Raw genomic sequence first — 144179 nt, 5'->3', positions numbered from 1 at the left:
TTTCACAAAAGTGGGTATATCATTACATGGTCACGAAGAATGATCCAGCAATGCTGGTACCTGCTGCTCAGATCTCATATTGATGTCGGTCAGTGCAGAGTTCACGACTCCAAACTTCCGTATAACTTTGGCTGCGTTTATATCATCTTTCCCCAGTTTGAAACGGCTTTCCTTACCCACTTTATCAAAAGTCGTTCCCAAAGCCCTTTGCAAACGCCTTCCGAAATAAGTTGCGTTTATCAACTCATCGCCAACACGAAAACTGGACTTGTCACTGTGCAGTGCGCCGTTTGACCCGAGGAGAAGGGGCCTTATAAACAGCGTTTATCTCGCTCCTACAAACACTCTTCTGGCTGAAACCTGTTTCGGAAAGCACAAATTTGTGGTTTTCAAAAAGGCTTTCTGAATCCCATAATCAAAACAGCTTTGCGTTTATCATCTCTAGAAAACGTCCCTTAAAGCCGTTTGGAAAACCTGTTTCTGCCGAAAAAAAAAGAGTTGATAAACGCACCCTTTGTATGATGATGTATACCACATCACAAATCTGCTGCGATCATACTTTGGTCTTTCAAAAAAAAACACAAAAAAACTATACTCTCTAAGTTGAATTCTCCTCTAAGTATATAAATCTAGAGTCTCTTCTCTTTTTTTTTACCTTTGTTTTAGTAATAGATGGAAGACATAAAAAGATACTACAGTCTGCACACGTCTTTCTTCGCAGAAATCAGACTTCTCTCCTTGATGTAAAGACAGCTGTGTTCACCTCTTGGAAGACGTTTGATGATGCTTGCGTATATCATGAAATGCAATCGAGAAATTATTACATCTATCGCCGTTGCGGCTAATTGCTTGATAAGACAATCTTCGTGGTCTCTAAATCTTGAGATCCCTGGTCCCGAGTCCGCGGGCAGCTATTGCCCCCCCCCCCCCCAAAAAAAAAAAGCCATTGCGCCCCCATAGGTAAGGCACTTCATCCTAATTGCCTAGTCATTCGGACAGGACATAAAACCATTTGTACCGCAAGAAACTACCCTTGTGGCGTCGTAAAGAATAAATGAATGGCTGAATTTATGATGAATAAATAAACACACAAGTAAGTAGATAAATGACTGGATGAGCAAACAAATAAATAAATAGATGGATAGCCAGACAGATAGACAGATAGATAGATAGATAGATAGATAGATAAGTAAATAAATAAATAAATAAATAAATAAATAAATAAATAAATAAATAAATAGATAAATAAATAAATAAGAAAAATCCTACATCAACAAACGAAACTGAAGACACTCTTTATTTGAATTACTGGCATAAACAAACAAAGAGAGCGAAGTCTTATATGACAATTTTGTCGTCATTAATATCATTAAACTCTTATCATTCTTACCTCTGTCACGTTGCTCGTGTTAGATGGCAACGACATTCAAACTGACAGGTTAGACTAGAGCGGCAGGAATCTGAAATAGCAACAGTCAGCTCTCTCACCGTACTGTGTTATTTCTTCGAGGGGAGGAAAACCCCCTCCAAAATGGTATCGTACCGCCCCTGACCCCTCCCCCTTTCTTTAATCGGTGTTATTTTCAGGCACAGTAAGCCAGCGATATGTTCAATCTTGATATAAATGCGCGCACTATAATGAAATCGTCAATAAGCGAGTTTTTTGCTGGTTGCTTGCTGTAGCACACTCATTTATTTTTAAGCTGCTGTGATATAATAATGGTAGGTAGTTAGAGACTATATTATTTCAAGACAATGAAGTCTATACCGTGCACAATGGCCAGTCTCATGCCTCGCATGATGACGCGTATAAATTACGCTGAGTCGTGTTTACTTGACACCAGTAAAGTAAACTCGAGGGTTACAAATATACTTTGAAAAGTTCTATGTTCGCAGCTTCGAGAACGGAAGGGTATACAGAATGTCTCTCGCTTCCATAAAGAAGGCAAAAATAGTACCGGTCGATCAGAAACATGCATCTTCACGAAAATAGCAGTGACGGAGCCGCTTTCTTATTTTACAGTGGGCCCTAAATTATACCTCGCTCCTTGAACCAGCAAAATTGCCTTATTGTATAATAGCGAAATATAGTTACATCACTTACATCACTGTAAGATAAAAACAATTAGCTGCAAAGGAATTCTGAGCAAGAAACTCCTATTATGTTAGGGCAAGAGTTTGCTATATCAGTATTTCTTTGCAACGGGAGGGCACTGTTCTTTGAAAAATAGTTCATGATGGTGATGGCAGTGATATTCATTCTGTCGAAACAATAGGTATCTTTAGCCACTGATTCTGCGCTGAGACGATGGAATTAATGTCCACACTCATCAGCAATGTTTTTTTTTTTTTTTTTACTGAACTACAGCTTGATGAGAAAGATATATATATATATATATATATATATATATATATATATATATATATAATATGGCAAATTGGGGCGTCATTGAGAGAAAATATCTCTTAAAATAGAAACAGCTGAGGTCGATGAGCGATAAAGAAATCATGGCATGGTTTAGCGACCTCCCTGCTTTTCAATAATTGATAGTAATTTACCGATGGCAGATAGCTCTCACTAATGAAACTAATTAGTCCAAATATTGAGGACCTGAATCGATGCAATAGAATAGTATTATTGCTCTTTCATTCAACGGCTGACAAAGTCGCCTTAATTGCTGCTGACTGGACAATCCGACACTTTTTTTAATTGCGCATTTTAGGGTCAGTCACAATCATTTCGAAAGAAATATTATATCAAAACTATTTATCGAAAAATATTCGTTATCTGGAAAGGCGTTTTATGAACAAGTTAATCTTTTATTAGATTACCTACTCTAAAATATGATGGCGACCTCCATCACAATCGCTTTTATCAATGAGTCCAATTCCCACCTCAACCTCATCTCCTCCCCTCATTCCTGTTATTCGAATGACAATAGTAATCTTGTCTCGAGCATTAGCGGATTTACTTAATTTAGCCTGGAGGTGAGGCTAGCGATCGAGGGGAATGAACTATTCGTAAATATTCGCTGAAATTTTGTTGACGTAAATCGAGCGATCCTCCATAGAAAATGCAGGACAACAGTAAACATCAGTTTGAATAGCCATCACATTCACTAATTATGCCATTAACTTTTAACGCAAGACAGAAGCAAAATACTTCAGAATCTAATAAAGCTATGAAAACAAATTAAAGCTTTGCCTGAGGCTACTCTGATATTCTCTCTGTCGGGCAGTACGACATTGTAAGGACTTGTACGCAAAATTATGACAATGATTATTTTGAAATCAACAAAATAATTCATCTTAGAAATCTGATCACTTTGCGATTTGCTATTCTTGTTAATTGCCAAGTGAACATTTTGTATCAAATGGAGTTGCAATAAGTATGGATGAACCTGCAGTCAACCGCGTGAACTTGTTCCAATACTTCTGTCTATAATTCCTGCACGTACCTATGACTCTGTGTACATACTAGTAGTTAATTTTTGGATGTTTGTTTACCAGAATTGTTTTGTTATATCAAGGAAAACCAGTCTCCTCCATGGATGATGAATTCTAGGTAATGAGATACCTGGATACCTCCCGATCCAGACACCAAAATTACTTATGAGAGGCTTTCAGGTCTTCCATGTTTTTTCAGAAGAGATGGTGGAAATTGAGAGGGGAGGACCTGGCATTCTCAAAATGGCCAAAAGCGGTATAGGTGCCTTGGTATTCAAGCCACTGGTGCACTCTTTGTATGTGTGCGTGTGTGTGTGTGTGCGTTCAAAGAGTGCGCAGAATGTGCAGTGGTTAATCGCCGCCAATGATCTCTTTTGGGATATCGCATTACGACATCGAGTCTGAAAGTGCCGAACCCGGCGGGAACAAGAGCCTCAGCAATGTGCTACGATATACTAGTAGTACTGAAGTCGCTCTTTAAGATTTTTAGTGATTTGTGTGTGTTTGTGTTTGTGTGTGTGTGTGTGTGTGTATGTGTGTGTGTGTGTGTGTGAGTGTGTGAGTGTGTGCGTGCGTGTGTGAGTGTGTGGGTGAGTGTGTGTGTACATATACTTTGTATAACATGGAATTTATACATGTGTTTCTTGGTAGTGTGTCTGCGCCTTTATACACTTCATGGAGCCTGGTATTCTTTTTTTTTGTTTGCATTTGTTAACTTATGAATTTAGATTTTATTTCTGATGGTTTTCCAGTTCTTATCGGTCGGTTTATAGCATTTTTTTCTTCAAAAAACAAGTGGTGAAATGCGCCCACTTGCGTTGAGCAAAATATTGTGTCCCCAGTTTTGGGCACTTTGCCAGAATATGTGTGCTAAAAAACAAACAAACAAGCAAACAAACAAAAACAAAACCCGAATTTCGTTTTAGGTCAAATAAGCCATAATGTTATGGCAAACATGTCTCTGTACAATATTTATGTATAATGTTGTTTGCCTTTGTGCAATGTTTTATTTTGTTTTATTTTGTTTTTAATGTGTATTTTGTGGCACTGAACGAATATATATACATTCCGCTAATCTAAAGATCAGAGGTGTGTTGTATTTCAAGCGTGTACATCTGCCATTCCGTGAAATCACTGGCAATTGGAATGCTTCGCAAATCGCATTCCATCTGCCACACAACATAACTGGTTCCGCCTCGTCGAACCGAATTCTGATTGCTCATAAATTGATATCACTCAAACAGGGAAACCTATCTAGGAATCAGTTAATCATGTTTTTATCTGTCACGCTCTGGTTTGTTTCTTTGTGTAGTTCCTTTTAATAGGCATCCCCTCTCCATTCTAGGAAACTGACAGGCTGTTGCAGATAATGGATTCTGTAATACAATCTAAAGATCTATTTCATACATAATGTAGGGCTTATATTACTATTTAGTTTGGGGAACGTCATCCTATTCGCGGTTACCTTATGATGGTGGTCTGCATATCTAACTTCTATCTTTGAACAAAATTGGGACAGCGCGATCTACAACAAAATGTCCATGTTATTCAAAATATAGTCACTGGCAAAGTGGACATGATTAATTAATATAGGTTTTCCTGGCCAATTTCGCTTTTTTGTCAGTCCAATTCCTAATTGCTGCATTCAATTTAGTAAAATTTAGCGTAGATGACATGTTCGGTATTTCAATTTTATGATCTCTTCATTCAAATTCATTTTGGAGCATTCAAATTACCTTTAGCCTCATTCTAATTAACACTTTTTCAATTGAAATTCGTAAAACAAGCACCATTTCGTTATTCGTTCATTCAATATAGAATGATATAGTCTCGTGATCACGGACATGTTGCACTCGTTCATTCGAATTCAGTTTTGGGCATCCAATTTAACATCTTTTGCAGTCGATTTAGCGCGCATGTTTGTTTATGCTTTGGTTCTTTATTTTTTTTTTTTGCAAGCGTCAATACATGTCATATGTTCGTATTCATTTTAGAGATTTTGGCAACATAATTTTTCTTCAATGTGCTTATTGAGTCTTCCAGTCCGAAGATAGTGCATGAGATGTGGTCACAACTTATCTGGCCGTTGAGCGCTTTATTCTGAATGTGTCGGCCAGTTCTAGGAAGTCAAGGTTATGATCATCAAATGTTCCTATAATTCTTTTTCTTTCTTCTTGAGAGTATCTAACTTGTGCTGTCATGACTGTAAGAAGATGAACTTAATCTGTAGTATCGGTACATGTTAGCCTAAAATGGCATGTATGAAAGAAAAGGGGCGTTACAGAACAACAAACTAGAGTTATATAGGGTCAAAAATATGATACATTTATTGCTTAACAGTGCGTGGATGAAACAAAAAGTCATATAGAATTACGCGTTAAAATGTTCTCATCTTTTCAAAAAAGAAATAACATGACGTTGATTTGAATGAACATGTTTGGAATTTGACTGCCCATACGCGAAATTTAATGACTAAAATACCCTTTTTCGGTCAGTGCTGGCGAATTTTAATGACTGAAGAGCTCGTGCCAATTTGAATGCCCGTTTTACGAATTCGAAAGGCACATGTGTAAATTTCATTGATCGAAATGCTAAATTGAACGAACAACTTGCAATTTTGAATGACATAATATGCAGTGGCGAGGATTTTCGCTAAATTGAATGAACCTTCTATAAAATGGACTGACAAAAGTGCGAAATTGGCCGGGAAAACCTATACAATGTGCTATAGTTCAGTCTAGACCAAGCTATTTTCCACGTCGTCGTCTCGTTTTATAAGTTTTCGTTTTATCCAGTTTTCCAGTTAAGAAGCCCATGATAAGAATAACAATGATACGTGAAGACAGTATACATGGGCAATGGCCAATATCCCCTGCTGTGATATAATGTTTCAGAATGAATTTAACAGCCCTCTGAACGTGTGTAAAAGAGACTTCAAGAGGTCTACCACACACGAACTTGAATTGGCATTCGACCACAATAGTATGGATCACACATTAATTCTTCACCATGTGTTTGTGTGTGTGTGTATGTTTGTTTGTTTGTTTGTGTGCTTTCCTGGATTTAGTTGGAATTAATTTCTGCATTTTCCATGAAAATCATACATATAGGTAAATATTGCATATATATATATATATATGTATATATGGAACACTCTTCCTGAGGAGTTGAAACAGTGTGCCTCCTTGTTTTCATTCAAAGCAAACTTAAAGAAGCATATTTTATTACAGTATACTTCAAATACGAACTAAGCACGAATAATCTATATGACTCTTGTTGGTCTCCCGATAGCAGCAACATCGTAAGTCATTCCCTCTTCCAGCAAACCAATTGTATTATTCTAAATCCCAGCCTATCTGCCCCTGTGCACTTTCAAGCACTTGCACGCACATTCACCATCACACATCAGAGTTTATTTTCCCCTGCTATCTTCGCAGCAGAATTTGTATTGTTACCAATTTACCTACCTACCTTTTCCTCGGGCCGGCCATCTTTTCAAGCAATGCTTACAATGGCGGCCCTCTGCATTATCGCTTCTAAAATATAATATTGTTTTTGTAATCCCAGCTGCATAGACATGCATACTATAATATCATTAATTTCTTTTTATATCGTTGTTTATGCAAGTCAAACGACTCTGTTTCAAGTATACTTTGTATGTTTCCCATGTTCATGATTATGCAATTTATGTATATATTGATTTGCAGAAAATAAAGTATCTACCAAACAAACAAAACAAATATATATATATATACATATATACATATATATATATATATATGCATATATACAACTACAAAATAAAGGCACATATAATTATATAATGTCACCATAATTTTCAAAATATTCGAACAACTACATTGCATATTGAAATAAGAAAAGTCAACCATACAATATTTATTCCAATTTAAGAGAGAAAAAGCAAAAACGTAAGAGTCTATACCATCTTTTAAGCAGGTGCTTGATAGTTGAAACAGAATAGTCCCAATGTTGTCTAAAGTATCTAAGAATTCATTCGATTTCAGACAATTGCTTATAACTACGGTTGTATGATTAATTTACAACGTCAATTTGTATGTCATTCGTTATCATCATTTGCATTCATTCTTGTAAGAACATAAAAATGTAGGTATAGTATAAAAGATATATATACAAACGAATACACCACCAAAGAAAGATGTTTGGTCGTTTTGTTTTACTTTCTCTTTACAATTCTTGTATATTACCTCATTTGTTGTATTGTAATGTCGTATGGAGAAACACTTTTAATTCCAGACTTGATAAGTTACTTAGATTACAAAAGAAAGCAATTCGTAATGTTCACAAAATCTCCACATTCAGCTCACACCTCTCAGTTATTGAAACGATTGAATACACTTAAGCTGCATGATATAAAGAAACTTCAAATAACTTCCTTGATGCAACGCTTCCACACAGATACACTCTCTCCTTACATCATGAATATCTTCATATTAAATGCAAATATACACACTCATAACACACGGAGCTGCAATAAAGTTCATCAAGGGAAATGTCCTAGTACGAAATTAAAACAAACTCTTCGTCATACAGGACTAGTTTTTTTGGAATGCAATAAACCCAGATGATTATTATAAGCAACATAATAATTCATTCAAGAAGCAGTATAAAAGACATCTTTTGTTTTTTTATTAAAATCACATTGATGTCTTTAACAATCCTTTTTTATGTTCATTTCGTTTTTGTTCTGTTTTTTTAATGTTCTTTTGTTTATCTTCTGTACAAAACTGATTTATGATTTTTTTTAAATAACTTAGATTCCAATTTTACATGATTTTGTAACAACGGTGTACGCGCGCCTACAGGCCTTATTGGCTTTTTATGTGTACACCATTTTCCATTTTACTTGTTGCCTGTTGTAATTTGGAACTATGACTGTAATTCTGATGTCGTTGTTGTGGTTTCTTCTATATGTCATTGTTTTTTATGTTCATCTGTAACACTGAATGCTTCATGTTGTTTTTATTGTGATTGAAATGGAAATAAACGAATTGCTGAACTGAATTGAATTGAAGTTAAGCTGGTTGTGCATAAAGAATTTGATCGCAAAACGGCGCAAAACGGATTAAAAGCCATTTTAGATATTTTAAGCAAATCCACAATAAATAATAAATCCACCATCAGCAAAATAAAACCTTTCCAATGATATCTCATTGTTGCGAAAAAAAGGAGGGATGTTCTTGAAGTTTTGATTACAAATATCACTTAATAGATATTATCTATTATTTTCTGTGTTTTAGGTAGGTTTAATCGCAAATATCTCAAATTCACAAGAACGGAGTTAACTCGTTTTGCCACGAAACTCTTCATTTCTATTCTGCTTAACCCTCTAAGCCCCATGACCTCATATTGCCTTTGAGATTGCACGTAAGTAAGTTGCCAAAGGTCGTTTAAGATTTTATCATAGTCTGTGCCCTTTTGAAATTGTTTTGTATTACCGCGGAAAGTGCTCGGGAGAATCTCGGCGTTACGGCGAACAGAAACCCAAGCCCGTGTCTTCCCGCACGCGGTTAAGTTGTGATAGCATTATATAAATGGGTCAGTTTATCACGGATAATGTCAAGCTCGGTAATCGCAGACAAGTTTCACTTTTCAAACCATCAAATCGACTTTTCATTCTTCAGGTTACTCCCTCTAGAACGAATAACATCTTCTTCTTTTTTTTCTGTTCTTTCCTCGCACAGCATTACAAACGCTCATAACAATATACACATTCTATAATCAGAGCGGATAATTAATAGCTATGATAGTTAGATATTGCTGCATGCATTTATGCAACATTTACGAAATATATACGGCGTTTCTTATTACCCACACAAGTTTAAGTACTGATAATAGATGAAATGTAAAGATGATTATAATAATTATGATTGTAATTATAACAACAAGAACATTAATCACAATAGTATGATGATGATTATTGTTACTACTATACGTTTACTATGTTTGCTACAGATATATCGAGAGAAGAATTTTTGAACATCAATATGGCAGTAGCCATTAATGAACAAGCTGCCTTTCTATTTCTCTTTCATGATGCATAAGTGTATTAAAAAGCAAAAGCACAATATCTTCTTTTCTCACGTGGACATACAATATTGCGTCGAGTTTGTTGTAGTTGTTGCTATATTTTACTTTGTTGGCCCGATGGCTAAATTTGTTGAAGTTCGTTGCATAATTCATGGAGAAGTGCGCCAGAAGGCTAGGACAATGAAAATGGGGGCGGGATGGGGTAGGGACAACGCAATATGTAACCTGACCTAAACAAGTCTCTGCTGGGGAGAGGGGGGGGGGGTGGGGAGGAGGAGGAGGAGGAGGAGGAGGAGGAGGAGGAGGAGGAGAGGGGAGGGGAAAGGGGTGATTTGTATCCCTTGTAACCTTGGCTATCGAGGAATGCAATGAGCGCTGCATTGCGTGAGACAAATGCTTATCCATACATTAACTATAAGCACGAGTGTGCTCATAGATAATTGAAAAGATATGAGCTGGTTGATCATGAAGAATGCTACGGTATCATGCTGTCTGATATGATTATCATTGGCACAATAACTGTGATAAGAAATTGCACTGCAATCATCTACTTTGGTCGCTTATTCGTAAATCAGGCCTTACATTGCCAGATATCATCACTGTTTATCTACTTGTTTGTTTCATGTCACATGCGTTTTACACGTATTCAGTGATGATCTGTCCGCAATTATAATCAATGTTCATGCAATAAACGCCGCATTAAAGGGAACCCAAACCCAAGGAGCAATGTGGATTGGGTGAAAGCAGCAACATTAGTAGAACACATCAGTGACAGTTTGAGGGAAATCGGACAACTGACGCAAAAGTTATGAATTTTTAAAGTTTTGGTGTTGGAACCGCTGAGTGAGGAGACTACTAGAGGTTATGACGCATGTGTGGACAACAATATAACGAAAATTTAAAGGAAATTCCACAAAAATTATCTTTTCTACCATAATGAAAGAGCACTTGACTAACCGCTTTCAGAAAGCAGGGGGAATAATTGCTATAACCTACCCTTAACATTATGTCACTATCAATTTGATGGAATGTGTAATTTTCATGCAAAATGAATTTTTGTGGAACTCCCTTTATATTTTCTTCATGATTAATGTTGTCCATACATGCGTCATAACCTCTAGTAGTCTCCTCATCCAGCGGTTCCAACACCAAAACTTTAAAAATTTATAACTTTTGCATCAATAGTCCGATTTTCCTCAAACTTTCACTGATGTGTTCTACTAATGTTGCCGCTTTCACTCAGTCCACAGTGCTCTTTGGGTTTGGGTTCCCTTTAAATACAAATGCGCGTTTCATATCTTCCATCGGAATGCATTACCCTCCCCCCCCCCCCCAAAAAAAAAAAATAAGGTAAATAAGCAAGCAAACAAACCAAAACACTACAGCTCTGGACAGTGACATCCTTGATTGTAATCTGACACGTTGACGCTATTCTTCGATCGGGACGAATAAAAATTTGGTATCCGAAACTCGAGATGACACTCGAGGGGAAAATGTTATTATTTTTGAAAGGAAATATGCGGAAATGCAAAAATATCGCCCGCAAATGTCATGGGAGAGAATCGGTAAGTCTTCACTGAACCGCAGTCAGAAATAATCCCCCACCCTATAGCATTGCCGACTCTACCAGTACTCAGCGAATGATGTCGCTCGCTCGCTGTAGAAGCTGAAAATATCCTCTCTTTTTTTCAAAATATGAATCTGCTTTCATATACCGGGAAGGGAAAAAACGACTATCATGCAACCCACAAAAACTATAAATAGTAAATCATGGATTGCACGTGATATCAGCAGTCGATGTCTTGCAATCGATGATTCGTAAGGAGGATGGCTTAGAGTGTGACCCAGTTTGGAAATTTATTCAAAGTATTGCTCTTCTAGCACAAGTTCCAGATAGTTATAGATTTAAGAGTCGAGAATGATCAGGTGAAAATACCGCGTTGGCTCACATCTTTCACTCAAAATTTCGGGGCGCTTTGATACCAACAACGAAATAAATAATTACAGAGCAAAATCACTTGGCGACGGGAATGCATGCAATTTTGAAATTCCCGAATATAGATAGTCATTGAAATATTGTTAAGCAATAATGTTTTTTCTTTCTTATTTGCAGGAACATGCACTAAATAATCGATAGAAATAATTTGCATGTCCATCTGAAATCTATTTTTTGTTTCAGTAATTCAAAGATAAGTAATTGACGCTGTTCGAAAAAAAAGTACAACTATAACACTGAAAAACAATTTTGGTCATAATCATAAACTCATTACTACAGGGGGAACAAAAAAAAAATCGTCATTCTGCGTGGAGAGCTTGTGGTTGATTTATTGCCATGCAGTTAAAAATGGAAAGCTAGTTATGAATACATGTATCTCGTCTGCTGACACTGGGTTTGCAGTTGACGAACATGATGAAAAGATGATTGCTTTGTTTTCTCCGTTGTGATGTTATTGTTGTTGCTGTTGTTTAGGTTACAGCTCGTTGTTCCCAAGATTCGTTATTCCGAAGGCTCTTTAGGCCGAAGATTCGTTATTCCGAAGGTTCGTTGTTCCGAATTTCATTTTCGGATTAACGATTCTTCAGAATAACGAACCTTCGGAATAACGCCACAAAATCAATGTTCGGATTAACGAACCCTTTTTCATTTTCGGATTAACGAACCTATAGGTATAGGGAATTTGTGTGTTTCGGATTAACGACCCTTCGGAATAACGAACCTTCAGAATAGCGAACCTTCGGAATAACGAACAGCACCCGTTGTTTAGTAGGTTCCCGTAAACTACATTTTTTTCTTTGCTCAATACATTATTGGTTGAAGCAATACACACTTGATTATAATAGTTTATTGTACTGTGCAGTAATCAAATTCGTTGTCGCAGTTGCGCTATAACCGGTAAAGAATAGAATACAGTGTAGTTTAACACAGCACGTTTACTCCAGTAGTTGTTTTTGTGGTGGGAGTTAATATGATATCGTATTACTGTACATGTTATGCACACACAAACAGATATTTTCTCCTTCTTTCACCTGTTCTCACTCTCTCTCCCGATTCCCTCCCCCCCCCCCCTCCGTTGTCCATTAGTATACCCTCTCCCTTTCTCTCTCTCCCTCTCCCTCTATTTCTCTATCCATCTATCTATCTCTACTGCCCTGGCTTCATTTCTCTCCGCCCTGAGATGGAAATAATTACACTGCGATCAAAGAAAATAAAAAAAACAGGACAAAACAAAAACAAAAACAAATTTAGAGAGCCTCCATCCACGTTCTACAATGGAAGCGCCCGGAGACATGCATGCGAATAGCGAGAAAAACACGCTTTCGGGACACTTGTCGGCAATTCTTTCTTCACAAGCTTTCGCATCGATCCGACGCGCGTCCGGGCTGGCACTCTTTGAACATACTTACCGCTCCCATGCAAGCAAGTTGAGCACACACTGCAGAGTGGGGAATATTGCCTAAATTTGTGTTGATGTTATTGTTGTTGTTGTTGTTGTTGTTGTTGTTGTTGTTGCTGTTGTTGTTGTTGTTGCTCTTGTTGTTGCTCTTGTTGTATTTCTTTATGTTGTTGCTGTTGTTGATGATGATTTTTCTTATACTCGTCATATCTTTACACATTGACGTCACCACCGACGAGAGTATACCTCGAGATGTTTGCACTGTACTCGTAGTATTCACTTGATGATAAATATCTTTTTCTCTCTCTCTCTCTGTCTCTTTTCGAAGTGATGTTGATGGTGCTCGCTGCGGAAATCCAGAAATCGCCGACGTCTGCAGAAGCAAACATCACCCTGGGTTTATCAGAGTTACTTTCAATTCAATTCAATTCTAACTTTATTTTCATTTTATTAATAGTATGTACAAAAAAAATATGAATATCTAATCTGACAGAGCAGTGTCTGTCTGTATTACGTGAGGCCATTCCATTCGCCTGTGTATAGTTTATAATATTCGGGGTCAAAATTGTAAAATTCACAAGGATTGATCAGATGAAGATGATGATATGATGATGATGATGATGATGATGACCATAGGGTCAAAGGGCAAGGGTCAGAGGACAAGTGAAAATGCTCAAACTCCTGAATACTTGCTGTCCGAAACAATTTAGCCATCCAAATGAAATCTGATTCAAGGAATGCATAAAATATATTATCACACACATTTAGGGTTGTGCGATCGAACTTTCAAACATGTTATTTCAATTTCCTTACCAATCATGTGAAACTGTGTGTTTTATACTATCAAGATACAACAGACCTATGAGAGAATAATGCGATGTGGAGGAAGCATATCAGTCGCCATAATGACATTACTATTTCTGGGGGGTTGTTTTTTTTTTACGATAGAGTGAACGATAGAACGATAGAATTCATAAGTCATTCCTTTCAATTGTAAATATCAAGTAAGAATGTATCTCATATCAGCATCTGGGAATCTACACCCTACAAGCAATGTAGATTCCTCATATTTCACGTGTTTAATTGTCTTAAATGCTGTATTTGACACTTCACCCATGCATTTTTTAAAAATGTTTGTGGTTTATTTGTTGAAACGTGGCATACTGAACAATGAAAACAAACAGAGCAAAACAAAAAACCAAGGTGTGCACTATGTTTTTATTGTGTACAATACATCGCTTAGCTTGTTTTGATTTGTACATCTGTATAAGGTAAAGACATGTGAGAGGCATTCTCTGCTCCCAGGAATTTCATGCTTGAATTGACCTAGATGAGTAGAAAATAAACGGATAAATAAATATATAGATAAACACGCGGAATAGTATATGTTTAAACAATAGCGGAAGTTAGATCAGAAAGTTTTGGAAAGTTAGAGCCCTGAATGCACGATGTTCATTCGCAACCATGATTATGCAAATCAGAAGACGCAATGACGTCGGGACGACCTCACAACCCTTTCATCGCTTTGTTCATTAAAGCCATTAAAATATCTTATTTTTGTTTGACGATCAAGATACCAAAACCCGTTTCCACCAACAAGGCATCATCGCTAGGTAACACTCCAGTGTTGTCGTGCGAAGGATGCAACTCCGTCTTTTTTTTTTCTTGTCTTTTTTACTGTCACCATAAACACGGTAAAGTTTAGTGTATGCAGCTAAACTGGAGACTTGTGGCACATGATGGCGTCATGGCCTCCGTAAATTCACTTTGGTGGTTGTCACCAATGTTTGATCATCCACGCAGTTCTTTTCTTTGATTCTGTGATTCCAATGAAATAACTCTCGTCACCATGTCTAATTTTGCCAAGGAGGTATACTAGGCTCGCCTAGTACCTCCTTGATTTTAGTTGTTTATTATAATTATCATAAATTGCTCTATTTTCTTGAAGTCGAGCTGACTGTGGTGTGAAGTGTCATTGTAAGTGGGTATCTATGAAGTTTATGAATCCGTTTCATTTATTGCACGATGTTCATCTAACCCAACAAGAAACTCTCAAGTTCAAAGCTATCCGTTATCCAATCCCAGGTGGTTTCGTGGAGGTAGTGAACGTTGATAATTAGGGCTTTGCAACTTAGCCAACTATTGAACAAAAAATATGGAAGAGCGCAGGTTGGCCTATATAGATAACCAAGGATGATAACCGTCAACTTTGTTGTTGTTGTTGTTGTTGTTGCTGTTGTTTTTGTTGTTATAGTTGTTGTTGCTGCTGTTTTCGTTGTTGTTGTGGTTGTTGTTGATGTTTAACATCTGCCGACACAACGGGCAACTATGCTGTCTAAAAGATGTCAGTGCCATTTTAGAATAAGGATCCTGACTGTGCCTGAGATGTTTTTGCTTTTACGCGATGCCCTTTGTTTTGCATTATTGTTCTTTTTTGTTTGTTTCGGTTTTTTTTATTTTACTTCCTTTCGCCAGACGAAATCCTGCTTTAGCTGTGTTTGTGCCTGGGTACAAATTTAATGATGATGGCTTGATCGATGTCCGTCGGGAGCCTGTCACTAACTTTATATTACGACGCAATCTTCGACGCTTCCGCGCGATTCTAAAAACAGCAACCACATTCTGGTGCGAAGTCAGCTCTTGCCTCTCTCTCTCTGCCTTGCCTCGTTATATACTAGTTTCGGGAGAGGCAAACTTCGGACATAATCATGATTAAGACCCGCGAGACGACGTAGAAAATGAGCGCGCGAGCTTTGCGTCGAGAAACGTGAAACCGTTGTGGGATGCGTCGGATGGGCATACGGAAGCCGTAACCATGGCAACGCACTGCAACATAAAAAAAAAATAAGGATCGCTAGAGAGAAGGATTTATACCATTGTGATGATATCATATCCATTCATATAATACCCCCAGAAGTAAGAGCTAGGTTCTCGACTGGGATTTGTGGGAGTGGGTATCGTGAGGACGATAACGAAACGGATCTTAAAGGGAGCGTATAGTTTTGGTTGAGATCTACCTTCATTTTTCTAATATTTTTTGGTGAGATCATGAAAAACCTCTCATGAAATATGAAAGAGTATGTAATTCCAAGAGGGATGCAACTTTTGTTTGATGAAAATTTGTTTTAAAATGGCTGAGATATCCAAAACAGAGCAAGCCTAATAAAAGGTGGGACCCGCCTTTTATGAGGATTGCTTTGTTTTGCTTTGTTTTTGGATGTCTCAGCGATTCCACAACCAATTTTCAATCTAATAAACTTGCAATTCCTCTTAAAATGGTATGCTCTGTACTACTTCATAAGTGGTTTCTTGGTATCTCCCAAAAAGTTAAAAGTCCAATTCTCATCTCTATCAATACTATACAATCCCTGTAAGCAGTCGACAGTCTTTACAACTACAGAAACGTCTCTCACTCTTCTGGCTCATCAGCTGCTAATGTTCTACTTTGATCCACCTGCTAATATCGATCAATCGACCTTAAATCCGATTTCATGACAAAAAAAAAGCGAAGTGTCGTATTTTTAGTGGTTATAGCCCGATGCATTTGGTAGAATAGAATATGTAAATGAGATTTTCCATCAAGATTTCATAAACTTGCCAACATATTCTGGGAATGACACGAGATTACGAACTCATTATGGGACGTGGATATTGTTCACGTTGTAACTTTAAAGAGAAAATAATGCATATATAATGCTACCTCTCCCATCTCCATTCAATCAAAGAATCAATTTCCTATTTCCTAATGTCATCAAGAAGATCTAGGGGGTGCTGTTCGTTATTCCGAAGGTTCGCTATTCCGAAGGTTCGTTATTCCGAAGGGTCGTTAATCCGAAACACGCAATTCCCTATACCTAGAGGTTCATTAATCCGAAAATGAAAAAGGGTTCGTTAATCCGAACATTTGTGGCGTTATTCCGAAGGTTCGTTATTCCGAAGATTGGTTAATCCGAAAATGAAATAACGAATCTTAGGAATAAAGAGCCTTCGGAATAACGAACCTTCGGAATATCGAGCTTTATACGATCTCGGTTATCACACATGCATTTTTGCTTATTTTCTTTCCTCTCTCCCTCTCCTCTCCCCTTCTCTCATAATCCCTCTCTCTCTTTCTCTCTTTCTCACAAAAAAAAGAAATATATATATATATATATATACCTTATATATATATATATATGAATAGACCTTTCATGAAGTAGCTCTGGTTAAAGGTACCCGCTCGTAACTCACGTAATCAAGAAAAATCAAATCCAGTGATTAAAAAAATGAGAATGTTACAAGCTTCAGATGTGATGAAGTCATATGACAGTACAGATAAGTTGCCAAAAATGGCACCTGAAAAACAGTATCGAAAAAGAGCGCAGTGTAAAAAAAAAAGTGAGTAAGTGAGCTTACCTCCACACAACTGTAACACAACATACACTTAATTTTAGGTTTGGATGTTTCTAACCGATCTTGATTTGCAGGCACTCACATACATTATTAATTATCTAATATTAATTATCTAGCGATCCACGTCCCACAAGCTTTGCTTTTTAGTGGACACTATTTTCCATAATCGAATTTATTTTCCGCATGCCCACGAAGTATGTAAAATTATGCATTGTTTCTCCTAATTATTGTTGTTGTTATATAACTTATCTTGTATATTACATGGATCTTCTGCAAATGTTTGAACAATATCATTTCATGACATGTGTACTTTGTACTATGTTTTGATTTTCGTTGATTGCAAATAAATTATGATTGAATTGAAAAATTGAATTGATACACCCATACACACACACACACACACACACACACAAACAAACAAACACTTACTCATGCACACTCGTATTAGAAATAACCATCATATTATGTATTTGGGAATTAGGCTTGTCACACTGAAATCTCTCCCATATGACCCTGAGAATATCAGTGATTTTTTCATCTGTTTCTAACAACGTCAAAACAATGCAGTTTATGATTTTGGTTGATTTTTTATTTGTAACTCCATAAGAACGGATGAATCCATGTACAGTGAGCAGTAATTCTATTCGCCTTCTCAAACATGGTTGCAGTTGAAATGTCAGCAAGTCATTTGTTAATTAGAGCATTCGAACCAGTACTAATAAAAGTCGTGGCCTGTCAATTTTATTAGGATTACTTTTTTGGATATCTCAGCCATTTCAAGGCCAATTTTCATCAAATAAACGTTGAATCCTTCTTGAAATTACATGCTCTTTCATATTTCATAAGAAGTTTCTCATTATCTCACCAAAAATGTTATAAACCTGAATCCTCACCTCAACCGGTACTGTACAGTCCCTTAACAATCCAACAAGTAGTTTAGACCACCGTGTTGTTGTGGCTGTTTGTTGTTGTCGTTGCTGCTGTTGTTGTTGTTGTTGTTGTTGGTGTTGTGGTGGTGGTGGTTTGAAATCTATGGTTACTAGTGTAGTGTCCCCTTCTTGCCGACCACATGGGTTAGGTTTGGATGTAAAAAACGATTTGTCACTTCCAGCCACTTTAAAAGGTGGTTTATTGTGCTGTACGCATCAGTTCAACCTTTACTGGCAAATTATACCGGTAATCATCGTCGGACTGATTTATGTTCATGGGCCTCAGGATTCGCAGACTGTCGAGAAAGCATTTAATTAATTTTTGATATAAATAATTGTACAAATTGTGGAGCAAACTCACCGAGTGTCTTCACCGTCTTCACCTCGTTAAATCTCCGTCTACTTTCCTGCTTCCCCATCGGATGGAATGTAAAGATTGACGATCGTATTCTCCTCAACCCGGGCTTTGTCACCTGCCCGTTGCCACCACCACCAGCACGATTGTTGCAGCCATTGCTGTAAGCAACTCCGGCCGCGTGGGCGCGTCTCGCAACACACCTGGAGCCGCCGTGTTCCACATGGTAAACGTCCGCGAGGCGACGCTTCGACCCGTGTCCCTTGACCACACCCTGCTGGCAGTGAGTCCGACAGTGATGCTGGTGTTGTCGATGTCGCTGATGATGTTGCTGCTGCAGCAGGTGATTGTGGTGGTCCTGCTGCATTTGGAACGGGGGCGTCGAATTTCGCCGGAACTCCACCCCTCTCTTGGAAATCACATATATTCTCCCGTACACGATCAGCATGACGACGAGGGGAATGAAGAAAGACCCACAGGAGGAGTAGATGATGTAGAACTTGTCGTCGTCGTATTCGCACGACTGCGACGATCGATTGCGTGTGTGGGGCCAACCGAGCAAGGGCGGGCATGCGATGAGGAACGACGCAATCCAGACACCGAAGATCATCACGGCTGCCCGGCGGAACGTCTGCTTCCGTACATAATGCAATGGAGAGGTGATCGAACGACATCGGTTGATGCCGATGGTGCAGAGGTGCAGTATCGACGCCGTGCAGCAGGCGACATCGGTGAAGATGAAAAGGTCGCAGACCCGAGGTCCGAGAAGCCATCGACCACCGGATAGTTCCACCTTGACCGACAACGGGAGGACGAGCATCGCTATGGAGAGGTCCGCGATTGCAAGCGAAGCGAAGAAGAAGTTTTCGAATGTCCGGAGTTTTTTCTCCACGCAAACGGCGAGGACGACGAGGCAGTTGCCGATCATCGTCAGCGCGATCATCGAGCACAGGATGGCTCCTTCGAGTATCTGTTCAGCGGTGTCCAGTGAAGTCCAGTCCGGCCCACTGAAATTTCCCGGAGTCGCGGTGGTGTAGCCTTCGGGAAGATCCGACGCATATGGCTCCACCGGGAAAACTCTTAAGCCGACATCATCAGCCACCGCGAAAGGCCAGGTGGTCATCGTGACGAAATTTGGACACAAACCTCGAAAAAGCCCTCTTACTGGAAGAATTATTATGCGTTTTGATTAAACATTTGATCAAAGTTATGCAGAATTACCTAGTGTATTTACATTGATGCAGAAGAGAACATTGCGCTGTATTTTTTCCTGCCGTCAGCGAACTCATCTCAAAAATAGATCTTCTGTTCGATATAAAACTCGTAATCATGGAGATGGGATGCACACTATAAAACCGCATCCCACGTAATTATTTTCAATCGCGAAAAATAAATAGACAAATTTCGAGGAGAAAGTGCAGCTCTGCTCTCCCTAGGCGTAGGCGAACCAGTCATGTGCGTTCCAACATGACCTTAATCAATGCATCACTCCTGGCCACAAACACATTACTTTCCATTGACGGCTGGCGGCGAGACGATGAGTTTGTTTCCTTCCGTCACTTACGGTGATAAAATGCGAAATCCGCGAATGAGTGAATGGGGAGGACTTCGCGGTGGTGTACATCCAATAACAGGATCGAAACGGATCACAGTACGAAGACAAACTTTGGCGCCTGCCCACATACACATACACATACACACACTCACACAAACCGCGAAAAAAAAAGAATTAGAAGTATAAGACAATAAATGAGATACGTCCGTGCTTTCGCTCACGCTGTGGGCGATTTCATAATCTTCCGACTCGCTTTTTCACTCGGCGTCTCCGCACTTTTTTCTCGTCCCGCCCTCCTCCCTCTTACTGATTTTGATTGTTTGCAGGCGGACGAGAGAGAGGACATCTTGCGGTGAAAGCATACCGGGTCCCTCGCACGCTCGTTTGTGACCAAATGGATCGAGGTATTCCTCACCACACACGGATCAGCAGAGGGATCAGCACGCGCGAGGAAGATGAGGAAATCGAGTGGCTGGCAAAGGGTTTCGTACCCTCATCCAGGGCAGCTTTCTGTCGTCCCTCACTGATGATGTCTTTCAGTACGCCTTGGTTTATTTTCTTATTTCTTCAAACAATAAGGCATATTCTCATTAAAAAAAAAAAAGAGTCATAGCATTTACCCAGTTTATCAAAGGGAGCGCCTTTTTTTCACAATTCGGTCAATGTCATATTACAGATGCTTTGGCCGGAAATGAAATAAAAATGAAATGAAATGAAATGTAATGTAATGTCTGCCCAAGTAATTAAGGGATAATGTAATTCAAATATTTACAAATTAACCACATTTTTTTAATCTTTTTTATCTCAGTAAAGTAATGATGAGCTGCCTTCAATCGATTTCTATATAAAAGTTAAAAGTAGCCAAATTAACCCCCGTCACACAATAGAGGCGGAATGAGCCGGAATGCCGTTGGAATGAAAATTCTTCCTGGATTCCTGCATATTCGAAGTGCATTCTAAAAATTCTGACGACATTCTTAGTGCGTTCCAAACATTCGGGCCCATTCTTGTGGCCAGCCCGAATGTTTTACCCATGCTTAAAACATTCGAGGAGCATTCGAAGTGGAGAAATATCGATCTGCATTCGAAGGGTAGTCTAATTGGATTCTGATTGCATTCTGAATATTCCTACGGCATTCTAAATATTCCTACGGCATTCTAACAGCATTTGAAACATTCTGACCTCATTTGACGGAGAATTGGAACGGTGTTGCACCCCAAATTCCGCCAAAATATCTCAAATGCTCAAATAATGCTCATACAAGTCATCTCCAGTTAAATACTGGCTGATGAAAAGGTTAGAGTAAAGATTAGGGTTAGGGTTAGGCTTGGAGTTAGAGTTTGGGTTAGGGTTAGGATTAGGTTCAGGATTAGGATTAGGAGTATAGGAGTAGGGTCATAGGAAGAGACTAGGGTAATTGCCCAGGGGGTAATTGGCCTAGACACTCTCTTTCAAGGAGGTCTTGCTGGAGGACAGCAATCTGTAGCAAAGCAATATGATCCAAGGATGATCGGGTTGAGACTGGTGAAAATCACCATTTTATACGCTATTGGAGACCATTCCGGCGGCATTCTAGACACACACGGGACATTCGTGTTGCATTCTAAGTACATTCTAAGTGTTTTCTAATTTTTCGGGCTGCATTCCATTTGAATTCGTGAACATTCAAAGTATATTTTGGTAGCCATTCCGGGAACGTTCTGATCACATTCGAAATGAGTTTGTACTGCATTCGAAGCGCTTTCCGACCATCAGACTTCGGGCAGCAATCGAACCAGGCTCGTGCGGCATTCAAAGTGCTTTCTAAATATTCTGACCGCATTCTAACAGCATTCTGAATATTCCTACAGCGTTCCAGTACATTCGAGCAGCATTCGAGAGCTAATTCATTCGAAATGTGCAAGAATGATTCGAGAAGGGTTAGAAGTGCATTCCAAGTATTCAAACAGCATTCCCTACCAAGCTGTTAGTATTTGAATTCCCCCCCCCCCCGAATGTGGCGCGAATTTTGAAAATCCTTAATTTCGGCTGGTTCTGCTTGATTCGTGCTGATTCCGAATTAGTGTGACGGGGGTAAGGAATACATCCCAGGAAGATATTTATGCTCAATTATTTTACTGCCGTTATCAGAAATATCTATTTCGAAGCATGTGGAGGACAAACAGGACGGGCGAGGCAGTGGACGGGTACGATTGTAGTTCGCGCGCCTCAAGGTGGCGCTGTTTAAGCTTGAAATGTTGCGCAGATTGCGATCAGCCGTCACTGCGGCACAAGAACGAAAAAAAAAAAACTTCTTTTTTTCTTTTCTTTTCTTTTCTTTTTTAATATCGGCAATGAGATCTTATCCCGGTCTTATCTTTTGTCGGATGATTGTTAGTCGGTCTGTTGGCTTCAGTAAAAGTCGTATTTAGACAACGTGTGTGGATTTTTCTGTTGATGAGTCGAAAATCAACAGCAACTGATGAAAATTCTGGCCTGACGAACGTGAAGCACAGTACTCTCGCCTAGTAGACCTCTGTGGTCTCTCTGAATTACGCTACTTTTGTTCATAGAATTTTGCAGCATTGACTAGATAAGGCAACTCTTACGTCAAGGTAAAATGTTCTGCACTTTATCTCTGAACATAGAGATGCGTCCGAGTGATAGTAGATGTACAAAATGTAGTAGAATTATTTGTATATCTTTTGCTTTGATTCCGATGAAATCAGTGGAACAGCCTATCCCACAATCGCTTAGATTATTCCTTTGCTGCTAGCGTTAGTGTTAATGATGATAATAATTATCCTAATAGCAACTATAAAAATCACAATGATGACTAAAATAATGATGATGAAAGATATTAATAATGATAACAAAAGCAATGATAATAATTTTGTAAGTGCAGAAACAATACAAATAGTTCTATTGCTAAGCAGGTGGATCCAACGGAAGGTGTTTCAGCGTGGGGGACTGCGGGACGGGGGGGGGGGGGGAGGGGGTGTCAAGGCCAATGGTGAAAATTGAAAAAAAAAAAAAAAAAAACATCGGTGTTGTGATTTTTTCTTTTCTTTTCTTTTTTTTACGACCTAAAAGTGTGTGGGAGATTGAGTTCCGCGGTCCCTGTAAAGCAATAGGATTTTAGATCATGTTAAATTGAAAAGAAGTCATCCTTTTTTGGCGAACGACCTCCAGCAGAGTAGTGGGTCAGACAAGATCTGATTACAGCTCATCACAAATAAGACGACGCCCTCTATTGATCAGTGTTCACTTTGCCCAGATCATTCAGTGAACATGGTAGAATAACACACCAGTCCTAACACACAGGGGAGAGGAGCGCCACCTCTCTGAATGAATGTATCATGAACATGGGACTCTGAGATAGTGGAGATATGTGACAGCCAATAATTTGCTTTCAGTGTGAACCTCATACTGTTTCGATCATGCCAATACTATAACTAAATAGCATCGATAACTCCAAAAGCACATTACACGCATTTTACCACAATTTTCATGAACAATAATCAATGATGATTAAGTTGGTATGACTAACCTCTGTTATTAAATCAAGAGTATCATTGAATACATAACGAGGGATACAATTGTGTTTGAATTTACACGTCATTCCAAAGGGTGCGTACCTCGCAAAGTTCTATTTTTGTCAATGCATAGAGCCAAAGACGCGATATCCCTTAGTTTTCGTCTTTATAAATTTGATACATAACTTGTACAACTTTTTTTTTTTTTTTTTTGGGGGGGGGGGGCAATAAAGAGCAGTATCTTAAGAACGCCGTTTTAAAAGCTGTTGCTTTGAATGGATGTGAATTTGATGCGATAGTCCTGCCCCCCCCCCCCCCAAAAAAAAAACACACACACACACACACAAAACAAAACAAAACAAAAGCTAAAGGGACTAGGAATCTCACTGGAAGAGACTTCGCCGTGACTCTTAAGACCATGAAATGGCTTGCACTCTCACTGAGAAGGCGACTCCAGGGCGATGTCCAAGATGTCTCCATACAGGGTGAAAGCTTATTCGCCCGGAAGTTTCGAAGACGTCGCCGCGACCTCTCCAGAACGTCTTCTCGGTCGCGAAGACATCTCCGTGACGTCTCCGATAAGTCCCTAACGGTCTCCTGCACGAGGTCGCGCAGACGTCTCGGAGACCTCAGGACAAAGTCAGTCTACGCAACTTGTTCGCGAGGGAGACATTGCGGAGACGCCGAGGAGACGTCGCCAAGACCTGCTGGAGACTGCAGAAAGTCTCCCCCCCCCAAAAAAAAAAAAAAAATATATATATATATATATATATATATAAATCGAACATGTTAGATTCTCTCGCAACTCCGCGGAGACCAGGCTAGTATCTGTGTTGTAGAAGACACCAAGACGTCACCGAGACGTCGAGAAGACGTCAAGAAGATGTCTCCGTGACCACTCCGCGACCAGCGAGATCTGAGTCACTCACTTGTGAGTAATTACACTTCCATTGCCAATCTTTTTTTTAACCTTGTCTACCGTTCTTCCTACGGAATGACTGTCAACTCTACCTCCCTCCCCCTCCAATACTGAAAAAATATCTCTGCTTGTATATACAGTATCACTTTGAGTATTTAATACAGTGTATCGCATTATTATTCTGTTATTTTCCATGAGTTATCCAATTTCATAAAACTTGTTTTATATTTCACTCGTTCTCATTTCTTTCCTCATTAATGACTTCAATTTTTGAAAGTTGAGTCATGCTGTTTAATTTCATTCAATTATGCATATCTGATGTTATGAGCATGATGTCAATGTTTGCTGAAACTGATCAAGCCATTTTGCAGTATAGTAAATGATCCAATCTTTGATGACATGGTCATTACTATAATTATCACCCTTCCTTTGAAGGCCCTCCTATTATACGTACGTACAGCAACTTACTATGAACGATCCTTTTTTTTTTCATATTCTTCATAGGATGAAGAGGAGTCCACAAATTTCAGAAAGAAAGTAGGTATGAAATAACTTATTGATTTTCACGGAACGTAAAGACTAGATAGGTTTTTATCTTATTTTGATAACAATGAGCAGTTTGGAGGGATGCACGTCACGAGACCGACACCCACGAGTCATGCAGCCCTCGAGTCATACAGCTCACAAGTCAAACAGATCCATGAGTTATACAGCTCACGAGTCATGCAGCCCATTAGTTCGACACTAAGCTAACAAGGCCCACGAGACCTACACAGTTGTATCTGTCGAACTCGTGGGTTGTTTTTACCTAGTGTCGAACTCATGGGCTTTATATGCCTAGTGTCGAACTTGTGGGCTGTATGACTCGTGAGCTGTATGACTCATGGACCTGTTTTCAATGTCGAACTCGTGGGCTGTATGACTCGTGAGCTGTATCACTCATGGACCTGTTTTCAATGTCGAACTCGTGGGCTGTATGACTCGTGAGCTGTATCACTCATGGACCTGTTTTCAATGCCGAACTCGTGGGCTGTATGACTCGTGAGCTGTATCACTCATGGACCTGTTTTCAATGCCGAACTCGTGGGCTGTATGACTCGTGAGCTGTATCACTCATGGACCTGTTTTCAATGCCGAACTCGTGGGCTGTATGACTCGTGAGCTGTATCACTCATGGACCTGTTTCAATGCCGAACTCATGGGCTGTATATGACTCGTGAACTGTATCACTCATGGACCTGTTTTCAATGCCGAACTCGTGGGCTGTGGGTGTCGGTCTGGTGGGATGACCCAGTTTGGAGGGCAGTGACAAAGTTTTGCCTTTCACATATTGTCTACCATGCATTTATCAGGATGGTTACGAAAAAACATTGCTATATGATAGGTACAAAATGAGGCGAAACAAACAAGCAAACAAAAAACAGGCAAAACATGCAACAAAAAAGTTAAGAAAAATAATAATAATGATGATTACAACAACAACAACAACAACAATAATAATAATAATAATAATAATAATAATAATGAATAATAATAATGTTAACAGCTGAAAATTGTATTTGTGAAGTGCATATCAAAAGAAAATAAATAATGGTCTCTATGCACACTTAAGGAAAATAATGAAGGAAAACAGACATAAAAGAGAGAAGAGGAAACAAGGCAGGATGAAAAGGGACAAAACTTTGAAATAAAGCTTAAAGCCCATCAATTGACAAATTTAAGAAATATGAAAGATTCTTAAAGACATGAAAATAGCATTCAAAGAAAATTTTGTATACACGCACTCACACAAGTGCACAACATTCATTGTGATCTATACTCTTACTTATTGACATACAAATTTATTCATATCACTGTATCTCTCTAGCGTTGGTCAGCCAAGTTTTTAATCACGGTGTGTGTGTGTCTGTGTAACTCGGTGATTCGTGTTTGTATTAATAGTTATGTGAGTACAGCAGAAGAAGCGAAATACATAGACAGAGAGGGGGTAAGGGGGAGGAACAGACAGGAGATGGGGTGGAGAGGGAACAGGAAAAAGGAAAGAAGGAAAGAAAGAAAAGCAGTATGTAATATGAGCCTGCTTGAGCGGAAGGGGAGAGATTCAAGCGATCCCCGCCCAACTCCACCATCGCAAACCCCACCTCTATGATAATAAAAGTTAAGCGTAGAGGGCGCTGTCATAAATAAATAAATTTCTGAATGAAATCGCCGCTGCTGCAGTCGGCAAGCCCATGTAGAAAGTTTTCATTATTTTCCCCTCAGAATGGCCGCCCAGAGGCCTATAGATTGGGTGGCACTGCTTATTGGGAGATTCGAGGAGCAGGTATGTAGTGATATATCACTCTTATTGTTCATATGATGTCATTATTTGGGGAAGTGGTCGTCATTTTCCAGTTTCTTTAGTTGGTGAACGGGGACATGTCCATACGATTAATGTGTAGAGATCATTACTGTAGTAATGAATGGGACGTCTCGTCATTCGTTCGCGTACAAACGGAGGCCGAATCGAAGCCACACAGTAAACGTCAACGTGTGTGTGCTGGTGCCGTAGCGAGACCGCTGCGAAGAAGCCAGTCTGAGTAAAACAGGTTGGGTGGAATGATTGGTTTTCATTGGCCTATGTGAACGGAATTGCTCAAGAATTACCTGCTGAAAGAGTAGTTCAAGACAAGTGTAATACCTTTGTACTGCTATCTTGATGAGAAGAATGAGATTTTAAATTAACTCAATAATACAGCTAGGACTGGGTGCTGCACCAAGCCAAGAAACAACAGTAGAGCTGTCTACCATACATTACTGGCAGTGTACTGCAAAAGCCCATACATTCAATGCAAGCGGCTTGCTAATGCTACAGACAGTACAAACATGTGCATGACTTGTGTGGGTTGTGTGCATAAATTTTATATTACTATCTCTAGCTCATCAGAATAACTAAAACTTCCTCGTATTTACATGTCGTATTGTAGGGCTTATAATATAAGGCATTTGGCACAAAATTGTTGTGTACTTGTAGTACTCCCATCCATATGCATCACGGTCAATTTATCTTTACGTAGACATGCATGCTATGTCATATTTTTTGTTTACTTCCAGCATAGAATTAGAACTTTTACTAGTTTTAGTAGCTGTAGCTCATGAAATTTAGACCGAGAGAGTCCCTAGATTAAGTGAGCATGCATGCCAATGATCCTCTCACTGCGGCAGTTGAGTTGATGAGTGACAAAAAGATTGAGAATATAACTTAAGCAGTTCATGTCGAAGCTTGTAGTTAAGTACAGACTTTCACAAATAATCGTCATCTGTATGTACTAGTATGTGGATATCAATTTGCAGTTGATAACCACGTGGGCTTTCAGTGTGACATTGTTTGTTTCCTTGTTTGTTGCATGGCGATATCTGATTTGGCAAAGTAATATAGCCTACTGTACATATGTGGTATAATTTTGCGGTGTTCATTATTTCAGTGAGCTGAGTGGACCTATTTTCCTGGGTTTTTAACAACTTGTAAAAGTATTACCTTGCATAACACAAATGTGTTGTACATCGTATCCAACCTGGGAATTCACTAACTTATCACCTGAAAAGGGATAATTCTTATTTCTCTTTCCATCACTCTGTTTCTTTGTTGTGAATTCAACCACCTGCGAGATGTCCCACTTTGCAAAATATTATACACTATATGTGAAATATAGTATCTAGGATAAATCATAAAGTTTTCTAAAGTAAAGACAATTTTGAACAGTGTGACTAGTAAAAAAAAAAGAAAAATGAAGATGGGATAGGTTGGAATTGGATGGTTAATACAGCTGTATATGAAACATGGGATGCTGACTGTCATAATAGTATGATGTGACACTACAGCTTGCAATTCATTGGTCTGAACGCTAAATTTGCATTTCTTAGATCCATATTCTTTTCTTTCATCTTTTTACATGTAACAACATTCCTGTCAGGGATGCAAAAAGTGTACTGTACAGTATATTTGTTCACAATGTGACATGCCTGAGGATGCAGAAATTCAAGTGTGAAAAAAATTTGTAATTCTATCACATGATTTGAATCCATATTCACTTTGCTTATATCTATTCATCACATACCTGTAATGTGTGTTTGTGTGCCAAATTCAGAAATTTGTGATGGGAGTGGTCTGATTTTCAGGCATCCACTACAGTTGTGTACAAGTATGGTATTTTATTAAAATGTTACCCTATAGAACTGTCTATGCCATATTAAAGGGAACATCGATGATGTTGATCTGTATACATTTTTCTCTCCGTGAAATATTCTAAGAGTTCATAATGGTAGTACTCACTCTGTGTACAAATTGATACATCTTGAGAATTTATTTTCTTTCACAAAAATCATAGAGCTTGAAACAAAGCTCTACAACAATGGTAATTAAACTTGTCTAAGGTGCTGTGTAATTGTCAGATGGGCCCCATTGCATGAGAATATGATACTGGTAACTTTACAATTAATGGTAAATCTGCAATCAGTGGTAGCCATCAATTGGACAGATTACCTTTTAAAACAGTTCAAAGTTCATATACATATTGCCATATCAAAAACACCACAATTTCTACAGTTTATGAACCATATGCCCCAGGTATGACACCAACACAAAAATCATAGAGCTTGAAACAAAGCTCTACAACAATTGTAATCTGTCTCATACTATGGTGCTGTGTAACTGTCAGATGTGGAGTGAGGATAATTGCCTATATGTTTCTGTATTATTCTGGTGCTTGTCTTGACTTTCAAGAGACTAAAAAACGAAACAAAATATGAATGTTCAAGACTGAAAAAAGCAAATTCCCGTTACAAAGATTTATCAGAAGATATAATGCACTTTATTGCATCCATATGAAATGACATCCACAATTTTTGTTTTCTTTTTTAAAGCATTTTCCTGTATTCATAATATTTTCTCCATCTACTTAAAGTATACAGTGCAGGTGACTGCAATTCAATAATGGACAATGCATTTTAAAATCCATGGGTGTTGTAGAAATTTAATGTCTACTATCACACTAAATCCATTTTATATCTGCTGGTCTGACCTGTTTGTCAGACCAGTAGGTAGCCAGTTTTTCCATTATTTTTAATGGTCCATTCCTGAAAAAGTTACTGGCCCAACAGTGATTTTTACTGGTCCTGGACAGTTTGACCAGTGCAAGTGTGCTACATTGCTATACATTGTACAAGTTGTAGCTCTGTACTGTATATCAAACTGAAATTTGTGCTACATGATTTTTGTTGTCACCATGAACTTTCTTTCTGGAATGTGCAGAAATTATTACTGTGATTTACTACAACCCTCTATGAGATGTTTGTTTGAGTTTGCAGTGAAGTTAAGAATGCTGAGAGGTTTTGTAAAGCTCTTACCCATTTAAAAGTCCACAATTTGGTTGAAACCACAAAGTAAAATGGATTTTGAAAATCTGCAGGAGTACATAAATACTAGTTTGAATAATGAGGCATCACAAAAAAATAAATAAATGAAATGAATTAGAAGACCTGCAAGCTCAACCTTCCAATCCTTTACACACTGTCATGTAAATGTCTTCAGTATGGCTTTCCAAGTTGGTTTTGATACATTGTATCTTCTGTTTTGTTGTGCCACAAAAAGATTTTTTTCCCCCCAAGTTAATCAGTCAGTGTGAATTACATACTATGTATTAAACAGGGATGCATGGACTCTCATACTTGTAGAAAGGAAGAAATTAAATCACAGAATGCACGGCGGTGCTCTGTGAAGGCAGAATGAGTACAACTCCGTGTAGGTCATGTCATTGATGAACTCAGTGTCAAAGCCAGTTCGAAGTTCCACATGAGCAGAAAAAAGGTCATTTGCAATAGGCATGTTGGTTTTTAAAGTCACTGAAATATAGGGCATGGTTAGTCATGCATTCCTTACACATGATGCTTGCTAGTACATCCACCTGACAGCAACAAAGTGCTCATTTACTCTATTTGGCGATGTTTCCCATCGACATCCGAGATATTTGATAGATAAACTTTGTTTGCATTCAATTGATGTAAAACAAAATGCTTTCCCAAGTGTTTATTTAAAGACCATTGTGGTCACTTGGTCTGTGTAAAGTTTATTCCTCATTCAAGATATGAATTGCACAGTCTATTGGCGGGCCAACTTATGCATTACATTTTTGTATGTCACTCTGAAAAGAAGTGCCTGATCGACTTTGAAAAAAGAAAGGTCATATTTGTACAAATGTGTGCATGGGCTAATTACGAACTGGCTTATTGTCATCATACAATTACAATGAATTTATTACATTTTTGCAATATCAACAGTTAGAAAAAATGCTGTTACTAATGGGCAAGTTCTTGTAAATGTTCATGATAGTATTAATATCCCCCAACCTACTGTATACTCTGTATATTTTGAGAGGTTTTCATTTTTGTGAATAAATAAAATTGCAAGTCCAATACTATTCCCAAATTTTAAAAAATGCAAATTTATTAACTCTGACCTTCACATGAATATGACTTGCATGCATACATTGCTGCGCACCACAAATGCAAATTTAACTCTCACGAAATTGTCATGAAGTCATGGTTCACAAAAAATTAGACTTCCAAAATATATGGCATATATACAATACATTGTACAATTGTAAAGCATGAACCACTTTCACTCAAACTACAATGTATACAAGTTTGTACTGTGTGCGTGAGTGGCATGGGTATGCCATAATATTTGGTGAGGGTATGCATCCAGTGAATGCATAATATTGCTGTGGGCATGGTTTTCTATTCGTAAAAAAAAAAGTTAAGCCTAGGCCATGTTAAAATTAGAAACATTCATTTCATTCGATAAGAGAAAGTTAATATCATCTCTTCCTATTTTCCTCCTCTCTCTCCCTCTCTTTCTCTCTCTCTCTCTTCCGCTTCTTTTTCCTTACTGTTTCTCCCGAAATTCTTTGTGCCCTTGATATATTGTTCAATCTTTTCATATTATTGCACTCTTTTTATAGTTTGTCTATTGAGTAACGATCCAACATATTACAGTACCTCAACCTTTTACAATTTCTTTGAGATGAGAATATATTCCTCCTACCGATACTGAAGAACTGCAGTGATTTGTAAAATCACAGTTCGCCCTCTGAGACTACAACTACTTTGTAGGATGAAAACAGCAGCAACAACAACAGCAGGTTTTTTTTTTCTTCTAAATTTCAAAGTAACTTCAGGTACTGTACATTTGTAATTTTAGATTTTTTTTTTTTTTCTGTGTCACTCCTGATCTGGCAAGTGAATCCAGATAGTGATTGCCCTGTATTGAAAGGTTACTGGCCCCATCCTTTCCATTATCCTCTACCAAGAATTGTGATCCATTTTATGTGTTTGGGTTTTTTTTTTTTTTTGCTGTTGTTGTTGGGGGGATCTCTTGTTTAAAATGAATTTGTAAGATTAGCACATGTTTAACTTTGAATAGACTGAATCTGCAATGTATTCACATTTTATGCATGCTTTCTTCACAGAAGTTGCCCTTAACAACCATAAAGCCTGCAGAGGCTTGCCCTACCTAGCAGCAACATAGATCCCATTTACAGTGTGAGGCTCGGCCGCGGCTCGGCCGCGGCCGAGCCTGCCTTCATTTCAGTGTAAACGCGCAAAAGGCCAAATGCGGGGCCAAAATTGGCCGCGCATTTGGCCATGCTCTGGAGGTGGTCTCGGCCGCGGCCGAGCCCGGCCTTTTCTCAGTGTAAATGCAAACTGGGCCAAATGCACGGCCAATTTCAGTCTGGTTTCCAAACCCTCTGCCCGTACTATTTCGCTATTCAGGATATTAACCCCCTCAACGTTGAAAACTAGTATAGTTTAAGGTGGTTTTGTCCTGCAAAGGATTTTTCCTTCGGCAAAGGCCTTTGCCCGAACGGCGACTTCGTCGCCACGGAATTCAGTTGGCAAAGGGTCTGAAAACCAGACTATACCAAATTGCGTTTGTTTACAAGCAGAGCGCCACTTCGACAAAATATTGAAAGGTTTGAATCAAAAGCGCGGCTCAGCCCGGCAGTGTAAACGGACAAAATTGTGGGGCTTGGCCCCGCAATTGAGGCTGGGCTCAGCCGCGGCTCGGCCGCGGCTCAGCCCAGCCCTGCACTGTAAACGGGGTCTAAGTGAATTCCTGTCTATGGTACTTAATGGGTGAATTGAATGCTGCATTACTATGTTGCAGGAAAAGAAAACTCCATCAATTGATTTTCGAAACTCAAGTTTTGCAATTTGATGCGAAAGTATTGTAATTCATCTGCATGAACACACACACCAAAAAAATTCATTATCTTGATGCAAAAATCGATCCTGCTTTATTCTCTTTTAATAAATGAAAACAAAGGGAAACTGACCAGAAATATATTTATAATTTTTAAGTGAAAAATTGAGCAAAGAAAATGGGATTTTATCGATTCTATTTCAGAAACGGAGTTATAATTTGCTGTAATAAGCGCAGAGAGAAACTCAAGTTTTTTTAAATCCCACAATGCAATGTGCCATGTGCAGTACATTTTGTGTGTCCGAATTCTTGGATGCCAGGGGTCATGTTCTAGTCACTCTTGGTCTATAGTCCTGCACAGTGTGTGTGAACAGTGGCGAATTAACTTTGAGTTTTGCTTTGCAATGCAACAAATGTTAATTTCTTTGTGTGAATGTGGCTGTCAATTGTACGCATAGTGCATTCCAAGTATTTGAACGAATCAAGTTTGTACAGATGGATGGAATAGTTTGTCAACAGTTCCTTTAAAGAGGAAATATCAATAAAGTTGAATGCAGTAAACTGGCTTGTTGTGCAGGTAGATTTGCAGCACATATTGCAGAGATATGTAATTTGTATTTAACAGAAAGTACTTAAACTGGCAGTAAGGATTGTAACCTGAGCACTGTTTCATGAAAGTTGACAGTCTCTGACAATTTCAATGAAATCCTTGGTTTCGATTGGCTGAGAAGCTCTGGTCACTGACTGTTACTATGGTGATTGTCAGGGCATAGAGCTTTTTATGAAACGAAGCCCTGGTATTTCATAAAGCCTGGCAAACATATTAATATTGGTGTTAAAAAAATGAAAATTAGTCCCACTCCATCCTCCCCTCCTCTCTCATTCACTTTTGTCTTTTAATACCGCTTCCAAAAGACTTATGCTTTTAGTGTCTTCTTGCTTTCATTCTTTCAGTGTATCTCCTTGTCTCTTTCTTTCTTCATCGCTATCTCTCTTAGGCTGCGTTTATTGTCTTTCCCCTGTTTGAAATGGCTTTCAAAAGCCATTTCCAAAGCCCTTTAGAAACGGCTTCCAAAATAGTTGCGTTTATCAATTCATCGCAAACACAAAAACTGGCCTTGTCACTTAGCAGCTGCATTGCGCAATTTGACTTAGAGAAGGGGTCATATATATACTGTAACCGCAGTACAAAGCCGTTTCAAAAGAGCTTTGAGTTTATCTTGCTTCAGAGGGCTTCTAGAAACAGGTTTCTGGAAACCTGTTTCGGAAACCTTTTTCTGAAAGCACAAATTTCCAGCTTTCGAAAAGGCTTTCTGGACCCCATAATCAAAACAGCTTTGCGTTTATCAACTCGTAAAAATTCCTTGAAAGCCGTTTGGAAAACCTGTTTCTGCCGAGAAAAAGAGTTGATAAACGCACCCTAATACTTTCCTTGTCCGTGTACTGTATGCACATTTCTGAGTAAGAAATGCTGTGACACAACAAGAAATTATGCATATCTTAACTTTTAAAAGAACGGAGTTTCGCGATTTCCTTCATTGTAGATGATAAACACGGCATTCCTGCTTCAGCAGGCAATACGTACATATTGTACAATACGTACGTTGTTGTTGGTTTGATTTGTTTTATGACATAAAACCAGACTGAAAGGTATGGCATACTAGTAATAGTTGGACATCTTATTTGTCATTGCCTTTTCACGCTATTGTCTTTACGTACTTACAGTAGTATATCACATCATGATTATGGACCTTGTTGTATTGAGACTTCTTCCATCTCCCACACTTGCATCTGTGATACGATTGTAGGTATTGGGCAAGTCCAAGATAACGCGCGCCTTACGTATGGGACATTCAGAGACTTTTATGACCTGGAAAATAGTGTTAATGGCCTTTGATCAAATTGAACTTTTTCATGGTGATTGATATCTAGGAGAAGTATAATCATGTAAAAAATTGAGAAATATGACCTTCACAATTATATTCTAGAAGAGAAAATATGTGCCGTTACGTATGGGACCAGAAAAATTTTGGTTTTTTGAACATTTTTTTCAACCTCAAAACTCTCTAAAAGTATTTTATTCTACAACTTGTAACTCACTGTGATGAAAGCCACAACACTCAAGATCATGAGAGGTAAGTTTCATGTCATGAGGCAAAAAGCTCTAATTACAGGTTCTAATTAAAGACAGACATGACGTGTTACGTATGGGACAATTGTACGTATGGGACACTTTGTCCCCCATTCGTTTAGTGTGGGGAGAACCATGTTTATGGGTATTTTGCATAATCATTGAAGTAAAATCAGTTGAAACTACTCAAATACTGATCCAGATTGTCAAGGAAACAATATTCTCCAAATATTTACCATCATAATCATATTCAATCATATTTTCATATTTTTATGACCAACCTGAGTAGGCATGCCCTTTGTCCCCCATTCGTTTAGTGTGTGGAGAACCATGTTTATGGGTATTTTGCAAAATGATTTTGCAAAATACAAATAAACAAATTTTTGCATAATTATTGAGGTAGAATCAGTTGAAATTACTCAAATACTGATCCAGATTGTCAAGGGAACAATATATTCCCCAAATATTTACAATCATAATCTTTAATCATATTCTATATTTTTATGACCAACCTGAGTATGTATGCCCTTTATTTTTATCAGGATAGTCACTACTAAAAATTGAATAGTTAAGTGTTTACTTCCTTTGATGAAGGACAGTTTGCCATTCAGTTTCAATAAAAAACAACTTGACACAAGAAATATTAATTTTATAATAAAGATGCAATACCTGCTGTGTGGAACCCCAGTAATCGTGTAGATGATGTCTGTCTAGCAATCGGGTCATTGATTCGAGTCATATCTCAGTATGAGTATGTATACCCATGATTTTTGTCGTGGCTACTACTGAAAACTGGTTAAGGACAATTTGTTTATCACTTGCAATTAAAAAAAATGATACAAAAAACACTAATTTGAAGTAACATCTTCATTATCATCACATACGTGTGTTATACAATGGAGCTACAACGTACGTAGCTAGAGCTCTACATTGAGTGGTGAACATTACCCAATATACTAGCAATTTTTCAATCTGGTTGTGTATAACATTCGGTTTCAGTACCCTTTAAATCAGAGGTCTCTACTCTTAAAGGGACTGTATAGTTCTGGTTCAGATGGGAATTCTGATTTCAACTTTTACAAGATAATTGACACTTATTTTATGAAATATTTAAATAGCATACAATTCTAAGAGGAATTCAAAGTTAACATGACAAAAATCTGTTTTGAAATGGCTGAGATATCCAGAAACGTGGTGTCCTAACAAAAGGTGGGTCACATTTGTTATGATAGGACCACTTCATTTGACTTGGTATTTGTTTGTTTTGTGATATCTCAGCCATTTCAAATTGGATCTCCATCAAATAAACTTTAAATTCCTCGTCTCTGAGATTTGTATGCTCTTTGATAATTCATATACAATTGTAATTGGTTTCCAATCATCTTGTAAAATGTTGAAAACTGAATCCCTATTTCTACAAAAACTATACCATCCCTTTAATGCTTGTATTTTGCCATCTCCCCCTCCCCCATTGTTCAGTCAAGTACACGTATTGTTTCAAGTGTCTATAACTCAAAAGTAGCTGCAAAGTTGGGATGCTTTCTTCAGGATGATTGACCATTTGTGTACTGAGAGACCCTCCCAGCTAGCTACATGCATTCACGTGCAATATGTATGAGGATGTCCCATACGTAACGCATTTGTCCCATACGTAACATTATTTAATTCCCTAATAAAAAATATTTCTTTTACTATTTTTCCTTCTTTCTATGGTATTTAACTTTTCTAAACAATAAATTAGAACTTTCCAAAAAGGCATTCAAATAACCTTGGAAATTTCAGAGAAAACCTAAAAAAATGACCTCAATTTGTTACGTATGGGACATCTCATGATAGGACACGAGCTAATTTGCATAATCATTTGCATAATCCCTAAATTTTCATACCAAGTTAAACTACTTGATGAACTTCTTATGTCCACATATTAATCAAATATCATTTGCCTTCCTTTGAATAAATATGAATTTTTATAAATGTCCCATGCGTAGCGCTGTATTTCACATTTATGCAAATGAAGCCCTTGAAATTTGCATAAATTTACATAATATCATTTTTTCCTCCATAAAAATCAAAACTTCAACTCTTAAGCTTCAAAATGATACTAAACATGTCAATATTGAGGAAAGATGAAATTTTGCCTTCTGAGGGGACCTTATCTTGGACTTGCCCTATTATTTTTGTTCTTTTTTTTTTGGGGGGGGGGAGAGCTGTGAATTTCTCACTTCTTCTCTCAGCCATTTTTTGTCCTCTTGTAAGTTTCTCCTCCAGCTCTTCCCCCCCCCCCCCCCCCCCCCCATCCACCATCCCTCCATGTTCCATTAAAGTCTGTCAATTGGCAGTCGTTAGCATTTGTGTAAACACCGGGCCGAATGTCGCATGTTGTTGTTCTCGACCTGCTTCCGCTCTCGCCGTCCCCGCGTTCCCCCGACACCGGTGGTGTTGCCCACAAGGAGAGTCAGCTGCATGGCGGAGGCGAGCAGCTATCTGTTTATTTGCATACCTGCACAGGCAGTTTCCCTGTACATCCGTCTTTGGGGTGTTATAAGCCTGGGAACCTTTGTACATCCACTGGACTGCAAAATAAGTTTATTATGCCTCTTCTTCTTTCTTCTGTCACCGGGTGAAATTTAAAGGGGAATTCCGGTCCTGTTAACACTTAGTCTGATAAGAAAGAAGAAAATTGTACAGGAACAGTGGTGAAAAATTTGATAATAATTTGATAAAAATTGAGGAATTAATGAAATTATGAAGTTTTGCAAATTTTTATAAAACACTTCTCAAACAGTCAATATGAATACACATGTAGGGCCTACAGCTGTACCTGGTGTGAAAATGAGTGAGTTGATGATGTCATCCCTTTACAACTTGCCAGTGCCATAGTTTGTACACACTGTCAGATTCTCAAAATGTCCTCTCTTTTTTGTGTTCAAATGCATTTTTGCCCCAGTTTCAAATCCTAATATATCTGTGTGATCATCATTTTGATGTTATTCAGCCAAGAATAGTATGATGTACGTACTGTACATATGTTGTACGTATGGACATCAGCTTATACACCACTGTAGCTAAAAATTTATTTTTTTGTGTGTGTGTACATGATTAATGAAAAATTGGTACATGATGTCATCAGCTTGTATGTTCATATGAACTGAGTAGAGAACTGTTTTGCAAAAATTAGCAAAACTTGGTAATTTCATAACTTTCCTTTAATTTCATCCAATTTTGATCAAATTTCCACTGTTGTGCTTATAATATTTTACTCTTTCTCTTCAGACTAATTTTTAACTTGGCTGGAATTCCCCTTTAACCCGTTGAGGATGCGGCCCTAGTATACTCAGGCAGGTGTCTATGGGAAATGCGTGTTGTAGCAAAATCAGTCCGTCCTCAATGGGTTAAGAACCTGCTCTGCCCTTGTTCTTGGTTATGTACCATGTATCTACAATTTCAAACTGTGAAGAAGATGATTTCATGTACAAGTACAGGTACACCACATTCCTGTGTTCTTTATGTGTGATATAACATGTATTTACTATGAGTGCAGATGAAAAGTATGCATATCTTACACACAATATATTAGCTACTGTTGTACATGTGTGTAATTTGAAAGGCATCACATTTTGCATTTCACGTAATACGTACATGTAGTCACTTTCTTGTACAAGTGAAGCAGTTCCAGTGCTACTTTAAATATTGTATGAAATGTATGCATGTATTCTGAAGACTTATCAAGAAATAAACTGATTTTTTTTTTTTTCATCAAGGGGTAATACAATATAACACTTCCTTCGTGAAATTCATGTGAACTCACAAACAAAGAGTGAACTTGCTTTGATGAGGTAACCTGAATGGCCTGTGCTGTCTATTAACAATTGGGGGAGCATCCATTTCATTATTTTGCATTTCAAGAATGTATGTGACGAACTTTCTCTATTAATATTGCGCTTAGAAACATCAGTATTAAGCGCTATATAAATGTTATTCCTTATCCTTATCCTAATATTGCCAAATACTTGGCTTGCTGTCAGACGGATGTGCTGACAAGCACCATTTCGAAGGATTACAACATGTACATGAAAAGCCATTGTATACTTGCAGTGTATATCAGTGAATTTACAACCGACAAACCTGTTTGCAGTACAAATAACCCTTTTCCGCTCATGCGCTTTAAATAGTGAAACTATGAACTGCCCTATTTCTTTTGAGAGTGTGTGATAGGTTAGGAGGGAGGGAACTCATCCAGTTTTGGTAAAGGAAAACAAATCGATATCAAGTAAATGAGATTGGATGACATAGATCAGATGGCTTTTAGTGTCATCCATGTATTGAATAGGAATGATAAGAGATGCTATAAAAACAATCAGCCCAAGACAGGGTATATTTATACCACATGTGGGCAATTATCACACCTCCTACTCTAGTGATTGTGCCACAATTATGCTATACAGTGCTCAGATGTGTGCCACTTTGCTGTTTGCACAATAGTTCTAAATAAAGCAAGGTCCTTCCGAATGCAGATGGAAAGAAAAAAACAACAACAACAACAAAAAGGCACGAGGGATGCTATATCTACACAGCCTTCGGCAAGCCAGTAGCACAGAAATAGTTTTCCCAGTCACGGCGCGCTCTCTCTCTCTCTTGCCAGCCAGCCAGCCAGCCGGAACATCGCCGTTTCTGAACTTGAGCGGCGGCGGACAGATGCGAGAGATTCACGACAGTGAACATGGCTAAGCATTCACTTCCTCCAACCTTGGGAGAGTGAATGGCAGGACAGCCTGCCCGCAATAATGCCGCAACTGTTCTCCCGCCCGCTGCCCCACGAATAGCCACATCAATGAAATGCCTTGTCCCAGCAGCTGAATGCAAAGAATTCCCCCCCCCCCCCCACAACAACCGTCACCTTTCTGTTCCAAGCGGAAGAAGAGGGGGAAAAAAGCTGTGGGTCATTGAACTTGAAGTACTACTAGTAGTCAGTTGTACTTGTGTGTAATCAGTACAGCGAAAACTTTATATTTGACTGAGAGTTTTCTAGCCTTTGAGAGGCCATTGGAAAGAGCAGGCTGATCTAATTTTGCCCATCATTTGGACATTTGTCGGGATCATTTGTATCTATTACTTTGCTCTTTCAAATTGTATGTTGAATGTCGTCCCATTTTTACCTGCTAATGGCACAAATACATATTGAATTATATTTCATACTGCTGCATACAAAATCATTTGACTTCTGGTTTTGCTTTCAGTGTCTTGCAAAAGGAAGAAAGCTGTAACCTCTCATGAAGTATTGCAAAACTAGACCTGACTGGATTGTGCCTGGCCGTTGTGACAATAATAATTGTTTGTTTTTCCATCCCATTTGTTCTTTGAATTTGCTCTATTATCAGAGTTATTGTTATTAAAAAAAAAAAATTGAAATGGTGACACTGAGTAATGGTGCATTGCATGTCAAACCTCCTTGTGGAATTGGAGCAGTGTCACATACAAAGTGTACATCACTCAGTAACTACAACTGTACACTGTATGTAATGTACCCGGTACTCAACTGTATGAATGTTCCCATGTGAATATGATGTCATTGTACAGTAGTGTAAGTATTGCCAATGAATACGACAAAACTACATTGTACATTGTGTATAATTATCACTGTGATAATGATTACTGTGAAAGTGATAGCAGAAGTGTTCAAACATTGTTGTTGAATCTGGTGTTGGATACAGCGCAACGAACACATAGTTTACATTGTATGTTTAATTTATGTTGCACATAAGCATTTTTAGTGTGGTCCTGTTTGAATACTTGAGTCTCAAAATTGATAACACATACTTTGTACAGTGACACGTGTACATTGATATAAGCCATTATGATATTTACCTGATAAAGTCAGACATGAAAAGCCTAGAAAACTGCACAGCATGGTGATCTGGCTGCAATAACAAAAAAATGTAAACAAACTGTCATCGTAAATTGGAAATCATGCAGTTACTAAATTGAATGCTTTCCAAATTTCAGAATCTACAATTTGTGTGCTGTAAAATATTCACTTTTGTCAAAATGTTTCACCTTTTCATGATGCTACGGTCTGTTACCATGACGCTTTGAATGAATGGGTTGTGTTTAGATGCTTAAAAATCTCTTCCAATCTTGACTACATAAAAAGAATTCAAAGCTTTTTTTCTCAAAACTGTACAATGTATATCCATGTTTGAAGTTTTTTTGGAATAAAGTAGAGGACAAATCATACATATAATTAGAAATCTTTTAGAGTCCAGGATATCTACCAAGGATAATTACAGATCTATACCAAAATCAGGAAATCATTGTTGAGCAACTTTATCAGGCATTCTTGTTGATGAGTCATGGAGTGAAGTGATCAGACTGCTTCAAATTTCCCCTCAGCAACCTTCATTTACAATGTATGAGTTTTAACTAAAGTTTAATGATTTTTAACTTCTCTGTCATCATCACCAGCTACCAGTGAGACTGGTGGGGCAGATCAGCCACACCCGGGCGGATCTGGAGCGCAACAAGGAGTGCTTGATTCGGGTCAGCAAGAATCTCTTCTCTCAGGTCATCAGTGGTCTTGCCAACATTCTCAAAAACCTCGCTTCCACTGTAAGTAGCCGTATGGATGTAATTTGTCGCCTGCCCCCGTCAGGAGAGGGGCCCTTGGATGAAATTTTTGACCCCAGTGTTGAATTTTGGTTCATGACGTAATTCGACTTGGAAAGCTCTTTCATATGTTGTAACCATCAATTTTTTTCTGTGACTTTTTGAGTGCATTAAGCCTAAGGGCCCTTTTGCTGGGCAGGCGACAATTTATTTACCGTGCAATAATTCTTCCATTTAATCATTTACCAAGGCTTACCTTAACGTGATTGCATGCTTGCCTTTGGAATGATCGAGCAGTCTTTCTTTCCATTTCAATTTTGGTGTTTGCAGTATTCTTTTTGGGAACATCTGCCAAGACAATGCACTGTAGCATGTTTTGGGAAGAAAAAAAAAATGTTCAATAGATGAATCTGATGGTGCATAGTGTTGGTCTATTAGTACCTTGTATTACATGTACATTGTGATATGCAGATGTTATCTTCACTTCAGTGTGTGAATTTGTGAAAACTGAATTGTGTGATTCTGAGTGTCAAACATCCCCGTTTTGTGATGTTGCTCTTGACGTTTAGTGTGTGTGCAGGCATTTGTTTGTGTGTCTTTGTGTCTGTGTATGGGTGTGTATGTCCTGTAATGTATTATCCAATGTTGTGGTGATGCATTGTATATTTTCGCATGCGTTTGTAAGATTTACAGTATTCTTTGCACACACATTGTACACATGTACACTGTATGTACAGAAATCTATACATCTTTGTGCAGAAGCATTGATAAGTGAAGAACATGTAGTATCTTTAGTAGGATTGTTTCATTGTTCACTATTATGAAGCACTATCTATTACTTGTACAACAGTGAATTGAATTTACCCATGATGCTAAAAATGCCAAGGCTCCTGTTTGAACTTCACAGCTGATATTTTCAGAGCTGTGTTCGTGCAGTGGTGAACTTCCTGTTCGTTTCTTTAGCAGGTTTTTGAGAATATTAAGTTGAACAAATTATGTATCATTGTCTAGTTCATTTCAAAATGATGAAAATCAGGAAACTGATGTAGATACAGTGTACAATTTTGCTAGGTTTTTATGGTGGTACATGTACATTTGTACAAGTGTAGGTAGTGCATTTTTCTGTAAACTACAGCCTGTATGTTGCCATGAGCATCAAAATGACATGTGCACTACACACTGTAGCCACCATTATTGTTGTTGTTGTTATCATTATTGTTATTATTGTTATTATTATTGTTATTATTATTATCATTATTATTCATTGCTGTTACTATTTTATTCTCATTGTCGACATAATCTGTTAATAGTGATGTGGCCCGCATTAAAATCCCCTCTCTCAATCTGTCATTGGCCCAATCTTTTTTTCTTTTATTGTGGACAGAAGGCCGTAAGTCCAGACCAGGAGAAGGTGCTATTTCGGTCCCAGCTAATCATTCTTGACACGCTGGAGAGATGCCTGTCACTGGTAAGATTTCTTTCCCCACCCTAGCTTGGTAGACAACATGCACGAATAGTCAACGATAACCACAACAGTGCCAATGCCAGCGGAAAAAAAAAATATAATAATTAAAGTAGAATCATGTGATTTTCATTAAAAAAATATTGGCATACAATTGTATATATCTACACATATATGTACATGTACCCCTACACATCCGCTCAGACTGTGGTAACACTCGTTTGTAGTGTTGGAAGGCCAAGGTGTTGGCAAGATGTGGGTATTATTCAAATCAAAAAGAACAAGTGCAGTAAAAGATATTGAAGACCCTCTGAATTCATTCCAAAGATGCTACAATATACTGTGCGTGTTCACAAGATTGTGACACAATGAAAAATGTACATTACTACACGGTGGTTGATTGGTTAACGACAGCATACAACTTTATTTGTGAATGAAAGGGTTGGAAGATTTGCAATACTGTAAAGTGGATATTTTCGCGCGACTAATTTTTCACGCTAGGCCGGGTCAGAAGAGTTTCGCATGTTTTTAATTTCGCGGAATCAAGACATCACGTACAGGAACATATGGCAAGCAAAAATATTCGCATGCTTTTATTTTTGCGCTTGTTTCTGGTTGCGCGAAATGCGCGAAAATTTCCACTTTTACAGTATACTGTGAACATGATATATTTAGCGAGTCTAATGTTTCGCGAATCATGACTTCCTGACAATTTCGCGAGTGGTTGATTAAATTCATGATAGTGGAGCACAGAACTGAATGGAGAAATGTATGCATGCACATCACATTCTTGCCTTTGAAATTGCAAATAGCACCCGACTCACAAAATTCGCGAAAATAGAAACCTTGCGAAATATTTGGCACCTACAGTGCAGCTTTTATGTGAATCACTCAAGAATTGGTTAACTTCTAGATCAATGAACATGGTAACGTGGCATTCCCAAACAAAACAAGAAACCTTTCAAAATTTCATTTTGCGTTGTATGGAAATCATCGTAGAATGAATAGTTCATGGCCTCGTACATTACATCTGATGGCATTTTACATACAATGCATGATGCATAGTGTAGAGTGCTGCATTACAGTATGTCCCCAAAAAAATTACAACGGGGCCTTCCGCAATGATATCTTTAAAAATAGGGAATCAATCTAAATACAAATTCAGGGTATGAAACTATAACTCATTGCCCACATCTTACAGAAAACCCCATTCGATTTGCTTCAGTGGTCAAAGAGAAATTAGGAATTTTGTAGAGGATGTGGGGAATCTCTTCTGTCCAAATTCTGTCTATTATTCACATACAAGAGCATTGAATTGCTAAAATTGGAAGAATCAGACTCATGACATGCTTTACAACAATCCACGTTTCTCTGTGCCTGCTTAACCAAATTGAATGGGATTTTCCGCAAAATAGAGCTAAGATGTTATATTTCAAGACCCTGAAGTAGCACTTAGACAGGCGATCATATTGGGTGTTATCAATTCGAAAATCTAATTGTAATTTTTGGGGCGACTTACTGCAGTATATTACAAAATAATTACAATGAGATTTTCGCATTGATAACACCCAATATGATTAATTCTTTTAAATGCTACTTCAGGGTCGTAAAATGTAACATTTTAGCTCTATTTTGCAGAAAATTCCATTCAATTTGGTTTAAGCGGTCACAGAGAAATATGGATTGTTGTAAAGCATGTCATGGGTCTGATTCTTCCAATTTTATAGCAATTCAATGCTCTTGTGTGTGAATGATAGACAGAATTTGGACGGAAGAGATTCCCGACATCCTCTACAAAATTCCATATTTCTCTTTGACCACTGAAGCAAATCGAATGGGTTTTTTTGTAAGATGTGGGCAATGAGTTACAGTTTCATACCCTAAATTTCTATTTAGATTGATGCAATATTTTTAAAGATATCATTGCGGGGGGCCCCGTTGTAGTTTTTCTTGGGACATACTGTATATGTGATTTGTATAGCCCAGTACTAGCACACATTCACAGAGAGGAAGCTCGTTTCAATGTTACGACCCAAGTGTCCTTCCAGGGACTAACCAAGATGTAGGTCAACACGCAAATATCTCATCTCCTCACTGTCCTCTCAGCGGCATGAAAGTTTTAATACCTCGTTTGGTTTTCCCCATGTCAGTCCCGAGATGTCATGTGCAGTTTATAGATTCTGCTGTAAAGGCTCCAAGAATTGAAATGAACAATATCCGTTCGTCGTTGTTTTGTTTTTTTCTTCAAGCATAGAATATTCTAGGAAATGTGTACTTTAGTATCAAGCAGTTATTGTGCATTTTTGTATACAATCCAAAGAAAAAACGTCAATGATTTCGGGATTATTCAAATGTGTGCAGAGAAAATTTGTGTGAGCTTTAACCCATTGAGGAGGGGCTGATTTTGCTACAACATGCATTGCCATAGACACTTGTCGGAGTATACTCAGGACTCATCCTCAACAGATTACCCCCCCCCCCCCCATACTCGACATTTCCATTAAAGTAGATGAATACACAATATAGAATTATAAAAGAACTGTCAATTGTAGGAAGAGCAAAATTATTTTTTCATGAACTGTTCTACGTACTGGTAATATCAGTAAGTTTTGTAGTATCGACAGATTTCTTTTTTCTTTTCCTTTAAATATACCGTAAAACGTGTAGCATCAGATCTGTCAAAAGGTAATTTGTCTACTTTATAATCAAGTTCCAGTTAGGAATGCAGAAGGTCCAAATGGTTGTAATGTTTATTTATTTATTTATCTAAATATCTTTTTTTTTATTCTATTCAAACAAAATTGTAATGCTTTTTAAGTGGGCATGGGGAGTATTCGCAAATTTTTTGCTTTTGCTTTTAAACAGAAAGATTGTTTTGAAGTATATATTGTACATTGTAATATTCAAAGTATTGTGGGTTGTGCTGAACTACTGTAAAAGTGGTTCAAATTTTCACAGTGTTCAAATTTTTGCGCATTTCACGCAACTACAGAGTAAAAACTAGCGCGAAAATGAAATCACACAAATATTTTTGCTTGCCATATGTTTCAGTAATCGATGTCTTGATTTTGCAGAATTAAAAACATGCAAAACTCATCTTGCCCAGCCGGGTGCAAAAAATTACTCACACAAAAATATTCTCTTTTACAGTACCTTATATGATGGAATGTTTCCTACATTGTGTATGAATCCTGAAGTGCACATACATGCTGTTCAAATATTCCCCCCCCCCCCCAAAAAAAAAGGAGAAAAGTATGGACAATGCAAATTTCTGAACACTATCACATGTAGGATGCCACACAGAATACAAGTAGTTTACGTCGCACGTTATTGATACTGCGCTACATTGACATGGTACACTGGGAACTACACATTATAGAAAAGTCCATGTGTTTGTCTAGTCCTGAGACAATACTTCATTATACGGATTGGATAACAGGCATTTTACGTCCAAACCTTCCCTGCTGAGGATATCCGGTGTTGTGGTGGGGCAACCAAAATATCCTCATTCTGGCTCTTTAAATAGTTTTTTTATTTTCTTTCTTTTTTACAGAGAGAGAAGTGTCTATTGTTGGGTCTGCATGTCACGAGGCATATTAGCTGTTTTCACCAAATGCTTTATCTGTAACCTTGTGTATCTGTAGATGTTTTTTAATTGCTATGAGCACATTGTCTTCATAGCACTTAGCAGTTAAAAAAAAACAACAACAATCATTTTCTGCCCATTATCTTTCTCCTCTTAGCTGCAGAATACAATATTTTTAAAGCCTGTCCTGTATCATACAGCTGTATGTACAAACACACACATACATCCATGATACATAATATACACACATAATTACATATTTTTATGTAGAAAAATGGACATAAAGCTGGATCAGTACAGTTTGTACTCTCTGCTGCCCCATATCCATAGAAATTCCTGATTTTCATTTGATTTTCATTTGAATAATAAACAACTAATTGTCATTTTCTTTCCTACTTGTATGTACGTTTTTCTAATGCAACAGATGCTCAACATACCTTGCTATATTAAGAATAGAGTACAATTTGCTGATCTCATACACCGTTGCCCTATTTTCCCCTGGTTACAATTCATTATTCCGAGGGTTCTTTATTCAGAAGGGTTATTATTCCCAAAGTTTTGTTATTCCAAAGGTTTGTTATTTTGAAGGTTTGTTCGTTTAAGGTTCATTGTTCTGAGGGTTCATTAACCCCAAAACGATCATAATTCCGAAGGTTTGTCAGTATCCACCCTTTTTTCATTTCCAGATTAACAAACCTTATTCAGTCTTTTTATCAAATAAATGAACCTTTGGAATAACAAAACCCCATTTCGTTTCAGATTAATCAACCTTCGGAATAATGAACCGTATTTCATTTGCGAACTAATGAACCTATGGAAAAATGCATCAATTGTTCAGATTAACAAGCCCGAAAATGTATTACGTTATTGGACTTATGAACATCTTGCAGGTATACGGAATATGTGCGTGTCAGAATAAAAAAAAACTTTCAGAATAACCAACATCACCCCTATTTTCCCCCCATCTTTGTTTCCAGCAACCCAAAGACACATCTCGGTCAGACGAGACCATGCTCGTCAAGTCCCTCCTCCCCGAGATTTGCCAGCTCCTCAACGTCATCTCGGAGAACCCCCTGACCCATCAGCTGCGGACGTCTGCCTCCCGCGTGCTCTTCGCCCTCAGCCTCAACAACTTCAACGCCGTCTTCAGCCGAATATCCGCCAGGTACGACTGTACTGTAATACAGTAGGGGGGCTGGCTATTTCAATGACTGCGATGACATAAAAATACACTGTAAAAGTTGACATTTTTGTGTAGGAAGAATTTTCGTACATTTCCTGGGACCAGAAACTGGCACAAAAATAAAATCATATGTGTATATTTTTTGCTGGCGATATGTAAGACTATCTAATGTTTTGATTACGTTGAATTAAAAACACATGGAATTTGTTTTACCCAGCCAAGCATGAAAAATAACACCTACATGTATGTAGGCAAAAATATCCACCTCTACAGTAGCCAATTTAATTGTATAGTGAATGTGGTCGTGTTGTAGATAGTAGCAACTAGCTTTAATAGAATATCACTATGTGATATTTTTACTTGCCAAACATATGGTACGAGCTGGCACCACACAGCCGCCAGTAATTTTGAGCCAAGTTTATTGCCCCTGCCGTACACCTGTGTCACTGTCACATCCAGGTGTATTCAGTACTTCTATAGAAAGTGAAGGAGAGATTATAATAGCAATCTATTCATACTCCAAACATTCATTTGTCTTATAATGACACTCATTGTGGTTTTGATGACCAATCAAAGTCCAATGAATCACCGACAGATTGGTTTTGGTGTCCTTGGCAAATTACTTAAAGACTAATTACTTTAAAAACAAATTACTTAAAGTCCTGATGTTGCTGTGCTGTCCTTTAATTTCTACACCAAAAAACAGAAGTTGTTTTATTTTTCCCCTGATTTTTTTTTTTCTTTTAGTTTGTTCAAATACAAGGACATGTGATATACAACAGTCAAAAAGTCTGGAAACGTAGTGTTTTGCTTTTTTTTTTTTTTTAATTGGTATAAATATCAGATGAGAATCTCCTTGGTCAAATTGAAGTAAATTGTATTTAAGAAGGTGATGATATTTTCTCTACTTTGTACTTCTGTTTTCTTTCAAGGATATTTTGTGCAATGTGCACATTGTCCAATTAACATTAGAACTCAGGGATGCACCTGAGATAATGTTGACAATCTCTAAATTCCCATCAATGTTTGACTGATATTAAAAGACATTGGGTAAAGTGAAAGCCAGTAGTCATGGCCTGTAACTTCAGTCCAGATCCTTGCCTGTAAATTCACCTGTTTGTGCAGTATTTTGATTTATAATGCAGGAGCAACATCTCATTTATATTCAGTATCATACACAGATCAAGTATTAAAGAATGAAAGACTAATCATGCTTGGGTGAATTCTAGGGATGGAAAATATGATGATAGTACATAGAAAATGAACGAATGGGTTACAATTTGGTATAGAGCAAGGATGCATTTATATCAGATGTCATTGTTACATTCAATATTTCTCTCTTATCTTTCTATCCCTCTCTTGCTTTGTGTGTGGGGAGGGTGGTGGGGAGAGGAGAGTTGGAGAAGGGGAACAATTTATACTGATTTCATTGAAGCCCTCATCATCAGGGGAAATCCACTTTGAGATAAGATTGATAACCAGTGTTTGCCTCATTTTCAAGCATCCTGCCATCAAATATATTGTATGTATACATATATTCTTTTATATATTTCTCTCTTCCCTCCTTCATCATCTTGATCGAAGACATCTGTAGCACAGGGTTGGGCGCATCAGGTTGCTTCTTCTTTTTTTTAATGGTGGAACAGGCTCTTGAGAAGTGGAAATTGACAGAAGTAGGAAGTATGCAGTTATCCACTCAGGAAGGAAGCTATGACCCATGGAAGTTTTGATTTTTTTTTTTTTTTTTTCAGAGCGCAACCGAAACTTTGCGGCTCACTCGATGAACAGTCATTAACGAGCTCAACATCTGGAATCCATTCTTTATAGGGCCCAAACATACAAACATACTTTTCTTTTCTTCTTCTCCTTTTTTTTTGTGTGTGGGTTTGGGGGGAGTATATGCATTTCATTTTCAGATGTGAAATGGAACTGAAACTATTTAGGATGAGTGTACTGTTATTTGTCAGTGTTTTATGCATACAACATGTACTACAGATGGGCAATGTTCAGTGTTATTGCTGGACTTTGTACTTTGCACAGACTTTTGTAATCGATGTAAAAACAAGAAGAGGGAAGTCTTCAAATTGTTAGCGCAATTGTTTTGCCTCACTTTAAACCTCAAAAGTTAAAATCATAGCTCCCAGCGTGTGAGTTTTTAATAGCAATTTGCTAAAGCTCAGATTCAGCCTTGATAGTACGTGCCGGCATCCATTTATAATTACACACGGACACAAACAAAAGGCCCGTCATATGACTAGTGTATGTGTAGTGTGTTTAGTTCTAGCTGGTGTTGCGCAATAGAAACATGACTCATGAGTAGACTTGAGCTTTTGTTGGTTTGCTGTATCTGTCATTGTTACGCTGCGTGACTCGAAAAAATGTGGATGCGGCAACATTTTGACCAAAGTGCAACCGCAATGTCAGTTGTGGGGGAAAGAGTACGCAGGAAGTATTTGGTATTTGTTTTTCTGGAAGTGATGACACCACCGTGGAGTGTCGATTGTTTGACAGGGCTTTGGTTGGTGTAAGTGATGCCTCATGTATTTTAGGCATGTGAGGTTAATTTTTTTACATACGCAGTTTTTGTATTTTCTTGAAGTCACCTGAGGCAGCCTAATGTATGTAGGGCAACTCTGTTACCCTTCTCAACGAAAGGATATGAAGTTTTAAGAAATAGTGATTTTCTCATTTTTGTGTCACTGAAGTTTTGAGACTCTAAAGCTTTCCAATTGCGTAATAGAAATGGTAGTGATAATGATGATAATAATAATAATGACAATAATAATGATAACGATGATGATGATGGTGATGATGATGATGATAATGATAATAATAATGTACTGATAATAATGATAATAATAATAATGATAATGATAAGGTGCAATAAGTTTATTTGTTTTGCTTTTATCCAGTACATGAATAAGTAATTTTTTTTTTTTCGTAGAAATTCATCCTTTTGTGATTTTCCAAGTTTGTCATCATAAGTACGTGTTAAGGACAATCTGTAGATCATCGGATACCAGTGGTTTAATTGAAGGTCATGGTAATGGCATATTGAGTTTCAGTGTTAGCTCACTGCACAGCTAATGTTTTCAACATTTCACATCGGCACTTTCTGAGATTCAAATACTTAAATATCAGGTTGCATTTTCCTTCTCACTCTGCAATGCTTGTTTTCTGTAGTTTTTTCTTCCTTCACATGCTTTCAAAATATATCAATATGTTGGATGACATCTAGCTTCTCATAGGAGGCTTTGTAACAAATATTGCAAGAGTTTTATCGCAAAACGGATTAAGCACCTTTTTAAAACATTCTAAGTTAGTTCATCATCAGATAGATCAGAATAAAACTTCTCTGATGATACCTCACTTGTTGCATAATAAGGAATATTCTTGAAGTTATGATTAAGAATATCCCATATTGTCTTGTTGTGTTCTTTGTTTTTTTAACGGGTTTAATTGCAAAATGTCAAAATGACAAGAATGGAGTTGACTCGTTTTGCAATCAAAATTCTTCATTTCCCCGAGGGAATAATCATGCATGATGCAAATCGAACACTCCTATTTCACTGTGTTTCAAACCGATTGCAGGCTGGACGCCCTCAGTAAATCCAGCGACGAGTCGTGTGATGAAAGTGACATCGAGCTCATCCAGCATATAAACGTGGACTGTGCCCGCCTCACCAGACTTCTAAATGGTAAACAGAAACCCAAGAACATTGCATCAAGTATTAATTGTATATGTGTAATTGACTAGCGAGAGGCTACACTGTATAAGTCATACAAGTGTAAAAATGATAGCATTTTGATTTTTCATGTAATAGGCTGTGTGTGCTACAGAAGTACTAAATTCTCAAACTGTCAGATGTGCCAATTACTAGTGAAAATGATGTGAGTATTATTGACTATAATGAGAATGATGATGATGATAATAGTAATGATTATCATTTTAAAGGACAAGTTCACCTTCATTTTATAAGGATTGAGAGAATGCAGCTATATTAGTAGAACGCATCAGTGAAAGTTTGAGGAAAATTGGACAATCAATGCAAAAGTTATGAATTTTTAAAATTTTTGTGTTGGAATCGCTGGATGAGGAGACTACTACAGCTTGTGAGTAGTTATGCGTACAACAGTATAAAGAAAATGTAAAGAAAATTCAACATATTTTCACTTCTTTCGCATAATAAAAGAGCACTTGACTTGCCTCTTTCTAAAGGCAGGGGGAATAATATTACCCATAACATATGTCGGTAACGAGTCAAGGGAATGTGTACTTTTTTCAAAAGATGAAATTTTGTGAAATTCTCTTTATATTTTCCTTATATTGTTGTACGCATGTGACATCTAAGTTATTCATACACTGCAGTAGTCTTCTCATCCAGCGGTTACTGCACAAAAACTTCAAAAATTCATAACTTTTGAACGGATTGTCCGATTTTCCTCAAACTTTCAATGATGTGTTATACTAATATTGCTACATTCTCTCAATCCTTATGTTTATGAAGGTGAACTTGTCCTTTAATGAAATGATGACAGTAACATTCTGATAATGCTGGTATTGTTGATTTTCTTGCTTTTTTTTGGGGGGGGGGGTTAAAGCCTAATTGCACTGTATGCAAGTGAAAAAGATAAATGCAGATGAAAAGAATAGAAATTGCTGCATGGTTGAGGAGCTCTTGACTTCCTGTTGAAGAGGTTTGTCTTGGAAGATGTCTTGAAACTCTTCATTGTATCTGCATGATTGTAATTTTATCTCACAATGTTATACTGTTTCACAATCAATGCAGTTATTATTGTGAATGTGACACACTTTAATGTTCATGTTCTTACGTCACCAGGCTCATCCTTTGATAATTACAGCTGTAGCTTATCACAATTGATTAGCTTGTGGCATTTTACTGGTTTCTTGTACCTTTGTAATTGCACTGCATTCTGCACAGGAAGAGGATTTTACGTACACTTTGTTACTGTTTGGAACTGATTTTGTTCTCCCCCCCCCCCCCCCCCCCCCCACTTGTCTTTGCAGAAATCATCAGCAAATTTCATTCCCTGAAGCGAAATGCCATGACTGCGCTGGCGCAGAGTCTTGAAAAGGTTTGTGAATGCTTCAACATCTGGATCTTCCATAGTACTGCTGTAGCTTGTGTTCTAGGATGAAGCAAGTTCAGATCATCATTTCCAGAAGAAATTGTATGAAAAGATCACATAGAAATGGTGATATAAACAATAACCAAACTGTGTCAAGAATTAATTTGCTTTCCATACATTATATCCAGACTAGACATAACCAAATTTTTCACCGTCAAATCAATTTATTAATGTTACAGCTATAGATTCATCTTTGGACAGTGCCATATTTTCGATTTAAAGGAGTATTGCAGTTTAGGATTTATGAAAGCCGTTACAGGTTGTACCTTGAGTAGAGAAGAACCTTAACCCTATGGTTTAGGAATCTGATTGTGTAGGGATATGTCAGTGTGCAGCAGATTAAAAAAAAACCAAAAAAAAAAACAAACAAGCAGGTTTTAAATGCTGTAGTTACAGGAAGAAGGTCCTTGCTTTTCCCTGAATAAGTCAAGTACAAAAATGTGGCAGAGTCACTGTGTTGTACACTAATATAGGAAAAACAAATTCCTATTTGATCCTCCAAAAAGTATTGCCCTTGAACTGTCTAGGCAAGACTCGTAGTTGATTTTATGCTCCATTTTGTTCTATTCAAACAATTCGTCCATTCTTTCTGTGCTGAATTCTGCACATACAACAAACATCATGCAAGTCCAAAAAGAGCCCAAAACCTTTTTACAAGGGAGCTACTATGGAACAACAGCAGAACTTACTTTGCCACCGCAGTATCCCTGAGAGATTCCAGTGACAAGCATTTTGTCTCGTATCAAAGGTTGTCAATTTCAAGATTTATACTTGCACTGTAGTTTGTAGATGCAGGTATTTCATCACATATATTTAGAATCCTAGTTTTCATTATTGGTTTATTGTTTTCATTTGTTATTATTATCATCCACTTCATTATTATCATAAGCTTTAATATTCATTGCTACTTTCATTTTTTGGCTTTTTTTTTTAAATCAATTTTTATTTTTTTTCCAGGCAATCTGGAATTGGATGGACAACTACCCACAGGAGTTCATGCAGCTGCAGCAATACCAGCACAGGGACAGCGATGGTCAGTTTCCCAAATACAGTCTCTTATTCAAGCAATCACATCATGTCCGCCTTGATCATGGCCCTAAAGACATTAATTTCCAGGGACCCTTTATATTCTACATGTATGTAGTGATTGTTTTTTGGATTATTGCCGCTATGGTTATTGCCATATTTTTAGTGCTGTAAACATCAATATTTTCATGTGTGAATTTTGCGCACCAAGCACCTCGAAATATAACCGCGGATTCTTGAATTCGCGTGTGCAATTGTCAACTCATTCGTAATGTGCAGAGAAAATTGGGAAAATAGTTTTAGAATTCACGCTAGCCAAAAATAGCACAAAATATGTGAAAATTAATGTACCTAGAAATTTCTGCATTTTAAGTACATCTTCCCCGAGGTACACTATATTCATTTCTTCACATCCCGGCTCACTTCATATACATTTACATCTATTTTGACTATGCATTGGAATTAGAGCAATATCCGTTTCATACACAGTAGTTAAAGTACAGAATATTTCGCTGTTTAATTCTTCACAACATCATGGACAAATAAGATTCTCTTTCATTGCCCCAGTGAAACAGAACAAAACAAAAAAATTGATTTGCAAGAAAGCTTCCTCTTCTACACAACTGCTATCCTTGAATAGTTTATAGTGTGAAGAACTGGAGCAGATATTTTGCATTATGCAATTTCCCAGACTGACTGTCATTTCTGTGAAATGAATGAGAATGGCAAGATTGACATGTATTTAACAGAGTGAATGCACACACTGTCTTCCTTTGTTTATCATTTCAGGAATCAAGGGGCTTTTAACCTAGACAAGATTGAAAAATCAAAATTGTCATATGTCTCCCACACATGCTTACCCACAAATCTGCAAATTATATTTATTTCTAATATATGTAATTAATTTTATTTGATTTATTATACTGACTTTGACAATACTGTAAAAGTGGAAATTTTCGTGCATTTCGCGCAATCAGAAGCTAGCGCAAAAATAAAAGCACGCGAATATTTTTGCGTGCAATATGTTCCTATGCGTGATGTCTTGATTCCGCAGAACTAAAAACACGCAAAACTCTTCTTACCAGGCCAAGAACGAAAAAATTAGTTGCTTTTACAGTATTTGAAGGTCACTTGCATGCTTGATGTCAAAGGTCATTGAATTTATCTCCTTTTTCTCCCCCCCCCCCCCCACCCCCAACCTAGGAATCAACTCACGCCTAGGCCTGACCCCACACCACTGTGCCGAGTGCTGTGAGAAACTCTTTGACCTGGCCGAAAGCCAACAGGAATCCGCCAAACGAAAGAGTCCAATGCTGCTGCTACAGGTCATGCTGCTAGTCTTGTGTCCAGTAAGTACAATGACCCCTTGGGGTCAAACCATGTTACATCTTAACCTCCATCTTCCAATAAGTACAGTGACCTCCCCTGAACAAACTGTGTAATACATCTAAATTTCCAACCTCCTACCCCCTACACACGTGCAAACACACTCACACAAAGACTCATGCTACAGGCCATGTTGCTTGTCTTGTACCAAGTCTAGGACAATGACCTCTTGTGGTCAAACTGTATTACATCTTTACAGCCACTCCCCTTCCCCCCCCCCCACACACACACATACACATACAGACCATTGTTACAGGTTATATTGCGAGTTTCAAACTGAGCCAGTTTTGCTGCATGATATGTTACATGTATCTAGTAGGAAGCCATATTCACATGAACTTTTTTTGTGTGTATGTGTGAGTAGGGCATTTTGGTTGACTGCATTGTACGTCCACCACACCATGATATTCTGTTGCTCCTCCCCCCTCCCCAGGGTCCCCTGGCCGAAATCCTGACCTCCAGCCACTGCAACCTCTCCTCGAAGCAGTCGCAGAAGAAGCAGCTGCTGGACTCGCTGCGGCGCTGGCTGGAGCCCAGCGGCACCAACAAGCAGCAGACGGAGTGGGCCGTGGTGGCCTGCGTCAAGCTCTGCAAGGCTGCCTCCTACCTGCAGAACACAGAGGGCAACGCCCTCTACGAGTGGGTGCTGGACATGCTCCGCGACCTCACGGTGAGTTCACACCCACTGATCTCTAATGGATGTTATAACTGGATAGCTCATTGGCCCATTCATGCTGTACAAACGAGTGAAGCCGCCACGCTGCCATGTTGCCAGGCACACTCTCACGGGGACTTGCACGCATTCTCCAGCAGAGACTGTCACCAAGAAGATGATGATGACAATGATGATGATTGATGATGATTATGATGATGACAATGATGATGGTGATGATGACGATGGTGATGATGATGGTGATGATGATGATGGTGATGATGATGATGGTGGCGGTGATGATAATGATGATGATTTTGATAATGATAATGACGATGATGGTGATGATGATGATGATGATGGGGATAATGGTGGTGGTGGTGGTGGTGATGATGATGATGATGATGAAACAGTATTTTGTAGCGCCATTAATCTGTAAAAACGTTCAAAGGCGCCCAGCTCCCACTATGTGTCACACACAGTGTATTATTCACAAAGATCCTTTATAGAATGGGTAGCGAGAATCCTGTGATCTGATTGGTCGAGAGCTATGTGTTGATTTTTACTGGCCGCACGCTGAGTCACAGTGGTAAACATGTTATCGCGCTTTTAGCAAGAGTACGCGTACTTGTAACAAAGGTTTGCGCACTAAACAAGCGTTCGCGCACTCAGTACGAGACGCCTATTGGCTGAAACAACCATGCATCAGTTTTTACCGATGCATGCTCGTTTACGGCAAGCCAAAAGGAAATGCATCCAGTAATTTTGTCATCGGGGAAACAAGATAGAAGAAATGGGTTTTTTGGCAAGAAAATTACCCATTCTATTAATCAGATGACGCACATGTCTTTTCGTGCGTCAGTCGGAATATACATTGTAGTGTGCATGCGGTAACTATGAAATTTAGCCTAAACCCATTCGGCTTCGCCTCATGGGTTAAGCATTCCATAGTTACCTTATGCACACAATTCAGACTGACGCACTCAGACCTGTGCGTCATTTGTATATTAGTTTGTTCAGATGACAAGGTGACTGCTCAGTCAAATCACCCTGTTTCAGTTTTCTTGGCTTTAATATCTCATGCTGTATTGAGATGACAGCACAGATCACTTTTGAAGAGTTCTTCATCCATGTGTGTATAGTAATCATGACTATTAAATGGGTACAGTTGTCAAAGACACATTAGGTGCGGTCAGACTGGCAAATGATCAAGAAGTTTAAGATTGCGATCTTTAAGATCTTGAAGTTTTGCTGGTGTGACTGCAAACTTCCTGTGACACTTCTCGCTAAACTTCCCACTCCAACTAGGGAAATTTCTCCACCCTCGCCAAACTTCTCAAAGTTTTGCCGGTGTGACTGCTAGAAAACTGAAACTTCGTGATCTTTGTTACACGATGTGATTGTATGTGACCAGTCCACCACCTGTTTTCAGGCTGTGTCTCAGAAGTACACAGCTATTGTAATGTGCAGGTGTTATGTCACAATCACCAGCCATCAGACTGCATATTCTTTCTTCTTCCTTGCACAAACTACTCGATCCAAAGATTGAGAAGTTTGGCTGCCAATATGACTAGACGGCAAAAGATTTCCAAAACTTTGCGATCTTAAACTTCTTGATCTTTTGCCAGTCTGACCGTGCCTATTGAGACATACTTCGTTGTTTTCCTCCCTATCAAAGTGCCTGCTTTGTCTTCCAATGACACCAAAAATATATCTCAACACCATGTCCTTTTCCAATCTCCGCTGCTGCAGCAACACCTGTTCTGTCCGGCTCGCACCCAGCGTGCCCAAGTGGACGTCGAGCTCCTGATCGACTGCGCCGTGGCCTGCTACAGGCTGCGTCCCTCCAACAGGGAACACTTCATGACGTGCATTCAGGTGCAGGTCCCCACTGTATTCCACCTGGTCCTGGTGCAGTCGCTGCATACCATAGTCACCAAGGTATGTATTCCGTCCACTGAATTAAGACGTTCCTCAGGAAATAGATTTTGTTATTCCGGCATTTGGGCGTTTGTGAGTCGTCTAACGTCACCACTTTTATTTTGGTTTCATGTTCTGTGCATCTTTTCTTGTGAGACAGTTGATCAAAGGAGAATTAACAACTCACAAAAATATAACCTCTGGTAACAAATGTGCATGTACATTGTATGTATCATCTTTATTGTGGTAAATTGCAAAGTTTTCTGTGAAAAGGGAGAACAAATCCCCATTCTGTTTCTGTGGTGCTTGATTGTGAATTTGTTGCTTGCAAAATTGTCTTTTGCTCATGTACTCTGAGGTGGATAAAGTATATATGACCAGTTGCTTTTGCTATTTTGTGAAATGTGTGCTCTTTTTAAATTCCAGATATTTGTCGTATGAGGTGCCATTTCTATAAACCTTCACTATTGTGTATTTTCGAAGTTTACCTTGGCAAAGTCTGCTCAAACATGATGTGGATTTTCACAAAAATTATGGATCGCTATTGATGTGTACCGTATATTCTTTATCTTGTATGGTAATTAATTCTTTTGCCCTTTCCAGACCCACATGTCATGGTGGCCAACGATAGATCAACTCTACAACTTCTCAGAAAATCTCAGGAGGCTGTTTGAAATGTATCGAAAGAATAACCCCAACCATGCCAACCCTGTCAGGTCAAGTCAGGTAGGTGGAACCTATGTTGCAATTTCAGTCACACCAGACAAATATATTATCCCGAAATGAATTTGCAATATGTATGGACAACACTGTTTCCATCCCCCTACTGTAAAAGTGCAGGATTTGTGCATCTTGCACAACCAGAAACTAGCACGAAAATAAAAGCAAACAAATATTTTTGCCTGCCATACAGGTGTATGTTCCAGTAGTTGATGTCTTGATTCAGCAGATTTAGAAACATAGAATTTATCATAACCGGCTGAGCGAGAAAAATTACTTATGCAAAAATATCCACTTTTACTGTATCCATACATCTGTCGTCCAAGATTACGACAGATAATATTACGACAGATAATATTACCATTACAAGACTAAGCCATCTTGTGTAAGCCTGCTGAGTTATTTGCTATTTTGTTGTAAGACAGGAATAACCATCTTCATTATGTTTCAAATTATATATTGATCTTCAGCAAGTTTTGACAGTGGAATTGTTTGGAAAAAAAAACAAACAAACTCGTGTCATATTCAGATTCTTATTCATTTTTATTGGTCTATGATAGGACATAGAAATTCTATTTCCATCAGCATTTTTACAACTGTAGTGCAAAGACAAATGACATCACAGTGACTTGTTTCCATTACAGTGTTAAAACCACTCATAAATCAACTAGAAAAGTGGCTCTGATGACTGGTATGCTCCCGCTATATCGCATCATTCTGGAATTCCTGTAATTGCCCCAAGTGAAATGCAGTTACCATGCAGAAAGACTGATTACCAGCTTGCTGTGATATCCTTGCACTCTATCTCCCCTACACCAGCCGAGCCTGACCACACTCAAGTCCAAGATGCATGGCCGCAAGTCGCGGGACAAGTCCAGCGAGGATTTCCCCAGTGCTGTGCTGCTCTGGTTGGTCAAACTTGTCCATGCTGACCCAAAACTCATGCTGCACGTAAGTTCAGTTTTTAGAGAGAAATGGTGGATATCACGTCCGTTGTACATGTACTTGGCAGAGCATTGCTTCACTTGTTATGTTTTTTCATGGGGTCTAGGGCAATTACCCCCTCAGCATTTACCCGCACCCTTCCCCTTCCCCTAACCCTAATCCTAATCCTGAACCTAATCCTAACCCTAACCCAAACTCTTACCCTAAAACCTTACCCTAACCCTAATCTTGAGTCTAACCTTATCACTAAACCAGTATTTAGCTGGGGGGGGGGGGGGGGGGGGGGTAATTGCCCTCGGGGTAATTGCCCTGATACGTTTTCACGAGTCGAATATAATGTATGTGAGCATTAACTGTAGACAAAATGATAGGACTATCATACTGCTTTAAGCCTTTGTGTGTTATGAGTGCTGATTTAACACAGAAAACCCCTTATTATTATAATACACTCTGTCCAAAGTCCCTTACACAGGAACTGTTGATGTACGAGTATTTTTTCTCAAATACAATATGGTGTTTGTCGTTTTTCTATCTGTACATATAGGAAGGGCCACTGGTTACGTAGTCAGATCATAGCATTATTCAGATACATGTACATTACGTCTTTAAAAAAAACAACAGCAACAAACAAAGAAACAATGAGCTTGCCATTGAGGAAAAAATGACACCCAACCTATGGGCTGTGTAACTGGGGGAGCTAGAGGGAAAGGGAATATTGACCAATGACCCAGCTGCAAGCACAACCCCTGCCCCTTTCCTTTCTCTCTTCCCCCTCTACTTCCCCTTTGTATCTTCCTGCCTTCCTTTCCTTCCTTCTCTCTTTCCTGTTTTTAAATATTTCGTTCTCCTCTCCCTGCTCTCATCCGCCCACCAGAGCTCGGGCTCGGCCGGTCACGTCATCCAGAACAACACCTACCAGCTGATCACGGGGCTGGTCAACCTGATGTGCCAGTACTCCACCCTGCCGGACATCTCCGTGGAGGCCATGAAGGCCCTGCTGACCCTCCACCAGCCGGGCAACGTGGAGCTCTGGAACCCGGAGGCCCCCATCGCCACCTTTTGGGATATCAGGTGAGCTAAACCCACCCAGGCAGCAGCCTTCATGTTCTGCGCCCCACTCAATGAATGGGACTGATGTGCAGGAGTGTGTGGAGCATGACACCACATTTAATGTGTGGGACTGATGTGCTGATCTGCTAGAATGTGTGGAACCGGACACCGCATTAAATGTATGGGACTAATCATTGCAGGCCCACTCAGCAATCATATCAGCCAAGTGATTTGAGATTTTTTACCTTCTCTTTCAGGGGAAGGGGGAAGGCAGGGAGGTGGTAAATTTTATGATTTACTAGTATTCTTATTGTTATCAGTCACCAGTCTCTTTCATTTGTCTTTAATCAGTTTTACTGTAGATTGCACAGATTATGGCATTGAATCAGAAATTACATTGAGTACAAAGCAAAATATTTTATACCATCAAGTACATGATCTGCGCAGTCTAGTATTAGTGAGAATAAAGATGAGTTTGGCAGCCAAAGATTAACATGGTCATTTTTCCTCTGCCCCCACTCCACCCCACCCAGCTCCCAGGTGCTGTTCTCTGTGGCCCAGAAGCTGCTCACCCAACAGATTGTCAACACCACCGAGGTGCTCAAGTGGCTCAGCGAGGTGCTCTCACTGAGGAACCGCTTCCTCAACAAGTACAAGGACCATGCCACCGTCGACAGCAACATTCCGCGGACTCGGGAGGCTCAGAACAAGTTGGAGGTGCGTAGGGTCTGCCATGATGCCGCGCATCAAGATGGTTGATAACTGGAGACTGTCGCTAATTGTCCCCGCCGAACGAGTTCGAGCAGGGGACTATGAAACGCGCTCCGTACATGTGTGTGTCCGTGAGTCCGTCCGTGTGTGCGTCCGTGTGTGATCAAAATGTTCAATTTGCTACTTCTCTGTCATTTATGAGCCAATTTTGATTCTGTTGCTTTATATGATAGCACTACATGGGAGCTTTGAAACTTCTACACAGAATTTCAGTTGTGACCTTTGATCTTGACCTTTGACCTATATTGTACATTTTGCTACAAAATGCTACTCCTTCGCCATTTCTATTCCCAATTTCGATTCCGTTTACTTTATGTGATGGCACTAGGTGAGGGCTTCAAAATTTCTACACAGAATTGTGACCTTTGACTTCTTTGACCTTTGACCTTGATTTTTCACCTATATTGTACATTTTGCTATAAAATGCTACTCCTTCGCCATTTCTAACCCGATTTCGATTCCGTTTGTTTTATGTGATGGCACTAGGTGAGGGCTTCAAAACTTGTACACAGAATTTTGACCTTTGACTTCTTTGACCTTTGACCTTGATTTTTGACCTATATTGTACATTTTGCTACAAAATGCTACTCCTTCGCCATTTCTAACCCGATTTCGATTTCGTTTGCTTTATGTGATGGCACTAGGTGAGGGCTTCAAAACTTATACACAGAATTTTGACCTTTGACTTCTTTGACCTTTGACCTTGATTTTTTACCTATATTGTACATTTTGCTACAAAATGCTACTTCCGGCTGGGACATATATATTACGCACCGCGTAATTTCTACTTTTCCTTGTTTATATTATCACCAGAATACATCATTGTACATGTATGTCCTACAAATCACAATGCTCGGTGCAGCTACAAATTAATAACTGTACTGGTTTTTATATCATTTACTGTTGATGAGCACAAAGCTCATCTCTGATTTCAGTCTGCATATTGCATACTGAAAACGCAGAAATTTTCGTGGTACATTCATTTTCACGTATTTCGCACTACTTCTGGCTAGTGCAAATTCTAAAATCCGCGAAAATATCTTCACAATTATTTTCTCTGCACATTGTGAATGGGTTAACAATTCCGCAGCGCGAATTCAACAACCCGTGAATGTGTTTTTTGAGCCGCTCAGCGCAAAAAATTAATCATGCGAAAATATCGACGTTTACAGTATCTAATGTAGCGCAATGCCTTAAGACTGGAGTGGCATCTTTGTCATGACCTTATTCAACCCGTCAACTCTACCAAACTGCAACTTAAAAAGAAAAACACACATTTTTTTTTTTTTTAAACTGCATCTTTTCCAGTGGCAAGTGTTTGTATGATAAGGACTGTCGGTTGTGCTACGCAAAGTGATTTTGATTGTATACTCGTTGAAAGCTTCATAGATTGGGAAAAATTGGATAAATATGAATAATAATAATAGACTAAGATTAAAATGACACACACACAAAAAATGATGTGTGACAGCTTTTGTGAAAACTGGTCATATGTACTCACCTGGGGGGTGTTTCATCAATATAGTCAGCGTTGACAAGTTGTCAGCGCTGACTATTTCAGTAAAATCCTTGGTTTTGATTGGCTAAGAAGCTGTGGTCACTGACTGTTACTATGGTAATCGTCAGTGACTGACAACTTGTCAGCGCTGACAACTTTCGTGAAACGGTGCCCTGGCCACTAATATGCATGATTGTGTTCATCCTGCTTCGCCATCCAGTGCGTGTTTATCATGAACCTGTGGAGCTGTGACCAGGAGGCGACCACCACCGCCCTCTCCTGCCTCGGGCAGCTCTGCGAGGAGGCCGAGATCTGCTGTGGCGCCGACGACTACGCCCTGACGCAGGTGGTGCCGAACTACAGTGTCTACACCGAGCTGGCCCGCTTACCGCAGATTGGACCGCAAGGTAATTTCACTGTGCAGTCAGTGGTTATTCACCACGACACTTGTATGATTACAGTCAAACCTGACCGTATCAACCACGCAAGGGAGACAGAAAAAAAAATGGCCATTAAAGGCAAAGTTTAACATGGTTTTTGTCTTGGGGGGAATACTTTAGTGGCTTTATATGGCAGGTGGCCACTATAGACAGGTGGCCAGTGAGGCAGGTTTGACTGTCTATGTTTGCCTGAAATACAAACAAAACTTTACCAAAGACAGTTTTACTCCTGCATTTTTGATCATACCGAATCTGTGCAATCTGTCAACTTGGTGTCCACTTCCATGAAGTCACAATTTGGCAAGCTGCCAAGAGTCTGAAGCATGATTTACTGAGGACTTTCCCAAATTCTCAAACAACAGAACGAGTACGAGTTCATTCTCCCACAAGTGCTTCAAGTTACCGGGGTGTTCCCATTTTCAGAAGGAAAGTTATCACCATTTGTGACCGTGCACCTCAAAACGAACATAAAGTCGCACACACTGATTTTGCGTGAGGACTGAAAATGAGTGAAATGGGTCAACCTAGCCGAACTGGACTTTTTCATATTTTCTGAAAGAGCGGGTCTTCTTTTACATTATGCTAAGATTTGGTATCATAAAACGGGCAGGAAAGTGTGTTTTTTAAGTAGTTTATCTCGAACATTTTTGGTAGGATAGTGTGGTTAGGTGTGTCTTTAGAATCCCTTATCCACACTCTTCACTTTCAACTCTAATAACTTTTGAAAGGATGGTGCTACTGCTTTGAAAGCTGGCTTTAATTATGGACAAAATGTGTTAATGAGGCATGTTTACTTTCAGTTTAATCTGATAATCCCTTCATTGTTGTTACTCTGGTGGTTTACTTCCTGTTTTTTGTCCCATTCACCGCACAGCCAGCACAGTTTGGTAAAGATTAAGCGCTTGAATAGACACTGTACTTTAAGAGCCTCTTTTCTCAGTTCACACTTTTCCTGAGTTTGTGCTTTCTTTCCAATATTTAGATAGGTTAGGAGAGTTCATTTGATTTGATTTATACATCATTTTAAAGCTTAAAGTCTGCTCTTTCAGAATATGGTCTTAACTAAAATTTCATGTCTGGCGACGTGTTGTTTGTTTTGAGGTGCAGGGTCACATTTTACTTTTTTCCATCCTGTCTTCCTCTCTTCATGCCTGTGATGTCTAATGGTAATTTTGTACACCAGGCAGGCATACAACAAGCATCAATTCTAGAAAGAAACATTTCCTGTACAGTGTAAGTCTACATAAGTATCGATCTGTGTTTTGATGGTCCGTAAGAAAAATGTATTGGCCCAAAATACAAGGAAACACCACAGTCCACTTTAAATCTTAGTTGCCCAATCGGGCCACCAGAAAATAGCCTTTTTGGAAATTTAGTGGCCTGACATCGACTTTTAGTATCCCCGGGCCACCACTAATATCGAGCCCTGATTACTGGTTGCACTGTCACTGCTCCTGATCAGTAATCTTTCCTCCACACACTGTTCCACCCACAGACAAAGTGGCCCTCCGGAAGAGGATATTTGCCTCGTTACGGAAGATAGAGTATGTGACAGATGGGAACAGCCAGGTGAGATATTGTTGACTTTATACTGAATGGATATTTGATTTGTTTGTATCTGTGAATTACATAACATAGGATTTGTTTTATTCATTGTGAATTTCAGTATGTATTTTGAAAGAATTGCATATCTGTGTAAAGGGTATCACAATTTATTGAAGCATCTGGCTTTTCGTTATGAGCCCCATCTTCTTCCAGGGCTATGTAATATATACATACGTTGTGTCTTATGAAATCATTAAAATTCAGTGAGTTGAATATTTTGCAAGACACTGCCTGCCAACCTTTCTTTTGGCCATATACATTTTGGAAATTCACTTCCAAATAGCATATGAGAGTGGTACAATGTGTACATGTCACAGCCACAGAAAGGCAGGTAGATTTTGAGTGTAAAGCAAGACCCTGAGTGTTATTGAGAAATAACATAAATTAATAAATCCATCCCAGTATACTATTTAGCCTCCACTTAAAGTGCAGCAGAGCAGTCACTTTAGGGGTTGGATAAACTGTCTACACAACAGTGTATATTGAACCCCCTGAACAACAAAACTTTGCACATCGCTTCACTTGAGGTTGCCAAAGTTACAACTAGGTCAAGTTTGGTTGGATGACAGAATGCTGAAGAAAAACTTTGAGCAGTTTAAGTGGCTTAACATGTAAAGATTTAAACCCCTTTGCACTTATTCAAATGAATGAATTCTTGCATTGAGTTGTTTTTATCGCAACTGATTGACAAACTGCCGTTTATTGACGTAATTGTAAGACAGTGTCTTAAGACAGTGTCTTGTCACATTTTACATGTTAACTAGGCATGGGATGAGACCTACACGTTGTGGGATAACTCCACCAGCCGTCTGGGGCTGTACAAGGGGAAAGGGGAGGACAGCGCCTCACTGGACGGCAAGAGCAACATGAGGCGGAAGGCGTCGCACAGCGTGCTGCAACCCAGGGAGCAGGACTTTGAGGTAAGCCACACGTCACCCTGCCCACAGGTTTGGTGAGGTGGGAGGTGAGTGGAGAATGGATTACTGCATACGGCATATATTTAGCAAGTCTAATATTTTGCATATCAGGGCTTCCTGACAGTTTCGCAACTGGTTAAATATGTAGTCTTGGAGTACTGGAAATAACTGAGAAATGTATGTTTGCATGTCACATTCATGTTGAGATCAGAGTTGATATTTTCGCCTGTTGCTTTTGCAGCGAGAACATCATGTTGAGATCAGAGTTGATATTTTCGCATGTTGCTTTTGCGTTGAGAATATGTATGGGGTATCAGTTTGTTTGTTTGTTTGTTTGTTTGTGTGTTTAAGTGCATCAGTATGTTTTTGATCTGCAGAGGTTAGCAGTCCTGAGGATTGTATCATTGACTCTTACAGTGACATTTCAATCTTACCCCCGACTTTAAAAATATCCCATTCTATTTGAGGTGATATGGATCACATTTCTTCACACATATGTGTTTCCCCACAGGAGTGGCGGAACATGACAGGTTTCCTATGTGCGTCGGGCGCCATGTGTCTGAAGTCAAGAAACAGACCAAGGTAATTATTTGGAAGCCTGTGTGGAGATGTGGTATGCAGATGTAACAGGCTTTGGGCATTGATGGCTGTTATTGTCCAAAAATGCAAAACATGTATACACTTCTTTGATAATACTTGTCACTCTGGAAATTATGTTGTAGCATGAAAGCATTTCGAACTATTACACTGAAAAAATTCCCTCACTTTAACAGCAATTTTTATAATTTCACATTTATGATATTCTACAAAATGAAAATAAAAAATGTGGCTCTGCTCGTATGCATATGAGCCTCATAAATTCTTGTGTGTTTCATTGTACATGTATTTGTGAAGCCATTTTGCAAACATCAATGAAATGTGTGTGTGAACTCAGGAACAGTAAACTATTGGTAAACAGCATCAGTATGTCCATGTGAGGAGATGAGATGTACAATGTATGTTGTAGTTGAATTCATTCAGTGGAATAGATATTTGGGATAGATAAAGTAGATAGATGTGGAGGTGTCGTGGTTGAGTGGATAAGAGCGCTCGTCTGTGAACGACATGAGCGTGGTATGGTTCGTGGGTTCGAGCCCATGCCAAGCCCGACACGTTTGCCCTTCAGCAAGGCACTTTATCCACATTGCTGCTCTCCACCCAGGAGTATAAATGGGTACCCGGTAGGATGAGAAAGCTTATGTTGGTTGATCAGCATGTGCGCGCCTGTAAAATGGCTGCGACTGGCTGGAATGCTCCCCAGGGAGTGGAGAATGAGCGCTGTTAGTGCTGGTTGGAAATAATGTATCCAGTGACCGGGGTAGTAATAGTCTGTAAAGCGCATTGAAACCCAGAAGTGTGTGAAATGCGCTATATAAAAACCAGCTATTATTATTATTTATTATTATAGATAGTCAAATGGTTAGTGGAATGTACATAATGAACTGTGGACACACGAGATGGAGAGGTTACATTGTAGATGCATCATACAGAGGAATATGTGAGAGAAAGAAATGTTGACAGGACAGAGGTAAGGGCAGAAAAGATAGTGGACCCTCACTGGATATATAGACATGGAGCTGACCAACCTGACCGAGCTGAACTGGACATGAGAGAGGAGAAAGTTTTTGATAATCGACTGCATTCAGAGGAGGCGGAGGCGATGGAGGGAGGGGGGGGGGGGGGTTATCAGTCTTTGAAACACTTTTTCTGTACTACACCCGTGAACTTTCACCCTGTCCTGCTCAGGTTTGATTCCCCCTGTGAGGCGGGCCCCAGACACATTGGCGCCCCAATCCTCTCATCGTCACCCGTCACTGAGGAACCAACCGACCAGCTCAAGAAGTAAGTGTCCCATCTCTTCTCCTCTGTTCATTTGGTCAGATTTTGGTCAACCGTGAAAGAAATTTTTATTGATTTATTGTAAATTAATCATTTTAAATTAATCCTTTGCATTTGAATGAATGAAGTTCTTGCATCAAGTTGTTTTTACTGCAAATGATGGACAAATTGCCCTACATTTATGTATATAAAAGTGTAGGGCAATTTGTCAATCATGTGCAATAATCTGTTGCAGCGGATAGAGAAGGATGAACTTCACAAATGGTCAAATTCATAGAGCAGGCCATTCATGCAACCATGGCAGCTAAGGTTTAGGGTGGTACAAGTACAACTAGCACGCTCCACAATGGCAGTTCTGCTGTTTTACAGGGCTAGTGGTGTTTACATATACACGCAGTAAAGAGAGAGCTGCAATTTAGGTGTGTATTCAGTATGCACAGACTCAGACATGTTCTAATTTTTTTTGGAAAAAAAAATAGAGATCAAATGGACAGGACATTGTGCATTTTTGTTCTCATACAGTTGCCATGCCAACCAAAATATGTGAAAACTACACACTGCAAAAAAGCCCAGATTTACCATATTTGTAGTAATGAGACACATTGTCTGAATTTACAATCATCTGTAAAGAATCAGATAAGCTCTTGGATGAGGGTTTGATTCTTTATCTTACATATGAAGATTTCATCATGCCCTTTGTCGGTGTGCGTTGACATAGATATTCTTGTGCTTAGAATTCCTGTTAGTGATTGTAATATTCATATGCAGTGCAAGATGTGTGTGGTTAGATGTAGAGTGAAGTTCATGTAGTTCAAAACAAAACCTATGGTAATTCTGATGGTGGCACAAACAAAGATTCAAAACAACTCAACAAAAATGCTGTACCACAGCTGAAATTTCACATATGGATTAAACCCATCTATTGCGAGTTCTCCACTTTTCCTAAAATTTTGCCTGATGATTCTATTTCATATTAAAAAAGCATTGGCCACTTAGACTTAAAGCTACTTTTATGCCTACCAATTTTTTTTTTCTAATTGTTTTGTTGTTGTTTTTTACAATGGTATTTCTCAAGTGAATTCAGTAGATGTTTTTCTGATAATTTGATAATTCAGCAGGGGAAAAAAATACTCTTATCAAGTCAGCGTGATACAGTCTCCAGTATTAAGTTGTCTCTTCAAGCCAAAATGAGTGCATTTCTAATACCAACCCATCTCCCCCCTACCCCCACCAAACACACATAATTCGGAAGCACACACAATTGATTGGCACACTATGTGTTCTACCACAAAGCTCACTGCATAGTTAATAGCATTGATATGGGTTTTGAGGTACGTAATCTTTAAATGCTGCAGTCTACATGTAGTTTTGCTGTCATCACATTGTACTTTGCCACTTCCCATGAAAATGTCTATCTATATCAAATGTATACATTTTATAGATACTTCTCCTCTACACAGGAAGAGACACTGGACTTTGAATATTGATCAGAGATCTCAATGAATGAAATGCTTGCGGAACGCATAAACCCATCTCTATTCCAAAACTATTCATATCAAAGTCAATTTGATCTTTGCCAGTATGCCTGCTACAAATATAATTATCTCCATGTAAATCTAAGCAAAAGGATATCGCCACCAAATGTTTGTATACAGTGGCTGATAACACCATGGTTTGTTGACTAATTCTGTAGTCAATACAGGGCCGATATTTTGTAGACCTAAGACAAGTGTGTCAACACTGGGATCAATAAAGCATGGTCAACTGAATGTCATCCTTGGCAGGTACAGTAGGACAGATTCTTGCCTTGACATGTCTGAGAGTAAATTGATAAACACATGCGACAAGCTTCTTGATTTGCCATGCTGCAATGGATTTGGTCATTCAGTGCTTTAATAATCACTGGAGATGTACTGTAGCCTCAGTGCTGTGTCGAGCTGGTGCCCAGTTATCCGGAACCCAATTCTGTATTATGCCTGTGTGAGAACTTAGTGAAGATTTGATGAGTTTCTGGAAGATTAAGAAGCATTTCCGATATGTTTCTCCTCCCTGCAGCTTCATGGCCAGTCTCCTACGACTGCTAGTGTGCAATAATGAAAAGCATGGTGCTAAGGTAAGCCAGATAAAAACAAAACACACCTTCAGTTTGAATGTGCAAACCATGAATGAATGAAGCTTGTTAGCACTCAAACCAAAAGTTGAACCTTTACTTTACTTGCAAGCAGCGCTTGATATAGAGGCATCGATTTATCTTATTACTGGTTCAGATTTCGTGGTGTTCTCATTCAGAATGGATGAGTAAGATTTTATGGTTTTATGGTAAGAATGTAATGCAGATGAAACAAATTAATCAGAAAATCATAATTAGTTTTGACAATATGAAGGGGTTTAAAATGTGCAGAATGAAATGAAATGATAAACTAGAGAGGGGCCGTCAAAGGCGGCAGACCCACGCCTAAGTACAAAGTCGGGGTAAACATAATGTGCATTCGGTCATCTACCAGAATTCGGCCACTTAATTGCCAGTGTGCTTTATCACCAGCCAGTGAGTTCTACCAAAGATCGTACACTGAAGTGTACGATCTTTGGTTCTACAGTCACATCACACGCAAATCACATCATTACACATACGGTATTAACACTCATTCACGTACAGGAAAGTCCTTAAGTCTCCTCCAAAAAGCCATCGAAAATCCCAAATTCCACCGTCAAAAGTGCAGAATCGGAACTTTTCCAAGCGCGCGCGAATTAAGTCCAGTTTTAAGAGTATTGTCTACGCGACGGGTCGCGGAAAAAGCGCTAAAAATCGAGAAATACGCCGTTTTCTTGCGGGATATTTTGATTATAGCAAGCCGAGAGTGTGATGATATCAAAGGTCGTATGAGTGTACGGTCTTTGATGGTATCCACAAAAGCAAAAAAGAAAAACAAAATTTACGTACCCACTAGGCAATTACCCCTATGATTAGTGTCTACGGGAATTATTCAATGCAAGGGTTGAATGAAAATGTCTACTGCACCAGTATTCGGCCACCAACGAGCGCCGCAACGTCCCCGGTGCAATTTTGCACCAACAGTGTAGAGCGCGATGCATTTTCAGCGGCCTTGCACACGCATTGACATTGAGCACGCATATCGTGCAGTGTGACTGCGACCGAGCAAAATGCTCCTCCAACGAAAAAAACAATCACTGTTAATTTGAAAAATCATCAAATATCAAAGGTCGTATGAGTGTACGGTCTTTGATGGTATCCACAAAAGCAAAAAAGAAAAACAAAATTTACGTACCCCCTAGGCAATTACCCCTATGATTAGTGTCTACGGGAATTATTCAATGCAAGGGTTGAATGCAAATGTCTACTGCACCAGTATTCGGCCACCAACGAGCGCCGCAACGTCCCCGGTGCAATTTTGCACCAACAGTGTAGAGCGCGATGCATTTTCAGCGGCCTTGCACACGCATTGACATTGAGCACGCATATCGTGCAGTGTGACTGCGACCGAGCAAAATGCTCCTCCAACGAAAAAAACAATCAATGTTAATTTGAAAAATCATCAAAATACGGGCCAGTTTGTGATGACGGAGAACGAACTTTCATAAATCTAGAAGGACATAGTCCCTCAAATAGGCCTAAACGTAAATTTCGGAATTCTTACGAACATTTGAGCAGCGAAGTCGGATCGTTGGGGAGTTTATGTGTTCGTATGGTAGCGGAAAATCGCAAAGTGAGAAACGGGAAATTTTCGGAATGGTCACTATACCATGGGGTCAAAACTTCAAGGTCACACAGAATTTGCAAGGGTCAACCGATTATCACCAAAATCTAATCGATTCTTTCCTGTCATTATCCAAACATTCCCTGAACATTTCGTGCAAATCCGTTTACCCGTTCTCTTGTTATCTTGTACACAAACAAACAAACAAACAAACAAACAAACAAACAAACAAACATACATACATACAAACAAACAAACAAACAAACAAAAAACAAACAAACAAACAAACAAACAAACAAACAAACATACGGAACCCTTGACATAACCCCCTGCCGATTTTCATCGGCGTGGGTAAAAATGTGGTTGAAGTGATATCCTCTAGATTTTTTTTTTTTTTGCTTTTAATGATTTTGCGAGCTATTACAATGTAGGTAGACAGGTTGGAGTGAAGAAGTGTATTATAAAGTTAGCTACACGTACATGTATACAAGTACATGTACATCTTGCAATTGTTAATTGTAATAGTCATGTTGACTGCTTGATGAGACAAGCATCAATGAAATTATAGAGAAAGAAAGCATTACTTTTATGAGGAAACACCAATGTGTGGTTTGGATGAAGACTAGTTTGCCAATACGCCAGCAGTCGCGAGACAGAAGGTCTATGGTAGATAACACAAGAACTTTGATTCACAAATTTTGCAAAATTTCACAAGCTCCTGTACGCACCACGTTTTTGTTAATTGTCAAGGGTAGAGACTCTGCAGCAGTGGCGTGTTCACACCCAAAGTCTTGCAGGCAGGGGGATGCTTGAAGGAAGTGATAAAACTTTGAGCTGTTGTAAATGCCACATTTGTGTTGGGTGTTAAGTGTAGTGGTGTGTTTACATTAAAACCCTCTTGCAGGCAAGGGACTGTGTGAAGGAGATGATTGGGGAGGAGCTGGACCCTGCCCTCTACCCACAACTCTTCCAGCAGATCAAGGAGTACGTCGACAAATTCTTTGACAGCAATGGGCAGGTAAGTCGCTGTCTCCTCCTCATCTCCCCCCCCCCCCCCCCCCCCCCGAACAAAATAAGAGGAAAGAGATGAAAATTATGCAAACAAAACTACTAAACTAAGAAGAAAATAAAACCAAATCTAGCCAAATTGTCAGTGCATTTGTGTGTTAATTCTTGATAGCATTTGATTCATCGTTAATCTTCAGAGAAATTCTGTCGAGTTTTGCTCTGTGGCCAATAAGCTGCCATGCTTCACAGACAGATGTTTGAGCTGCTTCCAAATATTTTAAGTAGCTGCTATGTGGAAACCCAATGTCACCACAAGACACCTTCCTTTAGTGCTTATTTGCCAAAGAATTCTAAACCTCCTAATAAAACGTATTGTTTGCCAATGGGAACAGAATAAAATGTTTGAGTTATCACATTTGACACATAGGTGTAGGTCAGTTATACATTGTATCACAAAACATCCTAGCATATAAAAGATTTTGTAATAAATCCTAAAATATATGGAGGCATCACTATTTTTCCCAATAAGCCAAAACTGTAGATTGTTTATTCTAAAACAATCTTACTATAATTATTGTTCACATTCTGCATATTAAATACTTAACATTGATTATTCTGATTAAAATTTTTACGTTGGTTATTTCTGTCCCCAACAGTAACTCCCTATATAGAACTATTTTTTGAGCACTAAAACTGGGTTTTTGTCTTATCTGCGAATGGTTAATAGTGCCTTTAAGCAATTGCTATGTGTAAGCCCAATGTCACCACAAGAAACCTTCCTTTAATAGTGCTAGTTAAGTAAAGAATTCTAAACCTCCTCATGCAAAGTGGATATTATTTTCTACTGACAATCCCCTTTGTGTAGGTGGAGACCTCAGACGCCAACACGCTCTTCATCAAGCACGTGATCCAGGTGCTCCGCCAGGTGCTGGAGAACGGCAGCGAGGACGAGGAGGTGGCCGAACACCTGGGCATCATCAGCATCGAGGGGCTCATCCTCTCCGTCACCAGGTACATCACGCCCTCTCTTGTCACACGTGATCTCGTAATCATTCAGAGATGCCAAGTGTTACTGTAAAATCAGAAATTTTCGCATGCTTGAAACTTTTGCGAATTAAGCAAGGAGCCAAGATTTGCGAAAGTATAATGCGTGCAGAAGGTTGGTTTGTTGTTGTTGGTTTTTTGTACAATGCATTGAATGCCAATGGCAATTTGTGGAAGTTTCATGAAGCGAAAAAGGCTGCTGGCTCCAATATGAAAAGTTTTGTGGCAAAAATGTTTCAGGTTTTACAGTACTTCTGTGCGTTATTTTGTACTGCTTTTTGCCAAATATACTATGTACATGTTTGGTGGAAAATAGTGTACAAAAATACACCTTTTCAACTTTCAGAACACTGCAATGCCATTTGCAAGATTCATCTTTTCTAATCATCTTTGTCCTTGATCATCTTTGATTGTTTGTCCGTCTGTTTACAAAATAATTCAAAAAGTTGTGAACAGATTTGAATTGAACGCCCAGGAAAAGTTGATAATGGCACAAGGAACACATTTAAGTCTGTTAGTGATACTGGATCTTCTATGAATTTTGAAGGATTTCTTATCTTTTGGCAAATAGGGTCAGTGAACTTTGGAGTTCAAGCTGCGCGTATTTGAGGTTTGCATACACGCACTAAAGCGCGTGCTCTGCTCAGGGCGCCGCCCAGCAGGAAACTAATGAGGTAAACACAAGGCCGCTTTATCATTGGGAAATTGGGGCGATTTTCAGCATGCGTGTTTTGGTGAAAATGAGCTGCATGGTGGAGGTCTGTGCTCTTCGAGTGCTTTTCTGGTTTAGCTAATTGTTCATAAACTGTGTTTCCTAGAATCAGTTCTTCCTTGTTTGCTATGTCATCATCAGTATCATCAGTGTCCTGTCTTTATTTTGTCACAAAAGTGATAGAGTAAATTTTCATATCCGGACAAGGAAGACAAATGTTAGTTTCATTTTTGATTTAGTTGTTTGGAGACGGGTTCTTATTAAGTGTGGCTGTTGCATATGCACAAAATCTAGTAGGTAAAAGTATTTGTAAGACTTTATATGTATATTGACATGGGTATTCCATTCCGCAGTAAAGTAGGAAAATTCCCACATGGCGATATCATATTCCACATTTGCGATAAGTGACGAGCCCATTGACATGCCTACTGTAATCTGCAATATATCTATACAACAGACAATGAAACAATTGTATGACAGTCACTGTAGAGTGTGTGAACATGTGAGAAATGGGTCAGAACACTTCCGTTTGTTCTATTAAACATGGTTTGTTAGACTTGTAAAAGTCATTACACCAAAGTAAAAAATGCAAGTCCCAAAATCTTATCAGTAAAGTCTACGGTGCAAAATCCCTTCAGTAACAACGAAATCTTGATATAACAAGAGAAAATTCCTGAAAGCTTGAAATTATAATGGGAATCGGCTGTAGTACCAGGTAGTTCTTATTGTTTCTATTTGTTGATTAATGTTGCTTTTTGTTTTTTTGTATCATAACTAGACAATTGTCAAATACTGAGTATGTCAAGAAAGATCAATGAAAGCATGAAACTAATTTCCTGGTCTGCCCCATTTTATTTTGTTAGTTTGTTTTTAAGTGCTTTTCTTGGAGGCTTGTTTTGTGGTATAAATGTCATAGTTTTCTTCCTTCTTCTCTTTTTTTTTTCCTGACAGATATGTCCGGCGGCTGGATCCAAGTACGGCAAACGAGTATGTGGTGCAGATCAAAGTTCAGCTATGCAAACTCCTGTCAATGGTGAGTGCCCTTTTGACATTGTACAATCTGTACATGCCACGTGCACACTGCCTCCCAGGCAATGTAATAGAAAGAGGTCCATGTGCTGATGACCAAAACTTTATAGATTCATAACTTTTGAATGGATTGTCTGATTTTTCTGAAACTTATGTGTACTACTAATATCTTAGCATTCACTGAATTAACATATATATTAGGGCTAAAGTCCCCTTCAGTGTTTCATTGGTTGCCCAGTTAAGTCTTATGCTTACTGTGGAAGTCATAACGAAAACAAAATATTTAGAGGAGGAAGGTCTACAAACCGCAATCGTCATGCTGACTTTCTCAAATCCAGGTAGCCCAGTCGGTTGCACCCAAAATAAGTTACATCTGTATCTATACCTCAATTTTGTTGCATTCTTGATATATGATATTTTGGTTTGTTAGTGAGTTTGGAGTTCTCCTTCTTAAATACTTACATACTGAAAATGCTGAAATGATGGCAGTTTTTTTCTCTTCTCCTCTTGTTTGTCTGCCCCAGATGATGAAGAGGAGAGACTGCCTGTCCTTCAGACAGGAGATCCGATTCAGGAACAAGCTGGTGGACTACCTCTCCGACTGGATCCTGGGCTTCTCCAATGACGGTGCCACGGACGAGATCAAGTCCCTCACCAGGTTAGCCCACCGCGTGCCCAGGCACATCTAGCTATATCTTGCTGTTGCTGTTTCTTTAACATTCATTGATGCCTTTCAAACTCTGCCATGTTCTAAAAGTTATGCAGGCCACTCTAGGCTGATAAGAGCTTTTTTCGATGATGCACATGGGCAGCAGTCTAGTTTTCATGCAGTGCCAAATTAATGGCATTGACTTCTCATGTCCACTATTTTCAACCCAATTCAGTTTGTGCTGTCTGTCATAGGGCTCTGCCACCCCCACCCCCAAAGGCAATTTTGACTCCCTCATCTGTAAGGTGAATGTGAAATCCTCCATGTAGATCCTGGTCCTAGACATACCAGAGTACAAGGAATATATGCAGTTCATCCCAATTAAGTAATGCAGTAGCAGTCCCCTGTGAAAAATGCAAATGAAAAATCCTGAATGTCCAAGTCCAACAGGACTGGTGACAAAATAGAGATCAGGGGGACTGGGTCATTGGTAACCATCGACAGATAGCAACCAGCCACCTGTGCCTTTGATGAAAAAAAGCACTGATATGTACATACCCATCAGCTAATGAAGCACAATCAGGGTTAATGGTACTTTAAGAATATTGAGATTTCCCCGGCAACCATGGGTGGTGTAGGAGGCTAGAAGGTGATGGTCTATGAATTTATCAGGGTGATGTGGCAATTGATCACCAAATAAAGAGATTGTTGTAGCTTCAAAGGACTTTTAATCAAGTACAATTCACTTCTTGGCATATATGTCTCATAACACTTCCCAAGGCTTGATTATGTATTGTTTATTTGAGCAATAAGAACATTCGTCACACATGAATGAGGTCTATGAGTCTTTTTTTTTCAGTTCATAGTTTGCAAATAAATGTTCAGCACATCACCAGTGTCACCTGTTCTTTGCACTGCAGGGAGTTGGATGAAGCTAGCATGGAGGCCATGGCAGCACTACTTGTAGCCCTCCCTCTACAGCCAGAGGAGGGAGATGCGGGAGACATCATGGAGGCCAAATCAAAACTATTTCTGAAGTAAGCCATCTGCAGTCAAAAAAGAGTCCCCAAAGCCACTTGCCACAAGTGTTTCAGTGTCATTGAATGTTATTAGTAATTTTGTGATTGACATAATCAGTTGGAAATGGTCCTTTATTGGATAGGAATAGTTTAATCTGTTCTCCAACCCCCCACTGATCCACAAAGAAAACAGAAGTATTAATTCAAAAAGGAATAGGACCATTACAAGGAGACATCAGTACAGGGCTGTGTAGGTCTACAAAAAAATTATAGTTTTCACAAAGGAAGATGGGTTAGAAAATTCTGGTTAGTGTCAAACAGCATTACTACATTTATACATTGTATGTTAAGTTTCCAAAACAAACGTGAAGTCTGCTATTAGTCACTTTCTTCAGAACTATCCTGGCATTGATGTTGTGAAATGTCTTCTTGGGATTATAAAAAAGAGAGGCAAAGGTCACTGATGGTCACATTTCACACACATTAGGGGAACTCCCCCCAAACTAGTTCGCAGCTTTTACACTTTTTTGTGCTGTGTCACTTGGCCCAGAAACCTCATAGAATTGTGCATACTGCACTGTCCCAATTATTGACACATAAAGCAGGGCTCTACCCTAAATTTTTCCTCTGTTGGCCCATTTCAGGCTACTGAAATTTTGGTGGCCCGAAAAGGAATTGGAGTAGCCCAAAATAAAAGGAAACATAAATCCATTTTGAATTTTATTTAAGTGCCAGATTGGGCCAACAAAAGAAAGCCTTTTTATTTTTAATTTGGTAGCCCAACACCAATTTTTAGTGGCCCTGGGCCACTGGGCCACAGCTAATGTCGAACCTCGTATAAGGGTTTAACATGCTGTATTTGACACCTCCCCCAGATACTTCACATTGTTCATGAGACTGCTGAATGACGTGATGGACCGCGGGGACGAGAAGAGTGTGGACACCGTCCGCTCCCAGACCGACAACAACAACCAGTCGTCCCTCCGCAAGTGTACCATCCAGGCCATGTCCAACCTACTCAGTGCCAACATCGACAGTGGTCTGCGACATTCCATAGGTAACCGCTGCTGACCGTTTGCATGCTGGGACGGTTGTTCCACAATATTTCTTTGTGAGAACTTTTGACCACTTTTGTGTTTAGAAATTCCGAAATCTCACAGGGAATTGCTGACCACTATCTCTCCGGCAGTGGTCTGCAGCATTCCACAGCTACCCTTGACCACTTGCCTGTTCAGATGATGGTGAGTCTCCAACATTCCACAGGTTACCACTGACCACGTATATATTCCACTGGTGACCACAGGTAGAATGCAGCTCTTTCGCTTTTGCTATGTTCTCCTTCATAGTGCATGTGATGTGTGCTTTCCACATCTGAGGATCCAGAATACTGAAACTGACACGAAATTCTGAGCAATTTGAACAACCTACATCAATGGTTTCCAGTAATGTGATGCCCAAGGGTTTTTTTTGTATGTGTGTGTGTGTGTGTGTGTGTGTGTGTGTGTGTGTGTTTTGTTGTTGTTGCTGTTGTTGTTTGCATATTGCTAAGTAACAGCATCAAAAGATAGATTCGTATATAGAAATATGATTGGAAGAGACATACATGTACAAATGTGTTTATAAAGTTGCACAGTTAATCAATGGCATTCTGGTACATGCTTTGTTATTCCACACCCACCACAGAACTAGGATATCACCCTGACGTCCAGACGAGGGCGGCCTTCATTGAGGTGCTGACGAAGATCCTCCAGCAGGGGACGGAGTTCGACACGCTGGCCGAGACGGTGCTGGCGGACCGCTTTGAGCGCTTGGTGGGGCTGATGACCATGCTGGGGGACAAGGGGGAACTCCCAATCGCCATGGCGCTGGCCAATGTCATCGCATCCACACAGATGGTAAGGAGGAGGCTCCAAACTTTGCAATTGTTTTTGCTGCCTTTTTTTTTTATTCCATTGTCTTCTTTTTTTGCTGTTGTTGTTTTTGCCATATTTGTTGCAATCACTTGCAACCACTTGTTTTAATAAAACATACAATAAAAGATACAATGTATGTGATGCATGAATATTGAATAGAATACCGAAGATAATTCGATAGGAAAAAAAACAAACAAACTTTGCATTAAAATTTAAAAAATGATGATTCCTTTCAATACATTTCCTATGCACGCAAGGTGCAGTAATGTATCTGATAGAGACAGGACCCTTATCCTAGAAGTATGCTTTTTATCACAATTTCCTCTATCCGAAATATAAGTTATAGGCTGTTTGTTTGTGAGAAAAAAAAATGGAAATGTCATGTCTGTTATTGTTAGTCTGTACCTTTTGAAGACTTTATTTTGATGTTGCATGATGCCTATCCAGGTCAAATAATTCCGGTTTTACCGATACCTCAGCAGCAATTTGATTTTTCATTTACATGTTTTTCTGTGTCTAACTGCAGTTCTTTTTAATTGCTTGTTAGATTAAAATTCTGGGTATATTATCTTAATTTCTTTTGCTTTAATTTGTGATATGTTTGATACGGATGTGTTAAGTCATGAAGATTTGGCCCAAAGAGGGCTGTACAAATGCCAAAATTGTTTTTAATGTGACATATGCACATGTGACCAAGCATCTCTGTAGTGGTATTGTCGTAGAATATTACCGAAAATAAGTGGAAGTATGATTAACCCATCCCCTCTGAAATGTGGCAGTTCCCGATAGAGTTAATGATTGGCATGTATAGTTGTGGTAGTTGTGCAAAGGGGTAAAGACGAGTTTCTGCTTCTTTTTCTTTTTCCGCTTTCACAGGATGAGTTGGCCAGGGTATATGTGACCCTCTTCGACGCAAAACACTTGCTCTACCAGCTGCTCTGGAATATGTTCTCGAAAGAGGTAAAGGTATAGACTTGATGTTGGGAAGGGAAGTCACAAGAGTGAGTATGAACGGTGCATGACTGTCTGTCCGTGACCTTCCCGGAAGTAGTGTGAACCCCTTCCCGTTCCCCCTTTATTTGCCCCCCAACTCTCCAAACCCATCCCTTACCCCTCTCCCCAACCCCACCCCTCCTCTCCTCCCTGGACATGCAGTCTTGAAATTGTTCAGCATGTGTCAGTGGCATTGATGGTTGGTGTGAGAACAGTGTCTTTTTGCCTGCAAAGCATAACATGATCTACTGTAATGATGACTTGCGTTACCTTACCCATGTATTGTAGCAGTCAGTTGTCCCATTCAGATAGAAAAGTTAACCCACGCTCAAACATTCAACAGAGTATGAACGTACCTCATATATACTTTCCCCTTCCTTCTCTTTTTCCTCCTCGGTGTCTTCCCAGTATCTGTGGCATTATCATTCCCTCCAACTTTTTTGCCTTGTGTGTCCTTTTTTGCCATTGTGTAGTGTGAAATGGTGCACATTGTATCTCTAGTCATTCATACTTTTGGATTTGGCATGGAGAGCTGAAGGTAAGAGACCTGCAACTACATCTTTCAATATAAGTACAGCTGTAGTTCGAAAAAGTCAGACGTACAATGTATGTTTGGTTGGGTTTTTTTCTGCAAAGTTGCTCTGTAAAGTCATCCAGAGAACTGCAGCCTTCGAGACAAAAAAAAAAATCCTTCTCGAATAGGCTCTTAGATTGCTTTTGCTAGGATTCTAGGCATAATATGTCCGGTATAGTATGCTTTTGCCGAAAGGTGCAAAATGTTTCAAAAAATTGTCAAAAGGAAAATATATTCCTCAGATTTTAAAGTCAGGTCCATGGGCAACTTTCACCTAAAACAAAAAAACACCAAAATGATATATTAGATCTATCAACAAAACCAAACATATTAATGTTTCAGATATTTGGTCTAGGGGTTGAAAGGAGTAGGATTTTGGTAATAAGTTCTTTTCCTGACAAAAGTTTCTAAGTATTTCCTTGACAAGTACAAGTAATATGTCTGGGCTTATACAAATATTCGTAAGCTCTGATTCTCAGCCAGAAAGGGTATACCTTGGAGGGGAAACTCTTTCAAATTATCAGTGTGACATGACAGCGCCCTCTAATTCAAGATGCTTGGGAAGTGCCTTGGAGGAAATGAGCCAGGAAGGGAATGGTTTGATTCTCTTGGTGGGGATTCCCCCATCTTAACCCTTTCTGTACCGGGTACTTTGGACAGTGTGTGTGCCACACTATGAGGTTTCTTTGCCTAACGGCCAGTCAAAGTACGCACAGGGGTAATAACTGATGTGATGAGGCTGCCGTGACTAAACAGACTAATTCCAATGTGTGGGTCTGCCTGTAATGACAGCTTCGCATAATGTTTCTAATTATGCTACAATATTTCTCGTATACACTATGTGCTCAATGTGTTAACAGCATACAATTGTATATTATGTAGCAGGTTTTCATATTTTTTTTTGTTTTTTGTTTAGTCTGCTAGTTTAAGAAAAGTTTGGAAATCATGTAACTAGGTGTTGTGAAGGATATTTTTGAAGTGCAGCAATGTTCATAGTCTAAAAGCACAATATCCATATGCTTCATAACCTCTATCTTGTCTCTTAAATGTGCGTGATACAAATGACTAAACCATGCATCTTTTGGTGGGTGTTCGCACCATCCCCCCCCCCCTCCTCCGATCCTCCCCCTCCCCCAGGTGGAGCTGGCCGACTGCATGCAGACGCTCTTCCGCGGCAACAGCCTGGCCAGCAAGATTATGGCGGCCTGCTTCAAGATGTACGGCCAGAACTACCTCAAGCAGCGGCTCAGCCCCCTGGTGCAGGACATGATGCTGGGCACCGGTCAGGACCACGCCCGCTACGAGGTGGACAGCGCCCGCCTCGAGCCCCACGAGGACCTGGAGAGGAACAGGGAGAACCTCATGCAGCTTGCCAAGAAGTTCTTTTACTCGATCGTCACGTCGGTCGACCAGTAAGTTGTCGCGGATCGGCCTGCAGTGGCACCGAGGCCTTTCACAATCTAACAGAGAAACTACCAACTCTTTGCAATCCTGTTTCCAAACATGTTTTCATGCTATTCAATTACATGATGTGCCATATATTTTATGTGGTTTTTATTTTTGCAAATTTGCAAGTCGGGCACTATTTTCAAATTTAACACCACATATTAACAAGATTATTGAATCTGATCCCAACATTGATTTAACTTACATATATTCAGTGTACGTTTTTCCGTTCAGTATTGTACTCCTTGATAACGAATTTAACCACTCACAATATTGTCGGGAAGTCCCGATTCGTGATGAATTAGATTAACGAAATATATGCCATATACATTGTGCAGTAATTTCCTATGACTCTCTGTGCAAACTGTGCATTTCACGAACATGATTACAAATGTTGAATTCTTAGTCAGCATAAATGCCCTCATTGATTTATTGATTCAAAGGTAACCAGTGTACCGTCAAAGATTCTGTTATTAAAGAAGATGTATACATGTATGTGCGCCCACTCTCTCGTTTATCTCACCTTGCCTTTCTAGATTCCCGGCACAGTTGCGAAGCGTGTGCTACTGCTTGAACCAGGTGGTAGCCCAGAGATTCCCCGTGAACTCGCTTGGAGCCGTGGGCAGTGCAATATTCCTCAGGTTCATCAACCCCGCAATAGGTGAGATAGCATACTAGCCTCCAGGGGTCGCACAGTTCATAGAGTACCAAAGTGATGATGTTACAGTCTTTTGTTACAGCTTAGTGCTGGTTCCAAACAAGATATCCTTGTACAAGGCTTCAGGCAGTTGGTTAGAATTGGGTAAGAGCATGGTTTAAAAGCAACTGTTGTGTTCACAGGTATTTGAACTACATGAGGTTGCTTAGAACCAGTATCCATGCCAATGAATAATGACATTACAACTACAGTACTCAAATCGCTGAAAAGATTCATCTGATTAGAATATCAACTGGATAAAAGTTAATTTTGTCACAATCAGTTGCAAATAACATGTACCTGTTTGATTGCCAGCTATGTCGGCTAGTGGGAAAACTTCTCTCTCACAGGGTTTGATCTTAACCCGTTGAGGACGAGTCCCGAGTATACTCGGGCAGGTGTCTATGGGAAATGCATGTTGTAGCAAAATCAAATCGTCCTCAACGGGTTAAGAAACCTCCAGATCCAGTAGGTGAAAGTCTAATCAAACAGGTAATTTGCAACTGATTGTGACAAAATGAACATTATCCAACTACAGTACTCTATATATATATATACACCTGTATGACCCCTGTGTTCTGCTAGGCAAAAAAGAAAACTTACTGTTGGGCAAGTGAAATGAATAGGTACTTGCTTGCTTCAAAGTGTTGTACATGACATTGTACTCTTGCCTGAATACCTGCTTGTGCAAGCAAAAAAAAAAACCCAAAAAAATTTATATCATTCTGAAGCTGTAACTCTGACACCCAAATTATGAGGCATCGATTTTGCTGATAAAGGTACTATGAGATTCTTCAGATTCAAATCCCTCCAGAAACGTATGAGTCCCCAGGATTTGTCAGTGTACAATATTACTGCCATGTTCATGAAGGACTTCAGCATTTCCCTTGAAATGCGGCTTAACCCTAAAAAGACTGGGGGGGGGCCTAAAAGGCCCCCCCCTCGACATTTCGCGCGATTACTCAGCAACACGCAATGCTCTCGCCGCGATGCTCTATGACTTTTTTCTTTCGAGTTTCCCGCACATTTTGACACCAAATTTGTGACACCCAGGGGTACGGTTCTGAAGTTACATAACTTTTTGTACATGCACGCGAGACCGAAAATGGCTCAAAAATGTGATTTTGTGTACAAAGTCAATACAAATTGAGTTTTATCACATGGTTCATATAAATATGCTTATTTTTATTCTCAATGGCTAAAATCAATTTGTTTTAGTAGTATTATGCTTCAAAAAGGGTCTGCCACAAATTTTGCTGAAAAAAACAACAAAAACAAAAGGTCGAAAAACAAGGAAATACATAAGAAATTCATAAAACAATAAAATAAATAAGAAATTAATTTTGATACCGATTTTTTTTTCAAGTAAATTTGCTAAGAATGCTACAAAGAATATCTAGACCAAAAATGAGCACTTTTGGAGCTTTATTTACTGATTTAGATAAAAAAGTCTGATTTCTCGCATAAATTAGCATAATTAATCAAAATAAAATAGAAGAAGACTATTTTGGAAAATTTAAATATACGATCTTGTAGATTACATCGCACACTACCATCGTGCAAATTTTTGCGGCGATCACGCGATCCACGGCCGAGATCTTAAGGGGGGGCCCTTTAGGCCCCCCCCCCAGTCTTTCAAGCTACCAAAATAGCCCAGTCTTTTTAGGGTTAAATTTGTTGAAATTAAGAACCACTTCTTTCGTCACTATATCCTGACTGTATGAAAGACTGACTTGGCGCATGGAACATCAAAGCCAGTGGAACGTCAAGTATTCAATTTTGATGCGATAGAACCTAGGCATAAATGTGCACAACTGAAATACAAAGATAGTCCACTCTTTCCATAGCACCTCTCTGGTTGAAATGTTCAGTGCTGTTACTGCAATGCTGCACACTGGCACTGGTCCGATGGTCCCTGACCAGTTAAAATCACTGTCAGACCAGTAACTTTAGAAATGGATCAGGAAAAAATAGAAAAACTGGGTACCTACTGGTCCAACAGACAGGTTGGACCAGTAGAAAAAATGGGTTAGTGTGCAGTCCTGGTTACTGTCTTACCCTTTATTTTTGGCAGTGTCCCCCTTCGAGCATGGCATTGTGAACAAGAAGCCCTCCCTCAAGGTCCAGCGGGGGCTCAAGCTCGTCTCCAAAATCATGCAGAACGTGGCCAACCAGGTGCAGTTCAAGGAGATCCACATGATGCACTTCAACGAGTTCCTGGACAACAACGCCAAACGTGCCAGCCAGTGAGTGCCACAAGGAAATCTTACCCACGACCGTCGTAATGTGAATTACGTATAAAGATTCACCCACCATCTGTTGCTCTGGCAGCGTGTTTGATGTATGAAATGTTGAAGGTTTCTTACAAATTTCAAGCGTTTTTGTTCATACCATTCAATTATTTGTATAAACAAAAGTTGATGAAGGTTGTTAGCGATGCTTTTTATATTTTACTAGTGGCCTGCATTTGGGCTTACAGCAAGTTTTGCGTAATTATTTTCTGAGCGTCCTCCTTTTCTTCTTTATCATCTCGTTCATCTTGTTCTTCTTCATTTTTCTCTTCTTCAGCTTCTGCTTCTTATCTTCTTCATTCTCTTCTTCTTTTCTTTTTCTTCCTTGGCTTTGTAGCCTCCGTGTCAGCTTCATCTTCTTTGTACTTCTATAACCTAGTCGTATTCTTGTGAAACCACATCATGGCATATAAGACACCATTTCTTTGTGTATTGTCGACCAGATTCTTCCGTGACATCGCCTCCGACTGCCACACGATAGAGAACGTCAGCCACGCCCCTTCCTACATCTCAGATGCCAACGTGCTTGCCCTCCACAGGCTGCTGTGGAACCACCAGGAAAAGATGGGGGCTTTCCTCTCCAGCAGCAGGTAAGGCATGACTTTCCCATGACTCCTTTGCGACCTCCCCACGACTCGCCCACGACCTCCCCATGACTCCCCCAAGCTTTGCTACTGCTAACACCTTTCAACTACCAACCAGCTTGTGGATACTGCGAATGTACCAAAGAGATTTTTCTCCTCACCACCACTAGAGGGCGAACTATACAATGGTGTTTGAGATTTCAAGGAGGCTACCACACTTAGTGATGGCAGACTTCGCGCGCTCAAGTAACATTTATATAGCACGTACTTGAACTTGTGGACTTTTACGCGAGTACACACTTCTATATTTGGCTGCTCCTCAGTTGCTCATATGCTAGCATGTTAGCATGAGGGGTGAGCCTACACCACCTCATGTCTTCCCGTGCTCCCCGTGCGCTCGCAAAGCAATTGTACAGGGCATATATGCATACGTCGCACTCTAGTACCTATTCCTTATAAGCTCTTTGGAATGTACCCAGTATGATGACGTGACATTTGCTCCTGCAACAATTTCTCCGGTCTTATTTTTTCCAAGGCCTTAGGATCAGCGTTATAGGGCTGTGATAGGGTTTTAAGTTTAGTTTGATGTGATGTGAGAATTATTATTAGGGCTAGGGTTATGTTTGTGGGTAGAACTTGTGTTTTGCTTGAACAGGCAAATATTTCATGGGAGCAATTGTCACAGGAACAACTGTTATGGAACCACGTAGTACACATAGTTGTAACTTCTTTGACACTTGATGGATTGCTCACCCCATCCCTAAAGAAAATGTAAAGAGAATTCCACATACAGTCATTTTCTTTGGCTTAGTGAAGAGGGCTTGACTTCACTTCCTTCAGAATGTAGAGGGAATAATATTATCTTAAACCTTAGCATATGCCATTGACATGTCGAGGGAATGTATACTTCCTATTACAGAACAAAATTTTTTAGATTCTCTTTGTATTTTCTTTATACCCTTTCACTATTATGACATTATGAGTGGTAGTAGTCTTCTTAGCCAGTAATGAAGAAGAAGAAGAAGAAGAAGAAGAAGAAGAAGAAGAAGAAGAAGAAGAAGAAGAAGAAGAAGAAGAAGAAGAAGAAGAAGAAGAAGAAGAAGAAGAAGAAGAAGAAGAAGAATGGTGGCAGCAAAGTCTAAAACTGTTGAACAGATTGTCTAATTTTCACCAAACGTCTCTGTTGTGTTCTACTATTACATTTGCATCGCTACATCCTCTGAATCCACATATGAATTTGGAGTAAATGCTCTTGTAAGTCATTTTTCAACATAGTTTTTCATGTGTGAACTTTCAGCAATAGATAAGTCTCAAGAGATGTTTCCAAGTTTGTGTTCCATTGTACTGCACTGTTTTTCCATGCTTCCTCTTTCTGTAAAAATTCAGGGACCATCGAGCAGTGGGCCGAAGACCGTTCGACAAGATGATCACCCTCCTCGCCTACATTGGACCTCCTGAACATTCCAGACTCGTCCTTGACTCACAGTAAGACTGCAACCTCACACTGAGTGCAAGATTATTATTATTTTTTTTTCAATATGAAAGGGCTGTCATTCTTATGAATCATATTTAGATAAATTAGCATTTAGTTCACATATCCTATACTGGCTAGTGCCACCCCCCACCCCCACCACCACCACCAACACTGCAAACATTAACAGTTGTATTCTTACAAGCAGAATATTCAGTGCATCATAATTATGAAAGAAATGAACATTGATATTCTTTTTTTTTTTTGGTCAGTGTTAGAGTAGTAGTAGTCATACACGAATGTGCCATACCTACACTATGTGTACGTATAGCAAATCATCAGTACAAAAGACAGTGCATGCAATACGCGCCTGTAGTCTCCTTTATTTGACAGTCAACTATTAACTAAACTTTACTTTGTTAGTCTTAATAATGAAGATGGCAGCAATCATAACGCCATCAAACAGCGCCCATTTGAATCCCAAGCCTACATACCTTTAAAGATGGGCCACCCCTTTTGCATTCCTTCCCAAATAGCACAGAACATGATATATTCCACCAGAATTACAAGACTATTGTAAAGCTATAACATTTCTGCGATATTTGAAGGTTGCTAGCCGTTAAAATTCAAATAATGCACCAAATGCTTACCGTAACGTATTCTGTGTACGAGGCACAGCTGCATATACTAATCCTCCTGTGGTTGTAATATGATACTTATACTTCGAGCACAAGATATGCATGTTAAAGCTGTCAGGAAGGAAGAATTCACTAGCTTCTTTTACTTTGTTATCTATGGCAAATAACAACACATCACTTATATGAACTACATAATTCCATCACACAGGTCTGTAAAACTAGACTAGTAGTTTAGAGTTGTAATTCTTTCGTAGTACAAAATAATTATTTGAATCTTAACGGTCAATTTAACTCAACAAATAAAGACCCTCTTGAGTTCAAAATTTACAGGAGGTTTCCAAATAGTGTTTTCTTCAATACCTAAGTGTTCTCACCAAAGTTTCAAAAATTTGCATGCAAAAGGGATGACCTACCTCTAACTGCAGAAGTTTAATGACACTGTGTGCTGTAATGCAATGGCATACGTACCATTGTCTAAGTGTCCTCACCCCCCTTTGTTTTTATTTTAACCCCAAAGTTTCGGCAGCATGGACCTGACCAGTAGTAGCTTCGAGGAGATAATGGCGAGGCGAAACATCTTCAATGAGGAGGACTTCAAGCGGCTCAAGTCACTCAACATCTTCTACCAGGATGGCGTCTCGAAGGCAGGCAATCCCGTCTTCTACTACGTGGCCAGGAAATACAAGTGAGTCCTACCCTTTCGTTCGTGTTTGTTCTATCTAGCCCGACCAGACACTGTGCAAGTACAGCGACAGGGCTGTATATACATGTAGTTTGTGTTTAGCATTCAGTATTTTGAGGGATGTATTTGGGTTTTGTTTTGTTTTTTCTCTCCTTTTTCTTCCTTAAATTATTATTTAGGAAAGCAATGTTTGAACTGTACAGCACTATTAAAGGTTCTTTGCCAGAAATACTGACATTTTCATTATGTCATTGTGTGATATGAAGTGGGTTCTACTGTGCGTACCGTGTAGTTGTGGTGTGCCGTTCGTATGAGTATAACAATATTCTTTCACTCTCTTTTTTTTCTTTTTTTTTTTATTTCACCATCAAAAAGGAATGCTGTAATAGATTGTTGGATGGGGGCATAATGGATCTCTCACAAAAATCAAGTTTACTATAAAAATGACTGAAGCTGGATCATGAACTTCCTCAAAACTCTTCAATGTCTGTTCTTACAGCAGGGCTTTGGAAGATAAATGTCCTGCAATACACTGAATTGTTCCAGCTTCTGACATTTTATGACATTTTTGACGAGTTCTGATTCTATGAAGCTGCAAAATTTATCCAAAACTTCCTCTTTATATGAAAGGGGATAATCTTTATGGAGTGTAAAATATTATACCATAAAAAAATATCATACATCAAATTGATAAAGTGTAACTTATTCTGTCTTGACTTTCCCATTATGTATCTCTAGTCATGTCAAGTCTACCAGGGTATGACATTCACTCCAGTAAAACAAATATATTTTATACATCAATATTATCACAGTAGCTGCCTTTCCAATGTCATGACAGCAAAGCAGATGCATTTGGATATTACAGGGAAGTTTAACAGTAATAGCCTATTGGATATACAAGTACATGCAGTTGAAATGTTGATGTGTTGAGATGGGCTGCTCTTCTTACATTTCAGGTGTTCAGAAATAGACTTTGAGCAGCTGATGTACCACATCCTGCTCACGCTGAAGCCGTTTGAGAAGAAACACTACGAGGTCGTCCTGGACTGCACAAACTTTGGGCCCGACAACCGATTCAAGGTGAGAGCTTCAAGTTGAGATATTCACAAGCATCTGTCACATATTTTAGGATGTTTGGTTTCTTCTTCTTTTTTTTGTTGAAGAAATTACCTTATAATTTGCATCACACGTTCAGAGAGTGTATAAATTTATGTAGGAGCATGGTTTTGTTTTTACTGGATGTGATTCAAATATGAATGCAGGCACTTCCACGTTTCCTATTAAACCATAGAGTGTCAAAGTGTGATGTCATAGCCATTCATCGCCATGGGAACTGGTTCTAAACAACCTCACCTGGCCCTGTCTGTGAACGCTATTGTTGCTAACTACACTTGCGCCTTGTTCCAACCCAAAAATTATTTTGTTTTACTTTGTTTTTGGGATATCTCAGCCATTTCAAAACCGATTTTTATCAAATGAAATTTGAATTCCTCTAGAATTGCATGCTCTTTAACATTTCCTACAGTGGTCTCTATTGAAAGAATCAAAAAGTTAAAAACTGTATCTCAACCAATACTATACAGTCTCTTTAACCCGTTGAAGATGAGTCCCGAGTATACTCGGGCAGGTGTCTATGGGAAATGCGTGTTATTGCAAAATCAGCCCGTCCTCAACGGGTTAATACATCGAAGCATGAAACAAACTACATAATGATGAAGACCTGACAATTACTTTGTTATATCAGGTTTCTTATTCAGTCATGGTACAAAAACAATGAAACCAAAGGAGTTGGGACCTGCAATATCCCCTTGTAAGAGGAGGGGTTTGTTATCTCCGACCTCTCTGTAACAAGGTTCCACTGTATTGATAGAGGATAACTTCTCTTCTTTAACCCACCCACAGCCGCAGGTGTTGTCGCGGGGCGTGCGCTTTCCGGAGCACGTCACCCAGAACCTGTGTGCCATCTACATCTACAACTGCAACTCGCGGCTGAAGGAGTACATCAAGAGGAATGAGAGGGTCTTTGCTCACCTGAAGGTAGGGAGGAATCTGATGTGATATCAAGTGTCATGCTTTTTAACCAACTGAGGATGACTTACGATCATATGATACGTCAAAATGACCGATAAGTTGCAACCTGTAATTTTCATGCAGACAGCAACAGAACAAGATATGGCAGGGTTTGGATTTTTTTTTTTTTTAGTGTTTGGATGTTGTTGTTGTTTTTGTTTTTTTAGATGGTTATATATTCATCCCTATTGAATGTTTCTTTAGTGTGGATTTAATGGTGAGTTACTTTTTGTTTGTCACTTGCAAATTCTTAAAGGGGGATTAACCATATTTGCTGATGTTTTCACCAACTGGGGTGTTAACCGCACCGCTGAGTCTGGCGGCCCTAAAAACAAAAAGTGTTGGTGCCAGTGCTACATGTATATGAAAACATGTATACAATTGGAGAATAGGGCAATCTGCGTCTATTGATCATTAGTTCATTCAGCCAGCAGATGCATGCCTAGGCAAGTAAATCACAGTAAGGATTAATGCAGTGCTGCTTACATGTATGCTTTTTTCTCTGTCCAAGAGAAGAAAATGTGCTTTCCAAAATCAAAATCACAATTTTCTGACATAATTTAGCATGCTTTGTTTGTCACACTTAACCCGCCGAGTTATCAAGATGTTTGTTTGTTTTTTGTTTTTTTTTCAATCTGCATCAGTAACGTTTGTTGTTCTGCAGAGATCGATAGATCAGATAATACAACTTTTTAACCCTTCTCTTCTCAGGGCCAGCGAAAGCTAGTCTTCGTGGAGTCTGTGAACAAGCTTGCGGAGTACATAGAACCAGAGCAGCAGCGGCTCCACAAGGCCACCTTAGCCCTGGACGAGGACCTCAAGGTCTTCAACAACGCCCTCAAGCTCTCAGAGACGCACAAGGACATCAAGGTGGCCATCAAGGTTTGTAAGCTTCAAATTTTCCTTGAATTAGTGTAATGTCAGTTGGCTTAAGGGATGTTGCTCTGACACATAGACGACTTACACCAAATAATCCCTTCAATTACAGTGTACTTCGAGACTACCTGTCATACTTGAATGTTTTTTGTCCCCGCCGAATGAGTTCGAGCAGGGGACTATGAAACGGGCTCCGTACGTGTGTGTGTCCGTGTGTCCGTCCGTCCGTGTGTCCGTGTGTCCGTGTGTGCGTCCGTGTGTGATCAAAATCTTCAATTTGCTACTTCTCTGTCATTTATGAGCCAATTTTGATTCTGTTTGCTTTATATGATAGCACTACATGGGAGCTTTGAAACTTCTACACAGAATTTCAGTCGTGACCTTTGACCTTGACCTTTGACCTATATTGTACATTTTGCTACAAAATGCTACTCCTTCGCCATTTCTGACCCGATTTCGATTCCGTTTGCTTTATGTGATGGCACTAGGTGAGGGCTTCAAAACTTCTACACAGAATTTTGACCTTTGACTTCTTTGACCTTTGACCTTGATTTTTTGACCTATATTGTACATTTTGCTACAAAATGCTACTCCTTCGCCATTTCTAACCCGATTTCGATTCCGTTTGCTTTATGTGATGGCACTAGGTGAGGGCTTCAAAACTTCTACACAGAATTTTGACCTTTGACTTCTTTGACCTTTGACCTTGATTTTTGACCTATATTGTACATTTTGCTACGAAATGCTACTCCTTCGCCATTTTTAACCCGATTTCGATTCCGTTTGCTTTATATGATGGCACTAGTTGAGGGCTTCAAAACTTGTACACAGAATTTTGACCTTTGACTTCTTTGACCTTTGACCTTGATTTTTGACCTGTATTGTGCATTTTCCTACAGAATGCTACTCCTTCGCCATTTCTAACCCGATTTCGATTCCGTTTGCTTTATGTGATAGCACTAGGTGAGGGCTTCAAAACTTCTACACAGAATTTTGACCTTTGTCTTCTTTGACCTTTGACCTTGATTTTTGACCTACATTGTATATTGTACATTGGCTACAAAATGCTACTCCTTCGCCATTTCTAACCCAATTTCGATTCCATTTGCTTTATGTGATGGCACTAGGTGAGGGCTTCAAAACTTCTACACAGAATTTTGACCTTTGACCTTGATTTTTTACCTATATTGCACATTTTGTTACAAAATGCTACTTCCGGCGGGGACATATGTTACGCACCGCGTAATTTCTACTTTTCCTTGTTGTTAAATTCATATATTAGATGTAAGTCAGGGTTTAGGTCTAGGTCAAGTGTGGCTCACTTAGCTATTTTTTTTTAAGTCTTTGGAAAGTGCTGACCATTTGATCGATGGCCCAGCCCGATATTAACGCTGTATCTTTTCTTACATCTGTTGAAGCATACCTGCAGTTTTCGCATGTCTTTGAACTTGTCTGAACAGACTTGCAGGAGTATATACAATGTAAACTTTGCATACCGCTGTATGAAGCCATTTTGCCCAATTCTTGTCCAGAGGTGAAGATTGAGATAGAGGGTGAAGGAAGAGAAGGGAAGAAGGCTTATAGTTAGCGCTATGAGGTCATAATGACAGTAGTAGTTTTGTATTGCTGTTGTGTGTGTTTGTTGTTATTTTTTTATCAAGCACTTTTTTACCCCAGTCTGGTGTACTCAAGAATATACTTTTTTCCCAGTCCCTTGAATAAAATCTATAACCTACAGAAGTGCACTCTTTCCAATGAGAGCCTCCGAGGCAGACTACCACTTTACCAACACACACACACACACACACACACACACACATTTAAACATGCATCTCTCTGCCGTGACAGTGTTTGGCATCATACCTGTGTTCCTTTCATATACCAGGCTCCATCCTTTCAATACGCACCCTTGGTATAGAGGTGCATGTTGTTTTATATTTACATTTCTGTGCCCGTCGTCCTCCATCCTAGGTCGGCTCCAGCGCCATCCATGTCACCTGTATGGAGAAGACCAAGATCCTGGTCCAGCCTGTCCTCCTCAACGACATCTACCTGGCATCAGAGATTGATGAGGTACATGTACTGTGAAATTCATGAGGTGCATAACATAAGTCTTGGATGAAATGGACAGTTGTTTTGATTGTTATTTTTTTATGCCTCCGCCAACGAAGTGGCCGGAGGCATTATGTTTTCGGGTCGTCCGTCCGTCCGTCCATCCGTCCGTCCGTCCGTACGTCCGTCCCGTTTTGTTTTTGTCGATATCTCAAGAACCGTGAGGTGGTTTTGCATCAAACTTGGTATGAGGGTATATCCTGTGGGGATGATACTTTGTTTGGATTTTAGGGTCACGGGGTCAAAGGTCAAAGGTCACAGGTTATTTTGTGAAAAAAAGGTTGAAATTTCCTGTTTCTCTCCATATCTCGCAAATGGTTCATGGTATCTTCATGGAACTTAGTATATATGCATGTACCGATGGGCAGTGATTATCTAGGGAAGTTGGGGGTCATGGGTCAAAGGTCATGGGTCAAAGGTCAAGGTCAACTCCTCAAAACATCACTACTTTCCTTATATTTATGCAATGCCTGAAGGATTTTTTTAAACTTGATGTATTCATGTATTACCCAATATATATTTTGTGGGAAGTTTCTTGCCAAAAGATCAAAGGTCAAGTGAGAGTGCGAAATTGCACTTTTTCCTCCATATCTCAAAAGTAACTCTAGGTATTATCATGAAACTTACATATTTGTGCATGTTCTACCTAACAGTGATTCTCTTTGGAACTGTGAGGTAAAAGGTCAAAGGTCAGGTTTAGATAATACTATTTTACCATTTGATACTGAAATTATACTTTTTCTCAATACCTTGAAAATTACTCAATGCATAAACTTATAAAAGGGTCAAAAGTCAAGTAAAAATCATCAGTTCCCCCAAATACCTGCACTCTGACGTTTTAATCATTCATCCAATCGAACCTAGTTCTAGGAAAGTGAACATTCAGCACATTTGTGGCAAACCTGTCATTTTAATATTTTGCCAATTGTGTGAAACTGTCATCACACATTGTCAAGACATTGTACTATAGACCTATTAGGAGAACCATGCATTATGGCGGAGGCATACCAGTCGCCGTAGCGACATTTCTAGTTTTATATAAAGTGGATATTATGATAATTTCAAATTTTGACAAACTTTCAATGTCTGATTTTCTGTGTGATATAACGTATCCTGACACGAGACAGGATATTGTTGGCAGAAATTCCTTTCCCAAGATCTGTTAACCTTTTGTGTGCCGGAGACTCTGGACAGTGCATACGATGCTGCAGGGTCTTCTGTGCCAATCAGTGCTCAAAGCACAAAAAGAGTTACTGTAAGTGCATCTGGTCATTTAAGGCCATCTCAATCAAGTCTGGGGGTAAAATCTGTCACTTTTTTTTACTCACCTTGACAGGTTGCACTGGTGGATGAGAACCAGTTCACTGTGACGCTGCAAGAAGGACGCATCTTGTCCTTCATGCACCAGGAGTGCGAGGATGTTGCAAAAGCCATCCAGCACATCAGGACGAGATGGGAGCGATCGCAACCAGTGAGTATACTCTACTGGAGGTCTTTAACCCTCTTAGCACCACACAGGCACTGGCCGGCAACCATATTTTAGGTTCTAGGACAATTATCCCCATTACAATTACCCCTGACCCTAACCTTAATCCTAATCCTGAACCTAATCCTGACCCTAACCCAAATTCTAACCCTTACCATAGTCTTTTTAATACTCTAACCCTATCACTAACTGTGGGGTAATTGTCCTGATACGATATCTTAACCCGTTAAGGATGAGTTCCAAGTATCCTCGGGCAAGTGTCTGTGGGAAATGCATATTGTAGCAAAATCAGCCCATCCTCAAGGGGTTAATGTCACTGAACCATTGTACAGCTGACTACTAGTCACCAGTCCACTACACAGTTAAGGACTCTCAGGAATGTTCTTATTAATCATCATGCCATATCAGTTCTTTCTGTTCAAACAAGTAATCATGATTATTTATGCCACATAGCAATGCTATGATTTCACAGATTAATAGATCAATAATGTTGGCCATCATCACTTCCAAAATTTTTTTTTACTTTTTTTCTGCCCCTGTCCTGAAGGCAGTGTGTGGTGATGTTTTGAATAATGATAGACTTATGTTCAATATACCCATTTACATCTTATTATTGTAATTCCAGCATTACAGCAAATCCACACTCTACTAAAGACAAATATCGTAATTGTGCGTCATTAGTTCACACACTGATGTTGTATCACCCATAGCATTTGAAACTCCTGGCACACATAAAAGCAAACTTTTGCACACAGTTATAAGTGATTGTCACATCTCATTCCCTTCCAGCAAGAAACAGTAGCCGTACATTCCAAGATTAAGCCGATGGATGTGCCTGGCACACTTCTGAATATGGTGAGTGTTTTGCTATCAAAAAAAAAAGGGGGGTTATTCTTGTTTTTATTCCTGTCTCTTTTTGTTAGGAGAGATACATGTAGCTGCTTATTAAATTGAATCTTTAAAGATGTCCTCAATATTCTACTTTCAGAGCACTTTGCTTACCCTTCCATTCTCAGAGTTCCCTCTCGTTTTTGCACCCCCTTCCAGTCTTAAAGCCTTTTGTTATCTCTTTGGTCATAAGAACAAGAATGAAGACATACACTTGCTGTTTCCAATGAGTGCATACAGTTAAAGTTTCAAGTAAGAGAAAAGGGGACTGTTTAAAGGGTACCACCAGGCTTAGGAAGACTTTTGTTCACTAGGTATCTGTTTTTGCTTTAAGCGCTGACTTAAATTCATATGCAAACCATTTCATATGAAAGGAATGTGATGAGCTTAGCAATTTTACTCTTTTTTTTTCTTTTTTCTCCAAGGCTTTACTCAATCTGGGGAGTAATGACCCCTGCCTCAGGTCAGCTGCCTACAACCTCCTGTGTGCCCTCACAGCGACCTTTAACCTTAAGATCGAGGGTCAGCTGCTGGAGACGTCCGGTCTGTGCATTCCTGCCAACAATACCATCTTCATCGTGTCCATCAGCAAGACACTGGCCGCCAACGAACCTCACTTGACCTTGGAGGTAAATATACTCACATAGCAGCAACCACAAGTGTTGATCTTATACTATAAAACACAATATAATCGCGGCATGAACATTTCGCGAATTGGAGCTGACGGCTTTTCTCGCAGCATGACATTTTCGCAACTTGCCACTGGCATCCAATGCATATTGTGTAGGCAAAAACTTTTGCGTGCATTTTGATTTCGCGAATGTTGCCACTCACGAAATTTGCGAAACTAAAATGCACGCGAACATTCCTCGTTTTACAGTAGTCTCCAAAACAGGAAAACACACATACACAGTATTTGTAATGAATCAAGTAGTAGTGAAGATTGTGTTTTTGTCCCCCATCCCATCTCCATCCAAACATATTCAACAATGACACGATTATACGCATAACCATGTGTCAATATGTGTCTTAGATTCATTGTTAATTTCAGTTGTATTTTGAAGTATTTATATAATTTTTTATGTGTACATATATTTGTTTGTTGTACTGCAATAATGTTTACTGGGATTCCTGTGATTGCTTGATACTAAACATCATGATTAAATTTGGTATGAAATGTCCATTGTGTAACATTCAAGTCTTCCTTGTAAGCATGCCAAAAGCAGCTGTAAGTAAGACCACCCTGCTGGTTTGAAACAAAATATTAACCAAGACTTGCATCAAACAAATTTATACATTCCAGCTGCCAGAAGAGTTCAGAGTTAAATGCATCTTTTTATCATTAGTTGTTTGTTTTCCTTTTGTGTCTTTAAAGTCACTGTTACAAGTTAATAGATTATTTTTAAGGTTTCCATTTGCAAACTTGTGCTTGTTTGTTTTAATGGCAAGTATGATGGCTGTTGATCTTTTGCTACCTAAAGGAATGACCTTTTATGTGACTTTATTCTTACATAACAGCACTCGGCCCAATCAGCTGTCACTTGATATGTAGTGATTTTGGTTTATTACCCCCACAGATATACCTTTTTCAAACTGTCACCATTTCCCTTGCTGAGTGTGTGCCAAAGAATCTCTCTGCTGTGGTTGTAAAATCTCTGATCCATTCTTACCAATTATGGTATTGGTGCTGTAATTTCTATTTAAATTATACTCTTGATGACAGGGTGGTGTTGTTAAATGAAACTTCATTGCTTATGTAGTATTTGATTTAAGCTCAATGGAGTTGTTAGTATTGAAATGAGAATCTATGTACACTTTTAGGTCACATTGCGTATTTGTATCATTGGAGGTGACTATCAGTATCTGTATTATTTTTGTCCATCAGTTCCTCCAAGAGTGCATCACAGGATTCAGCAAGATCAGCATCGAACTTAAGCACCTGTGTCTGGAGTACATGACGCCGTGGCTGCCCAACCTCACAAGGTACTGCATACCCTTTTTTTTTCTCTCTCTCTCTCTTTTTGCAGAGAGGCAGGTGTGACCGTTTCCCTGCTTATCTGCAACCCTTAACCACGCTACAAGTGTATATTCAGCAGTTGACACATCTACTGGCTTACCTTCTTTGTCCATAGGCAAGGTGTCCAAACTCTTTGTCCATGAAGAGACATTATACCCAATCCCACTAATACCTGTGTCGCCATGGCCTATGCGTGAATATGTTGTCTGCTTGACACTTCATATAAGGCCAAGTCCTTGGTGAAAATCATTTAATGCTAGTGACAAAACTCGGCAAGTGTCAACTAAAAGTGCACAGGCACATTTAAAGACCCGGTAAGATGGGGATACCAGGTACCATGGAGTGGCAAGGCTGGCCCAGCTTGGATATATTCAAGAATCCCCCAAATGAGTCGTGTTCAGCTTTACCACTGATCTCTATGTATAAGTGCTCTATGTAAGAATCTCAACTGGAGGTGACCATTCCTGATGAGTGGATGCTTCAATGCACATATTTGCTGACGCGTTGCTGACTGGCACTATTCGTTTTTGCGAATGTACCCTGGTGAGCAGCAAATGAAGATTGATTCAATTGGACCACTCCGGTTTCCCTGCGCTACCGGATCTTTCAGGGTCAAGACCAGCCTCCATGTTTGCTGTTGTTGTTTTCTCTGTGTTTTCCGATGTCAAATCATGTTTTGTCTGTGGGATTTGTTGACATCCATGTTGCAATATTATAAGACACAGCAAATGCATATTTGGGCAGCTTAACTGTCCTTGTAAACTTGCAAACAGTGAGTTGTACATTTATATTAAGCTGTGCGGATTTTGAAATATAATACAAATGTACACTGTGCACGTAGCTGTGATCATCTCAGTGTAAAAATGCTTGCAACTGTTTGAAGATGTATTTATTGACATTGTCAACATTGTTCCTTACATAAAATGGCAGTCAAAAACGAGAAGGATGCTACATTAAGATTAAGTTAGAGCAGGGCCAGTAAACATTTCTGAAATGGCATTATTCATGCCATGTGCATGTTTTTTCAGGTTCAGCAAGCGGTCGGATGAATCCAAACGGTACAAGCTGACCGTCGTGTTGGACAAGTTAATCCGGATGACCATCACTGAGAAGCAGATGTATCCGTCCATACAGGCCAAGGTGTGGGGCAACATTGGTCAGGTGAAGGACCTAATTGACTGTGTCCTGGACAGCTTCATAAAGGTACAATGTGTATGCATGCATACATGAATAAATGGATGAATAAATGAGTGAGTGAATGAATGAATGAATGAATGAATGAATGAATGAATGAATGAATGAATGAATGAATGAATGAATGAATGAATGAATGAATGAATGAATGAATGAATGAATGAATGAATGAATGAATGAATGAATGAATGAATGAATGAATGAATGAATGAATGAATGAATGAATGAATGAATGAATGAATGAATGAATGAATGAATGAGTGCAATCGATGGATGGATGGATGGATGGATGATGGATGGATGAATGATTGAATCAATCAATCCCTGACAGAATAAAAGAGTGAATGAATGAATGAATGAATGAGTGGATGGATGCATGAGTGAATGAATGAATGAATGAATGAATAAATGAATGAGCTGTGCTATGTACTTCCACAAGATTTAATAGGTGTCTTGGAGTGATTTAAGTGGGAATAGGATTGAATGAATCCCAGAGTTCTGAGCAAAATACTAACTGCCAGAATGCATTTGTTGTGAGCATTTGCATAATGCTAACATTCACCTCATTTTAAAGTATGTGATAAAAATGAGAGTGAGGCTTTTTTAAACATATGTAATCTGCATTGTCTTGTCTTGTTTGTGAGTACATGTATGTATGTACGTTTTTTCAACTAGAATCATCAGAAAAATGTGCAGAAAATGCCCTCCTCCCCCCCCCCCCCCCAAAAAAAAGTGAATGTACTTGATAAAAAGCATCATAAAGCTTTGCAAACAAAGCTTATGATGTGTGATTTTGAAAAGTTGATGGGACTCAATATTGATTAGACTTAACTTCTCTTTGTAGCTTACCAAAATTGTGAAGCAACTGAACACATGAAATTGCTAATTTGAGACAATAATTGCTTTCATTTTTCTTCCTTTCTTCCCGTTTTGTTTCCACGGCAACATGTCTCCTTTCAGACCAGTGTTTCCGGCGGTTGCCTGCCCCGGGCGGAGGTGATGGCGGACACGGCAGTGGCACTGGCGTCGGCCAACGTCAAGCTCGTCTCTGCCAAGGTCATCGAGAGACTCTGCAAGGTACGGGCGACTCCTGTTATAAAGAAATCCTCGGGACTGGCAGTTTCCTTTTGTTATTCAAAAATTTTGTTATAAAGCAAAATAATAAAGTATGTAAAGATATATAAATTATGAGTTTGAGACTCAAATTTCCATTTCATTGTAACATGAGTTTGGTTATAGCCGTGTGTGCTCTAATGGGAGTGCACTGTATTACTCAGATCAAATATTGCTTAAGATCTGGGGGTCATGGATATTTGTCTATTCTATGCTGAAGCATGATGCTCGGTGGTAGATGAAAATATGATATGACCAGGACACAGTGGATCTTGAGCTACATTTTCAGAATTTCTTGTGCGTTTCGTATCCATTGGCTTCATTACTTCACATCATCTGCTAGGAATGTCAGGGGTGATGATCACAAGATAGCTGTGACATTGGAAAAGGGATATTAGCCTTGCACTGGGGTAAATAAAATCAAGAAAAATGGTTTTAAATTTTAGGAAGCAAGATATGCTCTTAGAGCCACAGAAATGGATGTTTGGTAATGGAGTTTGTCTTAGGATTTTCTTTATTCTTTAAAGATTATTTTTTTAACATTTCCGTCCAGATTCTTGAGAAGACATCCCTGTCGCCGACGGCAACGCTGGAGAAACATCTGATGTGGGACGACATCGCCATTCTTACCCGCTACCTCCTCATGCTTTCATTCGACAACTGCCTTGATGGTGAGAGCTGTAGCAATTTTCTCTCACACGAAAAAAACTCTGCAATGGCATGTTACCATACACAACATTTCAGATGGATAGATGTCTACATACACGTACATTGTATGTCTACAGGCGTGACGAGTGCTGAAGGCATTACATCATATAATGGTTGTATGATTGATCGACCTGTACATCTTTCCACCCATCTGTCCGTCCTGCATCACATACATTGTACATTGCAATTTAATTTTCATTTTCATAGTGTATGATGATGCGGAACCTCGTCTCTTTGGTTGTGTTTGAGAACTCTCCTAAAGTGTATCATACCGTACCACACCGATCCAAACGTGGACTACTTCCCAATGTGCTCCAAAAGCGTAACATATAACCGGACCAGAACTTGGCATGAAAATACGTTATCATACAAAGAGTAGATTCTCTCTTTTTCAGGACACCTGTATGTAGCGTAAGCATGCCAAATGCATGACCCTGTTACTACAAAAACATGTGACCCCTCTGACTTGAGTCCAAAAATAACTCATGAGGTATGCTTTCTCCACAGAGCACTTGAATGCTCCCAATCTGACATGGTCTGGTATGATATGGCATCGTTAAGTTCGTTTGATGATATTGATATCGTTTGATACTCTATGTAGAGATCATCTCTACATAGAGTATGGCCAACTTTGCTTGACAAGAGCTACTCCAAAAAGCCTGCAGATGTCCTAATTTATTCCTTCTTTTTTTCTCTGATGTCCTGCTCTTTCCTACTTGTTTGGAGATCCTGTTCCTACGTTACTCCTACTTTCTTACATTATCCCGCTTGAAAGCCTGAGAGATGACACTAAACACGCCCCCGTGCCTCGCTCAACCAATCAGTGTCCATCGTTACGCTCCACTGCCCATTTCCTCATATTACTATATCTTCTACTTTGACAGTGGCCAACAACCTGCCAGCCCTGTTCCACATCATCACTATGCTGGTGTCCACAGGCCCCCTGGCCCTCAAGGCATCCATCCACGGCCTGGTCACCAACATCATCCACTCCCTCTGTACGTGTGCTCAGCTCAAGTTCAGCGGTAAGTTGCCTCTTCCAGTTGCGGGTATGACTCTCGGGCCTTTTTATCCTCTTTCTTTCATTCTCTTGCCAAGAGCACAAGTGAGCTGTTACAACCATTTGTCGTTGGGGGTGTGTCATGCATCATCCATTGTCTGTCATACTTTATCTGCTCTTTATGAATTGCTATTTAGAGATGATCAATTGGTACAGTTGTGAATTTTCAGTCCACAGAACACCCCACTAAGCCAGCATTGTCACCAATTAATATGATGATACTCGATGGGAATCTTTGTGATTTCAGATCAAGACCTTTTTTGTGATATTCTTGGGATGCAATTGTGACCTTTACCAGCCATGTTCTTTCATGCAAATACAGTACTTTTGTCTGCACTCACCTCCTAAGAGGTTCATCATTTTTCAGTACATTTCTCAATGCCAGTGGAATTAAAGAAATGGTAGCCATTGCATTTCAGATGAGCTCATGCTCATTTATTATATTTTCATTGTACACTTACAGTGTAGCTATCACTAACACTTTTTCTGGACTACTTTGAGCAAGGGACTTGTTGTGGCACTGACATCAGGACTACAACTTAAAGATGAGACTGGGATATCCATCCATAATTCCTGGCACTTGTTCTCAGCCATGTTTGCATTACTCTCACGCATTGAATGCCTTTCAAATTTGGCAAGAGGGGATAAAAATACCTTTGTGTATACCTTTTTGCCTGTTTCTATGGTTGTTTTTTTTCCCCCGAGTGTAATGTATCAAGCAGAGTATGGTCACTCCATGTTGTACATAAACTTTATTGTTAATTCTTCTTCAACTCTTCTTTGATGCAGAGGAGACCCAGAAAGTTCTCCACCTGGCGCTGACGGAGTTCTCCCTGTCGCGCTTCAAGAAGATGTTCGGCATCAGCAAGGTGAAGTCAGCCACCGTGGCCGCCTTCCGCTCCAGCTACCGGGAGCGCCCCTCCAGCCAGCAGGCCGAGACCATGCCCCTGAGTAGCCTGGAAGCCATCACTGACGCCCTGCTGGAGATCATGGAGGTGGGTGGAGGAGGAGGAGGAGGAGGAGGTGGAGGCGGAGAGGAAGAGATGGAGGAGGATAGGATTTGGAGGAGGAGATGGAGAAAGAGGAGGGGAGTGAGGTGGAGGAGGAAGAGGAGGAGGAGGAAGAGGAGGAGGAGAATGAGGTGGAGGAGGAGGAGGAGAAGGAAGAAGAGGAGGAGGAGGAGGAGGAGGTAGAGGAGGAGGGAGAGGATTAGGAGGAGGAGATGGAGAAAGAGGAGGAGGAGGTGGTGGAGGAGGAGGAGGAGGAGGTGGAGGAGGAGGGGAATGAGATGGAGTGGGAGAAAGAGGAGGGGAATGAGGTGGAGGAGGAGGAGAATGAGGTGGAGGAGGAGAAGGAAGAGGAGGAGGAGGAGGAGGAGGTAGAGTAGGAGGAAAGAGGAGGGGGAGAGGAGGAAGAGGAGGAGGAGGTGGGGGAGGAGGAGGGGAATGAGGTGGAGGAGGAAGAGGAGGAGAAGGAGGAAGAAGAGGAGATGGAGGAGTGGGAATGAGGTGTAGTGGGAGGAGGAGTAAGAGGAGGGGGAGGAAGAGGAGGAGGAGGAGGGGGAGGAGAAGGAGGAGGGGGAAGAGGGGGAGAATGAGGTGGAGGAGGAGGGGGAAGAGGAGGGGGTGGATGGGAATGAGGTGGAGTAGGAGAAGGGGAATGAGGAGGAGGAGGAGGGGGGAGAGGGGGATGAAATGGAGGACGAGGAGGAGGAAAGGGGAGGAGGAGAAAGGGGGTGAGATGTGAGAAGTTTGGGAAGGGGTAGAGAGAATTTTAGATTTTGAATTCTCTCCAAGTGGAGGTTACTAGGAGATGGCTACCAACTGAACCATATCACTGCCCCATGGATGTGAATGATCAGAATAGAATTATGGTTTGGGAAAGACCAGATTGTGTTTAATTGAATCAGGTTTTTTTTTGCTCAGTCTCTATGCTCCAGTTACTTCACGTCAGCATTTCTGTTAGTATTGTCGTGGACCTTAACCCTAAAAAGACTGGGCTATTTTGGTTGCTCGAAAGACTGGGGGGGGGGGGGGGGGGCCTAAAGGGCCCCCCCTTAAGATCTCGGCCGTGGATCGCGCGATCGCCGCGGAAATTTGCACAATGGTAGTGTGCGATGTAATCTACAAGATCGTATATTTAAATTTTCCAAAATAGTCTTCTTTTATTTTATTTTGATTAATTATGCTAATCTATGCGAGAAATCAGACTTTTTTATATAAATCAGTAAATAAAGCTCCAAAAGTGCTCATTTTTGGTCTAGATATTCTTTGTAGCATTCTTAGCAAATGTACTTGAAAAAAAATTCGGTGTCAAAATTAATTTCTCATTTATTTTATTGTTTTATGAATTTGGTGTCAAAATGTGCGGGAAACTCGAAAGAAAAAAGTCATAGAGCATCGCGGCGAGAGCATTGCGTGTTGCTGAGTAATCGCGCGAAATGTCGAGGGGGGGCCTTTTAGGCCCCCCCCCCCCCCCCAGTCTTTTTAGGGTTAAAATGTCGCTGTGGTAACATGCTCTTTGCATTCCAGCAAGAATGATATTCTTGAGAAGACCAATACCACAAATTGTGTCTGGGATATGATATGAAACTGACCCCTTGTTCTTGCTTTATCTCCAGTCATGCACAAAGGACATCCCTACATGTGAGTGGCTCAAGGAGTGGACAGAGCTGACCAGAAAGTGAGTGCAATTTTAGCCAAAGTTTGGGTCATTTGTTCTTTTATATAATGTGTCCTCATGGGAAACGGGAAATAGGTGGCCAATGTACTCAGGTGACCTCTCCGCAAAGGTCACCATTTACACAGACTGTCATTCACTCTAACCTCACATGAAAGTTTGCTATTGCTATTGCTGTGGTACAGTGTACTGTAAAAGTGGAAATTTTCACGCATTTTGCGTGACATGAAACTAGTGCAAAAATAAAAGCATGTGAATATTTTTGCTTATTTATGTAATAACATTTCATCTCTTTAATTTTGTTGAATTAGACACACACAAAATTTATTTTACCTGACTAAGTGCAAAAAAAAAAAAAAAATTATGCAAACATTTTCACATTTTAACATGTATATTGTGCCTTAATTTTTTTTTTAATGACTGACATCTTTTGAATTTAAGTCTTGTAAGGTATCCAGACTGGGATATTTTTTAAACAAGACACTTTTTCTTCTGAGTTATGTGAATTATTTGTACACCCAGCTGTGTACACCTGTCATCACCAGACATCAACCTTTGCTTGACTTAAATGCAGCGATGCTATGCTAAATTGCAACTTCTGCTCATGTGCACAGAACTCTGCATTTATATTCCTATTGAAACTCAAGAAACAGAATAGCCCACACGAGTTATCAATTATCAATCTTAATTATTATTATTATCTTTTTTTTTTTTTTTTGGCAGATTTGCATTCCAAAACAACCCGGCACTGCAGCCACGAGCCATGGTCGTCTTCGGCTGCATCAACAAGGCGACGTCGCCGCGGGAGATGCGCAGCCTCCTGGTCTTCCTGGCCCACGCTGTGCACAACGCCATCGATCAGAAGGACTGCTACGGCAGCGGGGTGCAGCAGAACAGCTCCCTGCTGCTCATCGAGTCCATCGTCATCGCCATGACGAGACTGCAGCCCCTTCTTGAGCGGGTGAGTGGGGAGTGCCGCCATACAATAGGCCCGCTCATTCAGGAACCAGGAGTCGCGATTGTTTGAATCACAATGCAAAAAAAAACACAATTTCTTATGTGTGTGGACAGAATGATTGCAACTTATTAGTGAGATTCAAATTGCGAGCCACCCACCACTAAAAGTGACATATTTTTGAAATTGTCGCGATGTTTTCTGAATAGTCTCAAAAATTTTGCGGTGTGAAGTGTCTGTGAATGCTGTACAAATTGCACCCGTTTGTTTATATGACAAAATGCAAGGTGGATTGGCCAGTCAGGTCAATGTCAGATCAAACTCCTATACTTATGCCTGCGCCATGTGGTCTCACTGGAGCCAGTACAGTTTGAGTTGCGAATTTTTCTATATGAGCCGATTTAGGTCACGATCTTGTTTGTGCAAACCAGAGCGTGCAAAAATGCAGTTTGAATCGTGATACAGTCACATTTTTTCTAATATGTGTGAACGAGCCTGTTGAAACCTTAAGTCCATCCCCCCCCCCCCAACAAACAGACAAAAACAGTAGTAAACAAACTGGCAGAAACAAAAGCAGGGAAGCCAGTTTTCAGGTCCTTATGCATCCAAAGTAGCTTCATTATACCCCCGCCAAACGAAGTTTGAAGGGGGTATATAGGAATCAGCGGACGGTCGGGCGGTCGGTCGGGCGGTAGGGCGGTCGGGCGGTCGGTCCGTTGCAAATCTTGCGTCGCGAACTACTTCCTCAGTTTTCAACCGATTCCCATAAAACTTGGCACAGATGTGTGCCTTGGGTTGTAGATGTGCAAGACGTATTTTTTGACAGTACCCAAAAGTACGTTGCCATGGTAACGGCATATTATGGGCAAAAATGGGTACAAATCTTGCGTCGCGAACTCCTCCCACAGTTTTTGATCAATTTTTATGAAATTAGGTACAGATGTTCATCTGAATATGTTACTGTGCAAGACATATATTTCCGCAGTGGCAAAAAGTGCGTTGCCATGGTAACGGCATGTTATTGGTAAAATATAGGGCAAAATGCTTCATGGCAAAACTGCTTCATCAGTGTTCTTCCAATTCTCATGGAATTCATATTGAATGTTTGTCTTAGGATATAGGTCAGCATGACACATTTCTTGACAGTGACAAAAAGTATGTTGCCATGGTAACAGCTCACATATTATGAGCCAAAATGATGGAAAATTTTGTGTTGCAAACTACTTCCTCAGTTTTTGCCCAATTTCCATGAAACTTGGTACAGATGTGTGCCTTTGGTTGTAGATGTGCAAGACGCATTTTTTGACAGTACCCGAAAGTACGTTGCCATGGTAACGGCATATTAATGGCAGAAGATCAAGGAAAGATCTTGCGGATTTAACTACTTCCTCAGTTTTTTGACCAAAGCTTATGAAATGTGGCACACACCTTGATCTTGGTGGGAAGATGTGGAAGACATATTTTTCGGACGTGTCGGAAGCTGCATTGCCATGGTAACGGCATATAAATGGCAGAAGATCAAGGAAAGATCTTGCGGATTGAACTACTTCCTCAGTTTTTGACAAAAGCTTATGAAATGTGGCACACACAATAGTCTTGGTGGGAAGATGTGCAAGACGTATTTTTCGGACGTGTCGGAAGCTGCGTTGCCATGGTAATGGCATTTAAATGGCAGAAGATCAAGGAAAGATCATTCCTTGGGTAAGACTGTCGTCACGGGGCGGGGGTATTAATCACCTTCAGTGATATTTCTAGTTTACAATGTATCAGGCCCTGTCGATCTCTCTTTTACTCCAACCGGCAAAAGGTGTATTAAACATGCACATCCACATCATATTTTAAAGTTCACGCTAAACTTTGTGAACTGAGTTGCAGTTTAAGTCAGGCAAAGGATAAGTAAGATGCATGAATGTGGACTGCACTGTGTGTGCAAGCCAAGAGGAGATTTGTGGTTGTTATGTTACCTCATGTTCTGCACAGGATCATGATCAAAAGCACTAGGTGGTCCGCAGATAAAAGATAAAACAAGTTCGGACTGGGTGGTCCACTGAGACACTGTTCTGCTTGTTCCCATTGATTGCACTGTGTTTGTACCCAAGTCAACTGGGACATTATGCGGCAGTTCTCTTCAAACCTTATTTCAGGTTACATTTTCCCAAAAAAATATTCTTGTGTATCTAGGTCATGTTGACCCCATTTCCTTTTATCCAGAAAAATGAAAATAAAAACTAGACTTGGAATTTGTCAAGACTGACAAATTAGGTGATCCGATGTACTTAGTATTCGAAAATCAATGATTTGAGTCCTGATCCCAATATAGGCATCTAACGATAGCGCAAAGTCTCAGCTACAACATACTGAAATACGGAAGAAATTCACGGAAGGTTAAGTGAGCTAATGCTCGATAAAGACAATCATGTCAATTTTCACATCTAGAAAAATTCGCTCCCATAGAGATAACACGTCATAACGAAGATACAAAAAGAAGTACATATGACCTTTGACCCCACTTTGCACAGACAAGATGGCTTCTGAGCAAAAAGTGGTTATTTTGTGAAATGATCCTTGTAACATGGTCTTTACGTGTGCAAAATATAGGAAGGATAGGACAGGTATTCACCACGATACAGGATGAAACATTTATGACCTTTGACCCTAATTTACATACCCAAGATGGCGTCTGATCAAGTAGTTGTTATTTTATGAAATAGTGTACGTGACATGAACTAAGCATGTGCAAAATATGGTGTTGATAGAGTATGTTTTTCTTGAGTTATTGCAAAGAAAGTTGCAGAAAGAAAGAAATATTTCAATACATTGAAGATAAGCTTTAATTTCAACCAAGTTTATTGACGTGATCCCGACATTGTATGAAAAAACAAAAGGCACGCTAGTGATAGCCAAAAGTCTCAGCTACAACATATTAAAATCTGGGAGAAATTCACCGAAGCATAAGTGAGCTAGTGCTCGATAAAGATAGTCATGTCAATTTTCATTTCCAGAAAAACTGCACTCCCATAAAGATAGCACGTAAACTGGTCAAATTTGACAAGGTTACATTCAATCCATTTTTACGAGGTTATGCTGTCATTCAATCAAAATTGTATTATACATTTATGATAGAGCATTCAATTAGCTACAGCATACTGAAATCTGGGTGAAAATTGGTCAAGGATAAGTGAGATACGCTCGAGTAAACTTGAAATTTGATGACGTCATTTTGAAAATTTACTTTTTTTATTTTATTAAGAAATTTGTTATCTTTTCATCATTTTTCCAGCATCGCCAACCCATGGAATGACATGTACAACTCATCAGCTTTCAAAATATGTAAAGAAAATGGGGGGTCATCGTCCATCCTGGCGAGTAAATTCGGATTTAAAATTGGCGGTTTTTTGGCATTGTTGCACTCCATATCGCCATTGACGTGCGCACGGAATTTCAACTTTGACGGGCCCGTATGACGTCATCTTGAGTCGGATTGACTTGAAACTTGGTAGAAATATTCCTTGACATTTCAGGCATCCGTTAAGTGTGAAAAAACAGGAAATTTCTATTGTATATGAGCTGTGCATGCGTATATGTGCGCGCGCGTATGCGTCCGTCAAATTTTTTCAATTTTTCAAAAAATGTTCCAAATGGTCTGAAACGTAGGTAAAAAAAATTTGAGCTCGATTTGAGCATACAAATATTTCAACGCGTGCGTACGCGCACGTTTTAAGGAAAAATGTAAATTTTGAGAACATGAGTAGAATGCGCATAACTTGAAATATATGTGACATAAATTTCATTGAAAAATTCCATTCCATTAATGAGATATGATTGAGAATGTGTTTTCATATAATGACGTCATAGTGACGTCATGGTCGACTGATCACAATGATACATTAGATTTGTTGTCTTTGGGACATGATACATACATGGTATGAGTTTGAAATTGATAGGCAGAGGACTTTCTGAGTTTACGTCTGCACAACTTTTGAGGAGAAAGAAGAAAGAGAAAAAGAAGAAGAAGAAGAAGAACAAAGAATCCGTACAGATACAGAAGGTGATCCGAGAGGATACTCGGATCACCTAATAAAAAAATCAGGAAGCATTTATGACAGCTAACTGTTTATTAGGAAGTGAACAAAAATATCTCAGCCTTTGGGACATAAAAATCATGCAAACAAACAAAATAATGAATTCATAAAAAGCTACAAAGTTCATTCCAAATTATCTTTTTGCAACACAGAAAGCAATGACGTATATGGCTTTTTTTAGTAATGCAAAAAAATAATCTCGTCACGAAAGGTTATATATATCGTTTTGTCAACCACAGTAGAAACTTTGGGATTTTTTTCTTCTTTTTCGTTTTGTCTGGTACCTATTTTGAATTCCTATGAATTCTGGTTGCATCTTGGCAGTGCTCTGCTTCAAATATCAAGACCGTTTGGCCAAGTTTGATTCCGAAAAAAAAGAAGACATTTCTTGTCTGAATCTCTGCTTTTTATAGACAAACAGGTTCATGATAAGGGCAGTGATTCACAATTAAAGTTGTTTTCAACATGACTGTTTGGTAACAGGAAATTGTAGCAGAGATATTGGAAGGTTATCAGGATGTTGAATGGCTTCTTTGCCAAAAGTAAAATCTTGCTTTGTGGTCAAACCAGAGATGATACAGAATTTCAGCTGTTTGTGCATGGGTGGCTTATCATACTGTTTGTCCTAAATTTGGAATTCTTTAAGGTCAATGACTAAAAAAAAAAATGTATTGCCATGTTATATTTGAATCCTTATGAATAATTTCTCTTTTTGCTTTTCTCAATAGCTTTGGAGTGTTTGCCTCGCTGCACATTTTATTTATTGCTCGAAGGGGAAGGCCGTGCTAGGTATCGCGTATATTAAAGGTCCCTGATGCAAATCTGCTTGTAGCAACAGTTGTGCCCAAAGCAAGGCACTTTTTGCCCAGTTCATCAGAGGGGACTTCAAGAAGAAATGCACTCCAAAATTTTGTCAATTTCCTTAGAAAGAGAGAAAAAAAATCCCTACAGAACAGTGCCAAAATTATCAAAATGAGATATTAGAAATAAGGACATTATGACAGTCTGAAATTTCACAATTTTTGGAAAACATTTCTCTATCAGTGATTATGAATACTGTATATTTACAAGCTGTTATTTTCACTAGGATTTGATTTTCACGAATTTCGCGAATCTCTGTTGGACCGCAGATTTAACAACACGGGAAAATTTCGCCCGTGTGTCGGTGTAATAGTGCACTTACAACAGCATTGTGTCAATTCACAAAAACAACATCTTGTGAAAATGTCCATCACCTTGTAATTGACGAAAATAACGGCTTATGCAGTATTCAAATCAGCAAGTTGATGATGACATGGCCTCACAATTTCTTATTCATTTCATTTACAGAATCAACAAAAATCTAATTTTTTTTTCAGCTGTATGAATATAAAACTTTTCTTAGAGCTACCCGAAATAAATAAAATGTTAACTCTGTGACAAATTTTGATGTGGGAATATCCTTTTATCTGTATAGCTAAAAACGAACATTTTTTCTGAATTTCATATAATGTACATGAAAAATAGTGAGTGCACGACATCAACTCGTTCATTTGAATATTCATATTAAAGAACTGGTCAAGAGATATCTTCCCCAAAAATCAGAAATTTCAAAATGTCTTATCTTACTGATTTTTGTCATTTTTGCATCGTTCTGTAGGATTCTTTTTTCTCTTTCTTTTAAAGTTTATTTATTTTTGGGGTGGATTTCCTCTTTATAGCTGTCCATCCTGTCGTTTCTTGTTTGTAAACATTTATGTGCTTCCCCAGTTGCCATGCAAAGCACACAACCAACAAACAATTCATAATGCGCCGACTGTTGATAGCGTTATTTGTTTTCACCCCCTCCAACAGGATTCACCGCTGCACAAGCTACTGTTCTGGGTGTCCATCGCCGTGCTGCAGCTGGAAGAAGCCGCCCTCTACGCGGCTGGCCTGGCCATGCTGGAACAAAACCTGCACTGCCTGGACGAACAGGGACTCTTTGAGGAAACGGTCAGTCCCAGTACAATCTGCACCACCGCCTGCTGGCCTTTTCTGTAATTTGTGTAGGGCTCAAATAGAAGAGATCAATTCCTTTTATGTTACTGTAAAGAATACTTTCGATTGATATGAAAAAGAGATGTGTATATTTATTTGATGAAGACGTACAGCACCAGAACACAGAAATACGATGTATGTACACTGTATCATGAGCCCCGATTGGTTCAGGTTCCAGTAGAAGGCTTAGTTATCATTCTGCACACAGGGATGCAAGGGAGGAGGTTATGTTTTTGTTACCTTTGGTTTGTTCGTTTGTTAGTTAGTTTGTCCGTGTGCAAAATAACTCAAAAAGTAGTTAACGGATTTGGATGAAATTTACAGGAAAGGTTGAGAATGACACAAGTAACAAACGATGAAATTTTGGTAGTGATCCGAGAATTTTGGGGGAATTTATGAAGGATTTTTGACATTTTGGCAGGTAGGGTCAATGAACTTGGGAGTTCAGGCTGGCGTATTTGAGGTTTGCATGCGCGCACTAAAGTGCATGCTCTAGTTTCTGCTAGGGCGAGGCGCGCCGTGCAGCTGAGGGTTTATGACGTAACAAAGGCTTCTATATCGGGAAATCAGGCTACTTTCAGCACACAATGCCATAAGTACGTATGGGTGGAAATCACTGATATATTAATTTTGGAAGAACAAGATCAGTGATGGAAATGAGCTGCATGCTTGGCGGAGGTCTGCGCTCTCAGAGTGCTTCTCTAGTTCCTTATAGAATAGAAATGGGTATGCACACCCCTATTTCTTTCTCTAACACAACTGCAAACAGTCTTGAGTGATAATTACTTCTTCATAGGAATGTGGCATGTCTGGGATTCAGGCTGTATGTCTGTATGTCTGTATGTCTGTATGTGTGTGTACAAGTTACTTTTCTTATTGCGATCTTCAGGTAGCATGGTGAGATAAAGAGCCTTGGGGTTTTTTATTCTTCTCTTGGTACCCCTCCTAGCCAGTTATGAATCTGTTTCAAAATTGGGTGTTGTTTTTTTTTCCTTTATGCTCTCATTGCTTATCAAACTTATGGTATAGGATATACACATATATGAACATATGACATGAACTACATCGTATGTTTTCCGTGCAGTAAATGCCCAATGCATTACATAAGTTTCAGCATCTTTCCCATTAAGTGTCTTTTTCCGAATATGAACCAAGATGTGGATACCAAAAGTTCAACATCTCATTGTACCTTTCCCTGTCCGTGTCCAGAGTCCAGAGATTGTCCTGATGGCGGTGAGAGAGCCGCTGGACTTCCAGTTCAAGCAGATGGACCTGGCTGTGGGTCTCAGCTTCAAGTACAACTTCAACTTTGCCCTGGTCGGGCACCTCCTCAAAGGTGATTAAAACACTGGGGATTATTTTCTTGTGCCTCTTTAGGAGCATATACGCCTCACCCCCCCCCCCCCCCCCCCCAAAAAAAAAAAAGAACAAACAAACACAATTAATTGGTTGAAATGAAGTGATCTACTAATCTACTATTCAAGTACTATGCCAAATTTCAGCTTATGTCTAGATTAAATTCAAAATGGTTACTTTTCAGTGTATAGTTACCCTTTCAAACATACAACTGTATTTCAGTTACCTGTGCACTGTTCCAACCCCCTTCTTCCGTTTCATACACCTAGTAGGTATATTGTTCACCTGTATTCAAAAAACATAAAAAGAAATAACCAATAGAAATTATACAACCAAACAGAGCGGCAACTAATCTACAAATTAAATCATCGTGTGGTATAATCATTAAAAAATTATATGACTAAACAGAACATGTACAATTATGCAAAACCGATACTAATGTACAAAATTGAAATAGTTTGTTAAATTGATGCAATTACTTCTCATAGCGTTTGTTTCGTGGGGGCTTCTATTAAAAAATTTGGTACGTCCATTGATTTTACAACGATGCACCAAGATATCACCTCCTGTGGCCCACATGCTGAGTTCAGGTTCTCCAAAGTGGTAAATGACTAGTAAGTGTATTTGAAAAGGGGAAAATAATTTTATTCTTATTCCTTAGTCATGGTACTTGTTCATGAATTTAAGCATTTCTGAAATTGACTTTACCTGGTACAAGTCCGATTCGCAAGTTGTATGGCAATATGATACAAATAAACAACTGATTCATTACAATTGATACAAGTACATTACAATTATAATGATATACAAGTCACACCTAAAGCGATGGTACATGTCAAGCCTCACTGCTTTGTTTGTTGTTTTTTACCTTCTTTGTATTTCAGGTTTCAGGCATCACTCCAGCACAACTGTGTCGAGAACGACGCGCATCCTCAATCTTATGCTGGACATCGTTTGCAAACACAGAAACTGGTAAGTCAGGCACCATTATGAAGAGTAGCTTGTCTAGTACAATAACTTCAGAGTGACACATGTGTTGCTGGTATAGGTTTCATGTGGGTGGTAACTGGGCAGAGTTGATCCAATTTCTATCCAGAATGTCGAAAATCGCTTTGTGACTGTATGCCCAAGCATTGTGTGTGAAGGCAGACGGCCGTTTTCAAGAGCTGATTATAATGTTGCTGTTCAGCCTCCAGCTAGATGTTGAAAATCGCTTTGTGACTGTATGCCCAAGCACCGTGTGTAAAGGCAGACGGCTGTTTTCAAGAGCTGATTATAACGTTGCTGTTCAGCCTCCAGCTAAATCCCTTTCAGTCAGAAGATCTGAGGATGTCCTGCAGTGCAGAAATGGATTTAGGGGAATCTCAGTTGACGTCTTTATATTTATGTAGGTTTTTGTGCAAAAAAAAAAATGAAAGAATGTGTGTGCCCATGTATGTATAATCCGAGTGTGAGTCCTAGTGAACCAAACAGAGACACATCGTGCATATTTAGTGTGTTTGTACATTAAGTTACCGTCATCAGCTTTCAATCAGAAATTAATAAAGGCAGCGATTTTTCCCAACTTCATTCATTCACAATGTATTTACATGTACTAGCAGCTCTTTGGAATGGATGCTTTTGGGTTGATTGATTATGTGTTTGTTTGTGCGTTCCTTGTTTCTTATTGTGATGGAGAAGAATTCAAAGCTCATGCAATTAAACCTTTCTCCTAACCAGTAAGTTGGGGTCTCCCATGCAGTTTATCTTTCTCAGTGTATTGATCGAGGCTTTCTACAATTTCATTGCCGTGTACTATCACTTTTGCCTGAATCAAGTTATGAGACTAATTTCTATGTATCCTGCTTACAGTGATAAGTTTGATGTGAACATGGAATCGGTTGCCTACCTGGCTGCCCTTCTACCGGTCTCAGAGGAAGTGAGGAGTAGGTGCAGCATGAGGCGCAACTACCCCAACCTCTCGCCCGAGGCCCTGGAGCTGGACAACTCCGTCTTCGTCCAGGTCTCCTACCCCTACCACCCCGGGGCGCACCCGGGCCAGCAGCAGAGGTCGCCGTCCAAGAAGCTGCGCTCGCCGCACAAGACGCCGGGCATCACCAACGCGGCGGTGAAGACCCAACGCAGCCTGGACTCGGCGCTGCAGCGGCAGCAGCAGGGCAGCGTCACGGTGGACAAGTCGCCCCTCAAGCAGTACAAGAGCCTGGACCTCCCCCACAGCTCCGGGCGCACCGCTGCCACCGCCGCGCGCAGCCCGGAGGTGGTCGTCAGCGGCGTCGTGGGCATGGGCGTCGGCTACGGCGGCGGTGGCTTCATTGGTGGTGGTGTCGGTGGGGCAGAGGGTGGAGTCGGGGAGAGGAGGACACGCCACGAGAGGCGGACTAGTGGGACAGGCATGACCATCCCACAGCCCCGTAAGGAGAGGAAGGTGTCAACGCCCTCAGAAAATGTGTTGCTTAACGATGAGGTTCTCACTGAATCAGGTGTACAGGCTCTCCTTCTCACAGTCCTAGTAAGTCCTCCAGTGTCTTGACTCATTTTCATTAACCTGTTGAAGACTAGACCCGAGTTACCCAGGGCAGGTGTCTATCCGAAATGTGTGTTATAGCATATTCAGCCCGTCCTTAATGGGTTAAAGTTTTACAGTATACACATTTTGTATCCATCTAATTCTTGTTATCGCATATAAATGCAAAAATTCCAACAGTGGCGGTGCTATTCAATTTCTGTAATAATGTGTGGAGACTGTTGTGTCAGTACACAGCACAAGCTCTATTTGGTCGTACACAAAAAGCATCAAGCACTAGTTTATCTCTATTCCAGACTACCACAGTTTTGCGGATTTTCTCGTCAGTTGTTATGTATTGGGAAAAGAGATACCAGCTGTAAGCTCTGAAAATGTGCTTCTGTGATCAATTGACAGTGTTTTATTGTGATAAAAAGGGAAAAAATTAGGTGCAGTCTCCACACATACTCTCTGCCCATGCCTGCTGCACAGTAACTTCGCATTACGGGAAGTGCGCAAGTAGACACAAAAATGTGACCCTACTTGATTTCCGCATGTTTTGTCATATTCATCTGCTGGCCGTGTAAGGCCGATGTGTGGACCCGGCTACTATTGATGAAATGTTTACATTTATATGCAATAGGGAGAACTCAAACAGGTTATTTTGAATTTTTCAGAAAAATACAAATTCCATGAAGATCATTTTAATGCGGGAAAACTGGTGTGCATTTGCCTCCATGAATACTCACTGACAGCCTGCTCCACTGAAGCCAGACAAAATTTGCAATGAGATAGGAAAGTCACGTGAGGGTACAAGGATTTAGAGAGATCAAAAAAAAAAAAAAAAGAAAGAAAAAAGATCATAGAAAATAAGCACATTATTTGTATTTATGGGATTCTTCCATGAGATTAATTCCAGAGGCAAATTTAATCCTACAGGAGATTCATGAATATGTATGGTTTCCTTAATAGCCATTACATTTTTTCATCATCTCTTGTGTTTTGTTCTCCCTGCTCTTGTCCTTCACATGCCTGTTTCTACTCCAACCAATTTTCCTCCTGTCCCTTTTACCTCTTTCCATCAAATCCTCTACTTTCCTCCATCTCTCTTTTCTCTCTTCTTTCTTCCATCCCTCTCTCCACTTTCCATCTCATGCTCCTCATCTCTCTCCACTTTCCATCTCTTTCTCACTTCTCCTTTTCATTCTCTCTTCTCTCTCTCCTCTGTTCCTTCAATTTCGTTCATCTCCACTTCTTTCTCCTCTTTTCTTTCCATCACTCCTTTGTTCTTCTGTCCATCTGTCTCTTTCCCATCGCACACTCACTCAACTATCCTTCCATTTTCCATCTCTCCCTCTCCTGCCCTGTTCTTTCCCTCACTACACTGTTTATCTCTTTTTTCCCTTTTTACTAACTCCTCTCTTCCTTCCATTTTCATCTTTTCTTTTTCCTCTTATTTTTCTATCTCCTTTACTCTTCTGCCTCTCCATTTTTTCGTCTCCTTTTCTTCCATTTCCACTCTCCTCTTCTTTCCCTCTGCTCATATCATCCCTCCTTTGCTCATATCATCCCTCCTTTCCTCTCCTCTGCTCTCTCTTCCTCCTCTTTCTGTCTCTTCTCTCTGTTTCTCCCCCTCTCTATCTCTCCCTTCACTCTCTCCCTCTTTCTGTTTCTCTTCATCTGATGCGCAGGCCACGCTAGTGAGGAACATGAACGAAGGCGATGTGGGTATCCTGTACGAGTACCTCGCTGAAGCCAGCCAAGTCTTTCCACAAGTATTCCCAACAGTGTAAGTACAGGGGATCAGAGGATTGCTGCCTTCCTTAGCAGCTCTGGGTTTTGTCATTGTTCCTGTTTTTGTTGTTGTTGTTGTTGTTGTTTGTTGTTGTTGTTGTTGTTGGTGGTGGTGGTGGTGGTGGTGGTGGTGTCATTTCTTCAGATTATTTTAGTGTTTTATTATTAAAAAAGAGACAAACTGAGATCGACATTATTTTGACCACTTTCGATGTATTCGCCGTACAAATCAATTTTGGCGGGATGTTCGGAAAAATCGCAGATTGCGTAAGTGCGTGTCCACTCCGTGCAAACAGCACCCACATGAATCCTGGGTCCATATCTCTTGGACTGTCCATTGTCATCGTGATGGCTCACAAACGCAATCTCTGTGACTGACTTTCTCTGTTAAGACTTGGAAAAAGTTGTGTGGGCATTGCTCTTTTTTCTTGATAAAGCTTTATCAATAGTGTTTTTTTTTTGGGGGGGCGGTGTTGAGTAATGAAGAAAACAAAATTGGACTTCCTCACTCAAGAGCACTTGAGGTTCAGGAAGGATTTTTCTTGTGATCAAAAGATATATCCTGTTATGTTCATGGATTAGTCCAGCTTATGAACTGCATGACTGCAGCAAGAGGCAGCTTGATTGTGGCACTATAGCTGATATGGATTAACCAGAGAGAGAGAGAGAGAGAAATAGAGCAATTAATTTTGGCTGGATTATGAAAAAATGAATAAATAGATAAAAAACAGACTATGGTTTCATTGTGGGTTTGTTGTTACAAACAAACTCATGATATGAATTGTGCTGACTTGTACATGTGTTCATTTTCACCGTACCTCATATTCGTATTTTCTTGGGGGGTTCTCGCATTTCTTTTTTATAGAGACACTTTGATTTTGTAATTGTGGTGTTTGTTCTCTTTATCAGTGGGACAAAGTGCAGTAGAGATATAGTTTGATTTCATTTGTACTGCCAGTGGCAGAGACAATTGGAGAATGACGTAAATTTCATACTGTTTGCTGGATGGATTAACAAAGTGGATTTGCATGATTTGTTTTTCTCTGTTTTTGTCATTGTTACTTTGAGATAATCCTGATCGTGAATGCTCTAATTAGGCTGGGGGAGGGGCACGGGGACGAGGAATGTGTTTATTATTGAAAGCAATGCATGAGTGAATCGATTTGCTCAAATTTTTAATGCATACCTCTGTACAAGTGAAGCCCTTTTTTGACAACCGGAAGTCCTGCCCTGCTCTGAGCTCGCCTGACGTAGCAATGATCAGCACATGCAAGTCAGATTCAGGAGTTGAAATTTAGAAACTGGAGACGGGTGAATTGAATAGTTTGTTGCTATGGTTCTCTATTGGTGAAGAGTTACCGCTTGAATGCATCAAAGATCTGGCCCGTCATCTCACCGGTTGGCCTGGCTCCGTACACATGTAATTCTTTCTTTTCCTGTCCTGTCACGCAGGTATTCGTTACTCGACTCCAAGATCAGCAACGTGTTGCGGAGCTGCCACAACCAGTCGATGCTGGCGGCCGTCCAGAGCATCATCCAAAACACCCTGGCCAGCGAGGAGGGTCAGCAGCAGCCTACCAACCTGCAAGGTAACCATGCCACGACCTCAATCAACCCCAGATTATCACACCGCTGAGGGGAAAACAAACATGAACATTAACACATACGTGTACCGGTATTCACAACTCATTTCCACGCAAACACTTCACATTGCACAATGCACCGCTGCACCTTTTTTTCCCCTCATTCTCCCTCCCTTTCTCCTTATCGCCTCTCAGTGAGTGATGACTTATATGTTATATTCTTACAATGGCATATTGTGTAGACAATCATTTCTGAGGCCATTATCCTCGTCAAGTGTTTGCTTATGATGATGGTCTCCTGAATCTTTGTACATCAAGAGTTGCCTAATTTTTCTGTGAACAATTGATATACGGGAACTTATATTTGCATATCAAATGTATGCATAAAATCATTTGTTTATTTTCATTTTGCATTGTGTCCAAAAAAACAAATAATGTTGGATATTTGAATTAATCATTTTGTTTTGACTGTCAGATTCAAATTATACTGTTCAATTTGTTCATTCAATTGACTTTGTATTTCATTTATGTATGAAAAAGAAATTCAGAAATAAAAGCAAAATTAAATCAAATCAAATCAAAAAAAAAACACCAAATAAAACAGGCATCATAATCAAGACCTCGTGTCTCCAAATTTTCGGGGTTTTTTAATTCTTTGTATGCTTGTGTGTGTGTGTGTGTGTGTGTGTTCTCAGATTAAGATATCGGTCATGAGACGGTTGTTCAAACAAAATTGAGAGATAGTGGCGTGTTGCTTTAGCGAAGGTTGTGACCATAATACTGCCACAAATGGTCACCCTGCACATAAGAACGCAAGAACAGAAACAGACACATCTACACACATTCTCGCCCCTCGTATAATGCTGAAACAGGAAGTCCCTATCCACCTATAAATGAGCTCAAAAGCTTATCTCCGTATACTTCTTTTTAAACACTTGATCTAGTTTCCTTTGTTGGCAAGCCCAGCCAGTTTCTGTAACATTCAAGGGTAGAGGGTAACTTTATGTTTATTTACAGAACTTAGAAACTTGTAGTTCTGAATAGACATGCAATAGTTTGCATATATGTATATATTGAGTTCAAAGCTTACTTTGTAGGGAAAACATAGCAAAATACAAGCAAACAAATGAGTAATCATTCAATCACTAGAGCTCTACTGTTGTAAGTACTTTGTCATTGTCCAGCAATTCAGCCCAAGTTTCAAAGTTTGTCACATCCACTTTGAGATTTATTTCTTACTCTGGATGACACAAGATAATTATAAAATAAATGTGAACAAAGACAAACAGACCTAAAATATGCATAATGTAAGTGAAAAATTGGCAAAGAAAATGGGATTTGATGGAATCACATTTTCTTTGCTCATTTTTCAAGATGATTACAATTATGTAAGATTCTACATCATCATACAAATGATAATACAGTTAATTGAATTTTAACTTCTTTGTTTTTGCAGGACAAACCTGTTCTGCCAACTTTCTTCTTGTACTGTTTTGTGGTTGTTTGATTTCTTTTCTTTTCTTTTTCTTTTTTTTTTGCTTAAACTTTGATGCTTGATTTGTTGATGGAAAACAATAAAATTGCATAATTAGGAGACAATTCCTGGAATTAGAACCAAATCACTCATTTTGCATGACAGCATAAATATCATATTTCAGTGGTGTTCACTGCATTCCTTCCCTCAACAGGTATCGGCTTCGGTGGGCTGTGGCGATTCAGTAGCCAGTTTCCTCCGGTAAGCTCTCTTTTTGATGTCATGGATGTAAGGAAGTTCTTACCGGTAGCATCTGTACACAGATCCAATGGAAGTGCAATTGTACTTGAGTTTGCTATTTCACTCTGCGTGGGTTAAAGTTGCTTGCATTTTCATAAAGTGTGCTCTGTGCTCATACCTGCTTTGCGAATATGTATGAACCACTACCAAAAAAAGGTGATAAATGGTTAGCCACAAGGCTACGAAGACTGGCTTGAGGTACAGTGTAGATTTGAATGAACGTGAAATTTTATATTTGTTCTATAATTGAGAATGTGATCAGTCAACTGGCTCTTGTCTGAATTTCAAACTTTTGAAATGCTTTGAGATGTGCAACTTTTCAGTTTTCATGAAGCATGCTTCTTAGATGATTTGCATTTTCCTTGTTTACTCAAATGCCTGATTATAATGAAATAGGCTCGACTTCTAAGCTGATAATTTAGAGCATTACTGGTATAGTTGTATATGTACTTGGAAAGTCCAGTACTTTTTTTTTTTTTTTTTAAAGATAACAATGATAATAGTTGAAAAGTCCCTGAGACTTTTCAATGGCACCAAAATCAGAAAGTCAGTGTTTGGTGTTGGATCACAAATGGAGGAGGTTATGATATCTGATGAAAATCTGCTGCTGTTCCAAAGCAGCTTTCAAGGGTTAACTGTTCAATTGCCACAAGTCTAAAGGTATGCCAGACAGGAGAGTCATATTTGTCATTAGTTAGTAAACAAGTTCTTTAGGTGCTGTTGTCTTCATATTCCTTTCAAAACTTTGAATAAATCTAGACTAAAGAAATTTAATTTATGTTTCCTCCCATAACTCCACACCCCTTGCCCTCCAAACCAACCAACCAACCAAACAGAAGTCAGAAATCCGGGGGACGTCAAGCACAGACCACTTTGTGAAGCTCCTCCAGGCGATGGCAGAGCAGTGTCGGGAGGGCGACGGGGGAGACTGGCTGGGGAATTCCCACATGGACATCCTCACCCTGGCCACGCCCCTGGTCGCCGCCGGCAACCTCTCCAGCTCCATGTCCTCCCTCTGCTCTTCCCACTCCGCCTCGGACGCCGAGCAGCTCTCCTCCTCCCACAGCGCCCAGCTGTTCGCAGCTGCGCCCACCCGGCTGCGCCACAGCTCGGCCCACCAGACCATGGCGACGTCGTCCGTGGGTGTCGGCCCCTCCCAGGGCCGACACCCGAACCAGCCCAACCGCAGCAGCTTCAAGCGGAAGAAGCAGACCAACAGGTAGCAGCAGTCACTAGCCCCCCTGGGAGTCAGCAAACGGTTTCCCGCGGCCAGGCAGCCTCTCCGCTTGGACTAGCCACCCACTGACGGACGACAAGCAGTTGGCTCGGCGTCTGTGGGCTATATTTATTTGTGCAAATGCCAATCTGTCTGTAATACTGTAACATGCCAGAAGCGTGATTACAATTATGCGTGCACCATTCATGATCTAAATGTGTGTAGTAGTTGAAGCCACCTTTGTGACATGAGCTATGAGGAACTCAATGTCCATGTGATATGATAATGCAAAAAGAATTAGTCTGATCTGCCAGTTAGTGCGAGCACGCAGTTCTTTATGTGTTGGATGAACTTGTGAAATTCTGTGGTTGGCAGAAGAAAACGCGTCGTTGATCGGTTTGTTGAAATGAACTTGCAACTCTGCCAAATCTATTTATTGATCTTTGTTTTCGCTACGCGTCGCAGGCTTGGAGCCAGTGTAATGCATTTTAGGAGCATCTCAAGACCGAATGAGAAATGGTCCGGTGTGATTTCGACGTACATGTAATCATGTCTTCCCTTTTAAAGCACAGCATTACTCTCAATGCAATCAGTCGTCTTTTAAGAGTCCTAGCGATGCTGTTGAAATGAAATTTACCACAGAGGTTTAGTTCAGGAATGCTGTCACATCAGGTGTAGCAGTGATTTGACTTCATCGCTGCCTCCTTAACCCAATTCCAACAGGTACCTGGTTTAATTCCATCCTCTTCAATTAATTGATTAATTGAATTATTGAAAATTTCTTGATCCCATTAGGAATGAGTTTAACATTCTTGAAATTTACCTCTCTGCAGGGGTAACATTCAGTAACTGGTAAACGCATTCACATCAGATATAGGAGCTTGACATGAAGACTACACGATATTTTCATTGTTTTTTGTTTTAAGTCGTGGGAGTAAGGCGTTGGCAAATGAGAGCATGTAACAATTTTGAGGCAACGTTTTGAATACCCCAAAATAAAACCAATAGCAGGTCTCAATGTTTTTGACCTTCTATCAGGTATGATGTGAGACAGTAGAAGATTAATACAAAATAGCATTGCAGTAAAACGTGATGTTAGTAACTGTTCTAGACCGTTTTGCATTTCCTGGCCTAAGATAAAATATGTTCAGTGCCTCTCATTTCCAGTCCCGACAAACTCACAAATTTATTGCTGCATGTTGCTGCATCTTGTGTCTTTGTATCGTAGCACAAACTTATTTTATGAAGGCAAATGCATGTCCACCAATTCGTAGTCCCTGAAATCACAATTATATGGTTAAGTGCTGTATCTTCATAAAGCTGCATCACTTCGGTGATCCCTCGCATTTATCCCCAAGTTGAATTATCCTCCGGGTTTATGCCAGGTTTAAGTGCGTGCGTGTGTGTCACACACAGAGCGCACTTCTATAGCTTCTGACCATCCAAGCATTGAGAATTTAGGCTTTCTGGGATGAACACTGAACTAGGGCTTTCTATAGCTCAGTCAGTAGAGCACCGGGCTAGCTTCCGGAGGTCTCGGGTTCGAATCCCGATGGAATCCCATTTTCTTTGCTCAATTTTCCATATGTATCTTAATTAGTTACAAGATAGGCTAAGAAATTCTCTCTCTTTAGAGCCAGGGAGTACCAGAGTGATAATGTCAACAGTCTTTTGTTATACATGTAGCTTAGGTTGGGGCTAGGTGAGGTTGTTAAAAACCGGTTTCCGCCGTGATGAATGGCTACGACATCACATTGTGGTACTCTATTTGTTGTTCATGTTATAACGGATTATCTTGGTTGCAGAATTATCAAAAGCCTTGTACTCGCATATTTTACCACGGTTCCTTTAAAGGGCAACATATTGTGGAAACTTAACATATTTTGCCTGTTTTTCCAGACTTTTTGGCAACTTTTTTGTAATATTTTTCTGGCTTTGTTGAGAGTGAAAGAATTCTTCTAGTTTTGTTGCATTGTTTCTCCATTATGCAAGGTATCCAGTGAAATTCAGAGTTGCCAATTTAATAGCATAAAGATGATTATTTCTGCAGCAAAATTCCCCGGGCACTTGATGGGTTGATTCAATAAGATGTCACAATTGTTATTTGTGTGCACATGTAGCTTTGTAAAGCCTTTATGATGCTCTGTGTTCGGTTGGTAGGGTGGCCCTTTCTCACTAGATAGATACTGGTAGTTTCTGCACACTTCTGTCCAGAATTGAGATGCTCTTTAGTGGTGAGCCAACAAACAGGGAACGATGAGATTATTCTTTGAATGTGAACTGGTCGAGTTGCCCTCCATCGCACGTCCCATGTCATCATTCACTAATATTACTGCCGAAACCATCTACTTGGCACAAAGAGTTGCATGTGTCAACTACTGTATGAATATTGATATATATTTGTAGCTCCTTTTCACCCATCAATAGGAAATGTTATGTTCATCAGTCTTGTTTTCACCGCTTTCTTTTCATTACTCAGCTTCAATTTGATAGGAGCTGAATGAAACTATTCAGTTAATCAAATTGGATATAACACATGTATGTCATCCTCTGCCAATTTGCACAAGTGTTGTCTGTAACGCAATGGTATTATGCCTGTAGGCGTTTTTAAACAAAATTTTGCCTTATTCTCTCATTCATTTTCTCTCTACCCATTTTATCCATCTATCTTTCTCTTTATCCATCCATCCACCCGTCTATCTATCTATCTATCTATCTATCTATCTATTTATCTATCTATCTATTTATCTATCTATCTATCTATCTATCTATCTATCTATCTATCTATCTATCTATCTATCTATCTATCTACTCTATCTGTCTATTTACTGTATCTGTCTATCTGTCTATCTAAAAGTGTGACTGCCACCTTGCAGGCAGAATGATCTTTGATATGAACTGGCTGTGATTATGAATTGCTTTGGCAGACTTTACCATTTAGATGGACATGTGCACCTCATACAGTATCAGAATGGAAACAGTCTTAGTCTTGCTGTTGTCTTAGAAAGAGATTTCAAGTCATGCAGAAGAAATAACAAGGGTAAAAAGTCAACAGCCTAGGTCAAAGGTCACAGTGCTTTTGATATCGGTAGCTGTCATTTTCCCAGCCATAACTTCAGCAAGGAATGTTCAGTGGTGATAATGTTCTGTAGTACAGGCCGAGATGATATTAAACAATCCATTAGGTTAAATGAAAGGGGTGAGAGGTCATAATCCAAGGTCAAATGTCACCGAGATAATTAAAGCTAAGTAACTGCCATTTTTGCGGCCATGACTTGAAATGAGGAATGTCCACACTTGAGATGCAGTGTTCATAATACACGATGGATAGAAATGATATGAGAGCATTCTCTCTTCACAAAGAGAGTTAGAGGTCAGGTCAGTCCTTAACCCGTTGAGGACGGGCCAATTTTGCTACAACACGCATTTCCCATAGACACTTGCCCGAGTATACTCGGGACTCATCCTCAGCGGGTTAAGGTCAGTGGTTAAGGTCAGTGGTCAAGGTCAATGAAAAACTGCCAGTTAATGTAAATGAAGGGCCGTACATGTGATGGTACAATTGTATGTCTTGATTGTATTTGACTGCAGTCACATTGCTCTAGTTTATTTGTATATGTTTTGATTAGCAGCAAGCACTTAGAGTGTTTGAACTTTGACATCGCAGTGCCATCAAGCTTTGTTATTCGAAGTACTGTAAAACCAGAAGTTTTCCCATGTGTGAAAATCTTTTTGAATTTCGCAAGGAGCCGAGATTCACAAAAGTGAAATGCACGCAAAAGCGCTTGTCCACACAAATGCATCGAGCGCCAGTGGCGATTTGTGAAAGTTTCGTGCCACTTTAAAAGACTGTTGGTTCCAGTTCACGAAAGTTTCATGCTGCGAATATTTCTGGCATAGCAGTAAAGTACACAATGTATTAACTTGAGTTGGCTCACCTTCCGCAGACGTTTTGTATTTGAATTCAGTTCTCTGTTTCTAGTAGAAGGGAATAAGTAGCGTAGCTTGCACTTTGGATTCTCCTTGACAACCTGGTTCTTTGCCAAATTAATGGAGACAAAGCAAGAAAATGATATTGATTTGTTATTGATTAGCAGATATTGATTACTGTTGCAAATTACAAGCACGGGAGAAAAAAACAGAAGAAGAACAAATTCAAAGAAACAGCGGTGGTGAGAGTGAATGTGAATGAGAATGTGTGCAGCCCAACAAATTCATGAGCACAAAGTTTGTGTCAGGCAATTTTGAGGGATGCATGACACGGTATGATGTCAAGTCGTAATGGTGTCAAGTCGTAATGGTGTAATGGCGATTTTTTCTTCCTTACTCGGCCACTCTCTTCTCTCTCTCTCTCTCTCTGCCATTTTTCTTGTTAAAGGGTGAGAACAAAATGTGATTCCAGCGACAAAAAATAAATAAAATTCACCCTTTTGTATTACTGTGTATGAATCTATCAAAAAATTGGGAAGTGGAGGTGGAAGAACTGTACAAAATTTTGCACTTGATGGTTTATGTCAACTCGAAAATGTAAAAAAAAAAAATGTCCACTGTGTACAACTATATTCTATTTGTTCATCCTTGTAAGATACAGTCTGTAGAAAGTGCATTTGTACAAAACTGTGAATATATTATATTTATGTACAGGGCCCCCGAGCTATTTCTGTGGAAATATCCAGAGTAGAGCTTATTTGTATAAAGCAGTTGAAGAAGACATGATGTGTAAAACTTGCCAGAAGTGTGCGTGTCTTTATCGAAGCGAGCGTGCACTCAGTGATAGTAATGTGTGTATTACAGTGTCCATACGTGTCGTGTTTGATTTGCTGTATCAAGCTATTTGCAAAGCCAAACAAACTAGCAATGAGGATAAGCTGCATCTAAATGCAATTTGTAGTCGAAAACAGCAGTGTATATTCAAATGTGTATTTTCACCCTGAATCACAGATTGACGAAAACAAAGAATGTAATGTTTTGGGGGTTTTTTTTCCATGTCAGTTTTGGAAGCAACTTACATCGTCTTCAGTTTTCATGTTAGCATCATTTCAAACATAAATTTGTTTTCTTTGTTAAATCTGATATCAAAGGAGAACTTGGACTTGTGTGAAGGACAATGTATGCTTATTACCTCATGGACTACCATGCCCAAAATATCTCAAACTTTTTTTTTATATTTCAATTCTGTAATAGATGCAATGTTTAACCAATGTCCCAAAACCATACTTGTAGAATTAAATGTAATTTCAGCGTTATGCTACTGCCAATATGATCACGCAGTCATGTACATCTTTTTTTTTCTTTTTCTTTTTTGCGCTGATGCTTCTCACTAAACTGAATTTCGAAATTTGATCCTTTCTTGCCGACATTTCTTTCTGTTTTGTTAAAAATCTTCTTTCCAACATGACAAGGTGACTGGAGAGAATTTTGGTCATCAATATATTGTTTCCATATTTTTATCTGCATGGCGCTGTATTCATTAAAGACCTGCATGTAAGTTGTGGGAGACCTTTAACCTGCTCCTCCCATCCCACCCCCTCCTTCCCCTCCCCCCTACCCCCTCCTCCACTCCTTCCCCTTCACAGTAACTACTGTAGTAATCACCTATGCCCTCTCTCCCCCCCCCCCCCCCCCATCTCATGCGACCTCAAACATACAACCCTTCTGGCTCTGTGGTTCAGACCACGGGCCCTTAAATGCCAAGGTCCCTGATGTGAGTCCCCCCTCCCCCACCCCCAGCAACCAACAGCCCTAGACTCTAGTCGGGTACTATTATTCTCTTGCCCTGTCCAGTCCGTTGCGAGGGACTTGAGCCGTTGACACCGTTGCAGGTCTGCTCATGGGCATACAGTGCCCCCCCCCCTCCCCCACCCCGAGTGGTTACACAGAAGAAAATCGAAAGAATTATCAGTAGGGATCTTGTGTTGAGAGAGAGAGAGAAAAAAAATGGTTGCTTTCACTCGTGCATGTATCTTCAAATTTCTGAGAATGTTTCAGCCAAACTTGAATGTGTTCCAACATAATGTGTAATGTTTGTTTGGTTTGGTTTGGTTTTTGTTTGTTTTGATTTTTCTGTCACATTCTTCTGTCATGTGTCACGCACCCTGTGACCACTTGGTATGAATTTCAATTTTTACAATGTAGGTTTAGCTGAGCAGTGTCAACGTCAGGTCAGATCACCGTAAAGGCGTTGGACATTGACAGTAGATATTGGGCGTAAGCTCACATTGTGCAAAAATTGGTTGGAGTGGCACTCCAGTACAATGTTCAGCAGTACAAATTTTACTGTAACTGTACTTTTAAATCAGGTGTTTTTCTCTTCGCTTGTTTAGACCAGTCAGGGCTTTACGAGACTATGGCAAGGTGAAGTATTCAGAGATGGTGTAAGCTTTTTGTAATGAGATATTTCCTCTGTTGAACTTGTAAGACTCGATTGGAAGAAAAAAGAAATAAATGACAAGGGACATTGTATAGGCTATCGTGAGTCGGTGCGTTTACCATTCATGTTCAAACAGATAATTGGCATCTTCTGCGTTCCCGTATGATTTATGTGCGGCTTTTTCTTCTTTTTCTTTTTTTTTTTGACTCTGATTTCCTACGTCAGTGCAACACGAGAAGAAATTTAAGAGTGAACTGTGTGGCGTTGCTAGTGTCCCATAAGCCAAATTCTCCTCCTCCTCCTCCACCTCCTCCTCTGCCTCCCCCTCCTCTTCCCTCCTTCTCCTCACCACCTCTCCCCTCCCCTCCTCCCTTTCCTCCCCCTCCTCTTTCCCCATCTCCACTGCCACCACCTCTTTTCTTCATGCCGTCATCTTCTTAATTCGTTTTTTTCTTCCTCTTCTTTCGTTTTCTTTTAACTTCATCATCCGCTGACACGGGCTTCATTTACGTCAAAGAGAAAACAGACAATGAATTTTGGTTACGAATGAATTTGTTTGTTTGTTTTTTATTTTCGATTCTAAGGAATCATCTAGTGCAATTAGGTTCATTCCGAACTTTCAACAGCCAATTATACTTGTGACAATTTCTTTTTTTGGGTGGGGGGGGGGGGGGGATGGGGGACAACGAAAGATTTAAGTTGTTTAAGTACAGTGTATTGATTCTTGGAAAGCAGTCGCGCTCGGCAAACCGGAAAATTAATCATTTGAAACTGCATTGAAAGGAACGGTGGTCAAAGGGATCCGTACTCAACATTGAGAATGAATGATGATAAAACTGAATAAGGTGAACAATAAAACAGACGGGCAATCTTGGGGCTATTTGAGAAAGATGACCATGTATAATAAGATCCCTTATTGATTTCGATGCGAGTCACTTCCCTAGTATCTGTCACACTCTTTGTCGTGGTATCTTTATCCTCATCTTCCTCCCCTACCCCCTCCTCCTCCTCTCATAAATTATTCTTCCCCTCCCTAGATCTCTCTATCTGTCCATCTCTCACTCTAGTTATCCTACTGTTCCTTTCATACCCTGATTATGATTCTTTTACCATCTCTCTATTCCATCTATCTATCTATCTATCTATCTATATATTCACCTCTCCATCCATCTATACCATCTCAGGGATGTGAGAGTTTCAGAGTGTAGTCTGATTTCAGACCTTTTTTTACTCTACCCCTAACCCACTCTTTAGACTTTTTGGCCTTTCAAATGCATTGAAATGCATACAGTTTCAGACCCTTTTTTCGTAAGTTTCCGATTTTATTTAAAAAAAAAAATGTTTTCTTTACAAGTAGTACTCTCACACCCCTGCCATTTATGTCTCTGATTATCTGCAAACTCTCCTTCCCACTCTCCCCCTCTCCCTTTCCTCCCCCCCCCCCCCCTTGCTGTCTGCCACTTTCCGTCCTTTTGCCCTCCTGTTGCTAACACTAAGCTGGGGAGCATCGTGAAAAACTGTTGGTCCCTGTCTCGCATCTATGTGTCGCCTCCACCCGAGTTGGTCTCTGTAAACTTACCGGTGTTTATACTGCGTGTATACTTTTTGCTTCGCTTTCATTATGACATCATCATCATGGCTGCATCGTGATTCGATAGGCGTTTCATTCAATATCATTGTATCTGATACATATCTAGACGAAAAAAAAAAATATTAGTGGCATACGCTTTGCTCAAGCTCGTTCTCATCATGAAATTACCGTGGTTATGATTGTATTGTTCTCCTTTTTTTATCATGTCCGTGTGTATATATAATATATTTATGAGAGCAAATGTTTTACATTGCATTTTCCATGTACCATGTGAGATACGAGAAAATGAGGAATTATGAATCCTGTCGAATAAAATCGCAACTCACATTGCTGTTGCCTATGTGACGTACAACACCGATTTTATTTGCTTGTGACGTCTAATTTATCTGTGAAACATACGGAACTCTAATTCGTACATTTATATAATACACTGTACATCTCGTCTCCCAAGTTTATTTATTTATTTATGTGTATGTGTGTACGTTTGCGGTGTGCTCGCGAGACTGAATTATACATTTACACGTACATGTATTTCAAAGCCTAGAATTGTTGATGAAACATTCGCAATATACCACATCCTGTGCACGTATCATTTTCTCCATGGCGCTCGGTTTTTCTCGAAGCCACGTTGGTAAAAACTTAAAACCGTGATAGAGCAGGCAAAAAAAAAAAAATCCAAATAAGTAAAGAAAATAAAAAGCAGAACATTTGAAATATGAGATGTGACCATGGCTTGTCCTGTCGAGTAGGTCAGGTTTACTTTTTTCATTCTTGCTAAATTTTTCATGAAGCAAATATGATTGCCAAACAATATGGCAGTTGATCGCGGAGACCATTTACTAAGTGACAACCAAAGGGGGGGGGGGGGAACTTATCAGCCACCCGTTTCCAAGAATAATTAATACAACGGAGTGCGAGTCATGCTCAAGGATGGGCTTTTTTTTTGTCTCTACTTAGTATTTGTCTGTTCTAAGTAGAATGAGGAAAGAAGAATATCATGATGATGCTCATGATGATGATGATGATGATGATGATGATGATGATGAAGAAGAAGAAGAAGAAGAAGAAGAAGAAGAAGAAGAAGAAGAAGAAGAAGAAGAAGAAGCACAAAGAGAAAAAAGAGGAAATGAGGCCGGAGAAAGGAGAAAGGAAGACAATACTAGTACATGTACAAACAATTGTGAATTAAATGTCTAAGTAGCTACAGCGAAGTCCAAGTGACGATGTTATCTTAGGTAGATAGCAATGTAATATTACTTACAGTCAATTCTCTGATACTAGCACCAACCTTATACCACCCCTACCAGCAAGTAGATTGGAATCTTTCTCCTCTTCGTCGTAACACAATTTTGTAGTGAAGTAATTCGTGTAGAACGTAAAGTCAGAGCAATTCTAGTAGAAATAGAGTATAGAGGTACTTCTTATTGTAACGGTAAAGGATAGTGTTATAGTAGCAACAGGAGCTGCAGTTGTAGTAGTATTGGGCATACATGCAGGTGTTCTAGTTTCTAACAAATCTGTCTTGTTGTCGATGAGCTAGTTTTGCTTGTGAAGGACAAGCAAGACGTATATGTCAATCCCGTCCACGCACATTGTACTTTACAATGGTCTCAGCAGGTGTACCGGTAATGTAGACGCACTCTGCCAAGTGGTACAAGCAGAGAGGTATTGGGGTACATGTGCAATGATGTAATATTGCACACCAAATGCGAACACAACAGCGCCACACTTGAGTGGTGGTCATAGCTCTTGCATAGTGCGCAGGCGAGCGTTATACGTGTTTTGATATGACTTGTGCTGTTCTCGTTTATCTCTCGAAGGGCAACCATGGTAACTAAATAGTTTCGAATTGTCGTGCCGATAGTGGCATACAGGGGGGGGGGGGGGGGGGGCATTTCATGAAGCATTTTGGTCGGATATTTTTCTGACAAACTGTTACAAGCTACTGAAATCCTTGCATCTGACTGGCTGAGAGTAAATTTGTCCCACAACTTTGTCGGACGAAATGCTTCATGAAATGCCCCACAGGAGTGCGTTCTCTCTGGCGGGCCACCTGCATGGAAGAACGACTGTCTAAAATCCTACAACAGAACGACTTCTAACATAATGTAAGGCTTGTCGACACTTTGATGTTCAAACCACTCCATAATTAATGTTTGTTTTTGATGGAGGTAATCGAGGAAATTAAAAGGGTAGCTTTTTTTCTCCAAATTTATAATATGTAGAAATTAACTGAACTTAGGAGAGATCTGGCAACTCCTCAATACCAACCGACAATTGCCACATGTTTATGCCATTCGGCAGTGTTCCGAATTACGTCCGGACTTATTCGAAAGCCAATCGGGATATTCCGCGTACATTAGAGGCGTATTCGAGCGGGGATCCAAAGATTCGAAGTGCATTCCACCTGAATTCTTTCAATTTCGAGATAGATTCCAGCAGCGATTGAGATGCCTTCGAGGTGCATTCCCGCTCTTTCGAGGAGCATTTGAGACTATTCTGGTAGGACTTGAAGTAGCATGCCGTTCTGGTTCTCCCTTAAAAGGTCAGAGTAGCGCGTTTTCACATCAGCCCGATAAAAATCCAAGCTCGAGATATTTTTCGCAGAAAATAGTCAGCAAAATAGCGCGCTATTTCGAAACATCGGGCTGATTTGAAAACGCCTAATGTCTCGAGTGCTGTTGGAATGCCGTAGGAATATTTAGAATGCAGCCAGAGTGCAAATAGAATCCTCTTCGAATGCCGTTTTATATTTTTCGACTTCGATCGAATGCCCCTCAAATGTTTAAGCATGAGCAAAACATTCGGGGCCACAACAAAGGGCCCGAATGTTTAACGCACTTCGAATTTCCAGGAATGCAGGAAGAATTTTCATTCCGTCGGCATTCCGACTTATGGAGCTTTAGATTTTCGAGACGAGGGCGTTCAGAGGGAAAAAAAAAAACTGTTCCGAGCATGCGCGCTTTATCGCTTATCATAAGCGATCTATCTATAGTTCGCGTCGTCTGAGTTGTCACTAAGCGTTCTGGGCTATTTTTACGTCCGTTCAATTTACGACGCAGAGAGCTACAGTATCTTGATGCACTAATCATATGATGGGGGCACCATTTTATGCTTTTATAGGTTGCGTCCTTGTTAGTCTAAAGCTACTTTTCAACACGACGTACGCAGGGAGAGAGGAGAACGACCAACGCAATCGTCGTCTCAAACATCCGCATCACAATAAACATATCGCAAGCTTCCTAATATCACACCAATGAATTGTGCTGTTTTCATCTATCCCTCTCTCCTTCTCTCCCCCCCCCCCCTCCCTCACTCTCTCTCAAAGGGTTACCGTAGTAACGAGTTTCGAATTGTCGTGCCGACAGTGGCATGCAGGAGTGCATTCTGTTTGGCGGTTCACCTGCATGCAAGAACGACTGGGTAAATTTACAACAGAACGACTTCTAACATAATGTTAGGGCTTGTTTGATACTTTGAGGTTCAAAACCACTTCATAATTGATAGGCCTACTTGTTTTTGGTGGAGGTATTCGAGCAAACAAATAGGTAGATCTTTTATTCCTCATTGTTTATACAAGAAACTAAGTGACTATTAAGAGAGTTATTATCAAATTTTAGAAACATAGAGATTTCATCATTTTATCAATTTCTCATTGATTTCTTTGAACTTTGAAAAAGAAACTGAACATTAATGAATTCTACGAAACACCTTAAATGATTTCAGAGTTATAATAACTCGACTTATGATGACCGTGGGGTGAGAGAAAGTTGCACTATTGGTAAAGCGCAGACGAAAGTTATTTTGATTTTTTTTCAAAGGGTTAGCACATACATCTAGCAGTTTTTCGTGCAACACGGGGAAAGACATAAGTACTTTATTCACTTTGGAACCGTTACCTCGGTTTTAAGGAAACATGTAAAAATTTTGGATGTCAAAACTTTCTAAACTTTCACTTTCTAACAGGAGATCTGCTAAAAGTTTTACTGATCTATTGGTTAGAGTTAACTGTGTTTATGGAAAGTTAAGGTTAAGTGCAGTTCCTGCAACATGTGCGAACTGACTTTCAGAAATAGAATAAGACCGGATGGAAAGAACAGTTGACATTTGAAATAATTCCTTACTGAGAGACGTGTCCATACAAAATATGTTTTTATCAAAATCTTTATGTTGATATATTTTCGTTTGTATGTTGTATTCTTTATAAAAAGAGCTGCAGAAATGAGTTGAAATTGAAATTTACACTGTACTTGTAAAAAAAAGGAAAAAAAGTAAAACTAACAGAAAACATATCAACTATAAGCAGTGTATAAGAATGTGAGCTTCTATTCCCATGCAGATCCTCAACTAGAAAATGAATGAATGAATGAATGAATGAATAAATAGATAACTAAATAAATAAATGAATAAATAAACAAATGAATAAAAACACACTACTTACATCCGACTTTAGCAAGTATCCCTTTCCTGTGACCTTGCAGATAGGGACTGCACATAATGTGAGTTCCCAAGCACGGTGCTATAAGTACACATCACACTGCTTTTATTCCGAACGAGTGAGTGTGTGCTTGTGTAAGTGTGTGTGTCAGTGTCTGTCCGTCTGTGTCTGTCTTTCTGTATGTCTGTCTGTCTTTCTGTGTTTGTATGTCTGCGTGTGGCTGATGGAATGTGTATCTGTGTGCGTGCGTGTGTGTGTGCGTGTGTGGTACTGTGTGGGTTTCTACAATCATTGTGACCTACAGTGCCCTGGAAGATATGCGCGAACGCGTATTCAACCGTTATTAAATGAAAACAGCACGAGGAGAGGACAAAGGCAAAAATGACCAACTCTCCGGCCGGAAACAATGGCGATTGACCATTCTGTGTCCAGGGTCCTTTCAGTCCGTGACATGTGTCCGAAGAATGGCCCTTTGTCGGACCGTCCATGACCCCACCTTCGGATTAATTTTAGAAAGAATTTCTGCGCATAATGACAATATCTGCCGAGACTACGAGAGAAAGAGAGAAAAAGAAAAATATATGGCCAGACGAGAACAGTTAGTAATATACCGCCTTTTTCCGTACTGTGGTTTCCAGGCCATAGATAGGCGGCTGTGAGCGGAAGGAACTCAACGGATGCGATGATTGTAGCACAAACGACGAAATCAAAAACGAAAAGAGCAATTTCTACAACAGACTCGAGGGAGGCGGAAATAACGACGATGAAAATTTGTGATACATTAATGATGATCATAATGGCTAAAATTGCATTTCGTGGTTTTAGTATAGTATTTGTAGTAGTAGTAGTAGTAGTAGTAGTAGTAGTAGTAGTAGAAGTAGTAGTAGTAGTAGAAGTAGTAAAAGTAGGAGCACTTTATTGTCCCTGTCACCTTTGTCTGCTTTCTTTTTGTGAACGTAAGTCGCCCTTTAGCAGAAGAAGTATATAATCACTGATTGTGCTCATGTAAAACATAAACTATCACGAGTGCTTTACATTAAAGGTACTGTTTACCATTGGTTGTAACGACTAAAAATATAGAATTATCACATTTGATGCATTGTGGGGGTCAGTTGTATCACAAAACATCCTACCATATAAAACTTTCGCAATAAAGCCTAAAATATTAACGAGATGTCACTATCTTTCCCAGTAAACCATGACTGTATAGACGGTTAATTCTAAAACAATTTTATTAAAACTGTTGTTCACATTTTGTTTATCAAACCATACTTAGCATTGATCATACCGATTAACATTTTTACGTTTTAGAACTATTTTGAAGCACTAAAGCAGGGTTTTCGTTTCATCTGCAAATGGTGAATGATACCTTTAAGTATTCAGCCTTCATTTACTCACTTGGAATAAAGTTGTTAAGGGTTTCATTGTCGTGACAAAAAAATAAATAAACACCTACACATAACATAGATAGTTAAGCACTCGCCCTTTATAATCAGGAGTTCCAGCCAGAAAGTATGTCGAGGAAAGTTTTATACCAGTTGCCTGATACCAACCTGTTGATATTATGATGTTGCGAATCTATATCACCTGCGCAATTGAACGTGGGAGATGCGCAAAGCAGCATTATTGCTTTTCTAAGGCCTTAACCTCGTTCGGTCCACCTCACTATATACTTATAGTATATAGCCTTCCAAAGCAGACAACTCTTAACGTCTGTAAACGAGCACACTTCTGCTTTATTTTTAGGATCCAGGTGGGCTGTGTTGCGGTATAGGTAGAAAATGCATAGACTGTATTTACTGCTGTCTGCTTCTTGTTTCTCAGAGTAACATCTGTCTTGCAAATCCGGTATGATTTGGCATCAAACCAATATGTACTGATTCAGCTTGTCGCAAGCAAGCACAGTATCAGTTCCCGTACATACATAATTATACACAAGTGTATACATGTACATGTAGCATGTAATATGTAATCATATGTTACTTGTATTTGTAAATGTATATATATATATATATATATATATATATATATAAGTGGAAAATTCTAGTACAATCAATTCTGTAAAAAGCATAATATCATTCATAAAGTGAGGAAGTAAATCAATGGAAATGTAATTAAAAAAAGTCAGCTGAAGTAATATCAAGAAAATTGTGGAATTGTATAAAATATATATCATTACATGCTATTTATGAATCACTTCCTCACATATGATTTAAGCAAATTATGAGTCAATGATGTCATCATTCTTTGTCTATCATATTTGACACAAAATCAATGTGTGCAGACGGTCATGTAAGTCTGTCAATCGTAACGAAAGACGATGGAGTAATTTTGATATTTCACATTCACACGTGAGAGAGGTGTGTAAATTGTTTAACAGATATTCTAGACTTACTGGTGAGCAGCGAAGTGTTAACGGGGGTGCTGTGGCATAGAGGATAAGACTCTCGACTCCCGATCGGAGGACCCGAGTTCGAGTCCCGCCCAGCGCTTACGTCCTTGGACAAGATGTTTTACCAACCATATCCCTCTCGACCCAGGTGCATAAAATGGGTACCTGGCAACGCTAGGGTAATAATAATGGCAGGGCCCTCTGGTAGAGCAGCAGCACCGGCAACACTGAAGAGGCTACCCTGGGTAAATAAAACCTTGTTTTATTATTATTATTATTATCATTATTATTATTATTATTATTATTATTATTATTATTATTATTATTATTGTTATTGTTGTTGTTTTTGTTGTTGTTGTTGTATTTACAAAGATCAACTGGCTCAAACCTGATCAGAGCACTATCCAATGCAACCTATTTTCAACAATGCGTCAAATTCTTTAATCATGTTAATTAGTTTGTTATTCCCGTCCCATTCCAATTAGATAGTGCTTTCTCTTGTAAGACACTACAATTACCATGGAAACACACACGCAACACCAAAATGTATTAGCATCATATTGGTTGTACCCAGGGAGGTTATGTAACTTAGTAGACCAGACTTACTGTCATTTATGGCTAGTCCCTTGATAAATCGCAGGGCCATGTTCTTAAAAAAGAGTGACGCGTTGTTTGCAAAACAAGAACTTACTACACTCGCTATACAACGTACTGTTACTGATGCAATTAGCATTGAATATATTTCTGGTTAATTGCAATGATAATAATGAAGATAGCATAAATAATGTTAATAACAATAACAACGATAATTACTTTTATTTCTGGATTAAGTGCATGTTGCTTTCGTAATTGGTCGTTGTTTGCTTTTATATCCTGAAAGAAGGGAATTATGCACTTATTCCGCAGTAAATACATTATGCTTCCGTATGTGATGAAGGTTGTCTGGTTGCAATTGGTGATTTGAAGATTGACTGAACGATAATGTCAGTTAAAGTCCCTCATGTGCAGATAAAACAAAAACTCAGCTTTAGTGCTTCAAAATAGTCCTAAAATGTGAGTTAGAGATAGAAACAGTCAATGTTTCAATGAGGCCCCATCCATTTCAAGCTTAATCGCTTACGATTTCAATCTTAATCGCTTACGATGTTGGTCTCCTGCATTTGATTATTTCTGTTCTTTACTGAAAAAAAAAAACCATACTGTATATTTTATCATTTTATGTTTCTGTGTATGCATACTGCTCAATGCAATTGCTTATGTGTATCTATTTGTGTACTGTTATCGTTTTATTTCACTGCACTTGCTATTTTTTGTCTTTGTGCTTTTGAAATTTGAATTCAATTTGAATCTGATTGAATGCGGAGATAAATCAAATCAAATCAAATGTAAAAAAAAAAGCAGTATAATCAATGTTAAGTGTTGTTAAATATCTATCTACCGTTATAGTTTGTTGAGAAAATTAGTGATATCTCCTTATATTTGTGGCTTTATTGCCAAATTTTTATATGATACATCGTATAAACAAATAAGATATTTTGTGATACAACTGAATTATACATATGCATCATTTTTTTTCAAACACTGCTCCCAATGGTAAACAGTGGCTCTAACTTACGAAACTACATCAGCAAATTATGTGGCCTTCGTAACTGTTATTGTCGCAACGTGGTTATTCAAGAGTTTTTGTTTTATATTCTTATAGTCATATTCTAAACTTATTAATTGTTCCTGATTTCGGTTTTCGATCCTCGTTTGTTTCACGGAGAGACTGTCCACTATGAAGATGCAATTCAGTGCTGGTGATGAGAGTAATAATTACTCTAAAAAGTTGACGCTCATTATCGAAAACTAGACTAAAGTGGATTATAATAATTCAAGAAAATTTGCATTAAGAGAGCACAAACAAGCCGACAGGTTATAGGGACATAGCATTATCATGATTTATCTCCTTTTACCCAGCATCCCTGAGGCATTCATTGACAAAAGAAAAATAGAATAATTCCTTTACATAAAGCAAAATAAACCACACAAAAAAGGAACCTGTCGTCTTTCAGGTCATTTGGGGTGGTTATTAGCCCACAAGATGTTTGTTAAATGTTGAAAAAAAAAACCAAACAATACATTTCTTCGTCCTCCTCATGTCTACCATGTGTACTTCAATTATTTTTCTCCCTATCAAACAAATATTCCTCATCAAATTTACGATTCTCTTTCTCTGTGATATAACTTATATAATACTAATAACATAATATACTTAACTCATGATATATACATATACACACACATATATATACATATATATATATATATGTGTGTGTGTGTGTGTGTGTGTGTGCGTGTGTGTGTGTGAGTGTACACATATATGTATATATATATATATATATATATATATATATATATATATTTATATAGACCAGAAGACGATTAAGAAAGAGGTATAACTTATTTGGATTTAAGAATATGCTTTCCTTGATCTTTTTTTTTTGGGGGGGGGGCAGAATAATAAACTTGAATGTATTTTTTTGCTCATGCACACGAAATTTTGTCACGATCGCACTTAACAAATGCATTTATATCATCCTCGTCTACTCGGCAGTTATTTCCATTGGTCGTAACATCCCATCCATCAATAGGTTCACTTTCATCGGTACTAAATTGCATGAAATTTTGAAATTCTGAACATTTAATGACAAAGTAGGTTTCTTTTTAACACTGAGTGAGTTTCCCCAATGAGTACAACAACTAAACATTCTCCTAAAAATAGGAGTTAACAACATTTCTAGGTGATACCATGAATACGTTTACCTTCTCTTTTGTTCCAATGTAGAATACTCGAAATGTTTGATAAAATAATCTGTAGATATTAACCCGTGTCCATAATTTGCTGATGTCTCGGCGTGGGTGGCAAAATCAAAATAGTATTTCGTCTACTTTTTCGTGCTTGAAACAGTTGCAAAATAACAAAAAAAAATATGAGGATAAACATTCACAATCTTTTGATGTCTTTCATAGATATCATTTAGCTTTGAAATCAGTCTTTTTTATAAAGGCTGTTGCTATTCTCTAGACTTCGTTATTATTCCAGGTAATAGGATTAGAATAACACAGTGTATAATTTCTAACCCAACTGGTGAGCATTAATTTTACAATGATTATATCACCTCTGGATAAGTTTGGATAAGTTTGGCAGCGATGACATATTAACTTTAAACTTGGTATCAAACTTACATACGGTGTTGGCAGTGTGCATGCAGAGACAAACTCGTATGTATGTATCGGATATATAATAAGAGCTTGCTTCCAAAAGGCGCTAAATCCAGCGTTTTTCAATGGATTTAGCACCTTTGGGTTGAAAGCCCTCCATATCTAACTTGGAGCTCTGTCTGTGACGAGAAGCGTGAAAACGCTAAGTTGCAAGTCTCCAGGCCGCACTGCGCAGCATACGAAGAGAAGAGAACTTGTTGAACTCATGCAGACGCCTCGTTCTATGATGAAAAGTCGAGAGGCAAAGCTCTGTACAATACGACAGTGCTCGAAGATGTCGTTTCGCCTTCTTATCGTCAGTCGGACGAACTGACGAGTTACAGTACGTCGTGTAGAGCTTGAAGCTCTAACAATACTGTACACAGGTAACTAGGCTGTTGTTTGATTGCTGCAAACAAAATGTTCCCTATCGGAACGATAGCTTTTAAAACAATCCAAGGTCATCTGAACTGCTACTATACGTAGCAGGAACGGCTTCTGTGATAAACTGTTACAGTTAATTGCGTCGAAGACCGTTAGTATATTTGGAAATTTTCTAGTCTTGTCTCGGTAATATTGCAAAGCATACCTCAACGCCAGGTTGGAAAGACATAATCGGTATATTTTTCTTTAAAACAATTAAGATGTTTACAGAAATTGTTACAGAATATCAAAAGAAGGTAATCGCTCTGAGACTAAGACTTAAACAGTATGTAATGTCTCCATGTTAGCCATACTTTTCATGAATGTAATCGTAAGGCGTTGATTCCTTATACGAAAATAATATAAGCTAAATCTATATGTTTCTTTTTCCAGTTGTGTAAAAGTTATATAGGATTCCTGCAAATCCTTGAGACATTAATTTTGTGAGAAAAATAACAATCTACAAATGATATTATACTATAAATGTATGATTATAGATGAATACATACATATATATATCAAATGCCATTACAATGCACTCCCGTTATGACGAACACAGTGATAACGAAAGTCTGGTTACAACGAAGTAAAAATTTAGGCCGCAACATTATCCGCTTTATGTTTTTTATTGTTATTTGCTCGCGGTTTTACCGAAAGTTTGATATAACGAAAGAAAACTGCCAGTCCCGAGGATTTCGTTGAAACGGAAGTCCACTGTATCATCTTTCATTATTCTCTTTTCGTCTGTTGTGTTGCTGTTATCATGTCGAGGGATGGGTAGAAGTAGTCATAAAGTGGACTGTAAATTGAATGATTTCTATAGTTCTGGATGAGTAGGATTTCAACGGCTTCTGCATAAACATTGATAAAAGCTGCTAAAAAGTGTTAGCAATTAAACACAGCGGCGGATGCATTGTTATTTGTACTTCATAATCACAGTATAGGCACTGTTTGTTTAAGTGATAGTATCATTTTGGTGAACTTTCAGTTGGTGGGATAACCAATAATTCAATTCGATTGTCATTCATTTATTTCCATCCCACAAAATTGTGAAAAATACGAAGCATGCATTACACAAATCATATTGTTTTATCGATGTGTAAGGATTACACAATACAATGTGGATCATAAAGCATATTGAAAAAAAAACACTTGTGTAGATAAGTATAATAGAATACAGTAATAAGAACAGCATCTACATCTTATCTAGAGGGTTGCAATGTCTCGGTTTTTTTTTCTCCAGAGAAATTCGTGGAATTTCATACTGGTATTGCGTCTTACCTCCACGAGGGCTTGAAGCCATAAATATACACTTGGAAGTATCAAAATTGTGATTTCCATGATTAACCACAATCTTGAAGACGACAGAAGGGACAAGGCATGACGCTTGGCCGTGAAGCACCGTAGTCATGGTAAAACTTGCACAACTTTCCGTTACCATGGCACCGGATGGACGATAACCAATCGACTGCGAGACTTTGAGTAATCATACAGACGAATTTCCCCCGACATTTTCCTGCTTGTACAATCTGTATATCTAACTTCACTCGGTAAGCTGGTATCAAATACGGAAATCAAAACGGCATTCCACTTCAATAGCGGCATGATGAGATAGGTCATCTTGTCAAGTCAACTTTGATATCCATATCACGTCGACATGAAAATATGGATTATTTTGTCTTACCATGTCGATATATCAACTTTGGTATGAAGTCAACATGACGAAATAAATTTAGTCAAGTTGAAAGTTCAGATGGCATAAGATTTACGTAGTCATGGAGATATGAATTATCTTTCCTGGTCGACCTCCACTAAGGTATAAATCTCATGACGAAATAAATCACCTTGCATATATTCGACTTTTAACAAAGTATAATTTTCATTATGTCATTACGGCAATATCTGTTCTATTGTAAGCAAAGCAGACTGCGCGTCAATGTAAAATAATCAATTAATGTCTTATATTAGTCACATAACGAAAACTACAATATAGTCAAATTAAACTGCTCCCACACGATATATGTCTCCAAGACAACATCGGACTTGCCAATATATTCGATCTAGCCATGATTACGTCATGCACTTCTTACAAAGTTGACTTTGCAAGAGAATTCCCTTCACCATAACAACATGTTGTTTGATTGTTTGTTTGTTTGTTTGTTTGGTTGGTTGGTTGGTTGGTTGTTGTTGTTTTTTAAGTCTAATCGGGATGAAATATCTCGTCATATCGTCAAGTAGAATGGCATTTCAACGCTTCCGTATTTAGTAAAAAGAACAATAAAACGAAAGTCTAGAATATATTTATAGCTTGACTTTGTTGATGTTCTATGAACGAACCAGCTTCACCATTTATATCTTTCTCTCTTTTCCCGTCACTTATATCACTATTAACATCAATTTTCAATGTCACCTTATTCGTGACTATGGCTGTTGTTCATTGAATTGTTATAATCAAAACATAGGTCTGATTAATGATGTTAATGAAAATAAGTGAAATATAAATGACAATTGTTGCGTGACTTATCGTTTAATCATAATCATGTAATGTTATCCTCTAGTTGATATCATTTCCGCGATCAGTCACACTATCATTTTTTATGATCTTATTTTTGCTGAACTATTTCACCTATCGTCCTTCGCATTACATCCCGTCAATCATAGCGTAAGCTGTGACTCACAAAATACAAGTTTAAAAACCAAACAAAACCCACTGGAAGTAAATGAATGACAGTGATCAACATTTCTCTCGCAAAGCTTACTTTATTCAAACGTTTCTATAGGTTTCAAATAAAAAAAGAATAGTTTCAAAGATATGCACTTTTTGCATGCCGAACGGTCTCAACGGGTCTGAGATTGTAGACTACGATATAGATTTCAGTGACCTTAGGAGCAAAGTATTACGTAATTTTACTCTGACCGTGTACCGTTATGTCCGCATAGCCCGTGCGTTTTGCTGCACGCATGAGTCCCTTCCTTCACAAGCACAGTGAGAATGGGTGTGTGAGTTCGGCCAGAGAAGTGACCACTGCATTGTGAATAATAACACACTGGTCACTCTTCGTCCACTGACCAATGAGTATTACACACACGCTCATTACAGTTAGCCAGCACGCGAGGATTACAGTGTGCGAGGATGGACTTTTAACTTCGACTCTGACCCCAACCCAACTGGACATTCGTGTTTCTTGCTAGTCTGCTGTTACCAAATTTCAACCTGTTTCATCTTCTTTCTGGTCATCAGTGTTTTCCGCTTCACACCAATAACTTTACAATTGCATGAATCAGTTATAAACTTCGCTGTTTGTCCCAGGAATAGACGGTCGAGAGGGATACTTTGTTTGGAGAACGAATGTGACTAGCTGTCGACCAGAGCAACACCAACGCGGGTAAATATCATGTGAGAATGTACCGGATTGCGCGTGTTCGTTGTTGTTTGTGTGCTGTATTTATTAATGTGTTTCACTGCTAGGTGGGGACGTGCGCAATACAGAAATGGCGTGCTCGCCGATATGCAAACGTGCTTTGCTGTGCCAGTGGAAAAAAAAAAAATAAGAGACATAGAGAGCAACAGATCATATATAACTTTAATCCTCGGTTGTTTGCATGCAAGTAACATTCGTTTCAAGCAGTCCCTGGTGCGTTAGGAATTTCAAGCGTCGAAATTAAGAATAGCAACATCTATCAAATGACGAAAAGTCATGTAATGTCATTACTTGTCAGGAGGGGATGAATATACTTTTCCAATGTTCGCAAGTTGCCACACGTATGAGCTCTGACGAAAAAAAACCCAGCAACAACAGCATATACACATACACACTTACACGTTTGTATACGTGGTTTGCGATTTCTTGAAATATACTTGGGGACTCGCTGTAAGTATGTTGCATGTTGGCGCATACACCCCCGAGCTTGCCAGAATTATCACTCAGCTATCTTTCCCCTTGCTAACTCTGTGATAACAAAACAAAAGTGTATTCCGTTTTGCATAAACAGTCATCAGTGAGAATGGATAGTAAGTCATTTACAGCTAA

At 39.4% G+C, this 144179-nt stretch overlaps 1 protein-coding gene across 1 annotated transcript; it reads left to right on the top strand.

Moving 5' to 3' along the window:
- The first annotated feature begins 26786 nt into the window (after positions 1–26786).
- Positions 26787–123010, top strand: LOC139732841 (neurofibromin-like). The gene is made up of 57 exons (XM_071643682.1): positions 26787–26900; positions 41410–41553; positions 42935–43018; positions 47576–47763; positions 51373–51479; positions 52811–52878; positions 53890–53965; positions 55162–55307; positions 55778–56014; positions 57749–57937; positions 58520–58642; positions 59456–59587; positions 60456–60652; positions 61165–61348; positions 63121–63307; positions 64836–64909; positions 65710–65865; positions 66374–66444; positions 67648–67743; positions 69796–69853; positions 72361–72474; positions 73330–73475; positions 75172–75253; positions 75774–75907; positions 76819–76935; positions 77793–77974; positions 78601–78812; positions 79707–79790; positions 81535–81809; positions 82380–82504; positions 84615–84786; positions 85275–85421; positions 86802–86900; positions 88042–88209; positions 89163–89286; positions 90109–90243; positions 90988–91158; positions 93124–93225; positions 94601–94735; positions 95540–95605; positions 96064–96267; positions 97524–97621; positions 98684–98858; positions 99810–99926; positions 100516–100633; positions 101555–101695; positions 102520–102725; positions 104351–104412; positions 105133–105370; positions 111280–111420; positions 112675–112801; positions 113706–113793; positions 114673–115330; positions 117016–117113; positions 118571–118707; positions 120390–120436; positions 121312–123010. Exons 1-57 carry the CDS (start codon positions 26841–26843, stop codon positions 121696–121698), a joined length of 8409 nt encoding a protein of 2802 aa, XP_071499783.1. The 5' UTR covers positions 26787–26840; the 3' UTR covers positions 121699–123010.
- The last annotated feature ends 21169 nt before the right edge of the window (positions 123011–144179 follow it).

Source organism: Diadema antillarum, unplaced genomic scaffold (assembly GCF_040938485.1).
Source record: "Diadema antillarum isolate AM-2024a unplaced genomic scaffold, OU_Dant_1.0 seq00000454_RagTag, whole genome shotgun sequence".
Classification (NCBI taxonomy): domain Eukaryota; kingdom Metazoa; phylum Echinodermata; class Echinoidea; order Diadematoida; family Diadematidae; genus Diadema; species Diadema antillarum.
Note: the sequence above shows the minus strand (reverse complement) of the source record. Positions and strands in the feature narration are given on the sequence as shown.

Coding starts and splice junctions, on each gene's coding strand:
- LOC139732841 (XM_071643682.1), top strand. CDS start 26,841: ATGGCCGCCCAGAGGCCTATAGATTGGGTGGCACTGCTTATTGGGAGA. Junction 55,308..55,777: donor TGCTGCTAGTCTTGTGTCCA/GTAAGTACAATG, acceptor CCCCCTCCCCAG/GGTCCCCTGGCCGAAATCCT. Junction 75,908..76,818: donor GAGATCAAGTCCCTCACCAG/GTTAGCCCACCG, acceptor TTTGCACTGCAG/GGAGTTGGATGAAGCTAGCA.